This window comes from Lynx canadensis, chromosome E2, assembly GCF_007474595.2.
Source record: "Lynx canadensis isolate LIC74 chromosome E2, mLynCan4.pri.v2, whole genome shotgun sequence".
NCBI lineage: Eukaryota > Metazoa > Chordata > Mammalia > Carnivora > Felidae > Lynx > Lynx canadensis.
Window position 1 is genome coordinate 47,452,658 of NC_044317.1, and position 115,311 is coordinate 47,567,968.

The following is a 115,311-nucleotide window of genomic DNA, read 5'->3' on the forward strand; positions in this document are numbered from 1 at the left end:
TGTCAGAGAACCGCCTTGGAGAACTCTGACCTCTGGGAAGGGAAGAGAGACTGGAGGTTGAGTTAATCCCCAAAGGCCAATGACAAGCAATCATGCCTAGGTAGTGAGCCTCACTCAGACCTTCTAAGGGCTTCCGGGCTGAGGGTGCATGCCCAGAGAGGGCACGGAGGCTCTGAATCACTCTCCCTAACCCTATGCATCCTTTCCATTGGCCTGTCCCTTTATAATAAGCCAGGAATCCAGGAAGAAAACTGCTTTCCTGAGTTCCACGAACTATTCTAGTAAATTATGGACCCAAAGGAGGGGGTCATGGGAACCCCAATCTGTGGCCAAGTCAGACAGAAGTTGCAGGTAACCTGGGAACCCACTACTTGCAGGGGAGGGGCTGGTCTTGTGGGATGGAGCCCTTCACCTGTGGGACCCCACACTAACTCCAGATAGACAGCGTCAGAATTGAAGTGGAGAACTGAATTGAATTGTAAGATAGCCAGTCAGTGTCCCCAGGGAACTGGAGAACTTTGTGCTGTGGGAAAATCCCCCAGTATTGTTTAAATGTTTCTTTATTTTTGAGAGAGAGAGAGACAGAGCATGAGCTGAGGAGGGGAAGAGAGAGAGGGAGACAGAATCCGAAGCAGACTCCAGGCTCTGAGCTGACAGCACAGAGCCCGACGCAGGGCTCAAACCTACGAAGTGTGAGATGATGACCTGAGCTGAAATTGGACACTCAGCTCAACCGACTGAGCCACCCAGGCGCCCCCAGTGACCAGTATTGAGAGTAGGGCCATGAGTAGACAAAGTCACAGAATTTATCCTTTTCGCTGCCTACCAGCCAATTTCGTGCAGCATGAACAGTTCGTGAAAGTTACTTTCTGTTACAGTCTAGCCTCATCCCCTTTCCTGAACTTTATATCCCAGAGATATATGAATCTTCAAGATTCCTAAAGCGAATCACATTCTCAAGGCGCGATGCTTTGACTATGCTATTCCCCCATCTGAGTGAAAAGGACATAAACCCTGATGTTTTAGAGGAAAACGTCAGATCAGAACACGTGCTTCCCCCTTTTAAAAATGGGGGTTAGTTTTCAATCGATGAAATCTTAGCTGGATTTGAAGGCCAAAGAAAATCTCAAAGCAAATGTATTTTTGAATTCCACAGTATTTACTGTTCTCAAGCTTCTAACACCCGAGGAGAAAAAAGATGATAAGACTGCCCGTGCTAATGAAACTTGCTAGTTTTTCTTTCCTGTTAAAGATATTTATACCTGAATTCTTTCTAAGGCCTGAAACATTTTTAGATGAATTCCATCCAGGAAAAGCAATGTTGGTTTGAAAATTAGAGATGGTTTATAAAATCATATCTGATGATTTAAAAGATTCAACAGTAGTTTGCTCAGCCCGGTTTTTTGTTGTTGTTTTGGGGTAATCTCTGTACCTGGTGTGGGGTGTGAACCCACGACAACCCAGAGATCGAGTCTCACACTGCCAACTGAGCCAGCCAGGTGCCCCTACTAAGCTTGTTTTTAAACTCAAAGGCTATTAATTAAGCTCCTGGTGTGGTTTGTGGTTAAGAGTGATTTTGCTTTTTTTCTCTCTACTGTGCTACTTTTTTTTTTTTTTAATTTTTTTTTCAATGTTTATTTATTTTTGGGACAGAGAGAGACAGAGCATGAACGGGGGAGGGGCAGAGAGAGAGGGAGACACAGAATCGGAAACAGGCTCCAGGCTCTGAGCCATCAGCCCAGAGCCCGACGCGGGGCTCGAACTCACAGACCGCGAGATCGTGACCTGGCTGAAGTCGGACGCTTAACCGACTGCGCCACCCAGGCGCCCCTGTGCTACTTTTTTTAATGTTTATCTTTGATAGAGAGTGTGAGTGGGAGGGCAGTGAGAGAGAGAGACAGAGGGTCCAAAGCGGGGCTCGAACTTACAAACCATGAGGTCATGACCTGAGCTGAAGTCGGACGCCTAATGGACTGAGCCACCCAGGCGCCCGCGGTAGGTAGCACTTTGGAGAAGACTGAGCTCCAAGGCAGCGCCGGATGATTATTATTTTAACCTTGAGCAAGTCTGTGGTTACCTGAGTCTCAGCTGACTCACGGACAGAAGGCGGAGGGCAGTGGGCGCTCTGGAGTCAGACTGTTCTGCTGGGCAGCTGCCCAATCTGTGGCCTCCTGTGAGTGACTGAACTGCCAGGGGTCTGCCTGCTCTTCCCACAGAACAGGGACGGTAAAGAGGGTTCCTACGCCATCCGTCCCAGTGAGGATTAAGTGAGGCGATGTGCGTTAGGTCCGGAGCACAGGGCTTGAGGCTTCAGACAGAATTTAAATGGTCACTGTTGGAGCTATTTTCTTTATTTTTTAAAATGTTTATTTGTTTTTGAGAGAGAGACGGAGCGTGAGCAGGGGGGGGGGGTGCAGAGAAAGAGAGGGAGACACAGAGACAGGATCGAAGCAGGCTCCAGGCTCTGAGCTGTCAGCACAGAGCCCGACGCGGGGCTGGAACTCAGGAACCGCGAGATCATGACGTGAGCTGAAGTCAGTCGCTTAACTGACTGAGCCACCCAGGCGCCCCTTACTTCGTAGTTGGAAGAACTAAAAGCAGTGATATGTTCAGTGATTAACTGTGATCTGGCATACAGCAAGTGCTTGCTTACTGAATCCCACATTTCAGACTCCTTGTGTCTCCGTAAACTGTTCTGGGGCAGCTCCGTCTCCACCGGAATGCACCCCCTCTGACCAGCTAGCTCTGCTACCTCTTGTGCATCCCCCAGGAACAAATGTTCTCCAAAAGAAGGACCCAGGGAAGAGCTAGTCAGGGGCGCCTGGGTGGCTCAGTCGGTTAAGCACCCGACTCTCGATTTTAGCTCAGGTCCTGATCTCATGGTCCCTGAGTTCGGGCCCTGCATCGGGCTCTGTGCTGATGGTGCAGAACCTGCTTGGGATTCTGTCCCTCTCTCTGTCCCTCTCCTGCTTGCTCACTCTCTCTCTCAAAATACACACACACACACACACACACACACACACACACACACACACACAAAGAGTCATTCAGCCACACCACACTATCTCTCTTGACTCCTGCTGTGCTGTTTGAAAAACCAGAGTAACTTTCCCAGACCTTGGGGTCACACCACATAGGAAAGCGCTGATGAAGTGGGGTCAAGTGCTGGCCTCGGGTTTCATAATAGCAAATGCCGCTCGAAGGAGTAGTAATGCCAAGTCGCCCCTCTAGGTTTCGGGTCAACAGCCCAGGCCCTGCTGATTTGCAGTGCTTTCCACATTCCTTTCCCTAAGCATGCAGCTGCAAGGCTGTGTGACCGTGGGGCCCAGCCGTGCCTCAGCTGCTGCATTTGGGGGTGATCTAGAACCCTCAGAGACCTAGCAGTAGCAGAGACCACAGTGCCTTTGCTATAAAAGGAGAAGCTTGAGGTCAGACCCGTGCCAGCACCATCCTGGCAAGGACTGAGACTAAGGAAGAAGGAGCAGTTCCTGGGTGACAGGAGGGTCACCAACCCTGGTGACCACAGCTGACAGATGTCACCTTGCCACAAGGCCAGTGTACTAGTTTTCTGGGGGTGCCGTTACAAAGTGCCACAGGCTGGGAGTCTCACACAACAGAAATGTGTTGTCTCCCAGGTCTGGAGGCTGCAAGTCCAAAGTCAAGGTGTCAGGAGGGTTGGTTCCTTCTGAGGGCTGGGAGGGAAGGATCTGTTCCAGAATCTTCTACCTGCCTCTTCGCATCCTCTTCCCTCTGTGTGTGCCTGTGTCCAAATCTCTTGCTTTTCTTCTTCTTTTTTTTTTTTTTTTTGATGTTTATTTATATTTGAGAGAGAGAGCGCGTGCAGGGGAGGGGCAAAGAGAGAGGGGGAATAGAGGATCCGAAGTGGGCCCTGTGCCGACAGCAGACAGCCCAATGCGGGGCTGGAACCCGCGAACTATGAGATCATGACCTGAGCTGAAGTCGGATGCTCGACCGACTGAGCCACCCAGGCGCCCCCAAATCTCCTCTTCTTCTAAGGACACCAGCCATACTGGGTTAGGGCACCACCCTATGACCTCATTCTAAGTTGATACCTCTGTAAAGACCTATCTGTCCCATGCTTAGGTTTGGACTTGAACACATAATGGGGGGGGGGGCTACAATTCATCCATCACAGCCAGTTTGGCCATTCACAGTCACTAGAGACGTCAGTCACGCCGTCATGGAGAGCTCTGGGTCTCCATCCCACAACTCACTCTCATGGAGTGTGCCTCGTGGAAACAGGACTTGTCCCAGCACTGTCTGGTATATAAGCACTGATTAGCAGACTGACAATAAAATAGCCACACAACCCACTCGGTAAGATCAGTGAGGCCCAGGTTCCACCACGTTAGGCACCTTGTATGAAAGCTTCACTGGAAACAGACGAAACCATTCACTAGCCGTGGGTCAGCCCATCTCATCAGGATCAGGTGGCAGCAACTCGCATGGTGGGGGGTGGGGGAGGTGCAGGGTCTGAAAACTCTAGGGCTAGGGTGCCATTGCCAAGAGCAGAGGCTCCTTGGTTCGTGGGACTGGAGCCTATGGTGTATCTACCCAACCCACATCTTGGCTATCACCCATTTTACCGAAGTGAAAGCAGTTCTGACATCTGTTATGCGAATTCAAACTTTCTGTGTCGCCTAGAGAGGCAGATCACTAAATCCCTGTCATAGCCACCTCTGGAGTGTGATTAGGGTCTTTCAAATGACAACTCACCCACCTGCAGTGTGTAGATCCAAACAGAATATCCACATATCCGTCACTGTGTCCCAAGTATCATTTTTTTTTCAATTTCAGATTTTTAGTAACTCTCTTAGAAAGAATCTTCTTTCTTCTAAAATAAAAAATACATAGGGCACCTGGGTGGCTCAGTCAGTTAAGCATCTGACTCTTGATTTTGGTTCAGGCCATGATCTCACGGTTCATGAGTTCAAACCCCGCATCTGGCTGTGCACTGATAGCATGGAGCCTGCTTGGGATTCTTGCTCCCTCTCTCTCTCTCTGTCCTTCCCATGTTCATGCTCTCTCTCTCTCTCTCTCTCAAAATAAATAAATACTCTTTAAAAAAGAGAACAAAACAGGAGTGTCTGGGTGGCTCAGTCGGTTAAGCATCCAACTTCAGCTCAGGTCATGATCTCACAGTTCCTGAGTTCAAGCCCCATGTCGGGCTCTGTGCTGACAGTGCAGAACCTGAAGCCTGCTTCAGATTCTGTGTCTTCCTCTCTCTGCCTCACCCCTGCTCACACTCTGTCTCTCTCTCTCTCTCAAAAATGAATAAATGTTAAAAAAAAAAGACTAGATATATTCTTTAAAAAATAATATAAATAAATAACATTAAAAATAAAAATAAAATCACCTTTTTTGCACCAAAAGACATCTCAAGAAATCTTTCTTGACCAAACGCCCACTACCCCAAAACCTCATTACAGGCACCCCTAATATTTCATTTTATACCACATTTTGTTTATCCATTCATCAACTGATGAACATGGGGGTTATTTCCACTCTTTGACTACTACAGATAACACCACTGTGAACATTCATGGACAGGTTTTTGTGTGAACATCTGTTCAATTCTCTTGGACATTATTTCCCAATGGAATCAGGAGAGAGACACAGAATCTAAAGCCGGCTCCAGGCTCTGAGCTGTCAGCACAGAGCCCGACTCGGGGCTCGAACCCATGAACCGCGAGATCACGACCTGAGCAGAAGTCAGACGCCCAGCCGACTGAGCCACTCAGGAGCCCTTTTACTTTACTTTAAACGAGACTCCTAGAAATTTTGAAATTACATATGTGACTCACATTTATAGCTCACATTCAACTCCTCTTGGACTGTGCTGTCCTAGACAAGGCTCCACCTGGAAACCCTGTCTGATCAAGCTCATTCTGGTGGACAGAAACAGAGGGGGCGTTAACTGGGACCACCATTCCTAAGGATTAGGGGATTTGGAGGAAATACCTCTAGCTGATGATACCTATTTTAAAGTGAGCTGTAGGGGCTGAAATAAATGGGGAAAAAAGAGGGAAATAAAGAAGAGATCAGCACACTGCTGGGGAGACCAGGAGGGACATAAAAAGTCTCTGAGGCCTGAGAGCCAATTTTCAACTTGAACTTCTGTGGTAGGTAAAATCATGTCCCCCCCCCCACCGCCCCCAATGCCCATGTCCTAATGCCTGGAGCCTGCCAGTGTATTATCTGACCTGGCAAAAGGAACCTTGCAGACGAGATGAAGTTCAGGATTTTGAGCTGAAGAGATTATCTTGGATTATCCAAGTGGACCCAATGTAACCACCAGGGTCCTTATAAGTGAAAGAGGGAGGCAGAAGGGTCAGAAGATGTGGAGGTGGACACGAGGAATACAGGTGGCCTCCAGAAGCTAGAAGAGGCAAGGAAATGGCTTCTGCCCTCAATTTTCCAGAAGGAATGCAGCCCTGGGACACCTTGGTTTTAGCCCAGTGAGACCTATTTCAGATTTCTGACCTCTCAAGCTAGAAGATAATAAATTTATATTGGTGGAAACTTCTAAGTTTGCAGTAATTTGTTACAGCAGCAACAGGAAACTAATACACTCCCTTGCCTGCTGGACGTTTCTTTGAGTTGCATTCCTCACTGGTTGAGAGAACCACTTCCTTCTCTCGTATAGTAGGGAAAGCTCTAGATTGGGTCTTTGGACAAGTCCCTTTTCCTCTCTGCTAAGGCTGGGGGCAGGAAGACTGGATAAAATGCGTGGCATTCGAGCAGAGAGGAGTGACCATTTGTCTGCACTGGGCACCAGCATAGATGTCATTACTAACATTAGGATGGCTGTCCAGCGTCTCATTCAGTTCTGAGAACAGTCTCATGAATTAGATAACTATTATCGTCCCATTTTATTTTATTATTTTTTAAATTTTTTAACGTTTATTTATTTTTGAGAGGGAGAAACAGAGTAGGAGTGGGGGAGGGGCAGAGAGAGAGAGGGAGACACAGAATCCGAAGCAGGCCCCAGGCTCTACGCTGTCAGCACGTGAACCATGAGGTGGTGACCTGAGCCGAAGTCGGACGCTTAACCGACTGAGCCACCCAGATGCCCCTCCTATTATCATCCCATTTTAGAGCTAAGGCAACCAAGGTCAGAGAGGTTGGGTAACTTGTCCACAGTCACTAACATGAGCCAAGAGTTGATCCTGGTTCATAGATGGCCTTTTGCTGATGGCGGGGGATGGGGGGAATCTGACCGAGAGCGTGGATGCATAAATTTCATTCCTCTGTTCATCCCACAGAGAGCTGGCATTCAGGGTGGAGTGACAAACAACTCGGGCCAGATGTATCTCATCATGGGACCAAGGGAGGAACTGGGGGGCTGCTTTCACAGAAATATGTGCTTCTGAGCCTGAGAGCCCAGTGTCCTCCCGGGGGCGTCATGACCAAATTCATCATGGTTCCTGCCCTTGCTTTCCTTGGGAATCGCCCCCAATACAGGCCCCCCTCTCTCTCATCATCCCAGGCTCCCTCTCTCATCCGCATTGCTCTCTGCGTTGTCTTTCTCTGCCCATCTCCTGCCTCCCTCCATCCTTCCCAAACTCTTCCACGGTGACCCCTACAAACCTCTCCCTGAATGTTCCTTCCAACTTTCACCCTAAGGAAAACTAGCTCCTTCCCCGAAGATATTCCCACAATCCTAACTGAAGGCTCTTTAGTACCCCCACTCACCGAACAAGGTCGAGAGGAGGAGAGGGGTAGTCAGCATATGCCGCAGAAACAAATGAGCCCAAATCCGGTGGTTCACACAAACAAAGGTAGAGACTCACCGGTGTCTCCTTGTCCGACACGGGTTGGCTGGGCCCTGCTCCACGTCTTTGTTCACACACCCAGGCTCTTTATTCATGGGCAGCCTCTGAAACATCTCCGATCCGCTGGCAGAGGGAAAAGACGTGTGGACAGCCATGAGCTGGCTTTTGAATCTTCCACTCAGAAAAGATACACGCTGGGGTGCCTGGGTGGCTCAGTCAGTTAAGCATCCGACTTCTGCTCAGGTCACCATCTCGCAGTTCATGGGTTCGAGCCCCGCGTCGGGCTCTGTGCTGACAGCTCCGAGCCTGGGGCCTGCTTTAGATTCTGTGTCTCCCTGTCTCTCTGCCCCTTCCCTGCTGGTGCTCTGTATCTCTCTGTCTCTCAAAAATAAATAAACATTTAAAAAAAAAGAAAGTTAAAAAAAGAAACGAAAAGAAAAGGTACAACGTCACTCGTGTTCACATTTCATTGTGAGTCATACAGCCGAGCCTCGTATCAACTGGGTATCCTTCAGGAGAGACAGCAAATATTGTGAACAGTAATATAATGTGTTATCATATTGGCATATTGGCTGTTTCCAGATAATACTATTCCCTCTCCAGACTCCTATTTTTTTCACCCTGCTTGCCCTTGACGGATCTCCTAGAATGACAACCAGACCCCCTTGTCTTCCAGCTCTTCACAGTCCCCTGAGAAATCTGACAGTCACACTCAGCTCTTCCTTCTCCTTCACCCCCTATCAGATCCTTTAGAATGTTCCAGAAGTTCTCTGTCATTTCTTTCAGTCCCTAGAGAAGCGGCCCTCCTCCAAGCCACCATCACTTCTTGCCTGAAGCTGCAACGGCTTGCTTACTCTACGATTAATTCATCATTTTGCCCACGAACAGGGTAGGTCCAGCCACACTGCCTAAACCCCTCCGTAGTTTCCCACGGCCTCCAGAGAGAGTCTAAAATCCTTATCTTGTGACGCCTGGGTGGCTTAGTTGTTAAGCATTGGACTCTTGGTTTCAGCTCAGGTCATGATCTCATGGTTCGTGGGCTCAAGCCCCGCATTGGGCTCTGCACTGTCAGTGCAGAGCCTGCTTGGGATTCCCTCTCTTCTCTCTCTCTCTCTCTCTTTCTCTCTGCCCCTACCCTGATTGTGTGTTTTCGCTCTCAAAATAAATAAATAAACTTTAGCAAAATAAATAAGATACGGGCGCCAGGTGGCTCAGTCGGTTAGTGTCCGACTTGGACTCAGGTCATGATCTCGTGGTTTGTGAGTTTGAGCCCCACGTCCGGCTCTGTGCTGACAGCTCAGAGCCTGGAGCCTGCTTTGGATTCTGTGTCTCCCCCTCTTTCTGCCCCTCCCCTGCTCATGCTCTGTCTCTCTCTCTCTCTCAAAAACAAATAAACATTAAAAATTTTTTTTAATAGATAAATAAATAAATACATTTAATTTTTTTTTTAATTTTTTTTTCAACGTTTATTTATTTTTGGGATAGAGAGAGACAGAGCATGAACGGGGGAGGGGCAGGGAGAGAGGGAGACACAGAATCAGAAACAGGCTCCGGGCTCTGACCCATCAGCCCAGAGCCCGACGCGGGGCTCGAACTCACGGACCGCGAGATCGTGACCTGGCTGAAGTCGGACGCTTAACCGACTGCGCCACCCAGGCGCCCCTCATTTAATTTAATTTAATCCTCACCTTTTCCTAGAAAGCTCTTCCCAGCAGGCTTCTGTTTGCTGCCTCAGGTCCTGCCACTGCCTTGGTCACTCCGCAGTCCAGCCACTGATACTTTAATTGCTTTAGGGCTTTCACAACACAGTTCTCTTTGCCTGGAACTCTCTTTACCCACCCCCACTTCATCTCTCAGGTCTCAACTTCCTCACTGAGGCCTTTACATCCAGCAGGTTCTTTCTGTACAAGTACTCCTGCAGTGCCCCTATTGCCCCTTCTGAAATACTTAACACTCCCCCCCCGACCCACCCACCTCACTTGCTCAGTGCCCCTCCTGCCCACCCAGACCGGAGCAGTGTGAAAGCAGTGGCTGTCTGTGCCATTGCTATGTGACAGTATAGTGACCATGCTCAGTAAATATTTTTTCAGGGACACCCAGGTGGCTCAGTTGGTTAAGCATCTGACTCTTGATCTTAGCTCAGATCACAGTTTGTGGGATCTCACGGTTTGTGGGATTGAGTCCTGCATTGGGCTTAGCACGGAACCGTAGCCTGCTTGGGATTCTCTCTCCCTCTCTCTCTCTTCTGCCCCTCCTCAGCTTGCTCTCTCTCTGTCTCAAAAATAAATAAATAAACTTTTAAAATTTTTTATTATTTATTTTTGAGAGAGGGACAGAGTACAAGCAGGGGAAAGGCAAAGAGAGAGGGAGACACAGAATCCAAAGTAGGCTTCAGGTTCTGAGCTGTCAGCACGGAGCCCGATGCGGGGCTCAAACTCATGAACAGGGAGATCATGACCTGAGCCACCTAGGCGCCCTAAGGAGTATTTTTTATAAGGACAGAAGATGGAAGACAGACTGTTCATCAGAGCAGAAATGATTACGGATCTGGCTGCCCTGTTAGAATCCTGGCTCCACTGATGATCGGTGTGGGCCCTGGATGAGTAATTTTAAACTCTGTGCCTCAGTTTCCTCATTTGTAACAAGAGAGTGATAACAGTATGTTCTTCACAGGGATATTTGGGAAGGAGAGTGTGGTCAGGTTTAAATAAACCGTGAGATCACGGCCTAAGCCAAAGTTGGAAATTTAACCGACCGAGCCACTCAGGCACCCCAATAAATAAATTAAAAAAAAATATTTTTGGGGCGCCTGGGTGGCGCAGTCGGTTAAGCGTCCAACTTCAGCCAGGTCACGATCTCGCGGTCCGTGAGTTCGAGCCCCGCGTCAGGCTCTGGGCTGATGGCTCGGAGCCTGGAGCCTGTTTCCGATTCTGTGTCTCCCTCTCTCTCTGCCCCTCCCCCGTTCATGCTCTGTCTCTCTCTGTCCCAAAAAAATAAATAAATAAACGTTGAAAAAAAATTTAAAAAAAATATATATTTTTTCGGGGCGCCTGGATGGCTCAGTCAGTTAAGCATCTGACTGCAGCTGGGGTCATTATGTCACAGTCCGTGGGTTTGAGCCCTGCGTCGGGCTCTGCGCTGACAGCTCAGAGCCTGGAGCCTGCTTCGGATTCTGTGTCTCCCTTTCTCTCTGTCCCTCCCCTGCATGTGCTCTGTGGGTCTCTCTCCCTCAAAAATAAATAAACAAAAATATTAAAAAAAATATTTTTCCAGTGACAGAATGAATTTGTCATACATAGAAACTGAGAGAAGGAAATCATCAAGGTTAATGGATGCCAATTAGCCATGAGTAAAGTAGCCTCCTGACCTAATCGAGAGAGGCAGAAGAGGCTGGGACATTTGTGCCACCTCTGGATCCCTTAGTCATGAACTCCCCCATACACCCTTCCCTTCCTGCATTTCCCTCGAAGCTTCTAGACCTCCTGCAGTGCCTTCCTCACCCACGCCCATTGAAAGAAATCTGGTTTCAAGACTGCGAGAGTGTTTCCTCCCCTCTTCCTCACCTCTGCTGTTCTCACCTCTCCCCCAGTCCTTCCCTGCACATCCCACACGTCCTGCCAGCCAACTCAGCTGGAAGAGTCTGCAGCTTCCCTGAGATGTCATCTGTCCTCAGATTCCTTGCTGAGCAGAAGGATTTGAATGACACCCTGAAAGAAGAAATGTCCTGACGTATCAGTGAGACACATCCCAGGCCTGGGTTTCTCTGTCTGCCAAACCAGGCTGTGCTGTGGGTGTGACATGAACAGCTTTGGAGAGGCCCTCGAGGATTAGTGCCTCTCTCTCTTTTTTTTTTTTTAATGTTTTATTTATTTTTGAGAGAGAGAGTGGCAGAGGAGGGGGGGGGGACAGAGGATCTGAGGCGGGCTCCATTCTGACAGCGACGAGCCCAGTGTGGGGCTCAAACTCAAGAACAGCGAGATCATGACCCAGCCGAAGTCAGACGTTCAACAGACTGAGCCACCCAGGCGTCCCCGCAGTGCCTTCTTCTGGGGCTAAGACGTGTCTGAAATCATCGCCCTGGAGACGGTGTTAGTTCACCAGAGCGGCCAGCCACGAAGTACCACAGACTGAGTGGCTCAAACAACAACAGAAACGAAATTTTCTCACAGTTCTGGAAGCTATATATGCAAAGATGGCGGTGCTGGCAGGGTTGGGCTCTTCCGAGGCCTCTCTCCTCGGTTGGCAGACTGTTCCGCATCACTGGTTCAGTTTCTGGTTTTCTGACCAAACCCCCAGTGGCTGCTGCACTTTGCCTCCTGTAGCCACGCGAGTAATTTGGACCCGTGGGATGTAAGCAGAAGTGAGGTGGCCACTTCCGGTCATGTCCTTAAAATGAAACCAATCGCTCCATACCCACGAGTTGTGTCTTCTCGCACACGTGAGCGCAGGAATTGTGGGGACGGTGGGATGGCTTCGGCCATGCGAGTTGGGATGATTGATGCTCAGAGCTGGGCCAGACGAAAGTTGGGACCTTTGACCTCTTAAAATGGGGCCACCCAACCACTCTGGGAGGGGGGGGTATGTGTGTGTGAAATAAATGTCTTCTGAAGCATTCTGTTCTGGACTCTCTTTGTTGTACGTCAGTCCAAACTCTACTGCAGACGGCTCTAAAAAGCAAAAATATAGAGTCCCCAAAACTTCAATAATAGAATACAAATAACAATTGAGTCTAAAAATTAAAACATCGGGGTGTCTGGGTGCCTCAGTCGGTTAAGCATCCGACTTCCGCTCAGGTCATGATCTCACGGTTGGTGGGTTCGAGCCCCGAGTCAGTGTCTGTGCTGACAGTTCAGAGCCTGGATACCTGCTTTGGATTCTTTGTCTCTGTCTCTCTCTGCCTCGCCGCTGCTTGCGCTCTCTCTCTCTCTCTCACAAAAATAAACATTAAAATTTTTAAGAAATAAAATAAAATAAAATAAAATGGCATCAAGTAGGTTTTAATAAACACCAGAAAGTTGGGGTGCCTGGGTGGCTCAGTCAGGTTAAGCGTCCGACTTCAGCTCAGGTCATAATCTCACGGTCTGTGAGTTCGAGCCCCGCGTCGGGCTCTGTGCTGACAGCTCGGAGCCTGGAGCCTGCTTCGGATTCTGTGTCTCCCTCTCTCTCTGTCCCTCCCCCGCTCATGCTCTGTCTCTCTCTGTTTCAAAAATAAATAAAAACATTTAAAAAAAAAGTTTTAAATAAACACCAGAAAGTTAATAACATAAGGCACTATTCAATGGAGTAAACTAGGAAAGTCACGTGTTTGCCTCCACAGATTAAAAAAACAAAAAATTGACAAAATCTCCTATTTATGACAAAAGCTCCCAGAAAACTAGGGAGAGAAAGGAACGTCTATAATTTGATAAAGACTCATCTACCACAAACTTCATACTTAATATAGAACCTTAACTTTATTCCCTCCAAGGACAGTAAGAAGACATAGCTGGCCTCCATCACCACTATTATTCACTCCTGGGGGTCCTGTTGTTATAAATATTATTATGAATAAAAACATATACATAAGATGTGTCTGGGTGGCTCAGTCGTTTAAGCATCTGACTCTTGGTTTCGGCTCAGGTCATGGTCTCACGGTTTGGTGAATTTGAGCCCCGTGTCGGGTTCTGTGCTGGTAGCATGAACCCTCCTTGGGATTCTGTCTCTCTCTCTCTCTCTCCCTCTCTCTCTGCCCCTCCCCACTTGCACTGTCTCTGTGTCTCTCAAGATAAACTTTTTTAAAAATTTAAAAATAAGTGAATAAATAAATATGTATATAAGGAAAGGGAGGGAGGATGACAGAAGTGTCATTATTTGGATGCGATTTGGCATATTCCATACAGAAAACCCAAACCAGGCGCCTGGGGGCTCAGTCGGTTAAGTGTCCAACTCTTGGTTTTGGCTCAGGTCATGATCTCACAGTCCGTGGGATCAAGCCCCAAGTCAGGCTCTGCACTGACAGCGTGGATCCTGCTTGGCACTCTCTCTCTCTCTCTCTCTCTCTCTCTCTCTCTCTCTGCCACTCCCCTGCTCATGCTCTCTCTCTCTCTCTCTCTCTCTCTCTCTCTCAGAATAAATAAGCTTCTAAATAAATAAATAAAACCATCTTTAAAAAACTTATAAAGGAATCTAGGTACTCACCCATCCATTCACAAGACATTTATGAAGAAAAAAAATGTAATGTTATTAAAGGACGCAAAAGAAATCAAACAAACGGGGAAGTAGGCCATGTTTAGGAATGCAACAATTAATATTATTCAGATGGCTCTTCCACCTGAATCAATCTATAAATTCAAGCAAGCCCAAATTCCAGAAATATTTTTTTCTGAGAAACGGTAACTCGATTCAAAAAAAATATGGCATGTTTAAGAATCAGTACCCACAAGTAGATGAGAATTGGCCAAAGGCGGGGGCTGGGTGGGGATCTTCTGAATCAGATAAGATACACTAACAAGCTAGAGTTTACAAAAGAAGACAAAGACCGTATGGTACACGAACAGACAAACTGATCAAAGGAACAGAACGGAGAGGCCAGAATTAGACACATGTATCTGAAAGGACCAGTGATTTTTTTCAGAATAAGCGGCCTAATCAGAAGGGAAGACACGGATTGCTAAAGGATATTGGGAAAACTGGCTCCTTACAAGAAAAGTGGGTTCCCTCCCTCTCACCATAATACAAAGGCCAAATAAATGGATTAAAGACCTAAATATTAAAGCTAAAGCTATAAAGCTAGTATATTACTTTCTCAGCTCTGCCAGCACAAAGTACCGGAAACTGGGTGGCTTAACCTAACAGAAACATATTGTGTCCCAATTCTGGAAGCTAGAAGTCCAAAATCAAGGTGTCAGCATGGCCATGTTCCCTCTGAAACCTGCAGGGAATCCTTCTTTGCCTCTTCTTAGCTTTTACTGGTTTGCTGGCGATGTCTGAAGTTCTACGGCTTGCAGCCCCATGGCGTCCATCTCTACCTTTCCCCCGCGTGTGTCTATCTTCAAGTGGCTGTCATCTTATAAGACCAGTCACATTGCAGTAGGTGCCTCAGCTACTCCAGTATTACCTCATCTTAATTTAAGTCATTACATCTGCAACTACCCTATTTCCAAATTGGATCATATTCTGGAGTACCAAAGGTTAGAGTTAGAATTTCAGTGTATTTGGGATGGGGGATGTAATTCAACCCATAACAGCTAGTAGAAAAATGTAGAATATCTTTATGACTTTGGAATGAAGAAAGATTCTAAAGCCTAGGGGCGCCTGGGTGGCTCAGCAGGTTAAGGTTACGACTCTCGATTTCGGCTCAGGTCATGATCTCACGGTCGTGAGATCAAGCCCCAAGTCATGCTCTGCAGTGAGCGTGGAGTTGGCTTTGGTTTCTCTCTCCCTCTTTCTGCCCCTCTCCTGCTCACACACATGCTCTCTCTCAAGATAAATAAATAAACATTTTTTTAAAAGATTCTTAAATCTAGAAAACATAAGCTACATGATGAAAATGAGACGCCCGTGACGTATTAAAATTAAAGATTTCTCCCGAACGAAGACATAACTGAAAAAGTTAACTAATGAGGGAAAGACTGGGAGAAGATATTTTCAGCTTCAAAAGAAAAAGTGATTAATCTCCAGAATAAACAAAATCCTGCAAACATTTCAGAATGGAAAATCAACCGAAAAAAAAACTGGCAAAAAATATGAATAGACAATTAACACAAAAGAAAATCCAAATGGCTGACAAGTCTGAAGAGATGCTCAACCCCATTCATAATCAGTTAGGAAATGACAACATGCTGGTTTAAATCCATCAGAGTAGCCAAATTGAGAAGCTCAGAGAGGAAATAAAATCAAAATTTTAAATTTTAAAAATTACAGGGGCGCCTGGGTGGCGCAGTCGGTTAAGCGTCCGACTTCAGCCAGGTCACGATCTCGCGGTCCGTGAGTTCGAGCCCCGCGTCGGGCTCTGGGCTGATGGCTCGGAGCCTGGAGCTTGTTTCCGATTCTGTGTCTCCCTCTCTCTCTGCCCCTCCCCCCGTTCATGCTCTGTCTCTCTCTGTCCCAAAAATAAATAAACGTTGAAAAAAAAAATTAAAAAAAAAAAATTACATAGAAGCTCGGAAAGGAACTAGTGGAACCAGGGGACCTAAGCTAGAGGAAGTTAGTGAAGACATGTGTTATTTGGAACTATCACGCCCCTCCAGTTGGTATAATTCAGTATGTATATTCTACGATCCAGCAATCTCAACCTTAGATGTATAATCCAGAAAAACTCTCACACAAGTCCTAGAGGATACAATTGCAAGACTGATGAAGTATTATTTGTAGTAGCAAAAAATTCAAGGCAATGTAGATCTTCATTAGCCAGTGAATAGAGATGGTGAGCTATGCAGCAATCAGAAGCAATGAATCAGGGGCACCTGGCTGGCTCAGTCGGTAAAGCATACAACTCTTAATCTTGGGGCTGTGATTTTGATCCCCGAGTTGGGTGTAGCGATTACTTAAAAATAAATAAAATCTGGGGCTCCTGGGTGAAGCATCTGACTTCGGCTCAGGGCATGAACTCATGGTTCATGAGTTCGAGCCCCCATGGGGCTCTGCACTGGTGGTATGGAGGCTGCTTGGAATTCTCTCTCCCTCTCTCTCTCTCTCTCTCTCTCTCTCTCTCTCTGCCCCTTCCCTACCTGTGTATTTGTGCTCTCTCTCAAACTACATAAACTTAAAAAATAAATAAATGAAATCTTAAAAAAAAATTTTAAATGTTTATTTATTTTTGGGAGAGAGAGACAGAGATAGAGCAGGAGCAGGGAAGGGCAGAGAGAGAGGGAGACACAGAATCTGACGCAGGCTCCAGGCTCTGAGATGTCAGCACAGAGCATGACACGGGGCTCGAACCCACGAACTGAGATCATGACCTGAGCCAAAGTCGGATACCTATCCGACTGAGCCACCCAGGTGCCCCAATAAATAAAATCTTTTTAAAAAGAAGCCATGAACCAGACATATAAATAATAACATGATATGGTCTTAAAACAATATTGAGCATGGGAATGCAAGCTGGTGCAGCCACTCTGGAAAACAGTATGGAGGTTCCTCAAAAAACTAGAAATAGAACTACCCTACGACCCAGCAATTGCACTACTAGGTATTTACCCAAGGGATACAGGTATACTGTTTCAAAGGGGCACATGCACCCCAATGTTTATAGCAGCACTATCAACAATGGCCAACGTATGGAAAGAGACCAAATGTCCATCGATGGATGAACGGATAAAGAAGATGTGGTGTACACACACACACACACACACACACACACACACACACACACAATGGAGTATTACTCGGCAATCAAAAAGAATGAAATCTTGCCATTTGCGACACTGTGGATAGAACTGGAGGGTATTATGCTAAGTAAAATTAGTCAGTCAGAGAAAGACAAAAATCATATGACTTCACTCATAGGAAGATTTTAAGAGACAACATAGATGAACATAAGGGAAGGGAAGCAAAAATAATATAGAAACAGGGAGGGGGACAAAACAGAAGAGACTCATTAATATAGAGAACAAACTGAGGGTTCCTGGGGGGGTTGTGGGAGGGGGGAAGGGCTAAATAGGTAAAGGGCACTAAGGAATCTACTCCTGAAATCATTGTTGCACTATATGCTAACTAATTTGGATATAAATTTTTAAAAATAAAAAATTAAATTAAAAAAACATGGAGCAAAAAGAAGTAGAAATTCATTTAATACCATTTTTGTAAATTAAAAACATATGAAAAACAAAAAATACATAAAGCACTATACATCTTTTTAGGAATATAGACATATCCAAGAATCAGAAATTAAACACATTAGAAAGTGTGTCTATAAGGTGGAAGAAGAGATAGAAGTAAGAAGGGAGATATGGGAGGAAAAAAATGACACAAAAGAATAGCTTTATACCAGTTACTGCTAATAGTGTGTCAGAAATAAAACAGTATGGGGGACCTGGGTGGCTCAGTCAGCTAAGCGTCCAACTTTGGCTCCGGTCATGATTTCATGGTTTGTGAGTTCGAGCCCCATGTCGGGCTCTGTGCTGACAGCTCAGAGCCTGGAGCCTGCTTGGGATTCTGTGTCTCCTTCTCTCTCTGCCCCTCCCCCACTTGTTCTCGGTCTCTCTCTATCAAAAGTAAATACATGTAAAAAAATTTTTTTAGGGTCGCCTGGGTGGCGCAGTCGGTTAAGCGTCCGACTTCAGCCAGGTCACGATCTCGCGGTCCGTGAGTTCGAGCCCCGCGTCAGGCTCTGGGCTGATGGCTCGGAGCCTGGAGCCTGCTTCCAGTTCTGTGTCTCGCTCTCTCTCTGTCCCTCCCCCGTTCATGCTCTGTCTCTCTCTGTCTCAAAAATAAAAAATAAACGTTAAAAAAAAAATTAAAAAAAAATTTTTTTAAAAGAAATAAAACAGTATGGTAAAATCAATTCTCAAGAAAAAAAAAGAAGAATGAATGAATAAATGACAAATGTTAAGAAAAGGAAGCAATACAAGCAAAAATCATAAGGAAGGAAAACAAAGGATATTTCATACCGAGGAAAGGAATAATTCACTGATGTCATGTTAATATAATAAATCCTCATGCACATAACAATATAACCTCAAAATATATAAAGCAAAAACTGATACACCTACAAGGAGAAACTAACATATTGTCACTAATAATGAGAGAGTTTATTATACCTTCCAGAAGGCAAAAATATCAAACAGAAAAAAAAAAGTAAGGAACAAGAATTAGAGAATTAATAAACTTGCATAGTCAGCTCTCTGATCCCAACAACCAGTATCCTTTAAAACATCCTTTAAAGGGGCGCCTGGGTGGCGCAGTCGGTTAAGCGTCCGACTTCAGCCAGGTCACGATCTCGCAGTCTGTGAGTTCGAGCCCCGCGTCAGGCTCTGGGCTGATGGCTCAGAGCCTGGAGCCTGTTTCCGATTCTGTGTCTCCCTCTCTCTCTGCCCCTCCCCCGTTCATGCTCTGTCTCTCTCTGTCCCAAAAATAAATAAACGTTGAAAAAAAAACAAAACACATCCTTTAAAAACATACAGAACACTTCCAAAACAAAACAAAAAAACCTCCACATATTAGGTCAAAAGGGAAATCTCGGCACATTCCTAAGGATTTATATCGTTCAGAACATGTTCATTGAATAAAATTGGCAATCAACTGCAAAAAGACAACCAAAGAACAATCCAGGTACCCATAGGTTCAAAAATACATTTCTAAATAATTGGTGTAAATAATCTAACATTACATTTTTGGGGAACTGAATGACAAAGAAAGCACCCCATACCAAAACCTGGAGAATACAGAATAAACACTAAAATGGGGGGAGGGCAGTGAATCAACAAAGCAGAAATTAATGAAATAACCTTCCCCCCAAATAAGTAGGAAAGATTATCAGCAAGCCAAAAGCTGTTTGTTTGTTTTTTTAAGACTGATAAAACTATATGGGGCGCCTGGGTGGCGCAGTCGGTTAAGCGTCCGACTTCAGCCAGGTCACGATCTCGCGGTCCGTGAGTTCGAGCCCCGCGTCGGGCTCTGGGCTGATGGCTCGGAGCCTGGAGCCTGTTTCCGATTCTGTGTCTCCCTCTCTCTCTGCCCCTCCCCCGTTCATGCTCTGTCTCTCTCTGTCCCAAAAATAAATAAACGTTGAAAAAAAAATTAAAAAAAAAAAAGACTGATAAAACTATAAAATTTGGGGCAATTGATCCAGAAAAATTAGAGAAGAAACAAATGAATATCAGGAAAACCGAAGAAAATATACCTTCAGATGCAAATGAATCATGAAAAACATCATGCATAAAGTTATGCCAATGAATCTGAAGTCCTAGATAAAATATTGTTCTAGGCAAATATAAATTACAAACATTTATCCCAGGAAAAAGCAATAAATCTGAATAAACCAACATCCACAGAAGAAGCTGAAATCATAGAGACCTACCAAAAAGGCGTCATGCATGGATGATCTTAAGGTCAACTTCCCCCAAATGTTTCAAGAGCAGGTAACTCCAATATATCACAAGCCATTCCAGATTGCAGAATAAGGTAAATGATTTCCCATAAGAATAATGTAGATGGCAGGAAAACCATCTGATCACATTGATAAGTGCATAAAAAGCATTTGGTAAAGGTCAACACCTGCTTTTTAAAAACCTACTAGCAAATCAGAAATAGAATTTGATAAAGGACTTCTACTCGAAATCTGAAAACACCATACCTCATAGTGAAACCTTAGTGTTAATCCTTCAAAAATCTCGGACAACACAAGAATTGTCTATTAACACCACTACCAATAACATTGTATTGAAACTCTTCGCCAAAGGGGAAGGGGTGAGAAATGAGTTATAAAGGTTGGAAAGAACTAAACTGGCATTTTGTTACCCTAACAGGATCCTCTAGCCAGGAAAGTATGGAGAATTAGCTATCTAGCTATTCTAAAACAAGTAAGAGTGAGTTCAACAAAGTAGCCAGATCCAAGATCAGCAGTAAAAATGCAAGAGTAGTAATTGATTAGGGGGAAAAAAAAAGATCCAAGTCATAAATAAATAAGTAAAAATAGTAAAGTCTCAGTGAGTGAACCAGAGAAACATGTACAAGATATTCCAGGAGAAAATCAAACCTATGTCTAAGATGGAAGGCTCAATATTACTAAATCACAAATTCTCCCCCAAATCAATAACTGATTCATTTACAATCCCAATCAAAATCCAAACCATCTGTTATGGAATTGACAAATTCCATCCCACTCCCCATTCCCACTGCAGGACCCACCAGGTTTAGAATCAAGTCAAGGCTCCTTGCTCACCCTAGTCTAGGCATTCACTGGGAAACCACGTGTTCTGCTGCCCACCTGCCTCTCTGATTTGAACCCATAAGCAGTTGGTAAACAGAGTAACAATATCGGCATAACACAAGCATGTTGGTTAATATGCAATTTTTCTCCGGGAAGTTAATATTTTGAAGCAATCAGTGACAAGCTTTCTCAGAGTTAAAAGGGAAGCCTTGGTGATCAAAGAAGATCTTCACACACACACACACACAAAGCTAAAAATCTGCAGAACTGTCTTCCTTTAGATCCACAGTGACTTGTTTTAGTGGTTTCAAGGATCATAATGCTTGCTACAATGTTATGGTATGTGGTAAAGCTGTGAATGCAGATGAAGAAACCACAATGATATTTTCTCATATTAAAATGACAGGTTGATGAAGGCAACACCTTAAATCAGATTTTTAATTTTGATGCAAATGGTTTCCATTAGAAATTAATATCTACATGTGAGATATATATATATATATATATATATATATATATATACACATATACATACACATACACACACACACACTCATGCACACACAACGGGATATTACTCGGTGATCAAAAAGAATGAAATCCTGCCATTTGCAACAACATAGGTGGAACTAGAATGTATTATGCTAAGCGAAATAAGTCAGTCAGAGAAAGATAAATATCATATGACTTCACTCATATGTGGAATTTAAGAACAACACAGATGAACATAGGGTAAGGGAAGGAAAAATAAGATAAAAAGAGAGAGGGAGGCAAAGCATAAGAGACTTTAAATGCAGAGAACCGAGAGGTGTTGGGGGGGATGGGCTAAATGTGTGATGGGCATTAAGGAAGGCACTTATTGGGATGAGCATTGGGTGTTCTATGTAAGTGATGAATCCCTGGGTTCTACTCCTGAAATCATTATTACACTATATGTTAACTAACTTGGATTTAAATAAAATTTAAAAATTAAAAAATAATAATAAAGCCAGAAAGTTTTCAGAAAAAGAAAAGGAAAGAAAAGAAAAGGAAATTAATATATCCAGACCAGCATCTCTGAGAAGGAAGCACAAGCCCCATAAGATTGCAAAGAAGGCACTGAAGATGTTGCTAAGCGCAAACCTCCGTGGAATTTTAACTGTGCTAGTATTTCTTTGAGAATCATTATTGGTCTCGTAGCACTCTGATTATGAAGTTGCCAGTGTTTTGAGCAATCTAACCCTAGTTTTTTTTTTTTCTTCTTCTTCTTCCCCATAAATTCTTGTTATGTTTAGTGAACTGTTTTGTAGAACTCCAGGGTTTTTCAAGAACGCATATATCACTCATGGCAGAACTGCCTATAACTCAGAATAAGGGGGGACTCTGTCTTCAAACAAGCATTCTTGATAGTTCCTATGTTTCCCTGATGGGTAGACAAGAGACCAGGTACTCACTTCTAAGAGTGGAACAACTTCCCAGGAGCAGGGGCGGGGTCTGGAACTTGGGAAGCAGAGCACCTCATGGTTCCTCTTTTATCTCCTCGCTCCAGACTTCCGGGCCACTCGGGAGAAACCACGTGAAAAGGCCCAGAATTTTGCCGTTTACAAGCTTACAGATCTTGAGCAAGTCACTGAACCTCTGCAGGACTCAATATCCTCATTCTTTAAATGGGAAGGCAGTGTTTTGTTTGTTTTTAAATCATGTTTGTTTTTAATTTTAAAACCTACCTTTGAGTCTTGCTTTTGCCATTTACAGTTCTGTGACCTTGGACAAGTGACTTTGCTTTTCAATGCATCATCTGTAAAATGGGGGCTTTGCGAGAATTTGATGATACCATGCAAAGCGCTTAGCACAAGATGCGCATTAAGCCCCAATAGATTGAAGTTCCTATTACGAGAGGCGGGGAGTTCTGACTGCTGAGGTGGAAGAAACCAGAGCTGGTGGGGAAAGACATGGCTGTGATTTCCCAACGGACAGTGAACACGTCCTGCCAGCCCCATCTTCCCTGCTGAGGCCTCGCCATCAGCCGAATCCCCTAGGTGGCAGGAGCCACCAACCTTTCTCCAACGTTTGAGGCCGCCTCCCGCGGCGCCTGTCCCGGAACGGACTACATTTCCCGGCGTGCACCTCGGGTCGGGGCCCGAGGGGACGGGCAGCCAAGGGGACCGTGCTCCAGCCGCGTTAGAGGCTGGAGCCAGTAACCACCACTCACGCAGCTCCTCTATTTCGCTTTGCGAAGCCGGTCCGCCACCGTCAACCCCATCTTGAGCCGCGGACCCGCAGGGTCTGTGAGGAGCGCTTGGCCCCCGCCTCCTTCCCTCCTCCCGGCATCTGGCCCACCGGGTTCCAGGGAGGGTCCGAGGCCAAGCTTATCTCCTCGAGAGGATTCCTTCGGCCTCGTGGGGTCCCCACTGCGGCCCGAGGCTGGCAGCGGGGCTCTGGGAGCTAGGGGAACAGCCTCGAGGCCGCGCAGCCGGAGACTACAACTCCCAGGCGGCACCGCGGCGGCGGCGGCGGCGGCGGCGAGCACGTCACTCAGGCACCGCCGGCGGCCCCGGGAAGCGGCGCGGGCGGGGGCAGGGCTGGGGCCGACCGGGAGGCAGGTGCTGGGGATGGGGGCAGCCCGGCCGCCCCGCGCGTGAGAAGGCCGAGGGGCGCGCCACCCCATCCCGGGGCGGGCGCCCCCGGGGCCCCGCCACCCCCACCCCGCCCGGCGGTCGTGGCCCGGGATGCGGAGCCGGGGGCCGCCGGTGGAGCTGCGCGGGGTGAGAGGCGTGGGGAAGGGGGCTGCCTGCTTCCCTCACCCTCGTCCCCCACCGGCGGGCCCCGGCAGGAATTGGGGAGCCGCGCGGCCAGGCCCTCTTAGCGCCCTGACATTTGGGGGAGACAGGTGAACCCGCCACCCTATCCGCACCCCGCCCCGCCTGGGCAGCTGAATCAGAGGGGACGACCCTGCCCTTTTAAGGAGGCTTTTTCTTGCTCCTGCGGAGGGCCCCCGCCCCCAGCCATGGCCTCCAGGAGCCCCCTAGAACCCGCAGGGACTGCCCCCCATCCTGGCCGCCGGGGCCCGCCCTCTGCATCCCGCGGGCAGCCTGTGTGAAGCGGCCTCCCGCAGCCCCCGGCCCCTCCCCCATGGAGGAGGAGGAGGGGGGGACGGCCAAGGAGTGGGGCACGACCCCCACGGGGCCCGTCTGGACCGCGGTGTTCGACTACGAGGCGGCGGGCGATGAGGAGCTGACCCTGCGGAGGGGCGACCGCGTCCAGGTGCTTTCCCAGGACTGTGCGGTGTCGGGCGACGAGGGCTGGTGGACCGGGCAGCTACCCAGCGGCCGTGTGGGCGTTTTCCCCAGCAACTACGTAGCCCCTGGCGCACCCGCCGCGCCCGCGGGCCTCCAGCTGCCCCAGGAGATCCCCTTCCACGAGCTGCAGCTAGAAGAGATCATCGGTGTAGGGGGCTTTGGCAAGGTCTACCGGGCCCTATGGCGCGGCGAGGAGGTGGCTGTCAAGGCCGCCCGGCTGGACCCTGAGCGGGACCCGGCAGTGACAGCAGAGCAGGTGCGCCAGGAGGCCAGGCTCTTCGGAGCCCTGAAGCACCCCAACATCATTGCCCTCAGAGGCGCCTGCCTCAGCCCCCCACACCTCTGCCTGGTGATGGAGTATGCCAGGGGGGGCGCACTGAGCAGGGTGCTGGCGGGCCGCCGGGTGCCCCCTCATGTGCTGGTCAACTGGGCTGTGCAGGTGGCCCGGGGCATGAACTACCTACACAATGATGCCCCTGTGCCCATCATCCACCGGGACCTCAAGTCCATCAACAGTAAGTGGTGTCCTCCCCCCAAAACTTGCTTCCACCGAATCTTAGGAGGTCAAGCCTAGGTGGTGGGAAATGGGGACACCAGAAGATATTGCCTAGGGCAAGAAGGGGCAGCGGTATACCTTCCGGGCCAAGTGAGGGAGGAAAAGGAGGCTTGGAAAGGTTGAAGGACCGCCTGTCTCCCAGGCTAAGAGTCACAGTAGCTTAATAAGTATGTATCCATGAACACTGTGACAGGCCCTGAACTCCTAGCATGGACAGCACAGGGCCTGCCCTCATGGCACTCACTGTCCAGCCATGATGCCAGGGTCCACCGGGCAGAGACCGAAAGAATTTAGCCTGGAGTCAGAGTTTCTCAACCTTGGCACTATTTACATTTGGGGCTGGATGATTGTAGGAGGCAGTTCTCTTGTGGGTTGTTTAGCAGCATCCGTGGCTTCTAGCTGGTAGATGCCATTAACATTCTCCACCAAAGACCAAAACTTGTCTCCAGACATTGGCAAGTGTCTCCTCAGGGTTGAGAACCACTTTCTGGAGTCCTCTCAGGCCTCTGCCCCAGCCAGAGTGAGGGAGGAGGGAAAGGGATGTGCCTTATGTAAAAGCTTCCAGGCTGCCTGGCTTATCACAGGCTCTCAAAACTTGATTGGTTGGTCGAATGGGGACTGGGGCCAGCAGGAAGAGAAAGCTCCCCAGGACCCACCTCTAGATCAAGGAGCTTCTCATGATGTCAGCACATATTAGTTGAGCACCTATTAACAGGAGCCCAACAGGGACCAAGACCGCAGTGGCCTCACCCATTTCCGGAGCGCCTGTTGTGTGCCACACCCAGTCCTGCGTCCAAAGGATATAGCGGGGGAAGAATCCTACCTTCCTGGCTCTGCCAAGCTTCCTCTACCCCATCTCACTCCCTTTCATTTCTGCATGCATCTATTCTTTCATTTTTCATTTGGTGTTTGCTGGGCCAAGTCATGTGCTAAGGAGAGGAATCAACAGTAAATGAGGCCAGCATGTTCCCTGCCCTCCCTGGAAATGTGAGGATTTCCCCTTTGTTCTCACATTTGGACTCTCACATCTCTTCTGATTCCTGTCAGTTCCACACCCTGAAATGTGTTTGAATCCATCCCTCTACTTCTGCAATGTTGTTGCTATGCAGAGCCACGACCACTGCGAGACCCTAGAACAGAGGGAGTGGTCTTCCTTACCTTCCAGGCCTTACACTCGTACACCAACCGAGCTGCCAGGTGCTCAAGGTGTGCCAAGCCCTGTGGCGGGGCCAGGGAATTGAGCAAAGACAGACACGGATGGTTCCTGCCTCCCTGATGCTCAGACTCCTCCGACATGCTGGGCAAATAGAGGCAGGACCACCAGCATGCTCCCCTTGAAGGCTGGGGTGCCTTCCTGGCCTTTCCTCACCCCTCTGATTCACAGCCTGAAGGTGGGGTGTAAGGACATGCCCCCAGGCCTCTAGGTTTTCCTGTAGCCAGTGCCACCTGGATGTGGCGTTGTTGGGGCTCCTTAGGCCAGGGCTTCCTGCTCAGTCAATGGGACAAGTCCATGCCCAGGACAGGTCACAGGGCCTCCACAGCACAGCTTCCTCCATTCATCTTTCCCTAGGAGCCCCTCATCTGGTGTCGCTCGTACATTGGTTCATTCAACCGATAATTCTGAAGCAAAATTAAATATACTAGGCCCTATCTTAAGCGCTGGGATTACAGAAGTGACCCAGGCAAGATCTCCCCACGTAGAAGTTATGGTCTAGTAAACAGAAGTAGATGACTGATATTAGGTAGGTAGGTAGGTAGGTAGGTAGGTAGGTAGGTAGGTAGATAGATAAAATTTCCAGATAAGATCAGGGGGCTCTGAAGAAAATAAAACAGGCAGAAGGAGCTCTTTGAATCAGATGGTCAGGGAAGGCAATACTGGAGCAGGGACCTGAACAAAGAGAACCCAGCCTTGCAAAAGTCTGGGCAGAGCAAAGGTCCTGAGGTGGAAATGAGCATGCCTTGCTGGAGAAACAGCCAGGAGACCAGAGGGGTTGGAAGAGGAAGAATGAGGGAGGGGTAGAAGATGAGGTCAGAAAGGTAGGCAGGGCCCAGATCATAATGACCTTGGGGGCCATGATGAGGATTTGGGGTTTTGTTTTGTTTCGTTTTTAACGTAGTGGAAGCCAACAGAAGATTTTAAGCAAGGGATGATGCAGAAATGAAATATAAGACCATAGTGTGTTCCGTCTGTCACAGGGTCACCCCACCAACAGAAGAGGTGGGGACCCAAGAAGGGAAGCATGGAGTCACATGCTAGAGAGTCGAGGGAGGCTTCTGGGCTTTGATGATAGTAGAATTAGCTCACTGTTGTTATGACAGGAGAAGTCACCAGGAATGGTCAAAGATCTGGGGGGAGAAGTAAAGGCCAACTATGGCCACATCACACACTAATAATAATAGCTAACATTTTTAAAGGGCCTACTGGTGCTTCACCTTACTACAACCCTATAAGGTAAATACTATTATCATCCCCACTTAACAGAGGAGAAATCCTAGCATTAAGAAGAATAAATCATACAAGGTTATGCAGCTGATAAGTGGCAGAGCTGGGATTCATACCCAGGCAGGCCTGTACACTTTGGGGCCTGTTTGATACATGCTGGTTGAATATCATAGCAGTTAAGAGATTGGGCTCTAATGACAGATGTAGGTCAGGTCTTTGCCCCACAGTTTTCTAGCTATACACTCTTGGCCAAGGGACTTTATCTCTTTGAGCCTCAGTTTGCCAGTCGATAAAATGGGTTGCTTTCTAGATAATCCATGTAAAGGCCTAGCACAGTGCCTGCCATATCATAGGCCACTGATAAACACCAGCCATGATTATAATTGTTGTTAGTAATAGCCCTAGACAGCAAGTTGGAACCATTCAATATGCTTGGGGGATATAGCCGTCAGACTTTGTCACAGTAATGCTGCGTAGCAAACCACCCCCAAAACTCAGGGTCTTAAAACTTGATGTCATTTATTGCTGCTCACACACATGTGGGCCTGCTGGAGCGTGAGCTGACTTAGGTGGGCCTCAGCAGGGAAGACTTTACTCCAAGTACCTCCCATCTACCTTGGACCAACAGGCTGGCCGAGGCATGGTCTCGTGGTGATGGCAGGCAGATAGGTGAGGGCTCTTAAGGCCTAGGCTTGGAAATGGCATTCTGTCACTTCTGCCTTGTTCTGTTGACCAAAACAAGTCCTAGGGCCAACCCAAGGTAAAGGAGGAGGAAATAGACTCTTCCCCTTCCGTGGAAAGGAGTGCAGAGTCAGGTGGTGAAGAAGGTGATGCAGAAAGGGGTAGATCTGGGGCCCTGAATGCAGTCTGCCACAGGGGGTGACAAAGACAAAGGAGAGCCACGTTCATCCCTTCTGCTCAGAGTCTAGTTCCCACCTCACTGGTGGCCAGGAATTCAAGGCCTGAACAAAGGAGAACCAAGGCTTTGGGCTTTGGCTACCCACCTTTCACGGAGCTCCCCAGAGCCCAGGTTAGAATCAGGAGGGAAGTAGACCCAGAGGAAGCTCCTCCTCCTTCATGGGAGCTTGGGGCAGGGATCCGACTGGCATGGAAGCGTCCATGATATTCCAGACCAGGAAAGGACCTGCTGCAGAGGGGGGTAACTCATGGTTACTCATGGTTAGAGGGAGAGAACAAGTAGGAGATTTCAGCTGAGGCAGGCGGGCAGGACACTCAGGTCTGCAGCCCAGAAGGTTGGGGTGACCCATCTTTCTTCCTGCCCCACAGTTCTTATTCTGGAGGCCATCGAGAACCACAACCTCGCAGACACGGTGCTCAAGATCACGGACTTCGGCCTCGCCCGCGAGTGGCACAAGACCACCAAGATGAGCGCTGCAGGGACTTATGCCTGGATGGCTCCGGAGGTTATCCGTCTCTCCCTCTTCTCCAAAAGCAGTGATGTCTGGAGGTGCTGATGGTGGGGCTGGGGAATCCGGAAATGGGGGAGGGGAGGAGGGTGTTTCAGAGTGGGAGGGACAGTCTCCTGCGGAAGCTAGGATCCAGGCCTGACAGAGAGGCCCCCTGGCAAGGTCAGACCATCAAAGCACCAAAGCAGGTGTCTGCTTGCTGAAGTAGCAGCTGAGAAGGGCTTGGATTCGAGTGGAAAATTACGAAGATGTAGAAATAGGATGTCAACACCAAGGGCCCCTCAGACACCATCCAGTACAGCACCCCACTTGTCAATAGGAAATTGAGGCTTTGGAGGCATCCTTTCATCCTTCCTTCCTTCCTTCCTTCCTTCCTTCCTTCCTTCCTTCCAGCCAGCCATCCATCCATCCATCTATCCATCCATTCATCCAGCTATCCATCCATCCATCCATCAGCACTGTGTGCTAGGGATACTGCAGTAAAAAAAATCTAGACACATTTCCTGCCCAGAGGAATAGTAAATAAATAAATACACAAGAAGCTGAGAAGGGGGGGGGGAGCTGGTTTTAAGTTAAAAAGTTGTAAAATAATTTTCCAAAGATAAGGAGTTAATCCACCAGAACAAAGCATGAGATAGTATTAAGAGCCAGGAGGTAAATCGAAAGCACTCTTGAGGGCTGGAGGATGATGTTAGGGAAGGCTTTTCTGAGAAATGACACTTGAGCTGAGTTTTGGATGATGATAAGAAGGAGCCACCCATGCAAAGTTTGGGGGAAGAAGCTTCCCAGGCAGAGGGGACAGTGCCCACAAAGGCGGTACTGACGTGAGAACGAGCTTGGTCTATTCCAGACACAGCCGTGAGGCCAGGTGACTGGAGCAGAGGAGGCAAGGAGGAAGGTGGTAGAAAATGACATAGGAGAGAGAGCAGGGGACCCCGCAGATGAGGGACCGGACGCCAGGCTTTATTCTAAGTGCAGCGGAAAGCCATTAGGAGCATTTATGAATGACACAATCTGGTTTAGCATTGCAAGGCTCCCTCGGCTGTAGGATGCAGAATGGATTGTGGGGGACAGGAGTGGGGGCAGGAGGCCCGCGAGGAGGCTGTTGCCATCTCACCAGTGAGACTTGATGGCGACAGCAGATACTCTTCAGCCTGGGGCCTTCTACTGGGAGGGAGCCAAACCCAGGTCAGTCCCCAGCTAAGGCTCCAGATGGACCAAGTAGCAAAGTCATGGCTTCTGGGCAGACAAATCAGACAGGAAGTCTCCACTAGAGCAGTGCAGCTCTTTGGGGAAGGTTCTAACTGGCTTTCCATTAGGCATTCATTTGTGGTACCAAACTGCACAGAGCCATATCTCCGTGGCAAGGAGCAGAAAATCCCCAAATAAAAACAAGCCTGAAGTTTCTGCTCTCCTGTAAAGCCCAGGACTGATGTGGTGCTCCCGGTGACAGGAATTCAGGGTCCTATGTCAGGGTTCCTCAACAGGGGCGTCACTGACATAGAGCAAGGTAATTCTTTCTTGTGTGGTACTGCCCTGTATTTTTTAGGATGTGGTTCCCAGCCACCAAACATCATAGCGCTCCCCGGTCCTTGTGACAATCAAAACAGCCTCACAGGTTTCCAGCAACACAGGTGAGGTGGAGGGTTCACACCACCCCCAGTTGAAAGCCATTATTATTTTCTTCCACCTTGTGTGGTCTCCATTCCAAAGCTCACTTCATCATCCAAAACGTCTGCTTGAGCTCCGGCTTTTATGTCCACATCACAGCAAGCAGGCAGGAAAAGAGGAAAGGACACCAATTCTCCTTAAGGACTCTAAACTTCTAAACTTCGGGACTCCGAGGACTCTCTTTAACTTCCTGGAAGTTAGTTGCATATTACACGTCCTCCCGCACCCCACTGGCCAGAACCATCGCCATATGGGCATGCTTAGCTGCAAAGGAGGATGGGAAATGATTTCAGTCAGCAGATGCCCAGCTCACATTCACCAGTGCTGGCACTGAGAACGACAGGGAGGCCGTCAGCCGTAGGAGGGCAGAGGTGGTGTCCATCTTGGTCCAGTGCCCAGAATAGTGTCTGGCACACAGCAGACATTTATATGTCAAATGCATGCGTGGATGTGGGGGAGCTCGGGGACTCACTGCATGCTGGACACCGCACAAAATGGTGTTCAGTTTACTGGAGAAGGTGGACCGGCAGGTGACCGTAGCACAGTGGTGCGTGCTCCAGTGTTGTGTATCCATCAAGGACACCGTCATGGGCATCAAGCAGGCCTGAGCCCAAGTGTGGACTGAGACCAGTCCGCTTACTAGCTGTGTGACATTTAGGCAGACAGTTTAACCTCTCTGTGCCTGCATCTGTCCCCCGGCTAAAACGGGGGTCATACCGATACCTTCTGCCTTACAGGGCTGTTGTGAGGATTACTGAGAGCGCCTAGCACAGTGCTGGCCTGGAGTAAGTGCTTTATAAATGTTAAATAGTGTTAACTTGTTTTTAGAGGTAAGTGCTGAGGGTTCTGTGGGAACATAGAGGAGGGGGTCTCTCATCTAGCTTTGGAGGCTGTGGAATCAAGGAAGCCTCCCTGGGAGAGGGGACACCTGAGTTTTGACTGAAAGAACAGTTATACACAGGGAAGGATGTTCTTGATGAAGGAGACAGCATGTGCAAAGCCAGAGGTTAGGAAGAACAGGGTTTAGGGCTTGTTCAACTTGTTCAGCGAAGCTGGGGTTGGTACGGGGGCAAGAGGGCTTAGAGACAAAGCTGCAGGGGACGTCAAAGGTCAGGGCTAAGAAAAGTGGCTTTGTCCAGGGGGTACAGGTGAGACACTGAAAGTTTTCAGACAGGGGTGAGGGAAGAGAGGCAGAGCAAAGGCAAGACATCAGACAGCCAACCCCACCACATCTATTTGAGATCAGGCCAGTGGAGGTCAATCATGTTCTCGTGGCCTCATCAACCAGCGCCGGATGTGGGGGTGAGGGAGGCCCACCACGGGACCGGAGGCAGGGATGGGGTGTAGGTGAGCATGGGGGTGGGCTGCGGCATCACCCTCCCTCTTCCCCACCTGCAGCTTCGGGGTGCTGCTCTGGGAGCTGCTGACGGGTGAGGTCCCCTACCGTGAAATCGACGCCTTGGCCGTGGCATATGGCGTGGCTATGAACAAGCTGACGCTGCCCATCCCCTCCACGTGCCCCGAGCCCTTTGCCCGCCTACTGGAGGGTGAGCCAGGGCCCTGTGGAGATAGGCTCAGCTTGGGTGGCAGGGGCCCTCGGGCCAGACCTCACCCCTTCACATCCATCCATACCGGTGGGCCCAGGAGTGAGGGAGAAGGGGCTGCAACCATTGAACCCCAAACTGTCTCCCCTGCAGTTGGCTCTGTGTCCCCCAAACTGTTGTTCCAGCCAGGCCCACAGCCCTTGAGGGCACCTGTTAGCATTCGCTGGCCCTGGGATTCTTCCCTGATCCTTGATTCTGCCACAAGTGAGGGAGCAGAAGCCAGGTTTCACTGTAATGTTGCCAGGAATTTGGCTTTGAATTCCTTCCCTCAGTTCCATGGAAGTTGTTTGTCCACAGTCCCCTGAAGTCCTGTCTTCCACAAAGCAGGGTGATGCCCTAGAGCATGGCCACTGACCTCTCCACCCCCACTGCTGTCCCCCCCACCCCCACCCCAGAATGCTGGGACCCAGACCCCCATGGGCGGCCAGATTTCGGCAGTATCTTGAAGCAGCTTGAAGTCATCGAGCAGTCAGCCCTATTCCAGATGCCACTGGAGTCCTTCCACTCGCTGCAGGAAGACTGGAAGCTGGAAATTCAGCACATGTTTGATGACCTCCGGACCAAAGAGAAGGTGAAGGCAGGGGGCACAGTGGGAGGAATGGAGCAAGACCCCTGCATTTCTGATGCCTTTGGTGGGGCAGAGTCCCTTCCCCTGAGCCCCAGTCTTTGGGTCCATGCAGGGCTAAAGGGGCCTTTTTTGCGTATTAAGAAAGGGGCCTGTTGGCAGATTAATAAGAAAAAGGCACCCTGCACTGATGCTCTTACAAGTGATACTGCCTGATGTCTGGGATTGGTTTAAATTTTTTTTTTAATTTTTTAAGTTTATTTATTTGAGGCAAAGAGAGCACGCAGGGGAGGGGCAGAGAGAGAGAGGGAGAGAGAGAGCATATCCCAAGCAGGTTCCGCACTGTCAGACTCTGCACTGTCTGCACGGAGCCTGACATAGGGCCTGAACCCACGAACTGTGAGATCATGGCCTAAGCCAAAATCAAGGGTCAGATGCTTAACTGACTGAGCCACCCAGGCACCCCTAAATTTTTTTTAATGTTTTATTTATTTTTGGCAGACAGAGTACAAGCAAGGGAGGGACAGAGAGAGAGGGAGACACAGAATCTGAAGGAAGCTCTGTCTGCACAGAGCCAGATGCCAGGCTCTAACTTGTGAACTGTGAGATCATGACCTGAGCCGAACTCAGACACTTAACTGGCTGAGCCACCCAGGCACCCCTGAGATTGGTTTTAAAACACAACAGCAAAAATGGGAGGGAGGGAGAGAGGGAGGAGACAAGGAAGAAGATACATGAAAAAAGGTTTGCTAAGTAAAAAGAGTTGTTTAGGTGTAATGATGAGAATTGGGGGCACTATTCTGTCTCTGCTTTGTGGATGTTTGAAGTTTTCCAATTGAAGAGTCAAAAACTTAAAGGTGAAAACTAAAACCACCCCTTTCTTTGGGCTAATAGAGCCTGGAGCACCGGCGCCCAGCTTGGCTGGTGAAGAGTGAGTTGGATTGTGCCCCCAATTTGCCCCTTAGCAGGACGCCCTTGTGCTGTGCCCCAAGCAGACCCAGTAGCCCCCAGGTCCATCCCCAAGCGGCTGACAGGTGAGCCCCTCGCCCCATCTTCTCTCCAGGAACTCCGGAGCCGTGAGGAGGAGCTGCTGCGGGCGGCCCAGGAGCAGCGCTTCCAGGAGGAGCAGCTGCGGCGGCGGGAGCAGGAGCTGGCCGAGCGCGAGATGGACATCGTGGAGCGTGAGCTGCACCTGCTCATGTGCCAGCTGAGCCAGGAGAAGCCCAGGGTCCGCAAACGCAAGGGCAACTTCAAGCGCAGCCGCCTGCTCAAGCTGCGGGAAGGCGGCAGCCACATCAGCCTGCCCTCCGGTACCGCCCACACGCCTTGCGCGGCCCCCAGGGGCTGCTGGGAGCATTCCTAACACGGGGTTTACCTCCTCCTCCTATTTTTTTGAAAACTTTTCTATTGCTGAATGTATCACACATGTGGAAAGGGGCCAGAAACCCGTCTAGCTTACTGGGTTAGTATAATCACCCGCACCCAAGCAGAGAGAACCCACAGCCACCCCACATGCCCCGCCACGCACTCCCTCCCAGCACAAACCCCCGGCTGCCCGCCAAGAATAAGGGCATTCACGTCCTTACTTTTTAAAAATTGTTATTGTTTTGTCTTCTATTTTTTTTAATCTTTTAATCAGCTTTTTTTTCCCCCTTGCATCGTTTGTTCTGCAGCACTTCCCACAGTCTGGAGGCTGCTGCTTGCGTCTCCCCAGTATGACTTACCTTGTCCTCTGTCCCCTAAATTTCCTATTAACTGGTATTAAGTTAAACTATGTGAAACTGCTGATGCCCAGCCCTTTTTGACCAAAACCAAAACAAGTTTCATGTGGATCAACCCAATAGGTTTGTTCCAAGGCATAATCAGTTTCAAGTTCTCGTTGGGTCTCTTCCCCACCCCCACCCCCCAAAGATTGCTTCTTAGGTAACATGACCCCGCTCACCCATCATAAGACACATGATGTCTGCTCAACCCTCTCTTTGTAATGTTATAAGCCATCATGCAGTGACCAACACAGCACTGGCCAACAGATATCTAATGCAAGTCACATGGCTAATTTTAAATCTAGTAGCCACCTTAAAAAAAAAAAAAATGGAAAAGGGAAAAAATGGAAAAGAAACAGGTGAAATTGACTTTAACAATATATTTTATTTAGCCTGATATATCCAAAATGCTACAGTGTCACATGTATCAATACAAGAAAAATTGTTAGAGATTTTAACCTCTTTTTTTCCACACCCAATCCTTGAAATCCAGCGTATATGTTATGGTTACAGTGTACCTTGGTCCAGACGCTTAATTTTCCTCAAAAATACTTGACCTGTATTTGGGTTTCGTGAAATTTATAGTTGAAAAAAAGTTGATTCACATCCCCAAGATTTGCATCAAACATGCTTAAATGTTTTCAATAACCGAACTGAGGATCCATTTTTAAGTTTAAATTTAGATTAATTGCGACTACACAGATAGGTTCAAGCTCTCCAGCGGCTCAGATGCAGTGGCCACACTGCAAGTGCTCAGTGGCCACTTGTGGCTAATAGCTGCCACGCTGGACACTTAGGCCTAGATCTGTAGTCAATCCTTAGTTAATTAAGGACCCCATTAGGATCCTTCCTACCCAATTCAAGCGTGCGCCCGAGGTCTCTGGAGGGCTCATCACGGTTACATGGCTGTGCTTCACCCCAGAGCTGCCGATTCAGAGGGCCTGAGGGTGAGTGCTGCCCCTGAGGTTTGCAGTTGACGTGGATGCCGCCGCTCTGGAGACCATAGTTTGCGAACCCCCGTTTAAGGAATGAAAACAGTGGCGTTCCATTCTGGCATTCCTTCTATCCCACAAAGGGAACTTCTCCAGTTACCCACGGAGCATCTTGCTCAGGAAAGTCTCTTTCTTTCCACAGGCTTCGAGCATAAGATCACAGTCCAAGCCTCTCCAACCCTGGACAAGCGGAAAGGATCCGACGGGGCCAGCCCCCCTGCGAGCCCCAGCATCATCCCCCGGCTGAGGGCCATTCGCCGTGAGTATCTCCCAAGGCCCTGACCAGTCAGTAGTCCACAACGTTCTGTGAACATTTACTGGGCACCGAGCTGGAGGAACAACAGGGACAAGACAGGCGGGGTCCCCTCCCTCATTCTCATCAGGGGTCAACAGACACTAAAGTGGTACATATACTATAGTGATAAGCTCTACAAAGGAAAGCAGGGAAGGGAAATAAAAGAGGAGAGGTGCTGTTTTACATCAGGAAGGCCTGTGTAGGGAGCTGGGGTTTGAACAGGGACCCAGGTGGTAAGAAGGAGCAAGGAGGGTCAAGATCCGAAAGAAGCGTGTCCCTGCAGGAGGGAATAGCAAGGGCCAAGGCCAGGGGTGGCAATAAGCAAGGCATGTGTATGGTCCTGGGAGGCCAGCTCGATTGGACTGGAGTGAATGGCAGGGAGAGGAGTGCGTTTGTGGTCAAGGTTGCAGGGGGCCAGATCTTGCTGGGCCTAGAGAACCGGGCTCGCCAAGGAACCTGAACTGGATTTTATTCTAAATGCGGTAGGGGCCGTGAGCTGGGCAGTAATGTGATAAAACGCACCTTGTCCCTCCGGCTGCTGTGAAGGGTGTGGACTGTGGGAGGCTGGAGCGATAGGGGAAGACAGGAGACAAGGGGAGCGGACTGGACTGGGGCTGTGGGCGGGAGACGGGGCTACGCGGCAGAGGCACAGCCAGCCCGGTTTGCTGATGGGCAGGATACGAGGCTGATCCCCTCAAATCTGTTCTGCCCCATCGGTCACCCCTGGCTTTGCCCCACATATCACCCCCTTCACACCTCTGTCGGGACCCCTGCTTGTACCAGGCCCCAGAGGTCATTCTCATGGGGACACCAACAAAGACAATGACCACATGGTGACAGTACTAATGTCAGGGTACTTTCAAAGTGTGGAAATGAGAGCAGTAGACTCTCCAGGGAACAAACTCCTCCAGAGCTGGAGGCTTGAAGGGAAAACTGGCAACGAGGCTGGGAAAAGGACTGAAAGGAACAGAGTTCCAGGTGAAGGGAACAGCCTGTGCAAAGGCATGGAGGTGTGGAAACACCCACCTGGGAAATGATAGACATGGGGTCCCAATCAAGGCACTCATTGCCCTCTGCCTGCATACCCAGACTCCATTTCCTCTCTCTCCTCCTTTTCTCCCTCCCTCCACACCAGCCCCACAGGCCTCCTGGCTGCTCTAAACACTCTAGGCATGGCCAGCCACAGGGCCTTGGCATAAGCTATTCCCTCTGCCTGAAATGCTCTTCTCCCTTGTATCCACTTGACTCACCCCCTCACCTCCTTCGCATCTTTGCTCAGATTCTTCCTTGTCAAACATGACTTTTCCTACCTCTCAGACTCCTTTCCTGCTCCGTCTCCCTCACAGCACTTACCGCCTGTCAACTCCCTACACAAATTACTCACCTAGTATGATTCTTGTTGGTCATCTGTCTTCACCCCTAAAATGTAAACTCCCAAGAGCAGGGGGTTTTGTCAGCTTTGCCCACTACTGTCTTCTCAGCACCTCCCATGGGGCTTGGCATATGGCAGGTGCTCAGCAGACATGTGGGAATGAATAGACGGCTGATGGGCTTGGCTGTGAGGAGTGACGGGAGACAAGGCTGAGGGAAGGCAGGGAAGTACATGCAGAGCCTCTACTGCCAGGCTGAGGAGCTAGGACCTTGTCCTGACAGCAGTAGGGAGCTATGGAAGGATTTAGAAAAGGGAAGGGTTGAAGATCCCTTGGACTTCTGGTGGACAGTGGATGTGAGAGTGGGGGGGGGGGAGCCCAGTGGGGACAGACTGTCCAACACCCAGTAACCAAGTGGCTTTTCTTGGCCCAGTGACTCCCGTGGATGGCGGTGGCAGCAGCGGTGGTGGCAGCGGTGGTGGCAGTGGGACGTGGGGCCGCAGCGGGCCCCCAAAGAAGGAAGAGCTGGTTGGAGGCAAGAAGAAGGGCCGGACCTGGGGCCCCAGCTCCACCCTGCAGAAGGAGCGGGCTGGAGGGGAGGAGAGGTATAGGCACTGGGAGCCCACCCCTGGCCCTGCACGTTGCCCCCAGGCCCAGGCAGCCAGAAGGCCTGCATTGCAACCGTCCCTATCTCTGGCGCCCCCTGCAGGCTGAAGGCCCTGGGGGAAGGAAGCAAACAGTGGTCATCCAGTGCCCCCAACCTGGGCAAATCCCCCAAACACACACCGATCGCCCCAGGCTTCGCCAGCCTCAATGAGATGGGTAAGAGGGTGAGGGTGCCTTTAAATGGAGAGGGAGGGGCATCCGGAGGGAAACAGAACTCAAGACGAAGAGGTGACCATCCCCCCCCTCCCCCCCCCCCCCCCCCCCCCCCCCCCGCACTGGGAGGAGGAATCCGATTTCACTGGACCAGTGGGTAGGAAACATTCCCAAAATGGGGGAAGGGCAGCCCCAGGGTGCAGGGTCATTCCTAGAGGCTTTGGGAGGAGAATGATTTGAGAACCACGTTTAATGGGACTTGGTGGCCTCGCTGCCAGAAGGGTCTTTCTGGGTAGCCCCTTGCCCACCAAGTCTCTGGGGGCGGCGGGGGCTGCGGCCAGGCCAGCCCTGGAGGCGATTGACGGCCCTCTCCCACTTGCAGAGGAGTTCGCGGAGGCGGACGGAGGCAGCAGCGTGCCTCCCTCCCCCTACACCACCCCGTCCTACCTCACGGTGCCGCTGCCGGCCGAGCCCTCCCCGGGGGCGCCCGCGCCCCTCTCCCGGCCCGGGCACGGCGGCCGGCGGCGCTGCGAGCTGGCTCTGCTGGGCTGCGCCACGCTGCTGGGCGCCGTGGGCCTGGGCGCCGACGTGGCCGAGGCGCGCGCGGCCGACGGCGAGGAGCAGAGGCGCTGGCTCGACGGCCTCTTCTTCCCGCGCGCCGGCCGCTTCCCGCGGGGCCTCAGCCCGCCCGGGCGCTCGCCCGGTCGCCGCGACGACGCGGCCCCCGGCCCGGGCCTGGCGCCCTCGGCCACCCTGGTGTCGCTGTCGTCCGTGTCCGACTGCAACTCCACGCGTTCGCTGCTGCGCTCCGACAGCGACGAGGCCGCGCCGGCCGCGCCCTCCCCGCCGCCCTCCCCGCCCAGCACCAACCCCCTGGTGGACCTGGAGCTGGAGAGCTTCAAGAAAGACCCCCGCCAGTCTCTCACGCCCACCCACGTCACGGCCGCGCGCGCAGTGAACCGCGGGCACCGGCGGACGCCGTCTGATGGGGCGCTGGGGCAGCGGGGGGCGCCTGAGCCCGCGGCTCCCCGCCCTGGTGAGTGAGGCGCCCACACCCAGGGCGCAGAAAACCGACCCTTCTCCCCCAACCCCACCAAAGTCCCAGGTCCCAGCACAGCAGCGACGCCCTAGATGTCAGGGTGGCCTCTTGCTTAGCATGGGGGAAAGGGTCTGTGTCCCCATGGTCCTCACTGCTAGAGGCACCCTGGGCCCCCAGGTGATTGAGACCCAGGAATGCAGGAGAAGTGGCAAACTAATGCCTCCAGGGGCCAGGTGGGTGGCATTAATGGCAACAGTAACAACTATGGGTAACACTCATGTGCTAGACACTGTTCCCTCTACATTTTTTATGTTTATTTTGAGAGAGAGAGAGAGAGAGAGAGAGCGAGCCTGAGCCGGGGAGGGGCAGAGACAGGGGAGAGAAAATCCCAAGCAGGCTCCATGCTGTCAGCACAGAGCCCAGTCTGGGGCTCCAGCTCACAAACTGAGATCATGACCTGAGCCGAAATTAAGAGCCAGGTGCTCAATGGACTGAGCCACCCAGGCGTCCCTCTATAATTCATTAACAAAGACAAAGGTGATTAGGACAGGAGTTAACTACCTACTACCAGGCACTGTGCTACGTGCTTTGTTGTTTTATTTAACCCCCACCTATGTAGTGAGCTGCTGTCATCACCATTCAGAGATAGCGTCATGCCTCAGGTCTCCGTGTGCGCACACACCCAGTGCCACATGCATAAGAGGCTTCAGACGGATGAGGGCTTTCTGTATCTAGAGGGATGACGAGGAAACAGGCTCTGATAGGTTAAGGAATATGCCCAGAGTTGCACCCAGTTGCGTGAGCAGTTCGGAGTCGTAGGGGCCTAGGTGAAGGTCCCACCCCTCCTGGAAAGTGGGCCCAAGAAGAGCAGCAGATACCTCAAAAGATGTCAGAGACCCCAATGCTCATGTGACAATCCTGGCTTTTAAATGCCATCCTCTGGCCCACCCCGTTGACCTCATCTGATCCTCTCTTACCAGGCCCTCGAGATCCCCTGGACTTCCCCCGCCTGCCCGACCCCCAGACCTTGTTCCCGACCCACCGCCGGCCCCCCGAGTTCCCTGGCCGCCCTACCACCCTGACCTTCGCCCCAAGACCCCGACCGGCTGCCAGCCGGCCCCGCCTGGACCCCTGGAAACTGGTCTCCTTTGGCTGGACACTCAGCATCTCGCCTCCCAGCAGGCCGGACACCCCAGAGAGCCCTGGACCCCCCGGCATGCAGCCCACGCTGCTTGACATGGACATGGAGGGGCAGAGCCAGGACAGCACAGTGCCCCTGTGCGGGGCCCACGGCTCCCGCTGAGGCCTGCCCCCCACCGCCCGCCTGGGCAGCCATGAATGTAGCGCCCCAGGCCCCGCCCCAGCCTACCGCGCCACAAGGCAGGGGAGGCCCTGGGCAGGATACTCTATTTATTGGGGAAGGGGGGAGGGGGTCACTTAATTTATTCCTTTGTACCCCAGAGGGTGGGGCCCTGTGCCCACCCTGCAGTGAGGGGGGAGGGTGGGCAGGGATACTCAGGGACAGGGCACATCATAGGGATTCGGCACAAAATGCAGCATTAAAGGTAACCCCTGCCCCCTACCGCTCTTGGCTGTGTCTTTCCCCAGCCCAGGCCCTGGTCCTGGGGCACCCCACTAGGATCCCCCCCCCCATCCCACACTTCCTCCCTGAGCCTCTGGGTTTCTGGGGTCCAGGGGGTGAAGCCCAGGTGCACATTCCCTCTCTGCCTCCCCGTCCCCACAAGACACCACACAGAGGCTACAGTCACCAGTGACAAGTGCTTTACCAGCAAACACGTGAGTCAGGGGAAGTTACATGGTGAGGTGGGAGTGGGGGTAGCGACAGTCCCCAGGTTGGCCTTAGCCTATGACATCCCGATTCCCTGGCCCCGCCCCGGCCCCAGCCCCGGCCCCACTGTCTTCCCGCTGGAGGCTGCGACGGTTCATCTTCAGCTGGGTCAGCTGGATGTAGCGCAGGACATTGGTGTCTGCAGGGGAGGCGGGCACGGCATCAACTGGGTGTCCTGGGGCAGCTCGCACCTCATGGTCCCCAGCCTTCAGTGCCCTCCACCCCCAAGCACAGCTACTGTTGCCAAAGCCTTCACCCCAAAACCCCAGCCACAACAGGCAGAACGGGGGCATTTCTTTTGCTGTGCCCTCTGCCAGGAATGCCTCTGCTCACAGACTTCTGTCGTACTCCCTCCCCGCCCCCGCCAGCCTCCCGTAACATCTGCAAGAAGCCTGTTCTCTCTAAACCTCTCACCAGGAAAACCAGTCTTGCCTCTGCCCCCACAGCCCTGTGTCCTGTACCTGTTGTGCGCCCTTTTCATTGGCTCTCAATACGAGACTATTGTCTCTGCACCGCGCCCCCCCCCCCCACACACACACACACGTGCACCCTGTGATGTCCCAGAGGGCAAGCAACAAGCCTCCAACTGGGCCAAACCTGCCCCTCCCACCCCCGCCCCTGCAAACGTCTTGTCATTGCCCACCCTGGGGTCTGCCTCCCTGCGAGTGCTCAACAAGTAGCGGGTGGGTGAAGCGCCCGGGTGAAGAGGTGAGTGAGTTGGGTTCGTGAGCCGATGAATGAGTGGGGGGTGAGTGGATAGGGAGTGGCTGAGTAGGTGAGTGGGAGGCTGAGGATGAGTCAGTGACTGAACCGATGGGAGGTGGTTGGGTGGATGTCAGAGGAACATGGGTGAGTGAATGGGGGGTGAGCGCCTGCGTGGGTGGGTAAGGAGTAGGTGGATGGAGAGGTGAATGCTGGGGAGGAGGCACAGCACTCCCTTGAAGCAGCTCGGCTCTGATCCTCCCTTGTTCCCTTGTTTCCTCTGCTCCAGCCCCTTTCCCTGCTTTGTCCACCCTCACCTGTGGGCTCCCGGCTGCGGGCCTCCTGCAGGTAGCGCAGCGCGCGTGCATAGTCGCCCAGGTGGTAGAAGGCAATGCCAGCGCGGTAGGTGGCCTTGAAGTTGCCCTGCTGCTTCTCCAGGACCTTGAGACAGTACTCGCGCACCCGCTCATAGTTCACCAGCTCCGACTGCAGCAGGCAGGCTGCGGGGACACCGGAACCGGTGCTCACAGAGCCTGACGGCACCCCCAGAGCTCATCTGACTGCTAGGAGCCTGGCCTTCAGGCTGCAGGAAGCCCCAGCCCTTTCCCTTGGCTGAGCCGGGCCTGAGGGACTGCTCAGGCCACCGGGGCCGCCAATCTTCTGACCAATTGGGATAGAATCGTTCTGCGCCGCCGCTAGAGGGCGCGAAAACAGACAAGCGCTCCCGGGCAATTAGCTGGGAAGTTTCTGCAGGGGAGAGTACTAAACACAATCTCAGGTGAGGGGTGGGGCCTTGAATCGGTAATCCAGGGTAAGATTTTCTCATCTGAGGTTCGCAGGTGACAGCCCAGAGCCCATTTCTTGCCTCCCAGCCCTTCCATCCCTGTGTTCCCCTACGTCCCCAACCCCTCTCCTTGATAAATTCTGGGGTCTCCCTTCACAGACCCCAGGTCTGTTTCATTCAAGCCTCCAGTCCCCCGCTCAAGGCTTCATGATTGCCCGTCACTCCCTACTCCTCTCCCGTATGCGTCCCCCGACGGCCCCGTACCCGTGAGAGAGTCATAACATTCCACCTCCGTGTTCTCCACCAGGCGCCGCTGCTCCTCGCTGAGGCGGGCTGGCCCCGGGCTGCTGGCGGGCCCGGGGGCGGGGGCGGGCAGACCTCCAGGGCGGGCTCCCTGCGCCGCCTTCAGCTGCAGCAGTGCCCGGTGATACTTGCCGATGGCTTCCCGGAACTTCTTCTCTCGGTAGCAGCGCTGGCCCTCCGCCTTGAACGCCACGGCGGCCCGCAGGCTGCTGTCGAGCGCCGCGCCCAGGCCTCCCGACGGCTCTGGGGCAGGGCTGGGCCGAGCCGAGCCATGGCGGGGGCCCGGGCCCGGCGGGGAGAGGGCGGGAGGCGGGCGCGGCGGAGGCTCCGGGGCAGCGCTGAGCATCAGCACCGGGGACAGCGCGCCGCGCTGCATTGTGGGAAACTCCTGCGGCCGCCGCTGCAGCTACCGCATCGCCCCCCGCGGGGCCGGTCCCCACCCTTTCTCCGCCCCCGCACCTCCGGCAGTCGACTCCGCCTGCCCCCTATGGGTCTAGAGAACCCCCTCAGGACTTTCCCATTCTATCCTCCAAATCAGCCCCAGCCCTAGTTCTTCAGCCGGCCTCTCCCTTGTTCCCACTCCCCTTACCTCCCACCCTCCTGCCTGCTCTCCTCCCCCATGCCCAAAGCTCCCAAAGCTTTCTAGAAGGAAAAGACAAGTCTTGGGGAAAGAGCAGGAAGAGATCAACCTCGTTGGAAAGCTGGTTTTCAGACCCCTAGTCATTTCCCATATTTGGATAAGAACACAGGTTATGGACTCAGGCTGCCCAGAGTCAATTCCCTGCTTATTTTCTCACTAGTTGTAGCACCTGGACACATCACCCAAATTACCGGGACTCTATATCCTCGTCAGTAACATAAGACAATGATAGCAGCTTGGAAACCCATTTGTTCATCTATGCAACAAATACTCACTGATATATTTTCTGTGACCAGTTCTGGTCTGGGTGATGCCGGGAAAGAGCAGCTACTGAGAGAGCCTTGGACCCTACTCTCTCTGAGCCCCTAGTCCGTGGGGAGACAGACCAGTGACCCGACAGTGACAGCCCAGAGTGGGCTCACCTGGGAAGCTCAGACAAAGTGGCCAGGGTGGGATAGGGAGACACAGGCAGGGGGGTCGAGCCCTGGATGGGGGAGACACAACAGGTTGTCAGGGTCCAGAGGAGGTGCCTGCCCTAGACTGAGGCGGTGAGTGAAGGCTTCCTGGAGGAGGGGATCACTCTACGAACCAAAGAGATCTGCTTCTTGTCCTGAGTTCACTGTCTGGGGAGGAGACACAGTGGGAAAGCAGACAAGGGACAGCCCGGAGTGAGCGGCACAATAATGCACAGAGAAGGAAGCATGTGAGAGGCTTTTGAGAGAAAAACAGGGTGAACAGGTGAGCGGGATGGTTGATCTTCCACTCTCCTTAGCTGCTCACTTGGTGGTGGGACCTTGGCCAAGCTCCTTGATCCTCCTCCACCCTGCCTTCCTCCTGTGTGACCTGGGGATACTACGTGAGTGTATTTCAGAGTAGTTGTAGGGACTGAATTATGTTATGTAGGTAAAGCACTTGGCGCAGGGCCTGGCACAGGAATGGGCAATTAACAACCCCTGTTTCTTAGCACCCATGAGACTGTGAGGTGTATGATCTTAACAGCCTGGCCCCAGGGGCACCTGGCTGGCTCAGTCAAGAGCCTGGCCCCGAGTCAGCACCCACGTATACTTGTTGAATGAATGAGTGAATGAATAATTTCGGGTACTGTATATATTCCCACCCTCCCCCACACCTGCAAGACCCTGGTTTGGGCCTCAGCTCCAAGCACCAAGCTTATATTTCCATTCTCCCCTCACCCTGCCACCGCACATCCTCTTTCTGGAGGCCACATGGCAGGTCCCACCCTATAGGTCCAAACCTGAACTCAGCACTTAAATATTTTCTGAGCAACTACTAAATAGCTAGGTGCCAGGGGCTCGGCAGAAACAAGGGACAAGCATACCTAGCTCACAGTCCTGCTAGGATGTAGTGCTAACAATTTCCATAACACCTACCGTCAGGCACTGTCCTAAAGTTCTATGTACTTATTAACTCACATTCTCATCACACCTCTATGAGGCCAGTGCTATAAATATACCCATTGACACTGTGGCACTTCAGGGGTTAAGTAAATCAGATCCTGTTTATAGAACACTTGCTATCAAAGACCCATACTACCCCAGAGTGATGACTCTCACAGGCCAGCATATTATGCGATGTGTTGGGCTTGTCCAACCACTAAAAAATAGTGAATTTGTTGCTAACTTATAAACGTAGAGATACTTATGGAACCGTAGATGTTTAGCTACACTTGAACAAAATCTGAAAATCTGGCAACGTCGAGGTAGCATTCCTTATGGCTGGGGCAGGTGTTCTCAGCTTCCCACAGCCCCCATCCCTCCCAGTTTCTTCTCAGCCTGAGACCAAGAGCCATTCAGATTGCAGCGTCTCTGTCCATTTATCTCCAGTAGGCGGTTACGCTTGGGATGCTAGTTTTAGGTCGCGGAGCCGCGCTTGCGGAAGGCCGCCAGTGCCCCCTGGCGGAGAGGTCCAGAATTCGCCTCGTATCTCCCAGCCGCCATTAAGAGACTTGGTAAAGAACATCCAATCAGAAAAATGAGAGGCCCGGAAAGTGACCAATCAAAAGCGAGAGAGGGGTCGAATTCGACCAACGAGGACAGAGAGCGCTCAGAATAAAAAAAAAAAACAAACCTCTTTTATTGAACTGGGAGAAGGATAAACAAGGAGAGTCTTTTTTTGATGGGGTGTCCAGACTCAGGGAGGCCCGGGCTGGGGGCGGCGGAGCAAGCGGGCGGCGGCGAGGCTGGTGCCCTGGAGCTGGGGCCGCGCGTACTTGAGGAAGGTGGCTGCGCGGCCGGGCGCGGGGCCTCGGAGCGCGGCGCGGGCCATGCACGGCTCGAGCGGGCGCAGCTCCGCGGGGCTGCGGCGGGGAGACGGAGAAACTGAGGCGGGGGTAGGGGCAGCGGTGAAGACGACCTGTCCTCGGACCAATCAGGGGGTCTCGGGAGGTTGGCCTGAAGGGCGCCGAGGACGGGCAGACCCCCGATTCTCCCCCGCAGGACGAGGCCAGTGGAGAGGAGGGGGGCTGAAGGTGGACAGACATCCAGCTCTACCCCGGAGGGTGGGGGGTAGAGGGACGGGCTGGGCGAAAAGAGGACTCACCCTGGCATCCAGTTAAATGGTTAATAGAGAGGTGGGGGCGCCCCTCTGGACACCCGATTTGCGGCCAGAGGGGCAGCTGGGGGACTCGAGGTTGGCCAACCTCTCATTCTCAACCTTGGGACGCAGTTAGGATCTTCCGAGGCCAGGAAGATGCTCTATCTTCCACCCTGGGGCAAGGTTAAGAGTCCCCAAATCTAGACAAACACCTCATTCTCGGACACCCCCAGACTAGACAGGCATACCATTTTCTCACATCCAGAAAAATCAAGTCTGGGTGCACCCCCTCCCCTGGCTCCAAGGTCTCTCATTCTCTGAGACGGTAAAGACTGTGACCGGGAAGGGGCGCCTGGGTGCCTCGGTCGGCTGAGCGTCCGACTTCAGCTCAGGTCATGATCAGGTCAGCTTGTGAGTTTGAGCGCCGCGTCAGGGTCTGTGCTGGCAGCTTGGAGCCTGGAGCCTGTTTCGGATTCTGTGCCTCCCTCTCTCTCTCTGACCCAACCCACTCGCATTCTGTCTCTCTCTCAAAAAATAAACATTAAAAAAAATTTTTTTTTTAACTAAAAAAATAAAGACCGACCAGGAATGTAGGTCCCTGGAGCCATACCTGTAAAGCGCCGGCTCCAGGCCGGAGCCCGCCCCGTCGAGCAAGCGATGCGCCAGGCTCAGCGCCGCAGCTGCGCGCCGACCCGGCTCCCATCCCGCTGCCTCGGCCTCCAGCAGAGACAGCTCCAGAAAATAGGTGGCAAAGAGCGTCACCTGCCAAAGCCCCGGGGAGATGAGGCCACGCCCCTACCCCGTACAAGCCACGCCCCTGCCCCCCTTGCCCCGCACCTGGGGGCTGCTCCCGGCCAGCGCGGCGAGGAGCCCGAGGCAGAGTAGCGGGCCCGGGTGGTGCAGCCGGAAATCCAAGCGGCTCAGGATGCGGCGCTCTGCGCGCAGGAGCTCGGCCCTCGAGAAGGAGCCAGCGCCCAGGAGGCAGAGGGAGGCACACTGCGGGTTGGGGGGGTTGGAGGGGGGGAGAAGACGTGGGGGAGTCTTGGACCCCTGCCCTGCAGCGCTTCAGTCTCCGTTCTGGACCTCGATTTCCTAGTCTGTAACGTGGGGCCATTGATTTGTTGTCTGGAAGCCATGGAGAGCACAGGCTTCAGAATCAGACCTGGGTTCGAGGCTTACTGTGTGACAAGGACATCACTGAAGCTGAGGCTCCGTTTCCTCGTCTATAAAACGGAAATAGTCCTCTCTACTTCACCAGGCAGCTCTGATAAGGCACCGGCTCGAACTACTCAAGGGCCACAACGACTGTTCAAGACTGACTCCAAATCCCACCTGTTTGGGGCAAAATGTCCTTCCCTGGGCCTCAGTCTCCTCCTCCGGTAAAGGGACACCGTGGTAGCCCTGACCTCATACAGATATGCCGGGATTCCAAGAGTGAGTAAAGCGCTAGCTCGGCACACGGTAGGTGTTTCATCTGTGACGAGGCGAGAGAGGCTTCCACCCTCCCAAGCCCCACTCCGGAAGTACCTCGGGAAGCACGCATTCCTCCATTTTGCAGGCCACGAACAGGCAGGCCACGCCCAGCAGCTGCAGGCGATGGAGGCGCACTCTGCCGGCGCGCAGGTAGGAATCGAGCAGGTGCACCGCCAGGTAGAGCGTGTCCCCCGCCAGGCCCAGGTACTCCTGGGGAGGGGCGTGAGTGACCCCCGGGGATCTAGGCTGCGACGCCGGCCCGGGCCAGCCCTGCCCCCTCCCGGATACGTACGTGCACCTGGATCAGCCAGTCCACCACGAGCGCGCGCATGTCCGGGGTCACAGCGCGGGGCAGGGCCCTCCGGGGCAGCGCGTGGCACACCTGGGGTTGGGCAGGGACAGCCTCACTCTCCACACCTGTGCTTCGGCTTCTCGCCTGAGCTCCAGCCCTAAGTGCAGCAGCCGCCTCGCACCGACTGGAGGAAGCGTGAGTGCCCCGCCGCCCACCCCCGAAACCGGCCTCCAGTCTTCTCCAAATGTGCCTCTATTCCTTGTCCCCGTTAGAGCCTTGGACTTTGTTCCGGACGCCTCCCTATCCACCTCTCCAGTCTGTAGCCCTCATGGCCACGGGTCCTCCTAAGCATCAACCCCGGGGTTTCCAGACCACTAGTGGTCACCAGCCCTCCACTCATTCTCAGATCCTCCCCCCCAAGGGTCTTTCTAAAATACAAAACTGGGGGCGCCTGGGTGGCGCAGTCGGTTAAGGGTCCGACTTCAGCCAGGTCACGATCTCACGGTCCGTGAGTTCGAGCCCCGCGTCAGGCTCTGGGCTGATGGCTCGGAGCCTGGAGCCTGTTTCCGGTTCTGTGTCTCCCTCTCTCTCTGCCCCTCCCCCGTTCATGCTCTGTCTCTCTCTGTCCCAAAAATAAGTAAACGTTGAAAAAAAAAAATACAAAACTGGCCAAGGAACTCCCCAGCTTAAAACCCTTTCATGGCTGCCAGGACCCTCAGGAGAAAACCCTAACTGCTCTCTGATTCTCAGGCACTGCCCCCCCCCCCGCCTCTGACCCCCCTCCCCCCAGTGCCAACACTGCCAACCTCTTCCCTTGTCTCCCCTCACAACCCACACTCCAGCTACATCAGCCTTCTCTAGCCCTAGACTATGCCAAGCTCATTCCCACCCCAGGGCATTTGCACGATCCTTCCCCAGCTCCCTGCATTGTCGATTCCTCAGCCCTTCAAACCTCAGCTCAGCTTTCCTACACAGAATTCTCCCTACACCCATTGCACTCCCTCTCGGTATTTTCAGTCTGGAGATAACCTGCTTTTTCCTTGTGTGTTTTGTCTGTTTGCCTCCCTAGGCTGCTGGCACCACAAGGGCAGGGATTTCTCTCTGGATCACAGCTGTATCTCAGTTCCTAAAAGAGTCCCTGGCTGGGGAGAGACAACTCACGAGATGCTTCTTGAATAAATTCATCCCTGCGGTGTTTCTCCCGACAGTGCCTATCTTGCACAGGTATCTGCGGACTTACCGAGCCTGCACTTTGGTCTCGGGGGGCCTTTCTGCAATGACTGCCTACATCGGCTTGGCTGTCCACAATGACAGCAGACTATGTTGTTCATGACAGCATCCCCAGGGCCGGGAATATGCTCAAAAACATTTGGTAAGAAACCGCTAAGTGTTTGTAAGCGAATACATGTCAGAGACACGTGGGAGGGGCTGTGCACTAGCAAAGGAGGGGCTGCAGGCCGCCGGGCGTTCCGGAAGGCTCGTGGAGTGGGCCAGCCTGAGCCTCGTCAAACCCGCACCCCTCTGCTGCCGTCCGGGCCGCGCTCACCATGACTTCGGCGAAGATGTCCCCAACGTACTCGCGCTCTCCCGCCAGTCCCAGCGCGCTCAGCGCCTCCGCCAGCCCGGGCGGCACGCAGGGCCCCGGGGGCCGCGCCTGGCGTCCTGGAGACACGCTCGCGCCCTCGCGGATGCTGTCGGGGACCGGGACGCTCGGAGGCTCAGGGTCGGGCGAGGCAGCCGGACCCTGCAGGAGAGAGGAGGGGTCTGGAGTCAGCGCCCGCCCTGGAGACAGGCCGGGGGGGGGGGGGGGGGGGACCCTAACTGCTGCCTCTCACCAGCATCCTCCAGGCTGGCGTCGAGATCTGAGCCCAGCGCCCACCTCTTCCCGCTGGAGCTGAGGACCTGTGGCGGGCGCTTTAAACGTGCCTGCACGCATGCGTGCCGAGCACCCGGGCAGGTGCGGAGGCAATGGCGAACGCCCCTCCAAACCTAAGGTCGGGCAGCTGGAGTCAAATCCTCTTCCTGCTACTAACTATGTGATCGGGAACAGCCCCTCCGAGCCTCCCTTTCCTCAGCTGCAAAGTAGGGATTGTTTCCAAACGTGTAAGTGGTCAGTCTGGGCTGGCGCAGCCACCTCCTCGCTGCTCCCCGGTCCCCATCCCCTGTAGTCTGTCACCCCCATTCAGCCAGAAGGGATCCGGTGCACGCCCAAGTCAGATCCCACCCTGACTCTGTTCACAACTCCACCGTGTCTCCCATCTCAATGGGAAAGTCCATGAGGTCCTATATTATCCTCCCCACCAGCCCCACCCACCTTGGAGCTCGTCTCCCAACCTCCCCACCCCCCTCATGTCTCCTGCCACACCCGCCTCCTGGCTCGTTCTCACCCACAGGAGGCACGCTCCTACCCCAGCACCTTCGCACTCGCTGTTCCCCTTGCCTGAAATGCGCTTCCCTCAGATCCCTCATTTAAGGTGTTTACTCAGATGTTACCTCCTCTGTGAGAATTTCCTATCTCCGTTCTTCACACTTGTTCTCTCGTGAGCACTTACCGCCTCATCTTAGTTACTCTCTCCTGACTAGGATGTGAACCCCATGAGTGTAAGGCTTGCCTTCTGTTTTGTTTTGTTTTGATTGCTGTACTCCCAGTGCCTAGAACAGGGTTTGGCGCGTGGCAGGTCCTCAAGAAATAGTTGTTGGATGAGTAAGTGAACAGGCTGGATATAATTTACAAACAGTGGCTTGCAAGGACCTGATGAGGTGATGTTGGAGTGAAACCCGAAAGACGAGCCGGGAATGCAAAGGTGGGGTGCGTGGAGGACCGGAATATTCCAAGTGGTGGAAACAGCATGAGCAAAGGCACTGAGGCAGGGAAGGGATTGCTATTTTCAGGCACCGGAAGGGCAGAAAGCCTGGAAAAATGAGCAGAGAGAGGATTGTGAGATGCGGAACTAACAGCTTCCTGTCAGACTTACAATAAAACCCAAACTCCATACCTTGGCCACAAGACCCCTTCGGCCCACTGTTACCTCTCTAACCTCGTTTCCTTCCCCATCCCCCTCTATTCCCTTTGACGCACCCCCCCCCCCCGGCCTCTTCGTGTTCCCCAAACACACCAGGCACCCGCCTGCCCCAGGGCCTTTGTGCGTGTCGTTCCCTTTGCCTGAACACTTGGACAAAATCTAGGTATTTACATCTTCAGAGTATCTCTACGCAAGACACTAACTACAAAGGGCATGTAGTAACTTTACAGCAGAGAGATGTGACAGACCCCACCTTCAGTCATGGGACAGAATCTCATGTGCCTCTCGAGAAGGTGCACCGAGAAGGGCACATCATTTCTGAAAATCCCTGTCAAAGGTAGCTTGAATAGAACCGTGAGGAAACATCGGGCAACAAACTCTCAGTGGGGGACATTCTGTAAAGTGCCCCCGCAACTGAATGCAACATGGCAGTCGTTAGCCAGGTCATTTTTATTTTGCTGTGACCACTGGTCAAATCTGATAAAGATCTGAGAGAAGAGCGTTGTTTCAATATTAACTTCCTGACCTTGATAATTGAACTGTGGTCATGTAAGAGAATGTTCTTGTTTTAGGGCGGATATGTAAATATGAAGGGGAAGAAGGAGGGAATAATCATAAAATGTCACAGGAACCTGCATGAAGGGTAGATGACAATTCCTTGCACTTTTTTTTTTTTTTTTTTTTTGAGTAGGCTTCATGTCCAGTGTGGGAGCCCAACACAGGGTCTGAACTCTCAATACTTGAGATCTAGCAAGACCTGAGCTGAGATCAAGAGTCAGACACTTGGGGGCACCTGGGTGGCTCAGTCGGTTAAGCATCCGACTTCAGCTCAGATCATGATCTCACAGCTCGTGAGTTCAAGCCCTGTGTCGGGCCCTGTGCTGACAGCTCAGAGCCTGGAGCCTCCTTCGGATTCGGTCTCCCTCTCTCTCTGCTCCTCCCCCGCCCATGCCCTCTCTCTCTCTTTCAAAATTAAAAACATTAAAAAAAAAAAAAAAGTCAGACACTTAACCAACTGAGCCACCCAGGTGCCCCTGTACTTTTTTTTTTTTTAATGTTTATTTTTGACAGAGAGAGAGAGAGAGAGAGAGAGAGTGCATGAGCTGGGAAGAGAAAGAGGGAGACACAAAATTCCAAGCAGGCTCCAGGCTCTGAGCCATCAGCACAGAGCCTGATGCACGGCTCGAACCCACCAACTGTGAGATCATGACCTGAGCTGAAGTCAGACGCTCAACAACTGAGACACCCAGGCACCCCATAAATAAATAAAATTTTGAAGTACATTTATGGGAAGTTGCAAAGATAGAAGAGTTCCCCTTAACAGCCCACACCTAGTTTTCCCTCAACATCTTAGTGTGGTACGTTTGTCACAACCATGAACCAATAGGGATACATCCTCATCAAGAGCACTTCCTGCCAACATGAGATACCCTGTTGATGCTGACCTTGATCACCTGGCTGATACAGTGTTTGTCAGGTTTCTCCACTGAGAAGTTGCTCCCCCCCCCCTTTCTATACCATCCACTTCGGAAGGAAGTCACTTTGCAGCCCACACATAAGGAATAGGGGGCTATGCTCCCCCTCCTTGAAGGCACGGTACTTACAGAAATTCTACAGAAATGACCTGGAATTCTGTACACGTGTCTGTGTGCACCATTTACCATTTATCTCCATGCCAACTTGTTTATTGTGACTCTGGGTGTAACCCAGGACTGTGCTATTTTTGTTGCTCGAAGTACTTTCAACTTTGCCCAGTGGGAGCACTGTCCATCCACTCCTGTATGCCTTCACATACCCCTATCAGTAAGGCTCTGCTTTGCAGGTTTTTTAAGTTTATTTATTTATTTGAGAGAGACAGAGACAGCGTGAGGGGGGGAGGGGCAGAGACAGAGGGAGAGAGAATTCCAAGCAGGCTCCTCGCTGTCAGCCCAGAGCCCGATTTGGGGCTCGAACTCACGAACTTTGAAGTCACGACCTGAGCCAAAACCAAGAAAGAGTCAGACGCTTAACCGACTGAGCCACCCGGGCGCCCCTGCTTTTCTGGGGTTTGAGCAAGCCCTTACTTTGGGGCACTATGAGGCGCCCCAGGCCTAGAATCATTTTAGTACTATTTCTGAAAGTGTTCTTCTATGAGCCTGCAGTTACTTACAAAATAAAGTTAAAAATCTGTAAATCACCACACATTTTCCGGAAAATTATCGGACACGTGTTAAAATACAGCCACCCTGGAGTGTGGGCCACAAAAGCGCCAGAAAGATGGATCCTTAAGGTTTATTACAGCACTGTCAGTAGCAGCAAAACATCTGGAGACCGAGTAAATTGTCAACTAGGGGGGTCTGGATCGGGTGAGGCATACCTGCCTCGTGAGAGGAGCCTCATGAAGCAAGGTCCCCAAAATGCAGAGGGAGGCTCTCATTTCACCAGAGACCAGCCCACCCTAGTAACATACATGTGTCGGCAGGAGCGTTGGGAAAACGTGGCAGGTGTAGCCCGGGGACTTGGCATTATTCACTGGGACAACACAACACCAAAGGGAAAGGGCCTTTTTATGGTGCCAACGAGAACACCACGAAGGGCATGCAGGGCCTGCGATCTGCGTGGATTTTCACTTTTCCTTCCTCGTACTTCGGTGTTGCTTGCATTATTCACTCTCACACACATACATGACACAAGACAAAGTAATCCACTCAAAATTAAAATTTTCCAATTGGTAAAATTTTATTAAAACTCTTCCACCTGAAACTCCCTTTGGGAAAAAGTTCTACAGAAGGAAGCACCACTACATCTGGGGAATCTATGTTCGCCCGAGGGAAGTGTTCGCAAGCCTGTGGGCCCAGAGCCGGGGACCAGGGACCAGGGACTGCGAGGCGATCTATCGGACTGAGGTAGGCTCAGGATTTCCTTGGAGTGGGGCGGGGAGATGACGAGAGAAGGAACTGGCACCGGCTGCCTCCGGGGCCTTGACTGGAGGGAAAAGTAGAAGGCTCTCCTTTAGAAGCTTCTACTGCTGCTGGTCTTATGACCACCAGCACATGCTTTTGTAATTAAATAAATAATAAAGTCCACGTGAAGTAAGAAATGGCCACGCCTTCCCGAGTCTAAACTGGCCCTGACTTTTCTCTGCTGCCCTCACTCAAGATCTCAAGGACTCCACGCGTGCGAAGCAGCCCTAACGCCTGGCGAAATCGGACACCAAATTCATCTGTGCCAGGGCAGCCCTGGTCCCAAGGTGCGGGAAGGGCGGTTCAAGCTCGGGAACCACAAGGTAAAGGGGACAAGCTCTCAGAGGGTCCCAGAGCTGGGAGAGGGCTGTGACCAAACCAGAGGCGTCCACCTCGACTCCCATGCATACGCCAAGGATTCTGTGTTGGAATTGGGGGGCCTCGAGGCTCCCTGGTTTGGCATAAATGGGGAGAAGGGGACTGCATGCGATGCCCAGCCCTGGGACTCCAGGGTCACGTGAAGGGCATCCACTCCCACACCTGCACTCCCAGGGCTCAGGGGCGCCTCGCACGCCCTCCCCTTTCAGAGCCAGCCAACCACCCCCCCATGCCCCCACCCCCCGCCCCCCTTTTTAGCCCAGGCAGCTTCTGAAGACCGGGAATGGCCTCTGCCCGCCGGAGTCACAGCCCAGGCCCGGGCAGCTTCCCAAAGTCCTCAGCGGCTCCCACCCACAGCGGCACCCACACGGAGGCCCAGCCACCCGCCCGCGCCCTGCCGCCCGAGGGGACACAGCTCCAGATGGCCAGGCCCCGGCACGGCAGACGGGTCCTAGGGGCAGGTCAGTGGGGCCGGGCTCCGCAGGCAAGTAACGGCCCAGGGCGGTGGGCCCCGGTCTGAAACGAGTGTCTTTATTGCTTGTACCGTACAAATGGGAGGAAGGGGGAAGGCCAGTGGGGAGGACAGAGAATTGTCAGATAAAGGACATACGCACACAGAAAGGAAAAAGACCCCCCACCCACCCAAACCAACCCTCACCCCACCCTAGGATGTCTCTCTCGGAACTACCTAGTACAGGAGGTGGGGCAGGGAGATCAAAACCACAACTAAATTCCACACACCGAGAGATGTTGGGTGGTGGGGGGGGATGGGAGGGAGAGCGGGCAGCAAATGGATCCCAGGTGTGGTCCTCCTGCTGGGCCAGCACCCCTCCCTCAGGGGATGAAATGCTCAGGCCCGGGGACAGGGCCCAAGCCCACACACACCACACACTCAAGGCCAAGACACGCTTGCCCTCACGCACACATACCCAACACACATGCACGCACGCGCCCACGTGCATCCACGTCCGGGATGCAGAGGGACATCCACAAACACACATAGGCCGAGGCACGTACCCCCGTGCCCACAGCACTGACACATGTTCACCTTAAGGCTGCAGAACGTGGGGCCCAGAGGCGGGGGGGTAGAAAGGGGCCCTGGAGCCTCCCCTTCTCAGAGGCCCCCACCCCAGTACGTACCAGAGACCCCCCCCACCCCACCCCCTCTTCGACCCCAGTCCATGGGGCCCAATACTGTCTTGGTGCGAGATGTGTAACAGCCGGGGCTGGCACCCCTCCGCCCCAGGCGGAAAGAAGGGGGTGATCCCAGCCCCCATCCTTGGAAAGAGCTGGGGCTGGGCCCGGGGTGCAGCGGGAGTTAAGGCCAGCTGGAAGGAAGCCCTGGTAAGGCACAGGACTGGGTGGCGGGGAGGCCAGTCCCCAAATGTTCCTCCTGCCTCATCCACAGGGTCAGGAGAGCAGCTTGGGAGGCTGGGGAAGGCGGGGCAAGGAGGCAGTGCCCATCCCCCAACCACACGAGGGAGCCCTGGACCCCCAATCCCGCACCTTCCAAAGGCCCCAGCCTGTCCCTAGACATTATTGCTTTTCTGCCCCTGTGGGATGAGGGGCTGGGCTGCCCGAGCCAGGCCGCTCTGAGCCTAACAAGCAGGGCACGGAAGGCAGCACCGGGGCACTGTCCGCGGGGCATCATGTCCCACAAGGTGTCCCCTGAGGTGTCCCACGAGAAGGCGACCTCTGACAGAGGCAGACTGCCTGCAGGCGTCTGGCCAGAAATTCAGGCAGGACCCACAGCCCCACGCTTCGCCCCTCCCTGGGGCTCGTGTTGATTAAAAAGCGGAATCCCTCCAGCGGAGAGTCTCCCAAAGCCTGGTCTGAGCACAGAGGTGAGGACAGGACAGGATCCTGGAGGCAGGGCCGCTGGGACCGCTGAGGTGAGTTTGGCAGAGGGCTGAAGAAAAAACTGGAAATGGGGGTGAGCAGGTGAGAGATGGGGATGCAAACAAAAAAGGCAAAAATAAAAAGTTTAAAAACAAGAGAAAAGCCCCCGGGCGGTGATGGCAGCCGTGCGTGTCCCGCGGCGGTGGTGGCAGCAGACGGCTCTGCTCACTCGCGGATGCTGGCTGAGTAGGAGAACTGGGGGAAGTGGGTCCGCTGGTCCAGTTCGAGGGAGCCCAGGCTGTCATCTGTGGGGGGCAGTGGGAGGTGGATCGGGGAGAACGGGCCTGCAGATGGCCCGGCACCCCGACCACACCCCCGGGAGCGGGCAAGGGGGCCACGGGGGCCCAGCCTCAGGAAGGGGTGCAGGTGGCGGGAACCCCCAGCCGGTGGGCCATCGGTGAGACCCTCCCCTCCGGCGCCACACTCTGGTCTAGCCTAGACCCTTGGCCCCCGCCCCGCTGCCGCCCCCGTCCCGCTGCCGCCCCCGCCGACCAGCCCCCACGCACAGCCAGAGGGGGGCTTCGGAGGGCCCGGAGGCAACCCTGTCCCCCTCCTGCACAAAACCTCTCCGTCGCTCCCCATGAAGCAAGTTCCCACTCCTTCCAACGGCCCCCAAGATCCTCTTACTCTGGCCCCATACCCCCTCGACCCCAGCTTCTGCAACACTCCATCCTGGACTCTCATTCCCGAGTGCCATTCCTTCCGCCGGGAACTTGGCTCAGCTGCCCGGCCCCCCCCACCCCCCAGGAAGCCCCCCGCTGACTCGCAGGCCAGGTCAGGCATTTCCTCTGGGTTTCCCCAGTCCCTGGGCTTCTATACCCTCGACCTGACCACTCTGGGCTGTCACCCCACCAGGCCTGAAGCTCCCTCAAGGCAGGGCCCAGGGCCATCTCAGTCACTGCTGTCCCCAGCACTGGGTGGGTGAGAATCAACGAACCAATCCAGCCCCAGAGACGTGGGCAATTTGGGAAGACAATTATGAATGTGCCATCCCAGCAGTGACAACTTCCTGTGTCTCCTGCCCAGACCCCTCCCCGCTGAGCTCTGGAATGTGCCGTGGCCAATGGCTCCTGGCGACCCTCACTGGGTGTAAAGGTGCACAGACCAACAGCCAAAAGCCCTTCGAGCCAACCGCTGGCAAACTGCCCAGACATGGGGAGGGGGCCTATGAGCTTCCTCCCCGGAACTGGGTCAAGGGCAGACCCCACCCCTCCATACCCAGCCAGGCCCACGGCGGGAGGGCCTCAGACACTCACAGCGGTCCGGGGGTGTGATTGTAATGGACTGGGCGGTGAACTCATCGTCAAAGTACCTTGTGTCAACCTCAGAGGTGACCTGAGGTTTGAAGGGTGGCAGGAGCTGCGGAGGAAAGGAACCCAGACTCAGGACCCAGGGGATGGGAGGCCTTGGCCAAGATCACCCTCGAGGGGCACTGCAGGAACGGGTGGGCGTGGGGCTCACCTTCTTCTGCACCACGTCCTGCCAGTTGACGCTGAGGAAGAACCTGTGCTCCATGACCTCCCTGGCATCGCTGGGCCCCCCGCCGAGCCTGGGCAGAGATGGCCATGAGTACCCGCCTCCCGGGCCAGCGGCTTCTGGGAGACGGGCCTTCAGCGCAGGCCCTGAGCGACCTCTAGTGATTCTGTCCTGGCCACAGACCACCATTCCACACAGGAGGAAACCATGGCTCAGGGAAGGGGCTCTCAGCCCTGGGTCACAGCCCCGGGGGATCCCGACCCAGGACTCCGAGTCCAGAACAGGAGCCGAGAGGGTGGCCTCGGCCACCCTCGGCCAGGCTCAGGGCTGCCGTGACCCTCAGCACGCCCAAAGAATGAGGCAGTGCGGGCAGGGCGCGAAGGACGGCCTGGCCCCAAGCGAGTCCCCCCCAGGGCCCAAGCTGCGGGGACTAGTGGAGGCGCCGTGGGGATGACACACAGGCGTGCGCCTGTGGACTTGGCCCCCTCCGAGCGAGGGGACAGCGCAACAGGTAGCACTGGGCCGGGCGGGACAGACTCCAGCCCTCACCTCTGCTTGGGGTCCTTCTTAAGCAGCCCAGCAAGCAGGGACTTGGCCTCAGGGCTCAGTGTGCGTGGGAAACGGATCTCCTCCATGAGGATGAGCTCGAAGAGGCGCTCGTGGTCCTGGTTGTAGAAGGGCAGGCGGCCGCACATCATCTCGTACATGACCACGCCCAGCCCCCACCAGTCCACCGCGCGGCCGTAGTCGTTGTCCTCCAGCACCTGAGCAGGTGAGCGGGGAGGGGCGGTGAGGGGCCGGGCACACGCCTGCCGGGCAGCGGGGCTGAGAGGGACCCACGGAGGGACATGGCGCTGCCTGTGGCCACGGAGGGCCATCTAAGGAATCGCAGCACGGCCCTCACAGGGTCTGCGCTGGGGAAACCACACGGGTCCGAGGGCCTCTCCTCCCTTGGCCTCGCACGCCCCCGGGACCTCCAGCCTCAGGCACCTCGGGTGCCAGGTACTCGGGCGTCCCACAGAAGGTTTTCATGGTAGCCCCGTCACTGATGCCCTCTTTGCACAGTCCGAAGTCAGTGATCTTGATGTGGCCATCTTTGTCCAGCATGAGGTTTTCCAGCTGTAGGAAAAGTCAACGTATCAGGGACGCGTCTTCCCAGGGTTTCCCACCACCGCTCCTGAACCCCACACGCCCTGGCCATTCCCGCGGAGAGCTGTGGCCTGGGGTGGGAGCTGTCGTGCCAGGGGCTCCAGGCCGGGCACCGGGCACACCCCTAGCACAAAGTCAAGCCCGTGAGGCTCAGAGGGAGGCCAGCCCCCAAGGGCAGCTGGAAAAAAGCCAGGCAGAGAGATGGGAGCCGGGCTCTGCCCACCGGCTCCCCACAGCGTGGGCTGCAGCGTCCAACTCTCTGAGCAACGGCAGCTTTCTTCCTCCACTTCTTTTAAGTAGGCTCCACACCCAATGTGGGGCTTAAACCCACCACCCCAAGATCAAGAGTCACATGTTCTACCGACTGAGCCAGCCAGGCGCCCCTCTTCCTCGACTTTTAACCAAACTTAACACAAATGGACAATTTAGTGGGCTTCTGTGTAACCTCTACCAGGCTAAGGGAGAATGTTACCAAGACCCCTAGAACCCTCTAGGGGCCCCTTGCCTGTTATTAACCATCCCCTCAGCTGAGGAAGAACTTTACTCCTTTGCTTTTCTTTAGTTTCCCCACCTACGTACGCACTGTATGTTTAAACAACACAGATCTGGGGCTCCCGGGTGGCTCAGTCGGTTAAGCGTCCGACTTCGGCTCAGGTCATGATCTCGCGGTCCGTGAGTTCGAGCCCCGCGTCGGGCTCTGTGTCGACGGCTCGGAGCCTGGAGCCTGCTTCGGATTCTGTGTCTCCCCCTCTCTCTGCCCCACCCCTGCTCATGCTCTGTGTCTCTCTGTCTCTCAATAATAAATAAATGTAGAAAAAATGATAAAAAAATAAAAAAAATAACAGGTTTGTACAGTCTGTCCTGGCTTCCCCTCAACGTGAGCCTGTGAGCTTGGCACGGCTGCAGGGCTGCGGTTCACTCAGTGACTGCTGTGCAAAGCCCGGCCGCGGGGCACCACCGCAGTGCATTCTAGCCGTTCTCTGACAGCGGACACCCGGCTGGCTTCCAGCTCGGGGCGAGCATGAACAGCGCTGCCGGCAGTGTGCGCGCATCCGTGCTCGGTTCCCACCGTGGGGCAAAACGGCTGGCTCACAGGGACGTGTCCACTCGGCTTTGGTGGATTCGGCCAAACTATCTCCTGCGATGCTTGTACTGATATTACCTCCACCCCCCACCCCTCCCCATTCCCCGCACAGAGGAGTGTGTCCACCAGAGGCTCAGAGAGGCCTGCGGGACCTTAGTGTGGGACAGCCAGCCGGGGCCTAGGCCAGAGGGTGAGTGGACTCGGGAACACCCGCAAGTCAGAGCCTCCCTGGAGGGGGAAGTGTGGGCCTGAGGGCACAGGCCTGGCCTCCCCGGCACGAGCTCCACAGGTGCCACAGGCCAGGAGGCAACCGCACACTCACCTTGATGTCGCGGTACACCACGTCCCGCGAATGCAAATACTCAAGGGCAGAGACGATCTCTGCACCATAGAAGCGGGCTCGCTCCTCCGTGAAGACTCGTTCCCGGGACAGGTGGAAAAACAGCTGCCAGCGGAGGAAGGAGCAAAAAGTCAGATATTGGCCCCGAGGAGCAAGAAATAGGACCCTGCCCCTTGGCCCCCGACACCGAGCCCAGTGACACGGTGACACCTACTCCATGAACCTGCAAGTGACGGCAAGAAGAACCAAGCGAGAGACAGTGAGCAGGGAAAAACTCACGTGAGTAAACGGAGTGAGGCATGAAGAACGAAGGACAGCCAGGAGATGCCAAGGGGAGAGTTAAGTGGGGACAGCATGAGGGGACAGATGAGGGAGGGAGGGGGGTACAGCAAGAAAGCACAGGAACACAAGTCATGAGCAAGTGACAATAAGCTGCGGACCAGTGGGACAGATGAAGCCAACAATGTGGAGCCGGTGAGTGACGCCACACGCAGAAAGCAGGGTGCGGGGGCTGAGGGGCAGGTGGCAGCCCAGGCCTGAGCAACCCGGTCACAACGAGTGGCGGACTCTTCCTGTCAGAACACGGGGGAAGGCGGAGCGCTGGCAGGCCCTGCCCCGCACACACTTTCTTGGCAGCCGTTAAGGACGCCCTTTGCCGTTTGGCCGCCCCCCTTCCCACAGCCTCTCCAGGCCTCTCTGGGCCTGCGCGTGCCCCCTGCCCACTGACTCACTAGCTGTGTGAACTTGGGCCAAGCCGCTTAACCTGAGCTTTAGTTTCCTCGCCTGCGAAATGGAGATGGTGACGCCTGCCTCGAGAATGAGGGGACATCCAGCCAGGCCCCCTCCGCCCCCTCTACAATTGCCCTCTGCCTCCCACGATACCTGGGAAGGAGATGTGGGAACACTGATGCGGGCTATGCTCACCTCACCACCGTTGGCGTATTCCATCACGAAGCACAGGCGGTCGTGGGTCTGGAAGGCATACTTCAGTGCCTAGGGAGGGGGGTGGGGGGCAGGAAGGCGGCCAGGGTGGGAGTGGGAAGAAGGCAGGCTCTCTGCGGACTCTGCAGGCACGCTCCCCACCCTGGCAGCCGGGGCTCAAACATCAGCTTCCCCTTTTGGGGTGTGTGAGCGAGCTTGTGGCTCTGAGGGCAGGGAAACGGTTACTGGGCTGAAGGAGGCTGTCCTCAGCCTTCAGCTAAGCTTCTGAGAGGTGCGGCCAGGGAGATACCCAGTTCTGAGCAACCAGGGCCATTTTACCCCTCTTCTCCACAGTCAGGTTGTAGGTCTGCTGACTGGAAGCAGGCAGTGGCTTGGGAGCCAACCCCAAAGACAGGATGGACAAATGATGTGCCAGTAAACGGCAGTTCTCAAACTATGCTCTAAGAAGCCCAACAGAAAGTTCCTTAGAGAACCCCGAGTGACCCCTCTGCTCATGACAAGTCTAACTATTCTCTGTCTTCTACATCAAAGTACCTTGTAAAAGTATGAACAGTGTCATGGTTTACTAGGACACTGGACAACAGCTGAGCTAAAGAAGTGACCCATCCCATAAGCCATCCTATACGTGATCCATTTAGCTGATGGCTGCTGGCCTTGATGGGAGCCTGTAGCCCAAAAAGGCGTCTCCTCAGACTAAGCTGACAAGCAGCACCAGAATTCATGTCCTTCTAGAATTACATTTAAAAACAGAAACAAAAAAATAACGTTCCCACTTCGACCAGCTGGGCTAAATGCCTCTAACTCATAGAGTAGCCATGCTCTCCCGGAACCATCTTGTAATGTGGTATCATCAGTTGGCTGAAGCCACGAAGCCACCATCTGTGAAGAAGGTGCCACCCCCGGGGTTTGATTCGGGTCATTTGGGGGAGCGCAACAACACCCAGCCCTGGCCACCTGGCTGACACGAAGTCCGTGCTTCATGGCGGCAGGGTTGGGCTCTTTTCCCACATGGCGCACGCAGAGGCCAGGCCCCGCCTGAGAGGGAAGTACCACTCACAGTGAGGAATGGGTGCCTGGTGTTCTGGAGGACCCGGCTCTCGGTGACCGTGTGGGCAACTTCATCCTGCAGACAGAGGCTGTGTGAGGGGCTGGGGGGCAACACCACACCTGCACTCCCCCCCCCCCGACCCCTGGCCCAACCTAAGGGAGGGGGGAGCAATGCTTTGGTGAAATGCAGTTCTAGTCCTAAGCACACACCGAATGGCATGGCGGGAGTGGAATGTTACCATCCTCTGGCCACAAGGAAACGATGGCCCCAGACAAAGCCAATCAATCAGTGGCTCAATCTCAAAGCTATGAGGTGAGAAGTCGCTGGGGACTTTATGAAGGAGGTGACAGACTGCCAATGTTAAAATTAACACCCCTAAGGAGGGACAAGCAGGCATTGTAAGACTCCTGAGGTGATGCCACAGGCAGTGGGAATCCCCACATATAAATGTTCTTGCTGAAAAAGGGAAGTGGATCTAATCAGGATTCCACCCGCGGCAATGTGTGGTCCCCATAGCGGCTGGCAGCCTGTCGCCTAGGAACTTGGGGAAATGCAGATTCTCAGGCCCCTCCCAGACACTTGGGGGTGGGCCCAGCACCGGCTTTACAGGCCCCCTGGGGCCACTCTAACATGGGCTCAAGTTTGGTTTCTAAACACACAGCAGTCATCCGAGCTGCTAAAAATCCTGACCTGCCTGCGGTTCCCAGACACTGGCTCTTCCCGGGGCAGGGGTTGGTGAGTCTGTCCCTAGGGAACACTTGATAATAATGTCTAAAGACATTTTTGATTGTCACAACTGGAGGGGGGGGTGCTACTGGCCTTAGGGGTGAAGGCCAGGGTGTGGCGACTCATCCTACAGTACACAGGACAGCCCCACAGCAGAGAATGATCTGGCCCCAAATGCCAACAGTGCTGAGGCTGTGGAAGCCTGCCTTGGACCAGGCACATAGGGGGCTGTTCGTTTTGCTGGGGTGAGATCGTTGTTCCATTAGAGTCTTTATGATCTTCACCTGTTAAAGACACATACCTAACTATCTCTGGGTGAAACCATATGACATCTAGAACATGCCTTTAAGATACTCCAGGACAAAAAGGAGGGCAGAGCTAATAAAACAAGACGGGCCAAATGTTGACAATTGTGGAAGCTGGATGCTGGCTACATGGGAGTCCACAGTATTTTATTTTTCTTTTAAAAATTTTGTGCATGTCAGGAATTTTCCATTTTAAAAACTTATTTAAAGAAGGAAAAAAAAAAAAAAGAAGAGAATTCCATTCTGGCCCAGCCTCCTAGTGAGAGGCCCTGAGACAAGCCCCGACCCTCAGGGCCTCCCCACAAGCCCTTCATGCCCCAAGAGACCTGCCTGCAGGCCCTGATGACGCCTGCGGGGTGAAGCCCTGTCACACTCCCCACCTTAGTCCTCCAGGTGCCCAGAAGGTGGGGTGGGGTGGGCCTCAGGCTCCCCGAAGGCACAGGTGAGCGTGCTGCCCAGTGCGCACTCCCCACCGCAGAGCCCAGCCAGAAGGAGCCCTGGGAGCGCCCACCTTGGCAATGATAACTTCCTTCCGCAGGATCTTCATGGCATAGTAGCGGCCGCTGGCTTTCTCCCGCACCAGAATCACTTTGCCAAAGGTGCCCTTGCCCAGAAGTTTGAGATAGTCGAAGTCATTCATGGTCTGCCCAGGAGGGGGAGAGAGTGGGGCAGTCGGTGCTTGGCACGTGGCCCACGGGAAGACATTTTAACAAAGAGAAAGGAAACGTCGAAGGACGCTGTTGCCAAAACGCTCTGGCGGGAGCAGGAAGGGAGGCTCTGGGCAGTGACTATTTGCTCTGAAGTGGCCTTCAGCCTGGCTCTCCCAGGCAGGGGGCCCTGGGAGGCTCGGATGTGGGGGCAGACAGGTCTTCACAACCTCCCGTGATGTGGCTGCCCCTCACCCCAAGTGCACCCATGTATGCCCATCCCACAGGGCAGTCAGGACACATCCCCGGCTACGCTTTTGCACACACCGTGTGGAAACCAGGGGAGGCAGGGCCAGTGTTGTGCGGGAAGGGGTACTCACAGCCTGGCCACCGGCCCCCCAGCACTTACCACCTTGGCCCGAGCCTTGCTAACTGCCACTTCCATCTCCTCGGCCGCAGAAGGGTCACTGGGGGAGCCACACTTATAGTCCATGGGGTCCTCACCTGGGCCCCGCTGCTTAAGGCTGTTGGCGACCATCTGAATGGCCCGCATCCACTCCTCCCTGTGTGGGGACACATCCAAAGAGCTGTGAATCCTGGGAGCCCGGGCAGGAAGGACTGAGCCCCTACCTCTCCAGTGGGAGCAAATAATCAAACGTCCTGGAAATTTCTTTCTTTTCTTTCTTTTTTTTTTTTTTTTTAATTTTTAACGTTTATTCATTTCTGAGAAACAAGAGAGAGAGCACGAGCAGGGAAGGGGCAGAGAGAGGGAGACACAGAATCCGAAGCAGGCTCCAGGCTCCAAACTGTCAGCACAGAGCCTGACACGGGGCTCGAAATCACAAACTGCGAGATCATGACCTGAGCTGAAGTCGGATGCTCAATCGACTGAGCCACCCAAGGCGCGCCAAAAGCCCTGGAAATTTCTGACGAGATCTGTCTGAGCCAAGGGAAGCCGAGGGAACAGGACTGCAATTTTACAGATTTTCTGGCTGCAGAGGGTAAGAGAGGGCAAGAACGGAATAAGGACAGAGACCATCTATGTCCCAGGAGTGGCCTGGCCCGAGCACCACTTGAAGTCAGGCAGCAATTAAATGACCAAAGAAGGAGACCACCTTTCTTCACAGCCGCCTTGAAAATGAACCACCACCCTGAGCCTGGGATAAGAGAGAGACAGTGCTCCTAGGGATTCCTCCAGAATAACCTCAAGCACAATGTTTTGTAAAAGCAAACCAGGAGTAAGAGGAAGAATTCATCGGCCAAAGAAAGCTGAAGATCTCATAAGGCAAGATCCCTGGAGGCGGCTGTCTGCCAGGAGGGCGCAGGGACAGAGGTTCCTGGTGGGGCAGGGACGCAGAACAGAAGGTTGCGGACCGGGAAGCAGGTCCCAGCAAAAGGGAGCTTGGTTTGAGAGTAACTATTTCTGTCACTCATGATGTAGAATTTGTTCAGAAATAACCTTCTTTTGATACCTACTTTCTGTCTCTAGAAAGGGAAAATATATCTAGGGAAAAAAAGTAAAAATGACCAGAGACCACAAAAAAGAAACTAGGAGGCTGAAAGATACATTTCCGTACCCCTCCCATTTCTGAACCCACCACACAATTTCAGGCGGTTCGACCCAATATAAGTTGAACCCCCTATGGATTTTGCTTGTCTACAAAACAGCCACATGAACAGGGAGAAAAACATAATGTTCACAAAGAATGAGAAAATTCAAAAAGCACAAACAGGCAACCTCCCAAATTACAGCAATTTAATAAGCCTCAATGCAGGACGCCTGGGTGGCGCAGTCGTTTAAGTGTCCAACTCTTGATCTGGGCTTGGGTCATGATCTCACAGTTCGTGAGTTTGAGCCCCGCATTGGGCTCTGTCTGAGCTGACAGCGCGGAGCCTGTTCGGGGTTCTGTCTCTCCTTCTCTCTGCCCCTCCCCTGCTTGTGTGCGCTCTTGCTCTCTCTCAAGATAAATCAATAAACTGAAAAAAAATTTTTTAGGGGCTCCTGGGTGGCTCAGTCGGTTAAGCGTCCGACTTTGGCTCAGGTCATGATCTCACGGTTTGTGAGTTCGAGGCCCGCGTCGGGCTCTATGCTGACAGCTCAGAGCCTGGAGCCTTCTTCGGATTCTGTGTCTCGCTCTCTCTCTGCCCCTCCCCTGCTCACGCTCTGTCTCTGTCCCAAAAATAAAGAAAACATTTTTAAAAAAAAAAAGAAAAAAAAGTTTTAGATAAGCCTCAGTGAGATCAGCCAGTCAGCCACACATCTTCCAGAATCACCCCCAGCCCCAGGCAGCAGGTGAAACTGTTCCTGCACACCCGAGGCACCGAGGCCGCTGGCCAGTGTCACGCAGAGTGCAAGTGGCCTGAGAAGTTGGAACCACCTTGCTGGGCTGCACTCAGTCTCTGCTTCCTCACATACTGACAGCCCCCAGCGACTACAGTCCACCAGTCCTGTGGCACCAATGTCCCCAAGTTCTAACGCTGCTGGAATCCGGGTGCATCTTAGTCGGTGGCCTATCTCAATTTAGGTGGGCATTGCTTTTGCTTGGTATTCTATAAAGACCCGGTGTGTCTCTGGGTGATGGCACCTGGGACCGAATGGAGGGTGGCAGCAGTACTGTGCTCACCAGCTGGCCAGCCGTTGGGAGCAGCAGAGAACGCACGTGAAACATCTACGCAAGGAGACCCCCTGCAGCTCCCAGGAAGGAGGAGGCAGATCCATGTGTGGGCTTGGGGTGACCGGAGATAGCTTAACGGAAAAAAGAAGGTGCAGAACAGTGCGGAGGGGCGCCTGGGTGGCTCAGTCCGTTGGGTGTCTGACTCTTGATTTCGGCTCAGGTCATGATCTCACGGTTCATGAGTTCGAGCTCCTTGTTGGGCTCTGTGCTGACAGCGCAGAGCCTGCTTGGGATTCTGTCTCCCTCTCTCTGCCCCTTCCCCACTTGATCTCTCTCTCTCTCTCTCCCCCTCTCTCAAAATAAAATAAAAATAAACTTAAAAAAAAAAAAAAAGAGGGGCGCCTGGGTGGCGCAGTCGGTTAAGCGTCCGACTTCAGCCAGGTCACGATCTCGCGGTCCGTGAGTTCGAGCCCCGCGTCAGGCTCTGGGCTGATGGCTCGGAGCCTGGAGCCTGTTTCCGGTTCTGTGTCTCCCTCTCTCTCTGCCCCTCCCCCGTTCATGCTCTGTCTCTCTCTGTCCCAAAAATAAATAAACGTTGAAAAAAAAAAAAATTTAAAAAAAAAAGAACAGTGTGGAATGTGACACTACTGGAGGTAGAAAAGAGGGATTGACGCACAGACACATGTATGCACACCGGCACAGACACCTCTGGAAGGGCGCTGACGCAGGGCCCTGGCTGCCTCCAGGGAGGGGAGCTGGGAGTCAGGGGCAAGGAAGAGTCTGATTCCACTGTCCCCCGATTACGAACACTCCCAGGCCACTCACCCTTCCTTGTGCATTACAGATAGGGAAATGGAGGCACAGATTTAAAAAACAAAATTCAGGAAAAACACAAGTCGGTGCTCTGAGCCTGGTAGCTGGAATCACAGAGGGCCCGTGACCTTTAAGAGCTGAAGGGCAGGGCTGTTCTCGCTTAGATCCACGACCTGGTCTGAATCGAGTCGTCACCAAGCCCAGAGGCACCAGTTCACACCTGGAAGCTCGGAGTCTCAACATGGCCTTGCTCACAGGAGATTATGCTTCAGAAGACAGAGGTGTGAATGTTGTCAGCACAAACATTAAGGGCTGGCACACTGGCCCTCCCGAGGCCGAGCCCGGGGGCCCCATAGCCCATGTTCGTCAGTCCCATGAAGGCAGGGATCTCGTCTGTTTGGACGTGGGTGGGTACTCAGGTGGTATCTGGGGAATGAGTGAGCAAGGCAGCCGAAGTTCAAGTGACCCCAGACCCGGGGCACATGGAGCCCCGATGCACACGCACACAGAGCAACACTGGCTTCTTCCCTCTCTGAGCCAATGTCTCAGGCTGCCATTTCTCAACTTGTTTTAACCCATGACCTCTCTGGAACAAATTACAGTGTAAATCCCTATCCCCACATTAATATTTCTCTTTTCCAAAGAAATGGGGCAGTGGGTGGGGGGCACATCCCACGATCTGCTTTATCAGATCATGACTGTCCTCTTAGAAGTTTTTAAATGTTGACTTCTGGTGTAAGACCATGGATTGAAAAAAACAAATCACCAATCTCCTAAGAGACACACTAAATATATTAAAAAGAAAAAAATACATATATAGCTCACGTACAGAGATCTTGAGGGATTGTCACATGAGTAAAGCAAGTTAAAGGGGCACCTGGGTGGCTCAGTTGGTTGAACCACCGACTCTTGATTTTGGCTCAGGTCATGGTCCCAGGGTCGTGGGGTCAAGCCCCAAGTTGGGCTGCTCGCTGAGCGTAGAGCCTACTTAAGATTCATATTCTCCCTTCTCTCTCTCTCTCTCTCTCTCTCTCTCTCTCTCTCTCTGTTCCCCTGTCCCTCCCCCACTCGCTATCTCTCTTTAAAAAAACAAAACCAAAAGGCAAGGTAAAGACAAAGATGCAGAATGTGCCATCATCTCTGTTCGTAAGCGGGGAGAACACAGTCCATCGACAGAAGCCGGGTAAAGAAATGACACATCCCCGGCAGGGAGCACCAGAGGCAGCTGGAAGGAGTCTCTCTGGGCTGCACAGCTGGTGGCGAGGAGCACGGGCCTCAGAGCAGCACAAGCCGGGGCTCGAACAGCCGCTCTGCCACCAGGGCGAGCTCACCCCTCCCTCCTCGGGAGACCAGGCACGCTGAGGCGCAGGTGAGCTGCTGCGCACAGGGCACAGCACACAGAAGTGCCGGCCCCAAGGAAGGTGTCAAAGACGCCGGGGGAGGCCTGTCCCATCCACCCTGGCTCACACCGCCCAGCCCCACAGGGAGCCAAGGAACCCCCAGAGATGTAGGAGGTTGTTCAGGGGTAACTGGGGCTCTCCCGCTACCGGACAAGCCCCCGATCCTGTTCCAACTGGGCCAAGACTGCAAGGTTGCGGCACAGAATTCCAGAGAAAAAGCAAGGGCCTCCGTCCAGGATACTCCTTAAGGGTTTGCAACATGGTGTCTGGGGCAGAGGGGAGCTGCCACCCACAGCTGGGGCCGCCGTGCTTCCACTCCTCAAAGGAGAGCCCCCAGGGAAACCGACCCCCTTTCCCCAGAGACACGATGAAAAAAATAAAAGCTCCACCGACACCAGCTTATTCCATACTCATCAAGAACACCGGAGGGGGGCGGGCATTTCTGATAAAACCGAGGCACAGAGCGGTGGAGTCGCTTGTGGGGGTCACACAGCCAGGAGGGGGCCAAGCAGAGACTCGCAGCCAGGCCCCTACACCTCTTCTGGCGCCACGCTACCACTCCCTGCTGAGAGTTACAGCTTCCTTCCCAGAGGAGACCCAGGGGGTGTCACACTGGGCGCTCTGGCAGGAAGACTCAGGGGACAAGGGACACAAAGCCGGGAGCCCAGGAGTGGAGTGAAGGCAAGCCGCCCCTTGGGAGTTCTGACAGGATCAGATTTCTGTTTTAAGTCTGCAGCTGCCATGGGCTGCGGATTGGGGGCAGGGAGAAGCAGCATCAGGGGGCTAGGGCTGTCCTCAGGACAAAGTGCCCGGTGGCAGAGGGGACAGAAGAGAGAAAAGGCACCAGCAAGTGCAATTCCACGGGAGGAGCCCGGCCCAGACGCGTCCTCCTTTGTTCCTCACCACAGCCAAGGACCTGAGCTCCGCTACAAGACGGGGCACAGCACTGGTCAGACTCTGCAACCCGGGCCCAGCCCCACGCTACTCTGCTGAGCGGCACCAGAGACACCCCAGAGGGAAGCCCACTGAACCACAGGTGGCAGGCCTGTCCTCAGCGCAGCTTCAGAAGAGCCGACAGCCTGGCCCACGGCAGACGGGGGGCCTCTCTCCCTCACCAGGGACCCCCTCTGATCCAGAGAGACCCTGATAGCTGGAGGGCCTCTGGGGTCCCCTTCTGTTTAGACACCCTCAGATGGGCTGCCTGGCGGGGAAAATCCACGCCTTTCAGCTCTCCTCTCCTTTGTCCTCCACCTCTGTGTGTCTCAGTTTCACTACCAATATCCCTGGAAATGCTGTGAGGATAAACTGAGCTAATATACGTAAAGACCTTAGAACACGGGTGCCTGGCTGGCTCAGTCAGTTAAGTGTCTGACTCCTGATTTCACCTCAGGTCATGATCTCACGATTTGTGGGATCGAGCCCCATGTCAGGCTCCACGCTGATACCATGGAGCCTGCTTGGGATTCTCTCTCTCCCTCTTTCTCTGCTCCTCCCGCACACGTGCTCTCTGAATGAATGAATGAATGAATGAATGAATGAATGAATGAAGCAACTCACTCCCTTAAAAATAATACTTTAAAACCGAGTCTGGCTCAATAGAGAATTAGTTTTAATTATTCTTTTAACTCACTCAACAAACACTTACTGAACACCTACTTATGTTCCTGACAGAAATACATAAATAGAAAGTGTCACAGCTGGTAGACAGGTGCTATGAAGAAAAATAAAGCAGGAGAAGAACAGCAGAGTCATGGCGGGCAAGGCAGGACACTCTGAGAAGGTGGCATTTGAGCAGAGACCTCATGAGGCTAAGGAGAGAACCGTAATGATACCTGGGAGAAGAGGTTTCTAAGCAGAAGGAATAGTAAGTGCAAAGGACCTGAGGCAGAAGTGTGTATGGCATGTTTAAGGAATAGCAAAGAGACCGCTGTGGCTGAAGTGAGGGGGAACTAGCAGTAGGAAATGATTCTGGAGAGGAGACCAGATCATGTAGCACTTTGCAGAATATGGCATAGACTCTGGAGTTCACTCCCAGTGGGATTAAAAGCTACTCAGAGTTCTAAGCAGAGAAATTACATTTATCTTAGTGATTTACATTAAGAAGATCATAATAACATGATGCATTATTATGTATACCTGCTAAGACCAAAGATCTGCCAACTTCTCCTATAAAGGGCCAAATAGTAAATATTTTAGGCTTCATAGGCCACCTGGTCTCTGGTACAACTATTCAACTCTGCAATAGTAGGGCAAAAGCAGCCATAGACAGTTTGCAAATGAATGGATGTGGCATGTTCCGATAAAACTTTCTTTGTAAAAACAGGAGGCTGGGCCATGGTTTGCCAGCCCTGATTTCCAGTATACAGAAAATATAAGCAGAGAGGAACAAAGTAAACAATGCCAAAAAGCAGTAAGATAACACATCCAGAGCGCGAGACATTCTACAAGACAGTTTCCCCAGCTTGTTTAAAAAAAAAAAGGGGGTGGGGGTGGGGGAGAGCGAAGACGGAAGACAGGGCTGAACGAGGTTAAAACAGGCCGAAGAGACAACATGTACCTTGAGCGAATCCTGGTTTGAAAAACATTTTGCGGACAACTGGGGAAATTCCAGTAGACATGGATACGGACAGATTGGTAAATACTATACTATGAACGGTCACCTCGGGTGTGGTAATGGCATCATGATTCTGTAGGAGAAAGTCAGAGGTCTGCTGACGTGTTAAGGAGCAAAGCGTCATGAGATATGCATGGAAGTTCACAGTTTAGCATAAAACAAAGCCACATGAGGCAAACCTGGCAAATGGCCAGATTGCTGAGTCTAGGAATTGTAGGGTATCTGGATGTTCATTTCTTGCACTAGTCTTTCCACTTTCCTGTACATCTGATACAAGATGGCGGGGATGCAGGGGAATCTTGGGGAAGGCAGGAGAGGCTACCAGGAGCCCAGAGAGCAGGCTGTTTCAACATCTAGACAACATCAGTGGCCAGTATGGCCGTCGCTGGCCCTCCCCTGCCACCTCTCCCCAGGCGCAGGCCTATGTGGGGCAGGCCAGTGAGGACAGCCACAAATGAGCACCCTCCTCTTGCTAGCTCACACGTCCCGCAGGGTTAAGGTCAGGCACCTAGAGTCTGGTCTCAGAGCAGCCCCAGATTTCTCTCCAGCAGCAACAGTGGCAGGTGCTAAGAAAAGGAGCAAGGTGAGGGCTGTCCACCCACCCCTTCCCAGTCCTGGTAAAGGGATTCTTCCTGACGCTAAACAGCACAGAATCCCACTGAAATGGAGAGTGGAGCCACCAAAATGCTTTGCCGGCTCCCCACTGCTCCTTTTCCAGGCTTGCAAACTGTGTGCCAGGTACTGCTGAATCAAGGGTTTCCTGTTTATCATCCCCCTGAATCTTTTAGCAACCTTGTGACAAACCCCAATTAATTCACGGCCTGCCAAGCCCTGGGGAGGATCTCCAACTGGAGTCCAGGACCTGGCTGAGCTCCACTTCCCCTCTTCCAAGACCCCTGACCCTGGATTCTTTAGTGACACAGAACCCACTGTGGTCCCTGTGATGACAAGCTGTCTCACTTCCCGGCCTTTGCATATACTGGTCCCCTTTCCTTGAGTCACCTTCCCCTTCTTACCCGACACCTTCCGACACCCAGGCCCTATATACCTAATGGTCTCTGTCTGCTTTTAGTGGCAGTCCACAGTTTTTGTCCCCAACTTTCAAGGGAGTAACACCTCACGGCCCAAGATGGGAGGTAGTTCTGTTGCCTTCAGCAGAGCAGGTGTATTTTTAACTTTGGGAAGCTACGCACTGACAATTATAATACATATTGTGGAAACACGTCTTATGATATTGTTTTGTGTGTGCTCTAGATATGCACTGTCCAAGAGGGGGGTGACCAGGGCGCCTGGGTGGCTCAGTCGATTAAGCGTCCGACTTCAGCTCAGGTCATGATCTCACGGTTTGTGGGTTCGAGCCCTGCGTCGGGCTCTGCGCTGAGTGTGGAGACTGCTTGGGATTTTCTCTCTCTCCCCCTCCCCCACTCGTGCACACTCTCAGTAAATAAATAAATACTTAAATATTTAAATAAATGTTCCATTTCTCGGCTGCACTAGACACATCCCATGTTTTAAAACCTCAACAGGACCTGTGACTACTGGCCACCCTCTTAGACACCACAGGTACTGAAACCTTCTATCATGGCAGAAACTTCTCGTGGACGGCACTGTTTTAATGGGTTCACTGGAGGGTTAGCTGAAGCCACACCCACCAGACAAGCCAAAGGAGTGTTTCTCAAAGTGAGTCCCAAAGGGACAAAGTGGGGAGAAAGAGATTTGCGATGCATTACAAAGGCCCAAGCTCCCTCATACATGAAGAGCTTCCAAAAACAAGAAAAAAGACCAACTATGCAACAGAAACATAAGCAAAGGATATGAACAGACAGTTCAGAAAGGGAAACTCACGTGGCTCCTGAACACGGGAAGAGAATGCTCAAGCTCACCCACAGAAAGAAAAAGGCCAGTGAAAACCACCTTATGGTGCCATTTCCCACTGATCGGACTGGTAAAAATCTAAACGTTTGAAAACAAAAGGCTGTGGGGACACTCTGAGATATCACGTAAGAGAATCACTTCTCAAAATCACAAGTGCATATTCCCGGTGACCCAGGAATCCCAAATCTAAGAATTCCTTTTACGGATTCACCTGCACATGTATCATGCGAGATAAGCACAAGGTACTTCACCGCAGCACCGCCTATAATGAGCCGAAGCCCGGAAATATTCACCAATCACCACTCATAAAAAACTGCTAGGTGACCTTGGGGACATACGTGTGCAGCTGTTTAAAAGAGAAACTAAATGGCGAGCCTGGGTGGCTCAGTTGTTAAGCGTCCGACTCTTGATTTCAGCTCAGGTCGTGATCCCTGGGTCATGGGATGGAGCCCCGCAATGGGCTTGCACTGAGCGTGGAGACTGCTTAAGATTCTCTCTCTCTGCCCCTCTCCCCGACCCTGCGTGCTCTCTCTCTCTCAAACGAAAACCAAACCCAATACAGCAGCTGCGGTGGCTCTCTGTATCTCGGAGCAGAAAGATTCCCTAATATGTGTTAAGTAAAAAAGCAAGTTCTGAGTACAATGCTACCTTTTGTGTAAAAAGAACCAAGCAGGGGAGCCAGACCAGAGCAGGGTGCAAAAGTCTCCCTGAATGAGCTCGTCCACCCGTGAAGCTCTCCGAGGACACAGGACAAGAGCAGTTAACCCGAGGGCAGGGGTGGGGGTGGACAGGGCAGAAGTGAGAGAAACCTCCTTACACTGTTTCATTTTGGAACTAGGTAAATCTGTATCGTCTCTTCTGATGATTAAATTGATCTTTTTAACACTGGCTCTCTGGACCAGCTGCTTCAAAATCAATGGCGATGCTCATTAAAAATGCAGCTCCCTTGGGGCGCCTGGGTGGCTCAGTCGGTTGACCGTCCGACTTCGGCTCAGGTCACGATCTCGCAGTTTGTGGGTTCGAGCCCCGCGTCGGGCTCTGTGCTGACGGCTCAGAGCCTGGAGCCTGCTTCGGATTCTGTGTCTCCCTCTCTCTCTGACCCTCCCCCGCTCATGCTCTGTCTCTCTCTCTGTCGAAAATAAATAAGACATTAAAAAAAAAAAAATTAAAAATGCAGCTCCCCAACCCTCCAGGGATCTGCAGCCAACGAGAGACCCTGAAGTAGGCCCAAAGCTCCGTACTGTTAAGCACTGCCCATGATCCCAATGCACGCTCCAGTCTAAGAATACAGAATGAGGTCTGCAGACTAAGAACTCCTGCTCTTTCTAGCTCTCAGAAGGGCTGAGACCGGAAACTCCTAGGCAGGGGGCCCAGGAGCCCTCCTCCTCACACTAGGCCTGGCCACTCTCGAAGGGTGGCTACACAAAGGCCCACACTCGCCTCTCGTCTGGAGAGTCTACGTGGAAGGTCCTCTCGATGACAGTGGTCCACTGTAGGCAGCGTATGACGAAGGTGTTGGGCCGTGGTCTCTCAGTCTTCATCAGCTGGCACTCTGCAGGCAGAGAGAGGACAGAGGCAGGAAGGTGAGGGAACAGCTCCGCCGGCCTGTAGCCCACAATCCCCGAGCCACCTTCCTGTATGCCAGATGGTGTGGAGACACGTTAGTGACTGAGTCAGCCCTGGCCTTGTCCCTATGGGGCTCCAGGTCCAGTGTGTGTCAGGGAAGACAGCTCAGTGGTCATGGGGGAAGCCCAGGAGGCAGCCGACCTAGCAGAGAACTCAGGCATATCCCAGAGGAAGGGGCATCTCTGCACCGAGCCCTCAAGGAGAAAGGAATGTAGTCCGTTGTGCAGAAGGGCGCGTTGTATACAGAAGCCCAGAGGTAGAGTCCAGCACAGTGAGGGAATGGTAAATTCTGCTCTAGATGTGAGGAGGGGAGAAGAGAGGGCCAGACTGCAGAGCTTGGGGGGTGTGGTGACGAACCTCGACTTTGGCTTGAGGGCAAAAGGGAGCCATGAAAGGCTTTCAATAGGGAAGGGACATGAAGAGATTTAGACAGATCCCGCTAGCTGCCTTGCAGACAGTGACAGAAGGGAGACTGGGAGCCTGGGGAAGAGGCCGGGACTATGGCAGAGTGGGGCCACTAGGATGAGGCCCAGATCTCTGGCCTGCACACTAGGAGGCAATAGGGCCCTCCCTGAGATAGAGACAGGGTAGATGGAGTTGGGGAAGGGGAGACTCGAAGGCCAGTTTGGGACACGGTGGGTGAGACGGACCTAGAGAACATCCAGGGAGAAACGCACAGGAAGCTTCTCAGGATAGGCTGGCAGTTCAGGTGAAAAACTGGTGCAGGGCATAGCCACATCAGAGTCACCAAACCGCAGGGAAAGTGACCGAGACAGGCTCTTAGCAGGACAGAGAGGGAACGAGAATTGGCTTCAGAGAGCATAGGTAGGAGCAGACTTGAGGGGTGACGCCGGGCAAGAAGGTGGCACAGGGAGCCGGTGGGAGAGGACGGCGGTTGGGGCTGAGGAGCTGCAGAAGAGATGGGGCTTTCTTTGAAATGTTCTTAGGAGGTGGGACGATGAGGACACGGTGACCAATTAGGTCACCAGGGAAGGAAGGAAGCAGAGGGTCAGGGGCAAGACTGTGGTTCTGCAAGGCCAGGCAAGGGATTTGGGCCGGTCAAGCTTTCCCTGGCCAGGGTCCACTGAAAGGCACCACTTGGGGTACCACAGGGGGGACGGAGGACGTCAAGTCGGCCCTGTGATCGGCTGAGTGGGAAGCCACGCTGTCTTAGGTTAGAGGGACAGAGAAGTGTGCTGTTACCAGAGCGCAGGACGCAGGCACCTGACACCAGCCAGAACCATGGGGCCTGGCCAGCAGACTTAGAAGTGCAGAGGCGTGCTGCCTGGGGCGAGGGGCTGGGGAAATGCCTGGCTTCTCCCTTCTTCCTCCTCCCCACTGGCTACCCGTTCAGCCCTCCCTCCTGAGGCCCAGCTGACACAAAGGTAAGACAGAGGGGAGGGGTGGGGAAGGGACCCCGAGGGCACGCAGGCCCTGCACAGGCCTGCACCCAACAAAGGCCAACCCCCACGTGCCCCCAGGACCTGCCAGCGGTTCTCTGAGCACCTGAACTCTGGCATGGCGTGCCCTGAGACGCACCTGCGACAGAGAAGTTGTTTAGCGGGGGCAGGGTCTGGTCTGGGGCATCAGGCCGCTCCTTGTATCCAATGAAGGAGCCGTCACTCTTCAGCAGGAAGTACCGGGGCCTCCAGGTCTTGATGTATTCACCTGATCAGAGGCAGGGGGAAGGGAGAGAGGTCAGGGCAGGCTGACAGCACCTCGCAAAGGGCACCTGGGTGGGAGGAGGGTTGATGAGAGGGCAGGGAGGAGAAAACCTCCGGGCAGCCCCTGCTGACGCAGACTGGGCGCTGGGCTGGGCCCCAGTGATCCAGAGGTCATGCCTGGCAGGAAGGCGCCTGCTGCAGTGCCCCAGGGCACCAGCTGCCTCAGCGTGTGGCCAGCAGCAAGCCATCCCAGCCATCCTTGCCAGCGCGTGGCACAGTCCCAGGGGAGGCCCAGGCTTCTAAACACACATGCCCTGTGGCCCTGTAAGGCCAAATCCCATGGGCTGGTATTCACCAGGACAGCCGTGCAGGTGGATCAAATGTCACAACACTGTGCCAGGCAGGGTATAACTGTTGCTGTGCCCTCTGAGTGCCCCTTGATTGCCTCCATTTGTTCTAACCACGAATATCCAAGCACCCCGCGTACACACATCCACACTGCAAGGACCCACTCCTCAGAGGGCTGCTAAGGATTAAAGTAAGATGGTGAGGGGCGCCTGGGTGGCTCAGTCGGCTGGGTGTCTAACTTCAGCTCAGGTCGTGATCCCGTGGTTGATGAGTTCAAGCCCTGGGTCGGGCCTTGTGCTGACAGTTCGGAGCCTGGAGCCTGCTTCGGATTCTGTATCTCCCTCCCTCTGCCCCTCCCCTGCTCTCGGTCTCTCTCTCAAAAATAATAAATATTTAAAAATTTTTTTAAAAAGTAGAAACCCATAAGTCCATCAACTAACGGATAGACAAAACGTGGCATATACATACAACAGGGCATTAGTCATAAAAATTACTAATACATGGATGAACCGTAAGTTGAGCTAAGTGAAAAGGGCTTATCACAAAGGACCACAAATTATAGGATTCCATTTATAGAAAATGTCCAGAGTAGACAAATCTATAGGTGAAAAGCAAATTAGTGGCTGCCTAGGACTTGGGAGCAGGGGAGGAGGTAGTCTGGAGGGAGACTGGAGGGAGACTGGAGGGGAATGGCCAAGGGGAAGGGCAGGTTCCTTTTCAGGGTAGTGACAATGCTCTAAAATGGATTGCAATGATGGATACATGACTCTGAATACACTAAAAGCCACTGAACCGTGTAAATGGCTGAATCGTATGGTACGTGAATTACAGCCCAAGCTGTTAAAAGAGACGGCAACCATAAAGCATCCAGCTTAGGGCCCAACACACCACAGGGACTCAGCAGATGCTCTGTTATCATCAGTCCACTGTGCAAGCAAGCAAAGACTGCACCAGGCCCTCAACTCACACGGTGTGATCACAGGATGGGCTCCAAGCCATGTGTGCTGTGTGGCCTCCAATAAGTCTCTTCACTTCTCTGAGTCTTTGTCTCCTCTCACGGGGATATTTGTTAATTGGGTGACAATGATAAGGTAACATTCTATGCCAGGCACTGTCCTAAGTATATTATGGGTTTTAACTTATTAAATTCCTTCCAGTGTGGATACTAAATGACTCAATGTATATAAAGTTTAAAAAAAAAAACAAACAAAAACCTAGCAAAAATCCCAAATTCAACAGCACAAAGGAAGGATGATGACCAAGTGGGTTTTATCCCAGCAATGCAAAAGTGGTTCAACATATGAAAATCAATCAATGTAATCTACATTAATCAAATGAGGGGGGGAACCACATGACCATTTTGACTGCTGTATAAAAGTATTTGACAAAACCCAATACCTTTTCATGATAAAAATACTCAGCAAGCTAGGAACAGAAGAGAATTTCCTCCACAGGATAAAGGGCATCTATAAAAAACTCACATCTAACACCATTCAATGATGAAAGACCAAAAACTTTCTCCTTAAACATCAGGAAAAAACGAAGCGGTCTACTGCTTCCACCACTGCTGTTAAACACTGCACTGGAAGTTCTAGCCAGAGAAAAAGAAGAAAAGAAGATAAAAGGCATCAGATGAAAAGGAGTAAGTGAAACGATCTTTATGTGCACATAACATGATTCTATGTATAAGAAATCACAAGGAAGCCACAAAGTAATGATTAGAACTGATAACCTCAGCAAGATCAACACAAAAACAACAGCTGTTGTTTCTACACATCACCAATGAACAATCCAAAGAGGAATTTTTTAAAAATTCCATTTATAATAGCACAAGGAGGCAAAAGATGTACATACTAAAACCCACAAAACACTGCTGAAAGAAATTAAAGCCCTAAACAAATACAAAGACATCCTGTGTTCATGGATTGGAAGGCTTCCTATGTTGAGATGGCAATGCTCCCCAAAGCAATCTAGAGTCAACACAGCACCTATCAAAATTCCAACAACCTAGTCTGCAGAAACAGAAAAGCCAATCTTTACATTTACACAGAATTCAAATTCATAGGGCAAAGGGTCTAAAAGAGCCAAAAACAATATTGGGAGATGAAGGGAAGAACAAAGTAAAAGAACTTACGCTTCCCAATTTCAAAACTTACAACAAAGCTACAGTCAACAGTCAGTATGGCCTAAGGATAAACATATAGACCAATGGAATAGAACTGAAAGTCAAAAAATAAACCCACATATCTATGGCCAATCGATTTTCAGCCAGAGTGCTAAGACTAGTCCGTGGGGAAAAAAAACAGTCTCTTCAACAAATGGTGTGGGACAACTGGAGACTCACATGCAAAAGAACAGAACTGGACCCCAGCCTCACACATTATACTATATACAAAAATTAACTCAACATGGATCTACTTAAAGATAAGAGCTAAAATGGTAAACTCTCAGAAGAATACATGAAACAAGTCTTCATGACCCTGAATTTGGCAATGAATTCTTAGATGTGACACCAGAAGAACTAGAAATAAAAGAAAAAAACTAAGGGGTGCCTGGGTGGCACAGTCAGTTAAGCAGCTGATTCTTGATCTCGACTCAGATCACGATCTCACAGTTTGTGAGTGTGTGCCCCTCATCGGGCTCTGCATTGATGGCGTGGAGCCTAGGATTGTCTCTCCTTTTCTCTGCCCCTCAACTGCTTGTGTGTGTGTGCATGTGTGTGCGCGCGCGCGCTCTCTCTCTCTCTCTCCAAAGAAATAAACTTAAAAAAAAAAATTAAGTGGGGGCGCCTGGGTGGCGCAGTCGGTTAAGCGTCCGACTTCAGCCAGGTCACGATCTCGCGGTCCGGGAGTTCGAGCCCCGCGTCGGGCTCTGGGCTGATGGCTCAGAGCCTGGAGCCTGTTTCCGATTCTGTGTCTCCCTCTCTCTCTGCCCCTCCCCCGTTCATGCTCTGTCTCTCTCTGTCCCAAAAATAAAAATAAACGTTGGAAAAAAAAAATTAAAAAAAAAAAAATTAAGTGGATCATTAAAAATAAAAGTTCTGGGGAGCCTGGGTGGCTCAGTCAGTTGGATGTCTGACTTCGGCTCAGGTCATGATCTTGCAGTCCATTGAGTTTGAGCCCCACGTCTGTACCAATAGCTCAGTACCAACAGCTCTGTACCAATAGCTCAGAGCCTGGAGCCTGTTTCCGATTCTGTGTCTCCCTCTCTCTCTGCCCCTCCCTACTCATGCTCTGTCTCTCTCTCTTTCTCTCTCAAAAACAAATAAACATCAAAAAAATTTTTTTTAATAAAATAAAACTGTGCAAAAGATGTTATCAAGAAAATAAAAGACAACCAACAGACTGGGCAAAAATATCTGCAACTCATAGATCTGATTAAGGGTCTAGTATCCAGAATATATAAAGAGTTCTTACAATTCAACAACAAAAAGACAATTAGCCCAATTAAATAATGGGCAAAAGACTTGAATAGCCATTTCTCTAAAGATATAAAAACGGCCATCAAGCACATGAAAAGATGCTTAAGATCATTAGTCATTAGAAAAATGCAAATCAAAACCATGCTGAGGTACCACTTCACACCCACTAGGGAGAACTGTAATTTAAAACAGAGAGAAAAGAAAAGAACAAGAACAAGTGCTGGTGAGGATGTGGAACAAAAGAAATCCTTGTGCACTGCTGGTGGGAATGGAAAATGAGGTAGCCCTGTGGGAAAGTTTGGTGTTTTCCTCAAAAATTTAAAAATAGAGGGGTGCCTGGGTGGCTCAGTCAGTTGAGTGTCCAACTTCAGCTCGGGTCACGATCTCACGGTTTGTGAGTTTTGGCCCTGCATCAGGTTCTGTGCTGACAGCTCGGAGCCTGGAGCCTGCTTCTGATTCTGTGTCTCCCTCTCTCTCTGCACCGCCCCCCCCCCCCCCCCGCTCACACTCTGTCTCTGCCTCTCAAAAATAAAGAAAATAAAAAATAGAATATATTATAGGTTATAAGTATGGAATACACAACCCTGATACACAAACACAAATACGTATATGATCTAATCACACAGAATACATTAAGTTATGATTATAGAACGTATGACCCAGTTTATATCACCTGTATAAATACACGTTACAGAGAACATATGCTCCAGCAATTCCACTCCTAGGTCTGTACCCAAAAGAACTAAAAACAAGTACCCAAATACTTGCAAACAAGTGTTCGTAGCAGCACTGTTCACAATAGTCAAAAGGTAGAAATAACCCAGATGTTCATCAACTGATGTATGGATAAACAAAATGTGGTATTTTCATACAACGGAATATTGTTTGGCCAGAAGCAGCAAAGAAATACTGATCTGTGCTACAACACGGATGAACCTCAAAGGTGTAATGTTAAGCGAAAGAAGCTGGGCACAAAAGGCCACCTATTGTATGATTCACTTACACGAAGTGGCCGTAATAAGTAAATCCTTAAAGACAGAAAACAAATTGGTGGCTGCCAGGGGCTGGAGGTGGGGGTGGGGGAATGGGGAGTGACTGCTTAGTAAGTACAGGGTTTGCTTTTAGGGTGATGAAAATGTTTTGGAACTAGACAGAGGTAGTGGTTACACAACATTGTGAATGTACTAAAAGGCTACTGAATTGTACACTTTAAAAGAGTTAATTTTGTGTTATGTAAATTTCACCTCAACTTTATTTTTTAAGTTTATTTATTTTGAGAGAGAATGCAAGTGGGGGGGAGACGGGGGGGGGGGTGGGGGGAGGCGGAGGGGGGGGGGGGGGGGGAGGGGGGGAGAGGGGGAGGGAGAATTCCAAGCAGGCTCCACACTGTCAGTGCAGAGCCCAATGCGGGGCTTGAACTCACCAACTGTGAGATCATGACCTGAGCCAAAGTCGGATGCTTAACTGACTATGCCACCCAGGCACTCCCTCACCTCTATTTTAAAGAGCAAAACAAAAAACCCAGAAAAACTCACCTAAGGCTACTGGAAGTTAGGAAAAAATGTTACTGCTTGGGAAGGACAGAGGACTTCTGCGCATTAGTTTTGGAGTGAGTTTATGATCCAGGCACTTACCTGTGGTGTTTTACATATTGTTAATAAGCTGAGGAAAGGAGGAAGGGAGGAAGGGAGGCAAGGAGGGAGGAAAAGAAAAGAAACCTAGAAGGACAGGAAAAATATCCTCGCAACAATCCCGTTTTACAGATGAGAAAACTGAGGCCCAGAGGTTTTTATTACTTGCCTGAGGCTCGCAGTTGTCAACTGGGAGAGTTAGGGTTGGACCCAGGTTTGCTCCATCCAGAGTCTACACTCTTGACCACTACACTGTCTGCCTCAAAACTGGCAGACAGGGGCTGGCCTGGTGGGGACTGGCAGAGGGTGTGCTGAGGCTGTGTCAGAAAGGGGACCAACACATGGCATGAGTGACTCCAAGAGTCGTGCTCTCACTTTGCCTGTTCCTTGAACAGACCCTGCTCAGCAAGAGGTAGCCTGTGGGCCAGGCCTGGAGATCACAGTTTCTGCAATCAGAGAGCCACCTCTCTGCCAAAACCTGGGGCACATCAGTCTTCCTGCTGAGCCTCAGCTTCCTCGCCTGTAAGATGGTGCCCACCTCACAGGGCAGCTTGGAAATGCATCAAAATTGGGCTTGCCTAGAGCAGAGTCCATGCCTGGCACAGACAGAATGGGCACATGATAAACTAGGGCTCTATTATTTTAACCACCAGAGGCAGGGTGCGATGGCACAGGTGCCCACCTTTCCTTGCCTGCCTCTGCTCAGAATGGTGGGCGATGGGGGCACCTTCCTTGCCCAGTTGGTAGAACATGCAACTCTTAACCACGAGGTCATGAGTTCAAGTCCCATGTTGGGCCTAGAGCTGACGTTGGGGGGGGGGGGGGGAGGCGGGGCGGGGAAGAATGGCCCAGGAGCAACATGCATCCATGTGCACCTGGTGCAAACCCAAGATGGCTGTGTCCCAGCTGGGCCATCCCAACAGCTCATCTGGCCCCCTGCAGCATGAATGGAGACCCTGAAGGCCTAAGAGGGGCTGAAGCCCATTTAATGCCATGGGCAGCCCTAGACCAGAGACAAAGCCCTGCCCTGGCAACAGTTCTCTGACCACCTCCAAAGCCCCTCACAGTGCAGCCCCGTGAGCCATTGGCCTGGAGAGACTCAGGAGCCTGAGACCCTGGCACACCCTAACGTATATACCACCTACACACAATCTCAACACATTCACTCAACAGTTACTGAGCACCCACTGCATGCCAAGAACTTTTCTAGGCACTGGGGATACCACAGGGAACAAGCCAGATAAAATCCCTGCCCTCATGGAACCGAGTATGTCAGAGGTCTGGGTTGTTAACCCATTTTACAGATGTGAAACCAAGACTCAGAGGTGACATAGCTTGCTTGCAGTCACCAAGAGGAAGTGGCAGAACCAGGGTTAGAACTTTGACATCTGCCAAGGTTCAGAAAGTTCCACTGACAGCCCCAGACTCAGGGCCCACCCTGGGCAGGTGGACCAAGGTGACTCAAATACCACCCCTGCCTTGAAACGGCAGTGGGAAACGGGTCTCCCCTGCTCAGTCTGATGGTGGAGGCCTGGCTCTGGGGACTACCTCCATCCCTCCTCACTGCTGTGTCTGCAGCCTGGGACAAGGCAGGACGGGTGAGTGTTTCTCCCAGTTCCCACAAGGCTGGCCCCATCAGCCTCCTTGCCCTCTTCAAACACGCCCGGCCCACTCCCCCTCTGGACTCACAGTTGGCCCCTCCACCTGCACTCTCCTGTCCCAGTTAGCTGTGGGGCTCGCTCTCTGGCCTCCTGCATATTTTTATCAAATGTCCCTTCTCGGTGAAGCCCTCCCTGCCCACCTTGTTTACGACAGCTCCCCCCACTGCCTCCCACACCCCCTTCTCACATTGCTCCATTTTTCTCCACGGCCCTTACCACCACTGTCCACGCTCATCCATCAGTGCCACCCACCTTTCCCCACTAAATGTGAGACCAACACAAGGAGGGGGATCTGTGCCTGTCTGGTTCATTGCTGAATTGCCAGTACCTGGAACACAGTGGCTCTGCTCAGTAAGTGTTTGTTGACTGAATGGATGTGCACAGAGAACCGCTACCACCAAGCTTGGCCCTCTCCCTCCCTAGAAGGTCCACAGAAGCCAAGACAGTCGGCCTCCTTTACTCCGCAGTGCCTGGACAGCTGCCCCCCTAAGCCGGTAAGCACCACGCTTCTGGGGACAGGAGGCCCGGGGGTCTTACAATGTAGGATGTTAGTCTCCTCGCTGTAAATGACTTCATTTCCCTGGGCCTCAGTTGCCCACCAGTAAAAGCAGAGGAGGCCATGCCCTGGCTCCTGATACGTTGGGCTCAGATCTCCTGCAGGGTTAAGGCCAAGGTCCCTCCCGTGGCCTCCAAGGCCCAGCATGGTTGGATGCCACATTCAGCTCCCCCTCGCTCCCCCTGCTCCAGCCACCCAGGCCAACTCAACCAAGCACATTCCCACCTTCATCCCTGCTGCCCCGTTCCCTAGGACCCCCTTGCCCAGCTCTGTGTGTGGCTCACTCGCTCCCCTCCTCTGGGCCTCTGTTCACTGTCCCCTCCTCAGAGCGGCTTCACCTCAGAGTTCCTACTTCTCACAACAGCACTTATCACCTCCTGGCATCACAGATCTGCTTCTCTGTTCACTGTCCCCAGCCCCCACTGGAATATAAACTCCGTGAGGACACATGTCCCAGGAGCCTGGGACCCTGGGACGGCCTGGCGCACCACACACACTCAGTGAGTATATGCTTAAAGAATGAACGGGGGATGTCACCCCACTGTATGACTTCAGTGAAGTGACTTCCCCTCTCTGAGCCTCAGTTTCTTCATTTATAAAATGGGGCTATGAATGAGACCACTAATATAGAGGCAGACTCGAGATCTGGCCTGGGGGCCCATGCGGGGTGCCCAGGCAGATCTGTGGCTCCCCAGGCTGCTGCTGAAGGAGATTCCATGAAAGAGGCTTGTAAGGAGCTCCTGGCCTGGGGCAGGCAGGTGGGGCTCGGCACGCAGGCTCCTCGGGCTGTAAAGACCCTGTACCTCTGCCTCCCCGGGCACCAGCCGCCAGAAGGAAAGCCAAGATAGAAGGGGAGACACGCAATCCAGTGGACGAAAGCAGCCCCTTACCACGCTTGTGGAGCCAGCCTTCTTTGATGACAGACACCTCATTCATGGCGGCAGCGTAACACGCTGTCACCTAGCTTGGGACAGCTCAGGGCAGCAGAACATGCAGGAGGTGCGGTGGACAGAACACAGTCTGCAAGACAAGAGAAGAGCCCATCAGAGTGCGAGAGGGATTCGGCCGGGCAGGGCCGGGCCCGCAGCCCCTACCCTCAGGGCGGCCAGGCTCTGCCCCCCAGCCCCCACCCCACCAGCTGGCTGTGCTCGTGCTCGTGCTCGGGTGCTCTGCAGGGTGGAGTCACAAGGACAGCCCAGTGTGAGGGGGAAGATGTGGCCTTGTCCTCAGGGATTCCAACTGGGGATTGGGGGGAGCCTGCCCCCGCCCTCGGGGCCTCACTCTGGAGGGCCTGGCGGCTCCTGGGCGGCTCCTTGGCCCACGTGCAGGCCTTGCTGAGCAGAGGCAGCCCTTCCAGCCACCGTCACCCCACACTGGGCTGGAGGAAAGGGAACCACGGCTCCACCCCATGTCGCTCCCAGGCCCCCACGCTGAGGTAACCTGGGATGAATCAGACAGCCCTGGGCATCGGAGGGATTGCTCAAAGCCACCAGCATCTGCCTGCCCACCCCCCCCCCCCACCCAATACACTCACACGCACACATGCACGCTCTCTCTCCCTCCGCCTCTCCCCTCCTTCCAACCTACCACCCTCGGCAAACCGAGTGCCCCAAACCCCCTGCGCCAAGCCACCCCAAGTCACTCTCTCAGCCTCGGTCCCCTCTTTGCCCCCAACCAGATGACCGAGAGAAGACAAGTCTCTAACGTTCAGGATCTTGAAGGAGACGACAACCTACGCATACGCACTTGTCTGGGGCTTAGGAGTCGGTCTGGGGGCTCAACCGAGGCCGTGGGCCCTTCCCCAAGACCTGCACTTCCGTCCTCAGGGACCAGCAGCCGACAGACTGACAGACGCCGAGGCCTCCGGCTTCGTCTCAGGTTCCCAGGGTGGAAGGGAGAAGGGCAGGAGGCAGCCGCCCGCTGGGCCCCTACCTGGAGCCACAGGCCTGGACAGGGGCCACGGAGCCCAAGGCGCCTTTCGCCTTTCCCGGCCTCGGGTTATTTGCGGACAGCAGGTCAGGAGCCACAGCGGCCCCCGGAGAAGTGGCAGCTGGCTCTAGGGACACCATGGGCATCAGCTTTCTCTCATGCCCCAGGGGAGCTGGTGGGCCGGACACACTACTGCCTGGCATGTGACGGTGGCAGGCTGCCCAGGCCCGGGCCGGGTAGGGAGGTAAGTGGGAGGAAGCGAAAGGAAAGACAAGATGGACAGTGACAGGGAAGTAAACAGCGGGGTGAGAAATCACGTTCTGGACTCCGAGCTGCAAAGGCAGGGCCAGGAGCAAGCAACGGGGGCTCCCTCCCACAGCAGGCATGACCAGCACCGAGTGGCTCACACCCCACGGACGGAACACTCAGCATTGCAGACCCTCCACCCTGAACATCCCACCAGCCCGGGCTTCCACCTCCAGGGTGACCGGTCTCTGAATCTGCCCCGCCCCGCCTCCCGCCCTCCTGGTGGCCTGGCTCACTGGCTCACGTCCAGTGCTGCCCTCTCCCTCAAGTCCCCCCCCCCCGCCTCCTCCCTAGATCTCTGCTCCGTTACTGCTCCCTTTCATCTGCCCCCCATTCAGCAGCTAGACCCCCCCAACCTGACCCTGTCCTTCCCCCACTCGAAACCCCTCCGTGGTTTCCCGCTGGCCTCGGGAAAGAGCCAAGCTCCCTCACTTGGGATTCAAGGCCCTTCAGGACCCGGCCTCTGCTGACCTTCACTCCAGCTGCCTCCCGCCCCCGCTCGGCCCAGTCGTCCCCACTGTCCATCCACCCGCTTCCACCACACCCCTCCCAACTGCCCTGGCCTTCTCCCTGGGCCCTGAGCCTCTGCTCTCAACCCATATACTCCATCTAAATCCAGCCCCAGCCCTCCAGGTTAAAAACCCTTCCAGGGTTCCCCAGCGTGCTCAGAGAACAAAATCCTTCCCATCATGAGTCTAATGTCACCTAGAAAGCTCTCAATAAAACCTAATGACCATAACAATGACTATTTACACCCAGCGCTACCCACCTCTCCAGCCCCTCCTCCCCACCTCCCTCTACCAGCCTTCTGTCCCTCAGACCCTTCCCTCTGGCCTCCATCCCCTGCACCTTCTGTGGGTTTTCCCTCCTCCAGGAAGCCTTCCTGACCTCAAGAGGCTGCCTTGGGGCTCTCTGTGCACCTCCTTGGCCAATTCTCCCAACACCTATAAAGTGCTAATTTTGCGGACCAGCACAGCATCTGGATATCTGCCGAGAACACAGTAAATGAACCAAAGTCTCCCCAAAGGCTTCCCGGCCACGGAAACATCTCCAGAGTCTATTCACACCACATTCTCCGAGCATGTCCTAAGCTCCAGACACTGCCCTGGGTACCGGAGATGAATCATCAGTAAAACACAGCCCCTGACTTCACGGAGCTCACGTTCTGGTGGGGCAGACAGGTAACACACAGGCACACGCAGAACACTATCAGCCGGTGGCGAGGCGCTGAGAAAAGTAAAGCAGAGGAAAGGATGGCGGGGAATACGGGGTGCGACGTTAGCCGTGTGGTGTGGGGGCCTCATGAGGAGGGAGTGAGCCATGCCGACATGAAGGGAAAAGAATTCCAGGCAGGGGAAGAGCAAGTGCAAAGCCCCAGAGGCAGGAAGTACTTGTAGAGCGTGAAGAACTGCCAAGGGGCCGGTGTGGTTACAGGGTAAGGAGCCAGGAGAGGGGGGCGGGGAGAATGCTGGGGGCCGGGTGAGGTGGTGGTGGCAAGTTAGAGAATTCCTTCCCTGATGCAGGGGCCGACACTGTGCTTTCCCTGGGACCAGCTCAGTTCGGAAGTTCCAAAGAACCGGGATGGAGAACCCAAGTCCAAAGGAAGGGAGGGCACAGAAAGACAGGATGGGGGGCCTAGTGTCCAATCTCCGCCCTCCCCCGCCCCCAGCCCCGGGACTTTACCTCCGTGATTCTGCACGTCTCGGGCGGTCGGCCACACTGAAGCACCTGCTGTGCGCAGAGGCTCAGCCTCCTGCCTGGCCCCCAGTGAACAGACAACACGTAGCCACCGTGATCAGAGAAAAGCAAAGGCAGCCAGGTGTGGCCAAGAGTGGTCAGGGTTACAGAGTCCGAGAGCCACTGCCAGCTGGGCGGCCTTGAACAAGCAGGGTGCCGGTGCCCTCACGGAGTCTCTCCTGAATGCTCCCAACCACCCCAGCAGGGGGGCCGTGACCGTGCCTGGGGGAGGGCAGAAGCTCAGAGTGTCAGCCGTTTACCTTGGGTCTCCCAGCTGAGGAGTGGTGGAAGCCCTGGCCGCTGCTCGGCACACCGGGGCCACGTTTTACATTCTCATTTCAGCAACTAAGAAGCCCGCAGCAGCTTGAGCAAGGGCAGGGGGAGGAACTGGAAGATCCCCTACGTCCTGCCTGGATCCTGCCCCGTCCTCCCACTGAGGGTGGCGCCTCGGCTGAGGTGTCTGTGACGCAGTCCAGAGGTGATGAAACACCAGGCACCGAAGCCAAGAGGATGGCCTGCTCCCTGGGGAGCTGCCGATGGAGGACGCCCAGGCGGGAGGACAGAGGACAGCCTCTGGAAGCCAGGTGTCAGCACGCAGGGGACTGCCCTGGCCACCGGCCCGCAGGCCACACACCCCATGGCAGGGAGTGCCCGTATGGCCCCATCTCCACTAGCTGCTCCCTTGAGTGTCCAGGCCTGAGTCCGCTGCGGGCCTGGACCAGATCTGCAGCTTGTAGGCTCAAGGTGAGCCGCCTGGGAGGCAAGGCGAAAAGAGCAAGGGCACTTCACAAGAGAGGACACTCACACAACCAAGGAACGCACACCATCTCATTAGTTAGGGGGAAATGTGAATTAAAATCGCCTGCTAGGATGGCTGAAATTTTAAAGACTGACAATGCCAAGAGTTGGTAAGGATACAAAGGAATACCTCCCAGCGTAAGTATAAAATGGTTCAACCACCATGGAAAACTGGCAGTAAAAATTAAAACTCAGTATATGCCTACCCCATGACCCAGCAATCCCTAAACCCACAAACCCTCAACAGAAAGGAGTGTGTGTATTTATCAAAGGGCACATACAACAGCAACACTCACAGTACCCCCCCATCTGCAAACAGACCGGATGCCTACCCACAGGAGAATGGACAAGCAGTGGTAAATTCATACAGCAGAACGTTCCTCCACTTAGTACGGACACATACAACAGGGACAAAGTGTAAGCAGGTCACAGTGAAATAAAAGAAACTGGACACAAAGCAACACATCGAGTGTGAGTCCATTCACAGCAAGTTCAGAACAGACGTCACACCACTTATTTAGGGGTGCACTTCTCACTTATAAAACGATGCAGATGGGGCACTTGGGTGCCTCAGTCGGTTGAGTACCTGACTCTTGACTTCGGCTCAGGCCATGATCTCACTGTTTGTGTGAGTTCAGGCCCCGCACTAGGCTCTGCTTGGGATTCTCTCTCTCCCTCTCTCTCTCTGCCCCTTCCCACTCATTCCCCCCTTCTCAAAATAAATAAGAATTAAAAAAAAAAAAGTGCAGAACGTCAAGGAAACAAATCTGCAAACGTCAGGAGAGCAGGTAGCTTTGGGAGCAATGGAGGGGGGATTTCTGGGAGCTGACCATACTCTCTTGTGGTTACGCAGGCCTCTGCTCTGCATCCATTTGTTATACCGTACCATACAAAATGGGCTTAATGTATTTTTCCGTATTTTATAACAACAACAACAACAACAGCAAAAACTATAAAAAAAAGAAGCTGGGTAGGGGGGGAGCCTGGGTGGCTCAGCTGGTTGTTTAAGCATCCAACTTTGGCTCGGGTCATAATCTCACAGTGAGTTCAAGCCCTGCATCAGGCTCTCTGCTGTCAGAACAGTCCTGCTTCAGATCCTGTCTCCTCCCTCTGCCCACCCCCCACCCCATGCTTGAGCGCGCTCTGTCTCTCTCTCAAAAATACACACACACACACACACACAGAGCGCCTAAAAAAAGAAGCTGGGTTAGAGAGTCCAGAGAATGCGGAAGCGGACATCGGGGCTCCTGGCGTCCAGGGCTCGCCCACCCCAAGGATGCTCTGCCTGATGACACCACGTCACCAGTTGAGTAAGAAGGAGCAATCAGGGGTCCAGAGGATCGGAATTTCAACCCCAGGCTCTGCTGGCTTCCCAGCTGTGTGGCCACAGGCAAGTGACACCCTCTGTGACTATAGTGCTCCCATGTCTACAATGATCCCACTGGAGATGGGACATACACCCCAGGAGGGAGCAGACAGCACACCCCCAGCCCCACAGCCTGGGGAGCAGGCTGGCGTGGGGGCAGGGTACCTTCAGCTCTGCACAGAAGCAAGCTGAATGGGAATGAAAACCGCTGCTCGCAGTGATCTGTTCTGAACAGTGACAGGGGAAGGCGACTGAACGGGGGTCCCCAAGGAGGCTCGGACCACTCTGGCAAGCTTTTGTTTGTTTAAATAGCCGCTGACTACACGAGTGTCACTGACTTACTCTATCGTTATGTCTCAAACGCTCTATGATAATTTATTTTAAAACTTCTTTAAGACAGAGTCACCTGGGGTGCCTGGGTGGCTCAGTAGGTTGAGCGTCCAACTTCGGCTCAGGTCATGACCTCACGGTCTGTGAGTTCAAGCCCCGCGTCGGGCTCTGTGCTGACAGCTCAGAGCCTGGAGCCTGCTTCGGGTTCTGTGTCTCCCTCTCTCTCTGCCCCTCCCCTGCCCATGCTCTATCTCTCTCTCTCTGTCAAGAATAAATAAACATTAAAAAAAAAAAAAAAAAAAAGCACCAGTTGGCTAGGTGACTACTCCTGGTTTTGGCTCAGGTCATGATCTCACGGTTCGTGAGTTCAAGCCCCGCATCTGGCTCTCCACTGACGGTTCAGAGCCTGCTTGGCTGTCTCTCTCCCTCTCTCACTGCCCCTCCCTGTGTCCCCCCCCCTCTCTCTCGAAATAAATAAACTTAACAAAACCATTAAAAAAACTTATTTAAGACATTTTTATTCCCATCTATTTGATTCACGGGTGTTATTTATTGCTCAGTGGTTTCCAAACTGTAGTAGCTTCTTCAGAAGCTTCATCTCACAGTGCTGGAGTCAGATCCTTGAGAGGCAACTTACAAGACGATGCAGGGCCATTGAGGAGAGGCCCTAGTGGCAGCCTTGGGAAGGGACCAGGTCCCGGGAAGGGTCCCTCCAAACCTGTCTCCTCATTTGTAAGAGTAGGGCTGCTTGGCGAGGGGGTAGGGCTGTTGTAAAGCCTCGCTGAGCTCTCGTGCTTCTGTCCTCACATCTATAGTCTGGGATCCTGTGACCACCTGAGTCAGAGCCCATCCCTCCTGTGCTCAAACGCTCCGTGTCCCCATCTTACACAGAGCAAAAGTCAGAGGCCTTACAGGAGCCTCTGAACCCTATGAGGTCTGCACGGTCCTCCCTTTACTTCTCTAAACACACTCCATTTCGACGATGCCTCCTCCCGTGGCTCCCCCAGCACACCACGACACCCTTACCTCAGGGCCCTTGCACCTGTTGCCCCTCAGTTGGGATGCTCTGCTCCCTGGTATCTGCAGGGCCCCACCCCACTTTCTTCAGCTTCTGCTCAGGTCACTTTCTTTGAGAAGCCTCCTAGACAAAAGGGAGCACCCACCCTACCTCCCCTTACCCTTTATTTTTCTCTATAAGCACTTTATTGCTGGCGTGACCATATGTATTTACTTAGTTATTATAGCTTATTGTCGACCTCCCCCCACTATGATGTCAGCATGGTAAGGGCAGGGGCTCTTGCCTGTCTTGGGCCTGCTGGATCCTCTGAGCCTTGCAGGGTGCCGGGTACAGAGTGGGTGCTTCGTAAGTATTTGTGGAATGAATGTGCAGAGTGAAGCCCTGTGCCCAGAACAGGCTCAGAGTAAGTTAGATTCCTTTCCTTGCCATTTATCAAGTTCTTTTTTCTCTGGCCCCCTCTCCCTGACCTGGTTTCTATGCCAGACAGCACAGATGGCACAAGGAGGCAGGAGGGGAGCCGAGGCTCTGCATCTCCTGGAGCTGGAGACAGCAAGGTGGGGCTCCTTCCCTGTGCTGCAAGCCCCAGGAGCCTGTCGCCTGCCCTCTAGTCTGCCTTCCCTACAGCTCCTGGAGGAAGACTTGCTCAGGAGATTAAATTCAAAGATAACAGGGGCACCGGAGTGGCTCAGTCGGTTAACCATCAAACTTGGGCTCATGAGTTCGAGCCCCGCATCAGGCTCTGTGTTGACAGCTCGGAGCCTTAGGATTCTGTCTTCCTCTCTCTTTGCCCCTCCCCCACTTGCACTCTCCCTCTCAAGAATAAATAAACATTAAAAAAAATTATAATCCAAAGACAACAGGAACCTGTCCTTCAACAGGCAGCACCTGCTTATGGGAATCTGGAAGGAAAGGCTCACGGGGCGAGCGGAGGGAAACAACTCCCTCATGTGCCATCCGCAGCTCTGTGAACTGGTTCCGAGTTTTGGGAGGGCACTTCAACAAAACTAACGAAGTGGAAAATGTCCCTGTCGGAAATTCTCCTGCAAAAAATGCTTAGGAGGTTCGGAAAACGTACAGAGGTCATCCTAAAGCGGGGTTTCTCAATCTCAGCAGGAGTGTTATTTGGGGCCCGAGAATTCTTGTCACGGGGGCCGCTGTGCACAAGGGAGGTTTAGCAGCATTCCTGGTCTTTACTTGCTAAAGCCCACGGCACACCCTCCCCTGAGTTGTGACTATCAAAAATGTCCTCCCCCACTACCAAATGTTCCCTGGGGGCAAAGTCACCCCCCCACCCCCGACTGAAGGTGTAGCTGCTGAAACAGTGAGAGCCCGGAAGCAACCTAAGTGCCTGCACAAGGGGTCTGGCTCTGTAGTAGCGGCTGATGTGACCACACCAAAGAGTGAATGAGCGCCTGTGTCGCACTCAGCACACAGCACACGCCAGGCGACCTAAGCGCTCGGTACCTGTGAATTCGACCCTCCCAGGCACTTTTATAATCTTTTTTCCCCCCAATGTTTATTTTTGAGAGAGAGCACAAGTGAGGTAGGGGTACACAGAGAGCGAGACACAGAAATCCGAAGCAGGCTCCGGGTTCTGAGCTGTCAGCACAGAGCCCGATGCGGGGCTTGAACTCACGAACTGTGAGATCATGACCTGACTCGAAGTCGAATGCTTAACTGACCGAGCTACCCAGGCGCCCCACCCCCTCCTCCCTTTTCTGCAACACCAACAAGTACACAGCACACGGCCTAATTCTGATTCTTTCTCACACACTGACATTCTTGAGCCAGTCGTCCTTGTCACCGTCCAAGTGTAACTGTCTTCTACAGCATCGTCTTCAGAAAAGCCGTCACCCCATCATCGACTGTGGATGTTCCGGGGAAGAGTACCTTAGGCTGGAGGCCAGGAGGAGGTATGTGTTTAAACAAAACATTGCACGCATAGGGGCGGGAGTCAAAGTTGCCTCCGGGACCAAATGCGCCTCAACTTCAGCTCTGCCACTTGCTGTGTGACCTTGGGCAAATCACTTCCCCTTTCCTTGCCTTAGTTTCCCCATCCGTAAATTAGAGCTAAGAACAGTACACACTCCAAGGCTGCTGTGAGGCATAAATGAGTTAATCCACATAAAGTCCTTTGAACTTTGCCAATGTGGCAAACGCTCAACACCTATCAGGTGTTATTATTTCCTCTGGTGGGTGGAGACACAGGGACCCTCACTTCCCATGTCGCACATCTCTGTACTACGTGAATTTTTACCTACTCTACCTCCTTGGTACAAAGGCAGCATTAAAGATACTTTTTTTCCCTTGAACACCACACACTCCCCCCAGCTGCCCCATCTGTCTGCTTGGAGCAGGTAGGACTGGAAGCAGACTGAAGAGTAGGCGGGCTGCAAAAGATACCGGGACAAGAATAAGCACAGAGCAGATTTCCTTCTCTTCCTCGCCACCCCCGCCCCACACCTTCCCCCTCACCCCGCCACCTAGGGCCTTGCAGCACCCACAGAAATCATGGCGGATATCGAAGTCAGCCTGGTCACGGGCTCCAAACACACCGACTGCACCAGGCTGCAGCTGTGAGAGACCCTCCAACCAGAGCTCTGACCCTGTCCCTCCCCTGCTTGGGGATCACATCCAAGGCTTTTGTGGAGACAAGGGCCCACCTGAAGTGGCCCCTGCCTATTCTCCTGCCTCATCGATCAGCAGCACCACCCCCACACACACTTTCCCCTTCTCCTGGTCCCTTGAACACTCCTTGCTCGCTCGCTCTCTCACCCCAGGGCCTTTGCACATACTAGTCCCCTACCTGGCACTGCTCACCCATCTTTACCTGCTAAATCCTCATTTCCTCAGGGAAGCCTCCCGTGTCTGTCCTTGCCCCACAATGAGTCACAGATCCTCAGACCTTAGCCTTACCTGTCCCCTCACAGCACTTACGTCTAATGTGCTCAGTCACCTGTACAATTATCTGGGTAATGGTGCCTCCCTCATTGGACTGGGAGCTCCACAAAGCAGGGATGGGAGTGTCCTGGTCCCCACTGTGTCCCCACCACAGGCCGGGCCTAGAGCTTTCATTAACTAAGGGTAGAGGTAGCAAACACAATCCCAGCTTTTGGGGCCAGAACTGTGTCAAGTAAAGGCAAAACAAAAAAGTCCTGAATTCATTCATTCCACAAACCTGGCACTTAGGCTGTGTCAGCAGTGCTCTAGTCACCAGGAGGCAGCAGTGACCAAAACAGAACTCCCTGCCCTGGGGGAGTTTGGGGGGGGGGGAGGGTGGGCAGGCCTCAAAATGAAGCTAAATGAATAGGCAAATTACATGCTGTAACAGAAGTTGACAAATGTCATGGATAAAAGCAGCACACCGAGGACTAGATCTGTGGGAAGGGGTAAGGGTTTCCGGTTTTATCCAGGGTGGTCAGAAAACGGCTCCCTGAGATGGTGAAATGGGAGCAGAAACCTGAGAGATGAGGTAGCCACGGGGCCAGGGGAGAGGGGAAGAGCACTCCAGGCCGAAGGAGGGTGGCACCAAGGCCAGGGGTGGCCTGCACGGGAGCCAGTCAGGAGGGTGGAGGGGAACGGGGCACGTGTGACTGCGGAAGCCGGGGTGCCTGGCTGGGCAGGGCCTGGGAGTTCACCGTAAGGGCTGTGGCTGTTTCTTAGGGACAGATGGGGAACTGTCTGGCTGGAGGTGAGGCGGGATGCGGAGCTCCTGGCCCCACTGAGGCGGGGGTTGTATCACAGCCGCCTTCTCCAGCTGTCCCCGGAAGAAGCCCTATGCACTGGCCCGACACCCTCACCTTCTGGCTCACTTGGGGACCACAAGGACCCACATTTTACCAAAGAGGAAACTGAGGACAGAAGGACTAAGAATCCAATGCTGGGCAGCCAGGACGCAGGCGAGGAAACTGGATCACGTCTGTCCCAGCCCTGTGCCTCTTCCACCTCCCTCTGCCCACACTCAAGAGGCCGAGTCTCCTCCCACCTCCCACATCCCCTCCCACATCCCCAACGCCCTGCAACCCGGGCGCTGCCCCCCCACCCCCTCCCACCCCCGCCTTGTACACAAACACAGGCACCAGCAAGTACACCGGGCCCCCCTCCGGTCTGGCTGAGGGGTTCCGGCCTCACAGGCTTTGCTCCATATCATCATCTGCCTGTTTCCCTGGCCAGCAGCTTTGAGGCAGGGTCTGGTGGCGTGAGTCCCCTCCTCATCCCTAGGGCACCTAGGAGCAAACAGGCAGTCTGACCCATGGCTAACATTTACTGAGTGCTCACAACGTGCTGGGTCTGGATTCCTATCAATTCTCCTAGCAACCCTGGGAGGCAGATGCTATTACTATCCCCATTCTTCAGAAGAGGAAACTGAGACCCAGGGAGAATACATCACATGCCCAAGATCACACAGTGGGTGAGTGCAGGAGATGGCTGATCTAGCCAACAGAACTTTCTGTAATAATGGAAACGTAGCTATAGCGGCTAGTGCAACTAAAAAACTGAATTTTTACTTGTATTTACACTTAATTCACTAAAACGTAACCAGCCACACACGGCTAGTGGCTGGCCTCCTGGAGGTATAGCTGTCCGGGACCTCTCTGATGAAGCAGTGGGAGGCTGGAGGGGCCCAAGGGGCTGGATGACCCCAGCCTGCCGAAGAGAAGCTCCCATGTGGCTCCATCACTGCCAGCCCGGACCCACTCAGCCCAGAGAGCTGAGACAGGGCTCAGAGGCCCAAATCCACCCCCAGAGGGCTAGTCAAGTCAAATCCTGACTACTACCTCCAGGCCACACAGGTCGCTTCTCTGAACTTCACGGTCCTCATCTCTAAAACAGGACATTACTACGAACCTGAGCATGTGCTTATGTTATCTCAAAAGATGTCTTTTTTTGGGGGGGCGGGGGGCAATCCAGGGTCATCATGGGGACCCAACGATACCTGCTTCAAACACAGCTGGGGATGGAGCCAGCACTTTGGAAAAGAGGTGATAATGACACAAAGGCCAACTCCAAAGTCAAGGGCCAGCCTGAGCCTTAGTTCATCAGAGCTATGGAAGAGCAGCTATGTTAATACTGTCACTAGTTGGTTAACATATTAACTTGTTGAAAACAGCCAAAAAAAGTAGACAAGTCGCAGACACTACCCCAAAAACACATGCTTAACACCCGCCACTACCCCCCACCCCCTCCAGGTCTTTGGACACCAGTCTGAGAAGCACAGACTTGCCTGCCAGAGCTGAGCCCTGCCACCCTCCTCTCCCGCCACCCCACTCTCCCAGCTCCAGTGGCAAGTATTCAAGCGTCACCACACTGAGGCATATCCCACCTCAGGACCTTTACCTATGCTGCACCCCTGCCTGGCCCGTTCCTTTGGGTTTTCATGTCAAGGCCTGAATGCCTCACCTTGGGAGCCTTCCCCAAGTTCCCCTCCCACCAAGTCCAGCCAGGTCTCTGTTCCCTTCCTCGGCGGCACCAAGCACTTGTACAACAAACGCTACTTCTCTGCCTCCTCCAGCAGACTGGATGCCACTCCCTGGCATCTAAAACTATACACGGCACATAGTACGTACTCAATAAATTATCTGGTGAAAGAATGGGATACACAAATGATCAAAAATAGCCACGGGCTGGCTCCAGAGGCCTTTCAGGAATCAGACCCCAAGGCAGGGGTAGGGGAGTACCTCCCAACCTTCACCCCCACCCTCGGCTCAGGGAAAGGAAGAGGCTGGCCAAGGCCGGGGCTCTCTGGGCATTAGGGGGTGGAGAGAGGCAGCTGTACCCCATCTCCAAAGCAGGGATCGAACAGAGCTAATCCAGTCATTTCCAGAACAACTGAGACCTACTTGGTGCTGGCTCTGTCTAGGAGAAAAGAAAACAAAAAAGATCATTTGGAACAACAGTAATGAGAGGTGTCTGGCTGGCTCAGTCAGTGGAGCGTACGACTCTTGATCTCAGGGTTGTGGGTTCCAGTCCCACATTGAGTGTAAAGATTACTTAAAAATAAAATCTTTAGGGGCGGCTGGGTGGCTCATCATTTAAATGTCTGACTTTGGGGGCACCTGGGTGGCTCAGTCGGTTAAGCGTCTGACTTCAGCTCAGGCCATGAGCTCACAGTCCGTGAGTTCAAGCCCCACGTTGGACTCTGTGCTGACAGCTCAGAGCCTAGAGCCTGCTTCGGATTCCGTGTCTCCCTCTCTCTCTGCCCCTCCCCTGCTCATGCTCTGTTCTGTCTCAAAAATAAATAAAAATATTTAAAAAAATGAAATAAAATAAAATAAAATAAAATAAAATAAAATAAATAAATGTCTGACTTTGGCAGGTCACGATCTCAAGACTTGTGGGTTCAAGCCCTATATCAGGCTCTGTACTGACAATGCGGAGCTGGAGCCTGCTTCAGATTCCGTGTCTCCCTCTCTCTCTCTCTGCCTCTCCCCGGCTCACGCCCTATCTCTCAAAAAAAAAAAAAATTAAAAATTTTAATAAAAAATATTTTAATAAAAAATATTTTAATTTTTTTAAATCTTTATTCATTTTTGAGAGAGAGAGACAGAAGGTGAGCAGGGGAGGAACAGAGAGAGGAGACACAGAATCCGAAGCAGGCTCCAGGCTCTGAGCTGTCAGCACAGAGCCTGACGCAGGGCTCGAACCCACGAACTGTGAGATCATGAGCTGAGCCGAAGTTGGATGCTTAACCAACTGAGCCACCCAGGCGCCCCCCAAAATAAAGTATTTTTAAAAACACCACCACCACAACTAATGACCTCAGAAACAGTGGCCATGGCATTGATCAGAGGCAGAAGAGTCAGTCTTAAAGAAGCAAACTTAACCCCAGATAGAGCTGGGTTCAAATTTCATGTCTGTTACCAACTAACACTGTGACTTTGGGCAAATCTAATAACCTGCATGGGCCTTCATTTGCTCACCTATAAAATGGGAGGAAAGTTACACTGAGCTCCCAGGTCATGGTGAGGACAGGTGAGAGCAGGCGCTTCAGGCCTTAGGCCCCAGAGCAGGGCCCAGCACAAAAAGGCCACCCTGCTAGCTCTCAGCAACACAGCATTCTATATAGCTTTCTGTGCCTCAGTTTCCTAACTACCAATGGCAGTGACTCTTACCCACTCATAGGCTGCTGTGCCGGAGCTCAACGCATGCGCAGGCTGCTCAGCGTCATGTCTGGCTTGAGGGGGGCCAGGGGGCCTTGGTGACGGGTGTGATGAATATTCCTCCCTAGCCCTCCCCGGCAGGAACCTCACTCAGCTAATCGGCCTGCCACCTCCTCCCACCGCTCCATCAACAAGCCCAGGCTGGTTGCATCCAGAGCCCCTTGGCTGCTCTCAGATGCCCAACCTGACCCCGGCTGACCATCTCCAGCGGCAGCACGGATCCACTGGAGCACCGTCCCAGGAGGCCCCACGTCAAGCACTTTCTGACAAATGAGATCCCTGAATCCACCCTACAGCCCCGCTTGGAGGGGATGTTCCCATTTCCACTGAGCAAAATGCACCTCAAAGAGTTGACACAAGGACACCAGGGTTCCACAGCAACCAAGGGAGAGGCCAGGAGCAGGGTGCAAACCCAGGTCGGCCCAGACCACGACGCAACAACCCACCTTATGATGAAGACCTTGAAATCAGGCCAGGGAGGGCTAGGGAGAGAGGCGACAGAGCGGCAGCTGCCCCAGTCCCTTCGGAAAGGGCTCACGAGGTGGCAAACCGAGGCAGGCTTGGATTTCTGGCCTCACCCTTAGAAACAACATCTGCGGACGAGCTTCCTGGGCAGAACGGCTGGGCTCGAGGAACTTCCTGCACGGACCTCTACATGTAGGTCTTCCCTTAGCCAACCCCGGAGCGCCTTGCTGTCCCCTGCTTCACGCACCCAGTGCAGCCAGGCTCTGCTGCGGGTGCTGAGTTGGCGGTGGGTCCTGCCCCCAAGAGGGGCCAGGCCCGAGCTCCCACCCCCCACCCCTGCCCCTCCCACCCCCCCCTGCTCCCTCGCTCCCTCCCTCCTGGTCCTGCTCCCAGGACTGTCTCCCCTAGCTGGGCCTCTTGCTGCTTGGCTGGTTGTCCAGAAGAGCCTGCCACGGAACCACCCCACCGTGCAGCCCAGAGGCCTGGTGGTTGAGAGCCTTCCACTGAGAGCTCTTGGGAAGCTGAAGAGAGGCCCAGGGAGGGGTGTCCCTAGTCCTCCAGAGGCCTGGAGATCAACTGCAAAAGACACTCCTTTCCATCCCTTCCCACCCCAAAGGCTTTCTCCCCAGGAGAAAGACCCCAGGAGGTTTGCTCTGAGGGTCTCCACTCCTTCCAGGAAGACAGTTCAGAGACAGGCTGGCCCCTCTTACTGCACTAAGTATGAGGCTCAGGTGCAGGATTAGAAGCCACTTTCACCCACAATTACCAAGCACCTTGCTGGTTTGGGAAGACTCTGGAGCCACATTGCCCAAATTCAGAGCCCGTCCCCAACACTGCCAGACCCGGCACAGGTTACCAAGGTTCTCCAGGCTTCTGCGAGGTGGGAATCAGAGCCGATTCCTCCTCAATCTAAGGGACCTTCACTCAAGTCTTCCCATGCTCCTTTTACAGCACTCTAATCCCTACCTACATGTCACCTCCTCCAGGAGGCCCTCCCTGATCACCCCAGCTAAAACACAGTAATATCCCCACACTCTCTTTCCCCTGATCCCTATTCAGTTTGCCTTCATAACACTTATCACAAACTGATATCCCGCCACAGATTTGTTTGCTGGGCACCTGTCGCCACTAGAAGGTAGGCCCCTAAGGTCCGGTCTTCCAAGTTCTAGAGCCACACCAGGAATGTGGCAAGCCCTCTGGCATACAAGCCGAGTGGAAGGTAGAATCAGTCGAGCCTTCATCAGGTATCACCGTTGTTCTGCACGGTTATTTGATATTAAGCCCAGCTGTTTGCATTGGAGAGGGGTAGGCACAAATCACCTCACCAAGCCTCCCCCCATCTGTCCCTAAACGGAACAGCCATGGGCCCTGGGGAATGCGGTGTGAAAACCACAGAGGAGGGAGGCGACCATCACCCTTGGCCGTTTCTAAGACAGTGATTCTACTCAAGGGGGAAGTGGGAGGCATGTGAAACTCCCAGACCGGCTCTAAAATCCACCCCCCACCCCAGGCAAAAGCCTGAGTGAGAACCTCTCATGGCAAAAGGCACCCTCTAAATCTGACCACGCTGCTCCTCAGAGCAGTCTGCAAGGCTCTGACCCCTGCCCGCTCGCAGCCCCTGGCCTCCCCTCCCACACCCGCCCCCTCACTGAGGCCTCTGTGCCACAGGTCCCTGACCTCGCCAAGCTTTCAACTCTAGCACTGTGGTTCCCCCCCACCATGCCCCAAGGCTGTTCCTTCTCCTCACTCACCTGGTCGATCTGGGATCAGCTGGGACCAGCTCCGAGGCCTTCCCGACAGCTCAACTAAGGAAGCTCCCAGTCACACCTCATTTTAACCCATTGCCCGGCACCTCCCTTTAACCTGTCATTTCTTCACCAGGTTTAGGGCTTGTCTCCCTCAGCTCCATGGAGGTGATGCCTCTGTTGAGTGTACCACCATGACCCTGGCACCTGCACACAGCAGGTGCTCGATAAATGACAGCGGATCACCAAAAAGCTTCAGCTCTGCAATGCCTTAGGGATCAAATGCACACTTCCCCCCCCCCCCAGCCCCCCCACGTGGTTCTGCACAGGTGACTCCCTCCAGCACTTCTGCTACTCACCCTGCTCACACCCAACCTTCTGCCTCAGCCTTCAAAAGGGCTGTTCTCACCTGGGTCAAGGCCCTTCCTGCTACTCCTGGTGGGCTGTGGCGGAGATTCAATAAAAGCACATACAGGAAGGAGAGTTAGAAAGAGCCTGCCGTCTGAAAAGGAGCTAGGTAGAGTCTGACCTCGGAGGAGCTCTGGGCAGCAACTGTGTGGGAGGAGGAGGCAGCCTGGGTACTGCATTCGCCACTCTTTATTTGATTATACGTCCCCACCCCCGCCCCAACCCTCCAAAACCTGTTTCCTCCTTGGGAAAATGGAGATGCTAATTTCAGCCAGGCCCTCCTCCCGGTGTTCCCTGACAAGGATCTGTAACCGGGGAAGGGCCTTCAGAATCCTAGCAGAAATAATGAAGAATTACAATTGCTAAGATAATCTGAGGACTCATCATGTGTCAGGCACTCTTCTGAAATAGTGAGAACAGGAAACGTTTGCTGGAGACTGTTAGGCCAGCAGGGCTGTAAATGCTTTCCACAAATCAACCCATTTACCCTTCACAACAACCTACCAAGGGGAATTCTCATCCTAAGACACAGACAATGAAAGCTCAGAAAGGTTGAGGAACCTGCTCAAGGTCACACAGCCAGGGAGTGGTAGGGCTGGGTTGGAACCCCATGCTCAGATAATCACTTCAGTGCAGCTCTTTACAGGGGTTACAAACCAGGACACGGATTCCTGGATTCTGGCTGGGCCAGGCTGGGGAGCTGGACACCAGGACGCCTGAGAGGGCTGAGGGTAGGGTGGGGGGAAGGACCCCCTGAGGATGCCCTCAGGACTGCCGACTGAGCAGCTGCGCAGTGCCACGCACCATTCTAGAAGCTTCTCGTGGCTTGACTCATGAAATCCACACAGCAGCCTCAGTGGGGGCCGTTCAGAGCCCACTGCACAAGGGGTGAACACTGTGGCCCAAGGTCACACAGCCAGAATGTGAAGGCACCAGAACCTGCACACAGGCCCACCACACCATCTTGTGCAGGGACATCTAACACCAGGGCCCCTGGTAGCTAGGTCATCCCCTGCATGTCTCCCCTGCTGTTCTCTCCTGGCTCCCAGCACACACTATGCACCAGCTTCAAAGTCGCCCTGGCTCAACTCTGAGTGAGGGGACCAAGTTTCACCAGCAAGTCCAGAACCGCTGGACTGGCTGCCCGCAGAGTCCTGGGCTCCCAGGCTAAACGGAAGGGCAGGCCCAAGGGTGCAGCTGGCAGGGTCCAGGGCAGGGCCTTGGAGGTGACAGAGACCCACTCCAGGTTGGCACCTGGTGAACAAAGAACGCATGACACCAGGGGCAAGCTGACCTGGGTTCAAAGCCCAGCCTGCTGCCTAGGGTCTGACAGAGGGCAAAGCGAGTCTTCCTCTGAGCCCCAGTGTCTCATTCCTCAAAATGGAGAGAGACACCATATCCACCCCCGGGGGCAACTAACCCACCGCTCTAGTTATGTTGTCAACAAGAGGTTCACTGAGGCCAACCAGGCCCACGGGTTCCCGTCACGGTTCTACTACTTCTGGCTGTGACACAGCAGGAAAATCATTTCGCTTCAGTGTCTCAGTTTCCGTATCTGTAAAATGGGCATCACACGCCTACCTAGCTCTTAGGACTCTAAAAAACAGGCATTATCATACTTACCCCATAGGTGTGTTTTGAGATTTAAATGAGGTCATGGGTCTAAAAGGGTTGCCGCATGCCTGACATAACAGTGGATGTCTATTCACTGGCTCTGGAAAGGATTTGCCTGTCTGTTGTTTCCCCTTCTAAAACAGAGATCGTGACAACAGTACGTGTGGCTCTAGGATGTGAGTGTTCAGCACGCTAATCCATGTGAAGCATTCTGAATAGTGTGTGGCACACAGAATCCACTCGATAAACATCAGCCATCAATCTCATGATTATTGTTTTTATTGCTGCTGTCAACCCCATCCAGCAAACCCTCTAAAAGTTGGCAGGAGACCAGAGAAACAAACCCCAGGTGGAGAAAAATTCTACAGAGCCACCACGGTCTCGAAGAGACTCCAGGGCCATTCTCTAGGAACCACAACCACAGAAGCCAGTCAGCTTGGAAGCCAATGATGTAGACCAGAAGCAACCATCTGCCCCCTCCGACCGTATCACCAGCCCACGTTAGCCAGGTCAATCAGGGACTACAGCCAGCCCTCCCGGGAACTCCAGACCCAGGGCAAAGGTTACCAGGAAAGCCAAGGTCACAAGTTGGCCTAGGGAGCAGGGGCAGTGGCTCCAAGCACCCACCCAGTGACCACAGTGAGAAACTAGATCTGTGGGGGATTTGGCTACCCGAAGTCCTTCAGAGAAATCTGAAGGGTCGGGCTGGGCCAGGGTCCCCCCGCCCAAATCCAAATCCCCTTGGCCTATGCAGAGAGGAACAGCTGGGAAAACAGCACTCAGCCTCACGGCCGCCTAATGGTGAAGCCAACTGTTATCGCCTGGTGGGGAGCGTAAACATGGCACACGACAGAAGGCTGTACAGCTACCCTAGGGGAGACACAAACAGCCTCATGGCCAGGATGGAGGAGCCCACCATGATCTGTATTGGCCTGATGGGCACCTGGCTCATCTGCACCCCCCCTCCCCACCACCACGAGGTCTGGCCAGGACTGAACTCCCAGTGCTTCTCTGTGAGGAGAAAAGTGAACAAGGTTGAAAGGCAGACCACAGAGGACCCACCTGATTACTCTAGCAGAGGCCTCGTGCTGAGCCCAAGCAGCCACCAAATGAGAGGATGCGGGTCTTCAGAATCCCAAGGATCAAGATGTCCCCAGCCACCTTGCCTTGTCAGAAATGGTGTTCTTCTAAACACTCCTTCCTCCTAAGGCTTAACAAGCAGACCCAGGGGACATGGCTCCTCAAATCTAAGCTCAGTACCTCCTCCCCTCCCTAATACGGAGTAGAAAGCTCAGGAACCTTCAGACAGTGGCTTCCGAGACATCTCCTGCCCACAGAATCAAAGGATTTGCTCCAGGGGTACCCCACACACCTTAAAATAAAGCTTAATAATATGAAAAGGTTCTGCGGTAGACAACAGTCCCAGTGACCAAACAACAATCCCAGTGACCATACAATTTCCCCCCAAAGTCATCAAGAAGTTCAACAGCGATCCTCCCAGCTCTAGCTCAGGGTAAACCCCCAAGCCCCACCCACCAAACTCGGGAGGCAGAAGCCCTTCCTCAACACTCCGCGTTACAGCCCTCCCAAGATACTCCACAGAACACCCACTGGGGGCTGTCCCCCACCCCCGCCCGTCCTCTCAAAGATTATAAACAGCACAACCCTCCTCCTTTGATACAGAGCTCCTCCACGCTCTCGGGATGCCCCCCCCCCCGCCAGCACTTCAGTGGTATAACCCACAAGGCGCTACCCCGGCCGCACTTGGTACGGCTCCCTCCCCAGCAGTTCCCCCACCTCCCCAAACACGCTCAAGGAACTGCTCCCACAGCCCCGAATAGGTACGGCCCCCTACACTCGGTAAGGCACGCACACCGGTCGGGCTCTCCCTTCCCATCCCACTGCCTCAGACCCCAGCTCTTCAGTGGTTCGGTCAACGCACTTTGGTGTGACCCCCCCCCCCCCCTGCGCCGCCTCAGTGGTACGGCCGGCCGCCCCCGCCCCCGGCCCCTCAGGGCTAGTCTGACCGCCCCCGGCGCGTCCGCCCCCAACTCAGTTCCGGAAGGGGGGCCCCCGAGGACCGCGGTCCCCGCCCGGCGGGCACCGGTGGTACAGCCCAGTGCCGCACTGCGGGGGGTCCGGACGCGACCATCGTGGGGGGGAGGCGCTCAGGGACACGCGCTGGCGCACTCACCTGTCACCGGCGGCCGCCCAGCCTTTCCGGCGGGGCCCTACTCCCGCCCATCGCCACGCTGCGCTTGGTCCCGCTCCTTGTGTTTCCTGGCGGCGGCAACTGCAGCAGCAGCGGCAACGCCTTCTCCGAGCCAGGCCCAACGGCTCGCGCGGCGCGGCCCCCCCGCCCCCTCCCCCCGGCCCCCGCTTACCGCCCCCTCCCACCCTCTGGCCGGAAATACCGCCCTCTCCCGCCACAAACAGGAACTGACGTCAAGGAGCGAGCGATGACCTCGGAGAGCGCTAGAGCGCAAGCGCAAGAAAGGGCAAGAGGCTGACTCAGAGCAGGACGCATGCGTACAGCAGGCAAGTTTGGGTCGATGTGGGTTACGGAGGTGCCACGCGCAAGCGCCCGACGGAAAGAAGAGACAGGATGGCGCAGGCGCAGTAGGACTCTGACACCCGCTTTCCCTAATGTCTCGCCGCAGTGATACTTCCCGGCAGCCCCTGGTCTTTATTTACATACGCTTTGATCTCGCTTTACTGTGATCTCGCCTTTCCAACCAGTTCCGAGGCTCTTAAAGAGCCCCGGAGCGGGGGTTTTGAGGGTTGTCTTTTCAGTGTGTCCCTTCATGATGAGTATAGGCTCTGAAGCCTCACAAACCCAGCTTTGCATTCATTCCCTTGCTGGTGATTGTAGGCAGAAGACTTGACCGGTTTTCTGTGCCTCTGAATCCACATCTGCAAAATGGAAACAGAGCTGTGTCACCAAGCTATTGGACTTTTTAATGTTAAACAGAACACTTTATATCAATTAAACATTCTGTGACTCCAAATACTAACCCTACCTGCTCATCATATACAGTATGTGCAATTAAGTAGGGATTGGACTTTTATGGGGTAATTTGGGCCTGCAAAGGCCTTAAAATCGCCCTGTAAGAAAAGAGCTTTGCACAGATCCTGGCCCACTTGTTAGCTAGTGTACTAGGCCCTATGAGACATCTGTCTCCCAGAACTTTCTCATAGTTTGGGTAGGGCCTGCTGTCCTCAATTTGGGTTCCAGTGTGCCACAGAGCTTGGCAAGTAACACATTGGTTAGTGCATACTTCTAGGAGGCCTAGCTGGGAAGTGAAGAATCTTAGGTCCACCTAAGTCTGTGAGAGTGATGCAGAGGCAAGTATGGCTCAGAGGCGGGCCTTAGGTTCCCCAGAGGTAAACCTAATACTGGAACTCGACCTCAGCTAATGGGTTTTCCGCTTGGAACTTGCTGTTCTGTATTCCTTCTTCATGGGCTTCCCCCATCACAGCCCTGACCATTTTAGTGTCTTACTGTCTGGTGATAGGTCTGTCTCCTCCACTGCACAGAGCGCCCCACCAGGGAAAAGACCGGGACTGTCCCAGTCATCACTGTGTAGCTAACACTGCCCAGCCAAAGTTCTGGCACAGAGTATGCTCTTGCAGATTTTTTGTTTCAAGAATTAACCCGGGGCGCCTGGGTGGCTCAGTCGGTTAAGCGTCTGACTTCAGCTCAGGTCACGATCTCACAGTCCATGAGTTCGAGCCCTGCGTCGGGCTCTGGGCTGATGGCTCAGAGCCTGGAGCCTGCTTCTGATTCTGTGTCTCCCTCTCTCTCTGCCCCTCCCCTGTCTCTCTCTGTCTCAAAAATAAATAAACGTTAAAAAAAAAATTAAAAAAAAAAAAAGAATTAACCCTTCCGCTCTCATCTAGATTCAAGATTACTGTGGCCTACCCTCTTTGCCCCTTTCCATGCCCAACAGTTCATGGCCCATTCCCCTATTTCTGAGTCTTCCTTGAGCTAACTGGAACCCCTGTCCCTCCTGGGATGGTTTACAACACATGGAGGATCTCACTGAAGCCTTGTGTACAAACTCCTTGGGGTATCAGTAGTCAAGGGTAATGACCTAGTACACACATAGGTATACTTACCTGTAGATAGATAGATAGATAGATAGATAGATAGATAGATAGATAGATACCTGTATGAAATGAAAGTGCCATCAAATACTATTTACTCATAGGCACCATACACTCGGATTTTTTTTTTTTTTTCAGTGCTTTTTGAGGCCCTGCTGAACTGATTTTCTGGCCCTCTACAGGGTCTTGCCTTTCAGTTTGAAAAACACTGCTTTGGGGGTGAACAACACTCAATGGCTTTGGAGATAGGCCCTAGTTCTAATCCTGCCCTTCCTGCATCCTTTCCTGTCAAAATAATTTCACTTCTCTGAGCCTGCCTTTCTTCACTGCAAAACAGTAGCAATAGAATTTATTTAGGGGCGCCTGGGTGACTCAGTCGGTTAAGTATCTGACTTCAACTCAGGTCATGATCTCACAGTTCGCGAGTTTGAGCCCCGCGTCAGGCTCTGTGCTGACAGCGCAGAGCCTGGAGCCTGCTTTGGATTCTGTGTCTCCCTCTCTCTCTGCCCCCTCCCCCGCTTGAGCTCACGTGCGCGTTCTCTCTGTCAAAAATGAATAAACATTAAAAAAAAATTTATTTAGCAATTGTAACAGGCCAGTTTCTGTTCTTGACACAGTCCCACCAATGCTGTCAACACAATCTTGGAGGTTAGGTGCAAATTAAAGGGCTTGCTTAGGATCCCAGGACACTTTAGGGGTAAGGCAGGATTTGAACCCAAGCAGTCTGATACAAGAGTCTGTGCTTTGAATTCATATCATGCTATAAAATGGGAAGTGATAGCCCTGTTTCTGCCCCATGTTGCTTCTTAATTATCTTAATTTGGGGGCTTCAGTCTCTCAATTTCCAAATCAAGGGTGATTGAGGAAAAAATTCCCTAAAGCCCCAAATCATTCTATACCCTTTCATCTATTCAGCAAACTCCCCGCCTATAACTGTAAATATGGGCGGCACAAGCACTTCTGGGGAGATGGGCCAGTAGCTTCTCATCTGAAGGTTGCCCAAAGGCCTCTTGAATCTGAAAACAGTGATTAAGGATCCTTCCCTGAGGGGCCAGTAGGCTCTGGTTCATGAGTTTGAGTCCCAACGAGTCCCATATCAGGCTTTCTGCTGTCAGCACAGAGCCCACTTGGGATCCTTTCTCCCCCTCTCTCTGCCCCTTCCTCTCTCTCTCTCAAAAATAAACAAACATTAAAAAACAAAAACAAAAAGCCAAACCCTTCCCTGAGGGAAGGAGAGGGTATCTCCTCCAAATCCCCTTTTGTCCCCAGAGAGCAGAAATCAGGCCCTAGAGTTCATTTCAACCCTTGTCAGAGTTTGGGCTGCCAGTGCATGGGCCAGCCAGAAAGAACCTCTTTAGTAGCCCCAAATGGGGAGCTTCCACTCCATCCCCATGGGGTTGGGGGGGGGGGGGAGTCTATGGCAGTGGTGGCAGTGGTGGCAGTGGTGGATCTGGCCACAAGGGGGAGCCCTCCCTGTCACACGGGGAATCTAGAGAGGATTCCAAGAGGACTCCGATGTAACCCCCTTCTTCATCCTAAGCAGAGCATTTTCAGGGGAGAAAGTCCATAGCACTGATCAGATTCTCAAAGAAGTCTGGAACTGTTTAAAAAAAAGGGGGGGGGGGGGGGCTCCTGGGTGGCTCAGTCAGTTAAGCGTCCGACTTCAACTCAGGTCACGATCTCACGGTCCGTGAGTTCCAGCCCCGCGTTGCGCTCTGGGCTGATGGCTCAGAGCCTGGAGCCTGCTTCGGATTCTGTGTCTCCCTCTCTCTCTGCCCCTCCCCCGTTCATGCTCTGTCTCTCTCTGTCTCAAAAATGAATAAACGTTAAAAAAATATTTTTAAATAAAAATAAATAAATAAATAAATAAAGGTTTTCTTTAAAAGAGTTTCCCATGTTATACAGAAATGTTGAAATATCTTTGACTCCCTAGCCAGAATACTAAGCCCAGCCCTAGCTGGATGCTACTGTTTGGGAAGATCCTATTAGAGTAATTTTAAGTGGTTGGCAGAAGTACAGATAAGCCTCAGGGATTCTGTAAATGTTGGTTCCGGTTTCCTCTTTGTAAAATATGTTTCTGTTTCAAAAATTGTAATGGGAGTCACCATGCATCGTGCCCATTCAACTTTTTAACACATCAGAGATTCCCAAAACGTTTAAGTGGTCATGCGAAGCTAATGCACTTATACGCAGACCATGGGACGAAGCTTTTTCTACTCTTAGAAAGATCGAACACTTTTTCCACCTGATCTGAACACACAAATGGCTTCCCATCCCACATGGAATAAAAGCTGAAGGCTTCATCATAGCCTTCAGGGCCCTATGCGAGCTACCCCTGCCTACCTTGCCAGCTTCATCGCCACCTACTCTTGCCCTTGACCACCATGTCCTAGACAAGGTAACCTCTGCCCCTCCAAAAAAAACAAGCTTGTTCCCACCTCAGGGCTGTTTCACTTGCTGTTCTTTGGCCTGGACTGTTCACTCCCCGGATCCTCATGTTTGCACGACTGGCTCTTTCTTGTCTTTCAGAACTCGGTTCAAATCTCACCTCACCTAGAGAGGCTTTCCCTGGCCAACCCAAATCCAAAAGAGCCACACCGTTACTATTTCTGTAGCACATCTGAATTCCCTACCTAGCACTTAACACTCAACACTATTCTTGTTGCTCATCGTGTAGCTGTCTTTCCTCAAAACCAGAATAGAAATTTGCCCCCGAAGGTGACTACCTTGTCTTGGGTGGCACCACGGTATCCCTACCTCCTAGAACAATGCCTGGCACATAGTTAGGACTTGGGGATCAGTAAAATACTTGTTGACTGAATGTGGTTTTGATTAAGAAGGTTATAGCAAATGGGGTGAATTTGACTTCAGGTCTAAACTTGTCCACTAACAAAAGCTTGAATAATAATCATCTCTTAACCTTTATGAATGAATTCCCACCTATCAGGCACATTGCTAAGAACTATACCCATGACCTTGTTAAATGTTCCCACAGGTGGAAGTCTCTGTAAGGCTTATTTTGCAGAAATAAACATAGGCGCGAGGAGAAGTCTCTTACCAAATACCACACCGCTGGAATGTTGTGGCGGCCAGATCCGTTCCCACAGGTGTCTCAGGCCAAGCCCCTACTTTTAGACAGAGCGCTGTGCTTCACCCGTCTGGGTCCAGATTTGAGAAACAAAGTCTCATTTTATGCGGAAGTATATGGATTTGAAACAGCGAAATGCTTAAAACATAGTGTCCTACATGATTAATAAAAATTGGGATGATACGAATATCACCTAATGTTTTAGGGCACCAGGGAGGGAATCATTTCACAGCTGCCCAACGCAGTGGTTTATAAACTATTCCCACTGTTGCCACAAGATGGCACCACATGAACTGGCCATTCCTGCTTGCAGGCATCGAGCCTTCCAGGAGCAAGAGGGGGGCCTTCCTTGGTGCCGTTACTTAAACATTCTCTGTTTACAAGAAAACTGTGACAGCTAAATGCAACACATGATCCCGAATTGGATTGTGAGCCAGTGGGGAGAATGGCCATAAGGAGCATTATTGGGACAGCTGATAAAATTGAAGTATGAACTGGTATTTAGATGAGTCTTGTATGTTAAATGTCTTGGTCTGGATAGTTATACTGTGCTTATGGAAGAGAATGTTCTTGTTTTGGGGGAATACACACTGGGGAATTAGGAGGTTAAGGGCCATGACGTTCTCCAACTTAACTTTCAAATGCTTCAAAACACAACATCCATATATGTATGTGTGTGTATGCATGTGTGTGTATGCGTGTGTGTGTATGCGTGTGCGTGTGTGTGTATGCCCGTGGAGAGGGGGACAGGGAAGAGGGAACGATAAGACAAATGGAGCAAACAACTGGCAAGTCCAGATAAAGCATATTCAGAAATCCCTTAGGCCATTCTTGCTACTTTCCTAGAGGTTTACAATAGTTACTCAAAAAGCTCTCTTTGTAGCTAGTGAGAACATCTGAAAGAGTTCTTTAAGTCGTGGTGCTGAAAGTCATCAATTTCAGAGATAAAATTAGATGACAACCAGTGCCAAGGCTCTGTGAAGCCCTTCCCAGTTATTCTGTGAGGCAGATGCTACTATTACTCCCATCTCGATGGAGAAGAAGTAAGCACAGAGAGGCTGAGTAACTTGCCCAAGATCACACAGCTGCAGAGCTCATGCTTTTAACCTCCACAGGCCATCAAGAAGGCCAAATGATAGCCACGATGTGCTACAATGACCATTTAGGAGCAAGCACTGCACTAAATATGAGGGACCAGAGAAGGAAGATTTAGGGGAAACGTTGGAAAAAATGAATGTAGGTTTATGTGCTCTGAACACTTGCCTCAACTTGATGTCACATCTATGCCAACGTCGGTCCCGTATTATGCAAGGTTTAACCAAAATAAACCTGGGAAATCCAGTGGCTGCTGGTTCTAAGGTGACTGCACCTGCTGGCCATTAACACTGGAGGAAAAATTGGAATGTTCCTCACACGAATCTGATCATTCTCGATATGTACTTGTAATTACACAAATAGCATAAATTCAAACTTATAAAACATAGGTACATTCCCTTTGCCCCTGCAATTTAAGTCTTAGGTATTGGCCCAATGGATATGTCCACACATAAGCAAAATTCAGGGCAAACTAGAGGCACTGACTGTGATAGAAGAAGACCTGGAAACCCCTAAGTGTCCACAGTAAGGGACTGGTTAAGTACATCAAGGTACATCCACACAAGGGAGTATCGTGCAGCTACTTTAAAAGGAAGCTTTGGAAAACAGCCCAGCAGTTCAAGTGGTTAAAATACAATTAACACACTGCCCAGCAATTCAACTCCTAGGTATATACCCAAGAGCAAACATGTCCACTCACACACTCATACACGAGTGTTCAGAGCCTTAGTATTCATAACAGCCCCAAAGCGGAAACAACCTCAATGTCTGTCATCTTGGTAAACGAAATGTGGGAACTCATACACTGCAACATCACTCATCAATTGTTTCAAAATGGAGTATAATGGAAGGTCTATGGTGTAACATGGATGAATGTCAGAAACAGGCCAAGTGAAAGAAGCCAGACGGGGCGGCCGTGTACTGTATGATTCCGTTTACATGAAATGTTTAGTAAAGGTAAATCTACAGAGACAGATTAGTGGTGGCCACGGGCCTGGAGCCGGGGGGCAGAGTGTGGGAGGACTTGGAGAATCATGGTTAAGGGGTGTGGGCTTTCTCTCCGGAGTAATGAAAACATCCTGGAATTCTAGTGATGAATGCACAACTCTGTGAGTAACTAAAAGCCATCGAATTGTGCGCTTTATTTTTTTTCAATGTTTATTTATTTTTTTTGAGAGATAGAGACATAGCATGAGTAGAGAAGGGGCAGAGAGAGAGGGAGACACAGAATTCAAAGCAGGCTCCGGGCTCTGAGCTGTCAGCACAGAGCCCAACATGGGGCTCAAACCCACGAACTGTGAGATCATGACCTAGGCCAAAGTCAGACGCCCAACCGACTGAGCCACCTAGGCGCCGCTAATTGTGTGCTTTAAATGAGTGAATGGATGTGCATTATATCTCAATAAAGTATGTGTGTGTGTTTTAATGTGAGAGAGAGAGAGCGGGGGGGGGGGGGGGGGGGGAGGGGCAGAGGAGACAGAGAGAGCGACAACTCCGAGCAGGTTCCACACTCAGCACAGAGTCCGACACGGGGCTCAATCCCACAACCCAAAGATCAAGACCGAGGCCGAAATCAAGAGTTGGACGCTCAACCAACTGAGCCACCCAGGCACCCCAGTGTGTGTGTGTGTGTGTGTGTTTAAAGAAGCTTGTCATGTATTGATATGAAATGATCTCCAGGATATATTAGTGAAAAAAGCAAAGCACAAAACTGCCATATATGCGACCATCTGAGTGGGAAAACAGAGTTATGTTTGCAAATGAAATACTTCTGGAAGGACACATAACCCCAGTAACACCCACTGCCTCTGGAGAGTGGAACTGATGACCCAGAGTAGGAAAGAGAATTCTTGTTTTTTAATTCTTAAGAGATACCAAAAACATATAAAGAATAACACAACAAACACCTGTGTGCCCACCACCCAGCTTTAAAAATCATTCCTATACTGTTTTCTTTTTTTAAGATTTTATTTTTAAGTAATTTCTATACCCCAACTTGGGGCTTGAACTCACGACCCCGAGATCAAGAGTCGCACGCTCCCCCAACTGAGCCAGCCAGGCACCCCAACCCGTTCCTAGGCTGTTGCATATGTGAGGTCCAATCACATCCCATCCTACCACTGGAGGGAACCATGCTCCCACATCTGGAGTTCGTCAAGCCTATGCATTTCATACATTTGCTACATTTTAAAGAGCAAACTGATTGAATTAAGTGAATAAATATTTAAGTAGTAAATATTTTGCATATTGCAGAACTACACATTCTTCTGCAATTTTTTTCAGTGTTTTGCTTTATTCTTATTGATATGTGCAACGTTCGTTCATTTCCATTGATATATAATATTCCACACCCAATACATCAGACAGTACATCCTATATTGATGTATGATTTGCCCAGATGGCCACAAAACAATCTCTCATCCCCCACGCTCTTCTTACTATGAGACAGTGACATTCCTGTCATTGAGAGGTAGGGTCTATGGTCCCTCCCCTTGAATCTGGGCGGAAGTGAACCAATGTGACTTGCAATACTAGGTTAGAAAAGGCAATACGGTTTTTCCTGGCTCTCTTCAGCAGCACGCTGTTGGAACCCAGCCACCATGTTGTAAGGAAGCCCAGGCCACACGGCGAAACCGTATGTAGGCATTCTGGCTGATAGCCCAAGCTGAGGTCTGAGCTAAGTGCCAATACTGGTTAACCACCAAACAACCAAGGAAGCTTTCAGGAGGACACTAGCCCCAACCAACATCTGACTGCAACCACGAGAGCCCCCAAGTGACACAGTCTGAGTCCAGTCAACCCCCAGAACCATACGAGATCATAAATATTGATTTGAGCCGGTAAGTTTTGAGGTGATTCATTGTGCATTAGATAACTGAAACAACTATGCCACAATCTGTCCATTCTCCAGTTAATGGATATTTGGGTGGGTTGCTTCCAAGTTAATGCTATTACAGTGATCTCATGAACATTCTTATTCATGTCTCTGTATGTACAAGTGTCTCCAGAATGGTAATTGCTGGGTTGGGGAGTATAACATCTTCATTTATACTACAACCTACCAAATTATTTTCCAAAATGGTTGATCCCAACTTACATCCCAAAAGCAGTGTACCATATTCCCAATACTCCAAATCTTCCCCAACACTGGAGACTTTAAATTTTTTGCCAATCTGCTGGGCACAAAACAGTCTTCTGGTACATATCTTTTGGTGCCTTTGAATTTGTTACTGTTTGTATGAATGGATCCCAAATAAATATTTATCATTTTCCTATTTTAAACATGCTTTATATATTGGCGTTTCATATTAAAATAACATTTTCTAAAAAGGAGGTGCTCCCCCCAGTGGCAAGGAGCACATCTCGAGCCTAGGCCTTGGTTTCAATTCCCAATTACCATTCTAGGTAAAATATTCTGAGGCTCCTTAGAGAAATGGTGGACTCTAGGACCAATAGTGGAAGTATGTCAAAGGACACAGGAGCCAACTGAAAGAGTCCCCAAATGCCAAAGCTAGAATAATGTGAACACAAAATAATTCAAGTAGTATTGGATTATATAACCCAAAGTATAAAATAAATATACCCAGGAGTCCAGACTGATGAAAATAAATGATTGAATAAGTTAATAGAGAAAAGAGACACATCTTCCTTGCAGAAGAATTCCCAGCTTTTTTTTTTTTTTTTTTTTTTGAGAGAGAGCGCAAGCAGGGCAGGGGCAGAGAGAGAGGGGGACAGAGGATATGAAGCAGGCTCTGTGCTGACAGCTCACAGCCCGATGTGGGGCTTGAACTCACGAACTGTGAGATCATGACCTGAGCCGAAGTTGGACGCTCCACAGACTGAGCCACCCAGGCGCCCTCCCAGGTTTATTTCTAATTCGTGTCAGTACTTTGCCCTCAAGGCAGTGAAACCTAAGCCCTGTACTCCTTAGGTGTGGGCTGTGCAGAGTGACTTCCCTTCAAAGAGTTCAATACAGAAAGGGAGAGAGCAAACTGACCGTGCAGAAATCCAGCAAATAGTAGGTAATGAAGCCAGGTGACCAAGGTTAACATAGACTGTGGTAAATCACAGCATGCACCCTACAGACGATGTGATAAAATGGCACTCTACCTCGGAGCTCTTCCTCTGAAAAACACATAACCCTGCTCTAATAAGGAGAAAGACAAATCCCAATTGAGGGACAATCTCTAATAGACCTACCCACTATTCTTCAAAACTGTCAAGGTCATCAAAAACTGCCACAACCAGAAGGGGCCTGAGGAAGCGCGACAATACCCTATTTGTCAACGCAAGTGTTCGACAACATAAACGTAATATGCTATCCTGGAACAGAAAAAGATATTAAAACTAAGGAAAAAGCTAAGGAAATGTGAAGAACTATGGACTTTAATACCTATGTGTCAATATTGGTTCACTCACTGTAACACATGAAATCATGCTAATGTAAGATGTTAATAATGGGGGAAATTGGAGGAGGGGTATACAGGAAGTCTGCTGGCAGAAATGCACTTCTCAATTTTTCTGCAAATCTGAAGTGTTCTAAAAAATAAAGTCTGTTGGGGCGCCTGGGTGGCAGTCGGTTGAGCATCCAACTCTTGATGTCAGCTCAGGTCGTGATCTCACAGTTCATGGGATTGAGCACACGTCGGGCTCTGCACTCACAACATGGAGCCTGCATGGGATTCTCTCCCTCCCTCTTTCTCTGCTCCTCCCCTGCTTGTGCATGCTCCCTCCCTCTCTCCCTCTCTCAAAATAAATAAATAAACTAAAAAAATGTTTTTAATTAAAAAAACAAATAAATAATAAAGTCTGTTCTAAAAAATAAAGTCTTAAAAAAAAACAACTTAAAAAGGCAAGGCTCCTGGCCAGCTTCCTGACAGCAGACCTAGTCCTCCCAC

General features: G+C 52.4%; 4 protein-coding genes across 6 annotated transcripts; 1 reads left to right on the forward strand and 3 right to left on the reverse strand.

Annotated features, from left to right (window-relative positions):
• Window positions 1–23,201: 23,201 nt before the first annotated feature.
• On the forward strand, window positions 23,202–40,050 carry MAP3K10 (mitogen-activated protein kinase kinase kinase 10). The gene is made up of 10 exons (XM_030297253.1): window positions 23,202–24,439; window positions 28,211–28,391; window positions 31,420–31,568; window positions 32,021–32,196; window positions 33,254–33,500; window positions 35,088–35,204; window positions 37,044–37,215; window positions 37,320–37,432; window positions 37,812–38,465; window positions 39,449–40,050. Exons 1-10 carry the CDS (start codon window positions 23,758–23,760, stop codon window positions 39,769–39,771), a joined length of 2,814 nt encoding a protein of 937 aa, XP_030153113.1. The 5' UTR covers window positions 23,202–23,757; the 3' UTR covers window positions 39,772–40,050.
• A 183-nt stretch (window positions 40,051–40,233) lies between these two features.
• Window positions 40,234–42,482, reverse strand: TTC9B (tetratricopeptide repeat domain 9B). Its single transcript, XM_030297274.1, has 3 exons — window positions 42,068–42,482; window positions 41,337–41,519; window positions 40,234–40,456 (listed from the first exon to the last, which is right to left on the reverse strand). Exons 1-3 carry the CDS (start codon window positions 42,480–42,482, stop codon window positions 40,329–40,331), a joined length of 726 nt encoding a protein of 241 aa, XP_030153134.1. The 3' UTR covers window positions 40,234–40,328.
• A 2,415-nt stretch (window positions 42,483–44,897) lies between these two features.
• On the reverse strand, window positions 44,898–48,727 carry CCNP (cyclin P; the record flags this gene model as incomplete). Its single annotated transcript, XM_030297342.1, has 6 exons — window positions 44,898–45,063; window positions 45,910–46,061; window positions 46,137–46,295; window positions 46,827–46,982; window positions 47,065–47,154; window positions 48,611–48,727. Coding segments are annotated over 6 exons (840 nt in total), but the record flags the coding sequence as incomplete, so codon positions are not given.
• A 5,190-nt stretch (window positions 48,728–53,917) lies between these two features.
• Window positions 53,918–104,945, reverse strand: AKT2 (AKT serine/threonine kinase 2). 3 transcript variants are annotated; one of them, XM_030297270.1, is made up of 14 exons: window positions 104,822–104,945; window positions 84,138–84,267; window positions 75,506–75,634; window positions 73,781–73,892; window positions 63,433–63,586; window positions 62,888–63,019; window positions 61,355–61,420; window positions 60,280–60,348; window positions 59,338–59,460; window positions 57,773–57,901; window positions 57,332–57,546; window positions 56,768–56,855; window positions 56,563–56,665; window positions 53,918–55,551 (listed from the first exon to the last, which is right to left on the reverse strand). In XM_030297270.1, the coding sequence occupies exons 2-14, from the start codon at window positions 84,181–84,183 to the stop codon at window positions 55,472–55,474; spliced, it is 1,446 nt and encodes a 481-aa protein (XP_030153130.1). In that variant the 5' UTR covers window positions 84,184–84,267; window positions 104,822–104,945; the 3' UTR covers window positions 53,918–55,471. The 3 variants fall into 3 exon arrangements, with proteins under 3 accessions (XP_030153130.1, XP_030153129.1, XP_030153131.1); XM_030297269.1 differs by lacking the exon at window positions 104,822–104,945 and adding an exon at window positions 104,318–104,478; XM_030297271.1 differs by lacking the exons at window positions 84,138–84,267; window positions 104,822–104,945 and adding an exon at window positions 104,318–104,477.
• Window positions 104,946–115,311: the final 10,366 nt, after the last annotated feature.

What these genes read in the sequence shown, in the direction of transcription:
- TTC9B (XM_030297274.1), bottom strand. Translation starts at nt 42,482, where the DNA reads ATGCAGCGCGGCGCGCTGTCCCCGGTGCTGATGCTCAGCGCTGCCCCG. An exon ending in ATGTTATGACTCTCTCACGG is followed by an intron (nt 41,520 to 42,067) that starts GTACGGGGCCGT and finishes GTGTCCCCGCAG; the next exon opens with CCTGCCTGCTGCAGTCGGAG. An exon ending in CCGCAGCCGGGAGCCCACAG is followed by an intron (nt 40,457 to 41,336) that starts GTGAGGGTGGAC and finishes CCTCCCCTGCAG; the next exon opens with ACACCAATGTCCTGCGCTAC.
- MAP3K10 (XM_030297253.1), top strand. Translation starts at nt 23,758, where the DNA reads ATGGAGGAGGAGGAGGGGGGGACGGCCAAGGAGTGGGGCACGACCCCC. An exon ending in AAAAGCAGTGATGTCTGGAG is followed by an intron (nt 28,392 to 31,419) that starts GTGCTGATGGTG and finishes CCCCACCTGCAG; the next exon opens with CTTCGGGGTGCTGCTCTGGG. An exon ending in CCGGCTGAGGGCCATTCGCC is followed by an intron (nt 35,205 to 37,043) that starts GTGAGTATCTCC and finishes TTCTTGGCCCAG; the next exon opens with TGACTCCCGTGGATGGCGGT.
- AKT2 (XM_030297270.1), bottom strand. Translation starts at nt 84,183, where the DNA reads ATGAATGAGGTGTCTGTCATCAAAGAAGGCTGGCTCCACAAGCGTG. An exon ending in AGGAAGTTATCATTGCCAAG is followed by an intron (nt 61,421 to 62,887) that starts GTGGGCGCTCCC and finishes CTCTGTCTGCAG; the next exon opens with GATGAAGTTGCCCACACGGT. An exon ending in AATACGCCAACGGTGGTGAG is followed by an intron (nt 59,461 to 60,279) that starts GTGAGCATAGCC and finishes CTCCGCTGGCAG; the next exon opens with CTGTTTTTCCACCTGTCCCG.